The sequence below is a fragment of the Zootoca vivipara genome, chromosome 15 (genome assembly GCF_963506605.1).
Source record: "Zootoca vivipara chromosome 15, rZooViv1.1, whole genome shotgun sequence".
NCBI classification, from domain to species: Eukaryota; Metazoa; Chordata; class Lepidosauria; order Squamata; family Lacertidae; genus Zootoca; species Zootoca vivipara.
Genome location: NC_083290.1, coordinates 16959003 through 17082378, shown reverse-complemented (window position 1 = coordinate 17082378; position 123376 = coordinate 16959003). Strand labels below are relative to the sequence as shown.

Here is a 123376-nt window from a genome sequence, read left to right as displayed (position 1 = left end):
GACTGTCTTTGCTTGTCCTGCCAGCCAGGAGGCTAAAAATAGGAGCTGTTCGAGCCAGGGACGTGCCTCCTTCTCCTTCTGGCTGCTGTCTAGGTTAAGCACAAGGTATATCTTTGCTTGGCCCTGGCTCACCATCCAGGCCATGGGCCAGGCAGCCTCCAGCTGCTCCAGACAGGGGATTGCTGGCTCTGTTTCCTCTGCCAGTTGAAGAGCTTCCCCCTCTGCCTCCACCAGGGAAGCTGGGCTTCCCTTTAGCAACAATGAAACAATGCAGGCCTGCTGGTGGCAGCCCCCCAGTTTCCATGTTTCCCAGCCCAACCATTGGACAAATAAGCCCACCTGCCATAATGCCCAGGAAAACAGGCAGCCCACCCTGCATGGAGCTTCCTCCTCCTGGGTTTGTTTTTTTAAAACTCTTGGCCAAGGAGCTAGTCCCTCTGCAATTGCCTTCCAAACAGCTGATAATCCGGGGACATGGGCTCAACTTGGATTAGGGAAGAACTTTCTTTTAATATTTATATTTTATTAAGGTGATTTCAGTTAAAATAAAGTGATACAGTACAGGAAAAAAAGAAGGAAAAGTGAGAGGGAGAAAAACAACAAAGATACATATAAAAGCAAAAATATGAAAGAAAAAAAACCCCACACCCTACAATATACGATATTCCCATGCATTCTTGTATAAATTGGTATAGTGTTATTGTCCTAGTGCTTATGTAAATGCTAATAGCCTAGTGTGTTTTGTATAAACTCATTCCAAATGTTATCGTATTTATCCACACAGTCTGTGCCTGTAAGCAGTCCGTTCATAAATTGCCAATGATGTCATATCATCAGTCCATTGATTGAAGGGTATCATATATTTATTTTACCAATTCCTCAATATCCATCTCTTGGCCACCATTATGGCACGGAAAATCCATTTCCGCTGTCCCGTTGATAATTTCCATACTGCAGGTATATGGTTCAATAAAATATTCTCTGCTGAAAGATTTAACTTTTCCTGCACAGTCAGTGTTACAGCGCACTTTCCTCCAAAACTTAAGTAAAGAACACTGTACAAACATGTGTTTCAGAGAGGTGTTGTCCTCGCCTCATCTCCAATACTGAGCTATCTTAGCTAACCCTTTTTTATACAACCGTAAAGGTAAAGGGACCCCTGACCATTAGGTCCAGTTGTGACCGACTCTGGGGTAGCGTCGCTCATCTTGCGTTATTGGCCAAGGGAGCCGGTGTACAGCTTCCAGGTCATGTGGCCAGCATGACTAAGCCACTTCTGGCGAACCAGAGCAACGCATGGAAACGCCATTTATCTTCCCGCCGGAGCGGTACATATTTATCTACTTGCACTTTGAAGTGCTTTTGAACTGCTAGGTTGGCAGGAGCAGGGACCGAGCAACGCGAGCTCACCCCGTCGCAGGGATTCGAACCACCGACCTTCCGATCACCACACCCAAGAGGATGATAGTTTTGTCTTAAAATAGCAAAAGTATAAAATTCATCTTCCCCATCTATTAGTTGGTCCACCTGCTTCCATCCAATTTTTCCATATCACCATCTTTTTTTGCAATTTTTAGTGTGGGGTTTCCCCACAGAGCAAGTTTAACATGTGAAAATGGATAAAATTTAATGATTTTTTTTTAAAAAAAGGTTATTAATATCCTTTGGGTTTTTATAGACTACGCCTTTATCACCTTTAATACATGGGATAAAAAGCCTTTTCCTTTTTTTTGTTTTAAGCAATTTGCCAAAAGAATTCCTGGTCTTTTACCATTCTCCCAATATCTCTGTCTTACACAAGTGAGCATAATTTCTGTTTGCTGAGACAGTAGGCTATATTATTTAATTCAAACTTCCTTTTTTGCACTTCCTTATATATCATAGTGGTTGGATCCCTGACCATTTCAGCCCAGAGGCCCTTAGGTTCTTATTTCAACCGTCTCCCCCTTTTATTCTTTTGTTTATTTTTATGTGACGAGTATGCAGTTATTCAACCACGAATATATGCTTTGTATGCTTCTCATTCAAATTTCTAATGGGAAGAGCTGTTTGACAGTGGAACAGACTCCTTCAGAAGGTGGCGGACTCTCCTTCATTGGAGGTTTGCATGGAGAGGTTGGATGGTCACCTGTCAGGGATTCTTGCACTGTGATTTCTGCATTACAAGGGGTTGGGCTACATGACCCTTGGGGAACCAACTCTAACATTCTGTGATTCATTGGAGGTGTTTCAACAGAGGTCGGGTGGCCATTGATTACAGCTGCTTTGTCAGAGATTCTTGCAATTCAGGGAGGTGGGCTTCACAGCCCCAAGGGGTCCCTTCCAACTTTACAATTCTATGATTCTTGGGATGCCTCCCTGAGTTGGAGGGAAGGGTAAAGAGAGGAGGGAGGAAAGCAGGTGAATACAAATGAGGAAAGGGACATGGGTGGCACTGTGGTCTAAACCACTGAGCCTAGGGCTTGCCAATCAGAATGTCGGCAGTTCGAATCCCCGCAACAGGGTGAGCTCCTGTTGCTTGGTCCCTGCTCCTGCCCACCTAGCAGTTCGAAAGCACGTCAAAGTGCAAGTAGATAAATAGGTACTACTCCGGCGGGAAAGTAAACGGCGTTTCCGTGCACTGCTCTGGTTCGCCAGACGCAGCTTAGTCATGCTGGCCACATGACCCGGAAGCTGTAGGCTGGCTCCCTCGGCCAGTAAGGCGAGATGAGCACCGCAACCCCAGAGTTGTCCGCGACTGGACCTAATGGACAGGGGTCCCTTTACCTTTACCAAGGAGGAAAGGAGAATCTGCAGCTTTCTCCCTTGGGACAAATCTCCCCCTCACCATCCCACAAAACACATCCTTGTCGTTCCTCTCTGTTGTTGAGGAATGTCCAGCGCACCTAGAGTGGTTATCTTGGCGCCCGGAGTGCCTCGTCCTCCTCTCCATTCTTGGCTGCTCTCTGCAAGGCTCTGGCAGGAACAAGATAAGGAAGACGGCAGGCAGAGCAGAGTGTTGCTCAAGAGGAAGGAGCGAGCCAAAGCCAGTGGCAGTGACCTCATTTTTCCCCTCCTCAGCCACTACCAGTTAAACATTGCAGGAGAACGCCAGGCAAATGGACCTCACTGGGTGATGGTGAGCAGAGCCCCCTCCCGAGAAAAGCCAGGGGGTGGGGGTGACTTTAAATGAAAACAGGCCCCAGTCCTAGACTTGAGGAACACTACCTGAGAGGCTCTTGGGATTTGGTAGAATCGCAGCTACGCTGTCTCAGTGGGAAACATACACTACTAGCAGGACACCCCAGACCCTGTAGATACTCTCAAATAGCTCAGTTGATAAGAGCATCTTAGGGTTGTGGGTTTGAGCCCCACCTTGGGCAAAAAGATAATAATTTTTGCATTGCAGGGGGTTGGAGCAGATGACCCTTGTGGTCTCTTCCAACTCTACAGTTCTATGATTTAGGTTTAAACAGAATCATAGGACAGGAGTCATCTAGTGCAACCCCTAGTACAGTGGTACCTCGACTTATGAATGACTCGACTTACAAATGTGCATTCGGAATGCATTAAATTCGTAAGTCGAGGTACCACTGTACAGGGTTACAGGTAGGTAGCCGTGTTGGTCTGGCGTAGTCGAAACAAAATAAAAAAGTTTTTTTTCTTCCAGTAGCACCTTAGAGACCAACTAAGTTTGTATGAGCTTTTGTGTGCATGCACACTTCTTCAGATACTGTACACTGAAAAAGAAGTCTCCAGACCCTTATATCTTGGTGAGGTTGATGGACTTCCATTTCATGCGGCTGGGTTCATCTAGTACAGGAATCACAGCTAAGGCAAATGCCGGTTTTCTCATATAACCACCCAGCCTCTAAGCCAATCATAACGGAGGCTGGGGGTCTGAAGGAGGGAACTGGATCACTTCTACCTTTATAGGTAAAGCAAGAATTGCAATAACGCCCCTCTTCCAAAGGGAGACAGTCTCCTGGAGGCTGCAGTTTGAGGGGGGTGCCCCTCCTGAGTGTGTGCCTGCATCATCATCATCATCATCATCATCATCATCATCTAGGAACAAGCCTTGAGGGGCTGGTACCATCCTCTGCTGGCATCTGCCCCAGGCTGCTAAGTAGAAGTTGAATGAGTGAGATCTGGGTGCAGAGCTCTCCTGTATAGGTTAGGCCAGTGATGGCGAACCTATGACACGCATGTCAGACGTGACACGCAGAGCCCTCACTGCTGGCACGCGCCCCATTGGCCCATTTGCGCTGTTGTTGTTGTTGTTGTTGTTTCCCCCCATTTGTTCTCCCGCTCCTCCTACAGCTTGTCTCCGCTGTTAAAAACACACACACACACACACACACACACACACACACACACACACACACACCGGATCCTTTTTGTTGTTGTTGCTGCTGGTAGCCAGAGATTGGTTTTTTAACCCTTTCTGTGCTGTTTTTTTCTGGCGCTTTGGCAGACTATGATTGGGTGTAACAGCGTTAGTTTTTTAACCCGTTTTGTGCTGGTTTTTTTGGCGCTTTGGCAGACTATGTCGGTGCTGCGTGTTAGTTCCAGTGAAGGTACAGTATTATTAGTCATTTATTTCTGTTCTCTTTCCGCCCAAAAAAGCGCAGCAGCTTTGGGGCATCCCCCCCAAAAGCAAAGCAACTTTTGCACGCCCCCAAAAAACCTCCAAAACTTTGGTCAGCAGCTCCCCCTCAAAAGCTCAACAATTCTGGGCACTTCATGATAAATAAGGGGGGGTTGGTTTGGTTAAATAATTAGTTTTTGGTTTATTAAATACAGTTGTATACCGGTATTACAATTATACATTTTTGTTTTTTAACCAATAAATATTGCGAAGTTATGGTTTTTTTCTCGAAGTGACACACCACCCGAGTTATGCTTGGTTTTTTGGCGAATTTTGACACACCAAGCTCAAAAGGTTGCCCATCACTGGGTTAGGCTGTCTCAGAGGCTGGCCTGCCAGCCAGAATGCCCTTCCCTCCTCCTCCACTTGCAGGACGGGCTAACTTTAACCTTTTAGTGTTGCACATGGCAACCCCCAGTAAATATTGACTTCTGGAAGGATGAGGCTGCTGGAGTGCTGGGCCCCTGTCATCGAGTGGAGCTGGCATGGGAGTGAAGGAAGCCAGAGAGGGAGGGAGGGTGGGAGGGAGGGTCTCTTTGTGGGCTCCATCTATGAAGCCCCAGTGCCCAAAGGCACCTCTTGACCCCACCCCCCACCCCCAATCTCAATCCAGGTTTGGAAATTTCTGCTATAATTTACAAGCAAAGTAGGGGAGAGTCTTCTTGCCCAGTGGCTGAGAAAGGGCTCGGGAGTATCGGGTGACAGGGACACTCTCCTCTTTGGTTTTGTGGCTGGGGGGGGGGGCAAGAAATACACATCCGATTTAGAAGCAGAGGGTTTGTGTCCAGGCCAGCCAAGGCTCCGTGCCCCAGGCAACTAAAGTGTCTGTGCCATGTGGCAAACCTGGACTCCAATTCCCTCGACACCCACCCCCCCACACACCACTTCTGACCCCCCAAGGAAATCCCTGCTTCCTCTTGAGGGGCGAGGCTGGGGGCATACGGAGTGGAGAGGGGCTGGCCTGCTACCCTAAGGGTCACAAGAACACTGACTCATTGAATTGTAGTCGGAAGGAACCCTGAGGATCATCTAGTCCAACCCACTGCAAGGCAGGAATATGCAGCTGTCCCATACAGGGATCGAACTTGTGACCTTGGCATTATCAGCACCACACTCTAACCAACTTGGGCTATAAAAAGAGCCCTGCCAAGGCAGGGCAATGGCCCATTTAGTCCAGCATCCTTTTAGCCAAAAGCAGGATTTGAATGCAACAGTAACTCTCTTCTCCTGTGGCTTCCAGCAACTGGTATTAGGATGCATTGCTGCCTGTGGTAGTGGCCATCAATAGCTTTTTCCCTCCTCCACGAATTTGTCTCATCCTCTTTTAAAGCCACCCAAGTTGGTGGCCATCACTGCCTCTTGTGGGAGGGAGTTCCATAGTTTAACTATGCACCAGAAAAGCTTATGCAGTCCAGATGGGGGAGGGTGTCCATAGGTTCAACATGCATCCCTCCCCCTCTAAAAGGGCAATATTTTGGAACCGATGTCCAGAAAATGGACTTAGGATGTGCTTTAGCCTGGTGCTAAAATCCTCAGGAGGCCTCATAACATTCTCGGGATGATGGTGGATCAGTTTTGCGGCCCTGGTGTGAGAATCTGTTTGATGCTATTCTGGCTCTCCTCAGTCTCCTTCCGCCTTCCTTCCTTCCTCTGCAAGGGCTTGGAAGGCAGGATCTATATTTGGGTTTTCTGAAGGGTCTCTCTGCTTTTTGCCTGGAGGGAGCCATTGCTGGGTTCTTGAGAGGCAGCTTTCCCCGTTTACATCTGGAGGGTGCAAAAAACCCCAAAACCTCTCACCAAGGAGTAATGGTCATTTTGCCCTTCAAAGGCTGTAGGTAAAGCGACATCAATTAACTTAACAAAGCGCTTTCACCACCACTGTTCAAAGGGCAATTCGGATCATATTGGAAGAGTAATTCCCATGAACTTTGGCGACATTAAATTCCAGTTGTTTATGTTGCAAGGAGGCAATGCTTAAATGTCAATAAGATTGTTTTCCATTTGGAAATGCAAATTTCTCCCCCCCCCAGCAGTGGCGCATAAAAAATTGAAATGTGGGTGCAGCATCTGCACGAAATGTCTGGAGCTCAGGGTCCTTCTACATTCACTACATTCACCTTCTACACCCCCCCTTCTGGATGGAGGAAAACTGCTTGCTGCAGAAGGATCCTCCAGCACAGCGGGGCCCGGTTCCTGCCCAGGACCTGATCCCGCCAAGCCCTTGGACTTGATCCAACTTCCTCCAGCCTGTAATCCTCACCACAGCCACCGCCAGCAAGCCTTGGGTATGTTTGTGGGGATGTCAGTCCCTCCCAGACCTGCTTCCCAATGTGGGGCTTCAGGTTGTCCACTGTGAGAACAGGATGCTGGACAAGATGCCGCCTGTCTCTATGATCTGTTCGAGCTGAATGGTTGTTCTTACGATGCCTGATTAATGCAGAAATCACCATCTCTTGGCAGCAGTAGGATAACTGGTCTAGCTGGCTGCTCAAGCGATGCTTTGAAGAGCAAAAGGTTATTGGCATCTGAAGACGGTTCAACAGAGTGACATTTCTTTTTCTTGGAGATTTGAGTGCAACTGTACCCAAAGGGGCTCGTGATTTTGTTTCAGGGGCTTCCTTAGATAAAAACACAAGAAGAGCTTGCTGGATCAGAAAAATGGCCCATTTAGTCCAGCATCCTGTTCTCACAGCGGCCAATCAGATGCCTTAACACAAGCATAGGCAAACTCGGCCCTCCAGATGTTTGAGGACTACAACTCCCTGTAGGGCAGTCTTAAGCGCCCCTGGCGCCATGGAGTGACGGATCCCTCCGGCGCGCCCCCCCCGTTTCCCAGCATGGTGGGCGGGCACAGCGCGGTTGCCTGTGCCGCAGCTGCGCGTCAAACCGGCGGACCGGCCGGCCAGCGGGCGGGCCGGTGCCGTGATGCCCTGCGCCACCGGGGGTCTACCTAGAGCCGGCCCTGACTCCCTGTTAGCTAGGGATGATGGGACTGGAGTTGTAGTCCCAAAACATCTGGAGGGCCGAGTTTGCCTATGCCTGCCTTAACAGCTCTCCCCTCTCCTGTGGTTTCCAGAAACTGGTATTCAGAAGTATTGCTGCCTCTTGACTGTGGAGGCAGAGCATAGTCATCTCGGCTAGTAGCCTGGGAGAGGAGGGTGAGAAAACACAGGGGGATGAGTCATTTCCAGAGTGTCCTTTCAGGTCCTGCTCCTGCCTTCTGCGCAGCATGTTTACAATGGGGGCCCTTGAAAGAAGCATCAGCTGGATGTAACCCAACCCCTCCGACGGGTCACAAGGCTTCATCTTCCAACTCCACAGGTCAGCATAGGATGAAAATGGGGCTGGCATGGGCAGGATCTGATATAAGCTCCTATCCTTCCCCACCTCAAACAATCTGAGCAGCCCTTGCACGGACCTCTCCCTTGCCAACACTGCCTTCAGGCTGCCCTTTTGCTCCATGTTGCTCCACCGACTAAGATTAGTGGCTTTTAATAAAAAAAGTTCTGCCAGCAAACAGCCCAAGAGCGGACGTCAGTTCACTGCAACTGAATATACATATTAGTGGGGGTGGGACGGAGACTAATTGCCTTGATTACACTTAATTGAAATGATCTCACAGCCTCTCGGGATGTGCTGGATTTTTCCTTCTGGACCTCTGGCAGAAAACGTTTCGAGCCACAGCTTCATATAATCAAAGGCGGCTATTTTTTGCCTAATGACTCCTTCGTCCAGAGCAGTGTTGTGATCTGGAGTCCAGCCATGTCACAAACATGGCAGGCAGTAAGCCCAGCCCAGCCAAAAGAGCGTCGGAGATTATTGCTTTACAAAAACATTGTGTGCACAGTTAAATAAGAACTGGCGTTCCAGCTGAATGCAGAATAACTCTGGGAGGCAAATGAATGTGGAGAAGGTGCCTCACCAACTCCCTGCTCAAAGGCTCAGGAGGCTGCAAACAAATGAATCTGGCCCTGAGTGAGAATCTCGATTACCCATGCACCTCCTTCTGCTAGTCAAACAAGCAACTTCCTCACCTGGGTGAAGCTCCTCAGTAAGAACCAGTTAAGGATATCAGAAGAGGTTGCTAGGTCTGCTCAATGACCCATCTAGTCCAGCATCCTATTCTCACAGTGGCCACCCAGATGCCCATAGAAAACCTGCAAGTTGGACATGGGTAAACCTCAGCTCTCTCACAACTGTGATTCCCACCAACTGGTATGTGGCAGAGCATAGCCATCGAGGCCAGCAGCCATTGAGTTTGTCAGTCCTATTTTAAAGCCACCAAGGTTGGTGGCCATCGCTGCCTCACGTCCACAAGTTCTAGTGTTACAAAAGAAGGAAACCTTTTGTCTCTATCCACTTTCTCAACACCATGCATAATTTTATAAACTTCTATGGTATCATGTCACCTCTTACTCAGCCTTGCTCTGAACTAAAAGATCCCAAATGCTGCAATCTTTCCTCCTCAGCAAGTTGCTCCCGTTCTGCTGACCTGTGGCAAAAGTGGGAAGTGCACAGCGCTTGACTGGCTAGTGCCAGTGATGTCACGGCCCACCGTAACTGTGTAGCAGTTTTGCATCAGGTTGTGGGTTTTCTTAAAAACAAAAACAAAAAACTAATGCACATTTAAGTGTCCAATAAACATACCTATTGCATTTGGGGAAATAAAAGTAGACCGAAGATGAGAAACTTGGCGAGAACAGATGCCTCAATCACTAGAATAGCTGGTATGTTCACCCACTGACCTTCTATGAAGGTGGAAATAAACAGAAGGACCCCCAGCCAATACACAGCCACTGATGTCTTAAAGCTACACTTGTGTGCAGCATCCAGGTGCCTCTAGGAGATGACAGTCTCACCCACCAACCACTTTCCCATTACATTGCCCATCTGAGAGTGATGAGGCTTCCCCAGTGCTGGATTTCAAAGAAGGAATTTGGATCATTAGAACCTTCTCCAGGTACCCACCAGGTTTTCCCCAAACATACCGTATTGGGGATGGGAAAATACAGTTGCAGCTGCCCCCGCCTCTCTGGGAGAGGGGGAAACAACCCTGGGAACATGCTCCCCTTGAGGTGGCTGGCTTGCCTGCACACAGGCTAAGGAAGGATGTGTACCAGTAGGAAAAGGCCCGAGATGTACTGGGCAGGAAGGTCCCTGTGTGGGTCGCCCTCCTTCCCCCTGCCAGCAGGAAAGCTTGAAGGCTTTTCCTTCTGTAGCTTGCAGAAAATGCTTCTTGGGTGCCTCTCTCCTTCCCTCTGAGAAATGGGCTTAAGAGAGGCCAATTCAAAGACAGCAGGAAGATTCCTCCCAAGGGATTTGCTGCTTGGCAAAACTACCCAAGAACTGTCGGACGAACCGTCCACCGGCCGCCCCCTCCTTTTGCGCACAGGTGTCCTCTCCCTCTCGGAGCACCCCCTCTCTTGGAGGACTCTCTTCTCCCACCCCCAACGATAAGGAATTGTTGCTTTGGCAGCTGCGCCCCAACAACTGAGGAGAGGCGAGCCGGGCCAGCAGCTCCTCCCCCCCAGGGGGCTGTCTGTAGCGGCCGGAAAGCTCCCACTCCCCGCGCGCCTTTGCTCCCTCCCTCCCTCTCGCGCGCCCACCCATCCTTCTCCAGGCCCGGAGCGGCGGCGGCGGCGGCCTGCCCCCTCCCACCTGCCGTCTATAAAAGGCCGGGTCCGGCTTGGCCGGCCAGAGAGGCGGGTGAACCTAGAGCCATGGAGGTCAGCGCGTCGCGGGGAGCGCAGTCCTCTTCGGGGTCGTCGCCGGGGGACCTGGCGGACCTGAACGCGCAGGATGCGGCGACGGTGTGCGAGGCGCTGGGTCGCTACGAGGAGACGCTGCGCGGCGCTGTGCGCGAGATCCACGTGGACATCCAGGCCTTCAAGAACGGAGTGGACCGACAGGTGGCCGAAGTGCTGCGCCTGGCCAACCCGCTGGCACACAACGTGGCCGAGCTCCAGCAAGAGAACCGGCAGCTGCGCGCGCACGTGGAGCGCCTGGCCCGGCAGGTGGAGGCCCTCAACCGGGCGGCGGGGCTGCCGGACGCCTCCAGTCCGGAGCCCGAAGCCCCTACGACGACGCCGCCCTGGCTGAGCAGCAGCAGCCGCTTCGCCAGCCACGCCCGGCTCTCCCTCGCCACCAAAAGCCAGGTGAGGTCAATGGGAGTGGGAGGGCAGGTGGGATCGCGCCTTAAAAGGAGCATCAGCAGCCCCGACGGCTTGGAGGCCCCCCTGTCCCCTTCTCCCTCGCGCGCTCTCGGACCCGACGGTCAGGGAGGCTCCGGCCACCCAGCAACCCTTGGGGGCTCTTCCTTTCTCTTGAAGAAGTACCGCTCTGGCACGGGGGGTGGGGTGGAGAAGGAGAGAGGTGGAAAGAAAGAACCCAACCCCCCTAGCGGCGGCCGTCGAGCGACCCTCGAGGGCGGGGGATTTGCTGCGGGCAGGATGTTTGCACGAGCGCCTTTGCACGTAGAGCGCGCTGGCTCGAGAAGGGGCTGGTGGCCTTCCGTCCGACGCCCCCTGTGGCCTTTTCCGCGTGGGAGGGGCGCAGGAGGGCGGCCGCCCACCACCACGTGGGAGGTGTTTTGGGGACGATGGCGCCTCCTTCCTGGGGGATTGTGCGGCCGAGCAAAGCTTGCTGTCAGTGGGGGCGCTCCTGACCCCAGAAACTCTTTTCACGAGGAAATGGTCTCTATAGCCACGAAAGCTAAACGTGTCAGTCTTTAAAGTATCACAGGATGCATTTCTTGTTTTTACAAGTACTGGATTTGGGGTGCAGACAGAAAGCACCCTGGAGCATGTGTGACGAGTAGTGCTGTCCTCTGGTCTGGCATTGAGGCACAGGACTGACCAGGCTGTTTTTCAAGAGTGGAGTCGAGGGAAGCAGCTGGTGACTTGGGGGCATGGGAATCGGCCAGAGGTTGAGGCTGGGGATGTCTTAAGGACCAGCTGCTTGCCAAGCCCCTAAATAGAAGGATGACTTGGGACTTGGTGTCCCTACCTCCTGTGGAGGAGATGGGATTTCTCAATCTGGATATGGGGTGGATTTAGTCCTGTGGGGATAACCTTTTGCCCTTTTTTGCGGGGTGGGGGAGGCTTACTAATTGCCCCATGCTGGGAAATCTGGGGATATGGATGTTAAAATGCTTCCCCCAAAGCACAGGCAAACTAGACTCCCAAGAAGCTAATAACAACAAGCAACTGTTCCTGGAGAGACAGCTTTGCCTAGCCGCATGCAACAAAAGTTAGATCAGATCAGCCACTAATCAGGCTCTGTTGGGTTGGACCAAAGGCTAGGAGCTTTCCAGGAGCCAGGAAGACCCATCTGACAAGGCCCCAGGCAGGGTCCTACCCCCATTTGTCCTTCTGCCCAGTTTGCACCTGGCTACCGGCCACTTGCGACCAAGTGAAGATGCCTGGGTGCCAGGATGCCACCTGACGTCTCCACCACCTGGAGCTGCATACCTGGGGCTCCTTGAATCGTCCCTCTTTTCACACACTAGCAACACATCCTTTAGAATACTATCCGTGATATTTTTATCTGCACAATCGGAATGAATTTCAGGAACCAAAATTTATTGTTGAGACTTTTGAGCCCTCTGCCCCCAAAAGTAGCAACTAGGATATTCCATTTTGGTGACTGCAACCCTGGTTTGAGGAGCCCTTTGGCTCCTGGCTTATATATCTGGGTTTCTAACACTGCTTCCAGCCCCACCCTCCATGGCATGACTCCTCAGAGCTGCACAGTCTCTGGACTACAGTGGGGAACCTCTGGCCTGCCAGTTCTCCTCATTTGACCCAAACCACCATAAAGACATAAGAGCAGCCTGCTAGATCAAACCAAAGGGGGCACATCTAGTCTAGCAGGGTTAGGCGGCTGGTTTGGCCCCAGCTTTTGCCACAAATCTGTCGGTGTGGGGACTTCAAGGCCATCTCCATGGGGAGGTTCGTGCCTTGCCCACCCACCCCCCGACTCCTGATCTGCCTTTCTTTGCAAAGCCTCGTCTCCGCTGCTGGGCCAAAACCTCGCAGAGACTTTCTGCTTCTGTTGTTTATCTCCCTGGCCTGAGGGAGATTTTCTTCCAGCCCCTCCTGCAGCCTTTGCTGTGTTTTTCTGAAGCCCAAGTGGAGGAGGCAGATGCAGTGATCCAGCTGTGTGCTCCTGCTTCCAGGTGGCTCCTGCTTTGAGCCGCCTGCTGCTGTCAGGACCACTTAGCCATGACGTCACCTTGGCAGCTGAGCCTTGGGGGGAGGGGGGAGAGGAGTGGAGGCAGCTGGAACCCCCCTCCAGCCCAGCAACCAGCCTCTGGCCTTTCCATCGGCATGATTAATGGCTTTTGCAGGGAGTGGGCCTGGTTTATGTTACGCTCAGCAACAGCAGAGGTTGACAGCCGGGGCTTCAGAAGGGTCTGCATTTTGTTCTCTCCAAGCTCACCTCTGGGCGCTCCCCACGTTGGCTGGGGCTGAGCTCCCAGTACCGCACCCTCGCTATGTTATGCGAGCTCATCCTGGGCTCATAGCAGTCGCTGGTGGTGCTTCAGGGCAACTGGGGCCAGCTGCTGCTTAGCAGTGGCAAATGTTTCCTGCTGCCTTGTTGAGAGGGGGCTCAGGTTACAAGAAAGGAGATTCCGACTAAACACATGGAAAAAAAACTTTCTGACAGTAAGAGCTGTTCAGCAGTGGAACAAACTCCCACAAGAGGTGCTGGACTCTCCTTCCTTGGAGGTTTTTAAGCGGAGCTTGGATGGCCATCTGCCATGGGTGCTTTAGCTGAGATTCCTGCATTGTTGGGGTTGGACTAGATGACCATTGGGTCCCTTCCAACTTTTAAGGTTCTATGGCAGCCTCACTTTGGAGTGTTAATCCAGCTGTGGGTGGAGGGCATTGCAGGGTGGCCAGTGAGGTCCAGGTCTCCACATTCCCCCTTCACCCCTCAGCCACAGACAAGCCCAGAGATCATAGCACCTAGTGGGTGCACTGGTCTGGTCAGCTGCTCTACAGGCACCCGCCCTGTGGCTGTCTCCAAGGTCCTCCTTTCACCACCTGTGGGTGACAACCAGGCATATTGCACAGGTTACCACTTTCCTCCCGGATCACTCATTCCTGGAGGTTTTTCTCTGTGTCCTGGATGTGGTGGAGGCTGTGGTTACTCAACTGATGAAAAGAAAATCTTTTCTCCGAGAGACATTCTCCGAGAGACACTCCTTCCCTTGTTTCGGGCCCCAGGCCAATATTTGAAAGGAGCTCTTTGCAAATCCCCGATTCCAGGTGGGCACATCTTCTCCAGGTGATGTACCTCATGCCAGTGGGTTGCAGTTCCTGGCTTAAGTTTGTACCAAGGGCTGCAGGTAATTTCTTGACAGGTGGTGGTGGGCAACAGTGCAGTCTGTTTTACTGAGGACCTGGATCTTGCAGATTGGCTAAGGTGAAGTTCATTTTGATATTTGGAGACATTTTTGGAACGAGTGACAAGTAAAATAATCCTGTGTTTTGTGTGTGTGTGTGTTATTCTGTACTGTTATTTCGTAGATCGCTTGATAAACATGATGATTTCTCAGAAATGTGTCAGCTTTTGTGTGCACAGCTTTTTCTCGTGGGCAACTAGAAACAAGCCCCCCACCCCAATGAAGCTGAAGGTTCAAAGATTCAGGGAAGACAAAGTCCTTCTTCACACAGCACAAACAGTGGGACTCACTGCCTCAGGAGGAAGGGATGGCCACCAATTTGGATGACTTTCAGAGTGGATGAGACAAACTCAGGGAGGAGGCAAAGGCTGTCAATGGCCCTGACCCCTGATTCTTATGTTCTGACTCCTCTGCCAGAAGGCATGTGCCCCTGAAGAGTAGGGACTGGGGGGGGTCATCAGTGGGGAGGGGGCTGCTGCTGTTGCATTCATGTCCTGCTTATGAGGACATCTGGGGCATCAGTTCATTTCCAGTGTCGGATGTGTTGTGTTGGGGTATCAATTAAAAACCATACAGCATTTAGCACAGTGTATGGTTAGAACACGCAGGAAAATTAAAGTGGTCCATTGGGGGGGGGGTTGGGAGCCCCTGTCAGCAGCACACTTGAGGTTCAGAAGCACCACCTGCTCCCCCCAAAAAACTGTGTTCTGAAAAGCTTTGAAGCTCTGCTCTTTGGGGTTCTGGCCCCGCATGTGCTCCTCTCAAAGGTCTCTTCTTCTTCTTTTTGCAGAGTTTGGACTTAGATGATCTGAGTGACTTGAAGAGCAGGAGAGCCCCTGACTCAGCTGCATTGGAGAATGGGCACCACCAGCCCTCCGGAGGTAAGGAAGCCAAGGAACTCCCTGCTGGAGAATCCTAGAATTGTAGAGGTGGAAGGGACCCAAAGGGTCATTAGTTGAACTCCTGCAATGCAGGAATCACAGCTAAATGAAAGACAGGCTGTGCTCCAGAACAGCCCCAAATTTGGCCCGCCCCACACCTGGCAAACTTGCAAGGCAGCCTTTGTGGGGTGAAGTGGGGTATGACTTATGGGGTCTCTAAACATGTTCCCTCTTTTACCCTGTATCCATCCCAGAGACGAGCTAAATCTACATTATTTTGACAGAGGTGTTTGTTTGCTTATTTATGCTTGTGTTTGAATGAAAATCAAAGCAGTTTACAAACACCCAATTACAACTTTCAACATGAACTCTTAACATTTTTTCAATTCTTTCTCTTTCAAAGTTGTGATTGCGATCCCCCTAGGGGATGAAGGAGGGATAGAAATGGCTGAAAAGTTTTCCGAGTACAAAAGCATAAGCCAGGCATAGGCAAACTCGGCCCTCCAGATGTTTTGGGACTACAACTCCCATCATCCCTAGCTAACAGGACCAGTGGTCAGGGATTATGGGAGTTGTAGTCCCAAAACATCTGGAGGGCCGAGTTTGCCTATGCCTGGCATAAGCAAATATCACTAGTCATGGATTGCATAAAGGTGCCAACGGGGTCGAGCGAGCCTTGCTCTGGGAGCCATCAGGCCAAAGTGGGACCTCCTTTCTCCCTTCTCTGACCACCTCCCTCCACCCAAACCTGAGAACAGGGGAACTTCGGCAATCAGGAAATGGGCAGCCAACTCCTTGGTGTTCACCTGCTGCAGTGAGCTGCTGCTTCTGGATTGCAGGTGCCCCCAAAGTCCTGCCTGCTTTCTCCAACAAAGAGGAGGATCTCTGCAGTGGCAAAAGCCAAACAGCATCCAGGAGGGCAGCCCGCCACCCCCAGCTAAATACACCGAGGTTCAGAAAAAGGCAACCAAAATGATCAAGGGGATCGAGCGAATCCCCTACGGGGAAAGGTTGCAGCATTCAGGACTTTTTAGTTTAGAGAAAAGGCGAGTGAGAGGCGACATGATAGGGATTTATAAAATGAGGCATGTCGTAATTGGAGGAAGTGGATGGAGAAAGGTTCAGTGAAGCTGAATGTTGGAAGGTTCAGGACAGAGAAAAGAAAATAATTCTTCATGCAGCACGTAGTTAAACTGTGCAACTCCCCATAGCAGGTCCCCATTGGGCCGATTCATGGAGGAGAAGAGGGCTATCCGTGGCTGCTAGCCACCATGGCCCGGCTCTGCCTCCGCAGTTGGAGGCAGCAATACTTCTGAATACCAGTTGCTGGAAACCTCAGGAGGGGTGAGAGTGCTCTTGAGCTCAACCTCTGCTTGTATGTTTCACAAAAGAGGCATCTGATGGCCACCGTCAGAACAGGATGCCAGGAGGCGGATCTCTAGTTTGGCAAAAGCAGCATTGTGTCCTGGAGGGGGGCCACATACACACATGTTCAGCACTGGGAAGCTCAGTTGGTTAGAGCTATTAAGTGTTGATAATGGCAAGGCTGCAAGTTCGATCCCCATCCGTATGGGACAGCTGCGTACTGCTGCATTGCAGGGGGTTGGACTAGATGATCCTCAGGTCCCTTCCAACTCTACAATTCTGTTCTTCTTCTCGCCACCGTCCTCGCTCCCGGTAGTTTGAAGCAATAGCATTTTTGTGTCAGCTGCAGGAAATGATAATAATCTCAGAAGAAGGAGAAAACAAGACGTTGTAAACTGCTTGGAGGGACCCCTCCTCCTTCAGAGGATGGTCTAGAATTTTTCCATTAACGTGAGCTGGGCTTCTTCACTGTTCACTATGAGCATGCAGAGCTCCAGTAGTGTCTTTTGCACTCAGTCTACTTTTGCATCTCTCCCCGTACCACCCCCCCCCCAGGCCTGGCCAGGCTCGCCCAGGAATCAGCTCCTCCTCCTCCTCTTCACCGGCCGAATTCCTCTCCCGAGGCCCACGAGCCGGCAGTGAGTCTGCGGAAGCCGCACCTTCCTGTGACCTCCGTCACCAGAGTGTCGGAAACCTACTCGGGAGAAACCACGCTGTTGCCCATCTCGCCAAATGTTCCTGGAGGGCAGCCGAGTGAGGCTGTGTCGAAAACATCAAGCCAAGGAGGTAAAAGAAGAGTAGGAACCCGGCCGGTGGCTGGTGGCAGCGGGAGGCATGTGACTCCCTTCAGCCTTTGAGGGCCTCACCCCCAAGGCAACCCGTGAGTGTCATGCATCCTTCCTGGTGGCCCCAGACCACAGCAGGATTCCCAGGAGGGCTTGTGCTGGGGGTTGGCCCTTTAAATATATGTTTACTCTGGAGTTATTGGTAGTTGTAGGGCAGGCATAGGCAAACTCAGCCCTCCAGATGTTTTGGGACTACAATTCCCCACCATCCCTCACCACTGGTCCTGTTAGCTAGGGATCATGGGAGTTGTACCGTATTTTTCGCTCCATAAGACGCACCTAATTTTTAGAGGAGGAAAGGGGGAAAGCCCTGTTTTTTGGGGGGGATCAGCTCAAAGTTGTGCAGCTTCTTTTGCAAATGGGAAAAACCCTGTTTTTTTAGCATCAGCTCACAGTTGTGCAATTTTTTTACAAAGGGGGAAAGCTCCACTTTTTTGAGGATCAGCTCACAGTTATGTAGCTTTTTTTCAAAGGGGGGAAGCGCCATTTTTGAGGATCAGCTCAAAGTTGTTGAGCTTATCTTGCAAAGGGGGGGGGGAATCCTGTTTTTATGGGTTCAACTCACAGTTCTGCAGCTTCTTTAGGAAAGGAAAGGGAGTCATTTCTACAGTTTCCAGTCAGATAATCTAACCAGCCAGTCACATGTCAGCTGGGGAAAGACAACAATGGAGGCTGGGCAAGGGGTCTGGGCTGGGAAGGGAGCTAGCGTCTCTTATCTCCTTCCCTGATTTCTTGCAATCAGCTGCTGAGACGCACAGACATTTCCTCTTACTTTTTAGGAGGAGAAAAATGTGTCTTATGGAGCAAAAAATAAGGTAGTCCCAAAACATCTGGAGGGCCGAGTTTGCCTATGCCTGTTGTAGGGGGTCCCCCTGCAGCTGTTCAAACACATTTGCCAGCGCGGGGGGGAGGCCTACCCTCCTGTTCCATCAGCCTGGGTCTGATCCTGGGTCTTCACATACCCTGGTGGCTTTGCGATAAAGACACACCTGCATTCTTTAGCATGAAAACCAAACCTGCAGGCTTCTAACTTCTGCTTCTTTGCAGTGAGCGCAGTAAGCGCAGTAAAGAATTGGAGCATAAGTTCCACGAGGACCGGAAGCGCCGCCGTCACCTCAGGTCAGCCAGCTTCCCTCGCCCCGCCCTGCTGTTTACAACAAGGGGTTTCCATAATTACAGTATGGAGGTGAATTCAGGGGCCACCCCAAGGCTGGAGGTGCTGGCAGGCCCAATTGCCTGCCTGGCAACGCCATAATCCTAACCCTGCTCAGGGCTCACTGAGATAAAGTGACTTGAGCAAATGCAGGACAAGGTTAAGCCATGGAACTGGCTCCCACTCACAGCAGGCAGTGTTGGCCACCAACTTGGATGGCGTTAAAGGGCTAGGCAAATTCATAGTGGAGAGGGCTATGGATGGCAACTAGCCACAATGGCAGCTCGGGTCCTGTTTGTGGGTTTCCCACAATAGGCACCTGGTCAGCCACTGTGAGAACGGGATGCTGGACTAGATGGGCCATTGGCCTGATCCAATGGACTCTTCTTATGCTCTTATGGGCCACTGCTACATGGATCTGCATGACACTCAAAACACCAGGCCTTGCTTTAGCTAGGCTAATTGATGGACCTTTGCATCCGCAAAGGCTGGAGGAGATGGACTTGGGTAGCAAAGAGGAGTCTCTGTTTATGAGCCTGGTTAACCAGCAGCAATAAATACTTTAAAGGGATCTGGGCACATGTGTCTATAAGGAATTTTGGGGAGTGGAAAAGCCAATTGTTCCCTGGGCAGGAGTTCTGTAAATGGGGGGTGGGGTTAGGAACAACACAACACCAAAATGCCTTCACCCTCATTCATTTCATTTTATCCGCAGAGAAATTCTCTTCTGTGACAAAGTCAGTGTCAGCTGTAACCTACGGAGCCCACCAGGCTAGTGAAAGGTGAGGCTTTGGGGCTGGGGGGCTTAGAGGCATCGTTCAGGGACCCCCCCCACCTTCAAAAGGATTGATCATCTGTAGCTCTCTTTTAACGGGACATTTGCCTTTTTCTCTTGTTCTGACAGCATTGTTGCGGACAACCAGCGGGATGGAGCCCCGAAATCCCACTCCCCACCCCCCACGGTCCACAGGCAGGTGGAGAAACGGAGAGAGCTGGTGAGGTCTCAGACGCTGCCCCGGACCTCTGGGACGCAGGCCAGGAAGGCCCTCTTTGAGAAGTTTGAGCAGGACAGCGGGAAGTATGTGGCGCCTCCCGTGGTCCCGATTTGTAGCTGTGAGGGGTGCATATCTATATGCACATGTATAAAATGGGGGTACAGCTGACTTGACAGCAGTACATGCATAAAAGATCCAGGGGCTTTAGTAGACCAGAAACCGAATGTGAGTACACAGTGTGATGCAGCAGCAAGAAAGGCTAATGCAATTCTAGGCTGCATCAACCAAAGTCTAGTGTCCAGATCAAGGGAAGTAATAGTATTATTACTGCCTTAGTCATAACACACCTGGAATACTGTGTCCAGTTCTGGGCATGACAGTTTAAGGAGGACATTGACAAGCCGGAAGGTGTGCAGAGGAGGGTGACCGAGATGGTCAAATTTCCTGCGAGCAAAGGCGGGACCAAAACTCTCGTGGCAGCCACAGTCCAGCTCATGGAGGAGACTGCTGTTGACAGCTACTAGCCCCAATGGCTGTGCCGTGCCTCCACACTGGGAATAGCTAAGTTGGTAGAGCATGAGACTCTTAAATCTCAGGGTGGTGGGTTTGAGCCCCATGTTGGGCAAAAGACGCCTGCATTGCAGGGGGTTGGACTAGATGACCCTTGTGGTCCCTTCAAACTCTACAATTCTCTGCTCTTCCCTGCAGGGGCAAAGGGGAGGGGCGGGCCAAGCTGAAGCGGTCGCAGAGCTTTGGGGTCGCCAGTGCGAGCAGCATCAAGCAGATCCTTCTCGACTGGTGCCGATCCAAAACCATCGGCTACAAGGTATTTGTTTATTCCGTTGCCTGCATCTCCCACCTCCTCCTTTGCGGAGCTCTGGGTGGTGTATGGGAGTCTCCCTCTTCCTCATTTAATCCTCACAACCCTGCGGGGTAGGCTAGGCTGAGAGGCAAGGCTTGATCCCCAAGGTTTTACCCAGCCAACTTGATGGCCAAGTAGGGATCCCCCATCTCACTGTTTCCCTCCTTCACTCTTGTAGAGCCCCATGGCCTGTTCTGAAAGGGATGGGGGCTTCGTAACCCTGATAGCACAGAGCGTTCCTTCCTTCTAACCTCTGCCCCCCTCCCCGCCCCGGCTGCAGCACATCGACCTGCAGAACTTCTCCTCCAGTTGGAGCGATGGGATGGCATTCTGTGCCCTGGTCCACTCCTTCTTCCCGGAGGAATTTGACTACCAGGCACGAGACCCCTCCAAGCGCAAGGAGAACTTTGAAGTGGCCTTCAGCACGGCGGAGTAAGTTGGCTGCAGCCTCCCCTGCTGCCTGGGCTAGAGGCTCACCCTTAGGGGGCACAGAGATTGGTTGTACAGGCTCTCCTGTTAAGACTGTGGCATTTATAGCCCGCGCCTGACATTTGGGGAGGGCTTGCAGGGCAGGGGGCGGGGAGAGAAAATGTTCTGTGAGATGGGAGGGCCTGGGGCAAGCCCAGCTGAGCCTCCTTTGCAGGGAGGTCTGAGGAAAGACCACATTTGAAAAACGGTACAGTTCAGGAATTGGGAAAGGTCCAGAATAAGGCATCCCAAGTGATCAAGGGGGTGCAACGACTCAGGTGGTGCAATGGGTCAGTGTGTCGGGCTGCTAACCAGGGATAGTTGTGGGCACCGTTCCTGCATTGTAGGGGGTTGGACTAGATGGCCCTTCGGGTCTCTTCCAACTTACAATTCTGGGACTCCCTTATAAGGAACAGTTGCAGCGTTTGGGACTTTTTGCTTGGAGAAAAGGCACGCAAGAAGTTTAGGAAATGCTGCAGAACTTGTGAACATGCAATGAAGTTGCACATAGGAAGATTCAGTACAGAGAAAAAGCATTTCATGGAGCGTGGAGTTCAACTGTGGAACTCCCTGCCACAGGAGGAAGTGATCATCTTGGATGGCTTTAAAAGAGGGGATTGAGGTGTATATAAAACCAATAAAAATACCTTTAAAAAAATAAATAAAAGAGGGGATTGGGCAAGGTCACGGAGGAGGAGAGGGCTATTAGTGAGAACAAGATGCTGGACTTGTGAGAACAAGATGCTGGACTAGATGGGGCCCCTTTGGCCTGATCATCAGGCTCTTCCAATGTCCTTCTCTCTCTCTCTCCTTCCTCTGACTCGGCTGCCTCTTGCAGGAAAATGGCTGGCTGCGACCGCCTGATCGAAGTGGACGACATGATGCTGATGGGCCGCAAGCCAGACCCCATGTGCGTCTTCACCTACGTCCAGTCCCTCTACAACCACCTCCGGCGCTTTGAATGAAGCCAGTCCAGGCCATGAAGGGAGCAGCCCCAGCCGCCTGCCAAGAGGGTTGTGGCGCTGCGCTCGCCAGAAGAGCAAACACTTGCTCCTTCCCCTGTGCCCACCTCTTCTTCCTGCGTTGCCATGGAGGGAGGCCCCAGGTGGGCAGAGGCTGCCACCGCCCCAAGCCCAGTGCCAATGGGTTGTGGCGGCAGGGCTGGCTGGTCGAGGCAGAGGTTTCTTGATCTCTCCAGCCAGCTGAGGCTGGAGGAGGTGCTTAGGCTGCCCTTTCCTCCATTTGGCACAGGCCTCCAGGGGTGTCTGCCTGTGCCTGGAAACTGCCTTCATCATGTGTGCCAACAGAGCTCAGTGCCATCCTCTCACCCACCCCTGAGCCCTGTTTTCTTGAGTTGAGGTTAGTAGCAGAGGCTGGATACCAGGTGCTAGATGCGGCCAGGGGTAAGTTCTTGAAGGAACCCCCCCCAGCCTGTGAGTGTGTGTGTGTGTGTGTGTTCGGCATTGGGCAGCCCAGTCCCTTTTTTACTTCTACTGTGAAGGCAACTTTGCTTCTGCTGCCCAACTCCAAGGTGCAACAGTCCATGTGGCCAAGCTGAGAGCTGAACCAGTTGCCCCACTTGCCACAGGAGCCACAAGCCAGATTGCCAAGACCAGCCTGGCTCCTCTTTGTCCCACTTTCATTTCCCACCTTCAAGGCAGGCCACACTGTTTGTATGTGTGTGTGTGTCTCTCTGTGTGTGTTCACTCTTGTCTCCCTGCTTTGGACATAGTTGAAGCCAGCCTGAAGATCCCAGGGGGTTAGAGGGCAGAAGGCTCTGCATAGTTCCCCAAATATGGAAACTGAGCAGGACCTCTTGTCCCAAACAGCCCCCCTCCCAGCTTGAAAATGAGCCCTAAAATTCTGCACCCTGTGGAGGAGGGCTCCTTAGTTCTGCTAGGCCGATGAAGGTGCACCCACTACCCCCACCTTGACCCACCCCAAAAAAGGTGCTCCCCGGCTTGCTCAGGCCAGCAAGAGCTGCTCCGAGCCTTTTGGGCTAAGGCTTCCTTGCTGATATTTATACATACATATATATATATAATGCCTGGCTCTGTACAGATGGCCATTTCTAATCCTCTCTCTCTATATAAAAAGGCAGCTCTTGTTTGGTCTTCGTCCTTTTATTCCGAAAAGCAACATTTATGAACTTGTAAACATCAAGTCAGCCTTAAATAACAGCGGCAACTAAGTTAGAAAAAGAGACAGACTTAAAAAGGCACAAACATCAGAAACACGCAACGGCTTTCCTCGAAATGGGTGCAATGGCTCCTTCCTAGAGTGGCGAGGAATCGCCCTCAGCAGGAACAAATCCAACTTCTCTGCACGTGCGAATGGCTGCAGGCAGGCTCTGTCCTCTCTAAAGGAGGGGGGTGGGGCTGCTGTGCCTGGCTTGAGCTTGCAATGCAAAGCCTCTCTCCTGTAATGCACCTGTTCCCGAAACACACTGACAACAGCTGACTTGGAGTGGACGGCACCTCTCCCCACCCCTGGAATTGGTAGCAGGAAGAGTATGCGCTCCTGACCATAAATAGGCATATGAAAGCCATGTGGCGCTTGAGCTGGAAGCATTTTGGAGTACCGTTCAGTGTTCCCAGAGAATGTGGGGTGGGCAAGGTTAATAAGAGCAAGGTGACCCTTTTGCTGGGGGGCTATCCTGGAAGAGGGGAACCTCTGATCTTACAAGGCTTCCCCCTCTCCTGCGTGGGAGGGAAGGGAGAGGAAAGGGGAGCTGTGGGTGGGACGGGGATTCGCCCGCCAGCCCCTCCTGCACCCGAAGAGCCTCACATGGTTTTCCAGACCTTGTTGAGAAGTTTCACCACCTCCTCGTAAATGACAAAAACGATGGCCACATCCAGACAGACCCGGCCGAGGCGGGGGACTGTCCCTTTGTAGAACCTGTGAAAGGGAAAGATCCCAAAGTCAGAAAAGTGTTTTCAACAGGTTGCCACCCACCACCCCCCGGTTAACCCAACATCAGACAGCAGCTAGTGGGTGGAGACTCGGAGGTGCTGGACCAAGGAGACCTGGGTTCAAAACCCAGCCCAGCTATTTAGGCTCTCTGGGTGAGCAGGGAGAGTCAGTCACCATCTCTTGGCTTGGCCTACCTCGCAGGGTTGCTTTGTGGATAAAATGGGCAGTGGTAAAAGGAAAGAGAACCACACACACACTTACTTTGGACGCACTGGATGAAAGCCACAAATAAGGTTTTTAAACAAATCCGTCACGGATTCTTGAGCTGCGATTCCCGCATTGCAGGGGGTTCAACTAGAGGACCCTCGGCGGTCCCTTCCAACTCTACAGTTCTATACTAATTAAATGAGTGGGCTGCCTGCAGACTCAGCAGCTCCAGGTAGGGACATCATGCAAGGGAAGGCAGAGAACTCTTGGAGGCAGGGGGAATGCCTCTTGTGCTACATCACATATGTCAACAACTCAGAACTGGCAGTGTGTCTTATGGCAAATGTGAGAAGAGGGAAGCGGAGAAAATGCCAGACAGTATCCTGCCTCCCAGGCTGTATTTTTTATTTATAAAAATACTTCTATACCACTGAATCAAAAAAATCAAAGTGGTATATAGAAACAAAACCATAAAAACAGTTTTAAACAGTCACCAACTAGCCATTGTGGAAGGGTGTGTGTTCTAATTGCTTGCACAGGCCTGGCAGAATAGAAAAGCTTTCAGCAGGCATTTAAATGTTGGCACGAAAGGTGCTTACTGAATCTCCAGTTTCAGAGAGTTCCACAGGACTGGGCTGATGCAATACCAAGGGCTCAGTTTCTTTGACCAGTGATGCTACTGCAGGTGATCTCAGTGATGGAGCTGGGATAGAAGGGCTCAGGCAGTCAAGGCTGCAGCCACAAGAACTGCAGAAGATAAACTGGAGAACTAAAGTCCAGTGTGGGAGATGGGAGAAGAGGCCTGGATTCAAATCACTGCTCAGCCTCAAGGCTAATTAAGCAGCCTTGGTAAAGTCAGTATATCTAGGCCTGACCTACCTCGTAAGATTGTTGTTAAGGCTAAAACACCACTGAGTCGCCAAAGAGGAGAGAGAGTGAGATAAAGGCCTAACGCAGACAAAAGAGCCCCAGTGCAAGTCAGCTAAGATGAAGGCGGCCAGTTTAGCCTCACTCACGCCAAAGGGCCCTCGTTTTTCAGGATCTGGTAGGCACAATCCATGGTGTTTCGGTACTTGTATGCTTCCAGCCCCTTGAGAAAGAGAAGAGGGAGGTTTGGAGTTAAGAGCAGCTGAAATCCAGCCCCTTCCCAGAGGTGGCTGGGGGTGCCCTCACCTGCATCCTGGTCTTTATGACATCCAGGGGGGTGTTGCCAAAGACGCTCGCTGCTCCCGCAGTGGCCCCAAACGCAGCCGTGACAAACGGGTTCATCTCCCTGTGGGGGTCGTCCCCTGCCAGGCCCAGCAGAAGGGCAGAGAAAGAGGCATTCAGGCTGATGCAGGAAAGGACTACCACCAGCAGCAGCACAGGGATAAAGAAAGCTCATCCTCGGCTTAGCTGAGCGCCTTCTTACCTAGATACCAGTTGCGGAAGGAGGTCATGACGAAGAAGCGGATGGCCTGGTTGGAGCCTTGCTTGAGGATGGTGGCCGTGAGGCCCTGGTAGGTCCCACGCAGGCCTGCAGGGTAGAGAATGGGGAGCTCTGGTTAGGGGGCGGCTGCTGCCTGGTTTCCTTCAAGTCCACCTGGCCTCGGGCCAAGAGAGAGTTTAGAGGTTTCTGTGTGGCAGACACCCCTGTGTCAAAGCTTCCTCCATTTTCAGGAAAATGCCATAGCCCGGTGCTTTCGCATTGAATTGCAGGGGGTTGGACTGGATGACCCTTGGGGGTCCCTTCCAACTCTATGATTCTATGGTAGAGCATCTGCTTCGCATGCAGAAAAAACCCAGCATGGTGTAGTGGTTAGTTGCCCTTTTCTGAACACTTTCCAGCTTGCCAGTAGCCTCCTTAAACTGGGGTGCCCAGAACCAGACAGGAGTCCAGGTGGGGTCTTTGTGGCAGAATTCACCACTAAGGAGCTGTAACTAGGGCTTTATTTGTTATTCTGCTGCAGAGACAAACGCAGCTGCCTACATTTCCGCTCCAGCTTACCTTGTTCCCGCACAATTTCCCGAACTCCATGGAAAAAGCCTCTGTACCTGGGTGTCAGGGACCCCTGATCGTGAATGAACTTCACCTGCAAATGGCAACGAAGAATAACAGATTCAGCACCAAACTTATCCCTTGCCTAATCCAAAGGCGAAAATGGAATAGGAGAAAAGGAGGGCCTGCCACACCGAGAATGTGCTCTAAATGGCGCATCAAGCTCGGCCTGGGTGGTGGAGTGCTTAGCACAGGGTACCTCGCTGCAATCAGGGAGACCTGGGTTCAGAAAATTATATCCACTGAGCCACAAAACTTCCTGCGTGACCTCAGGTCAACAGCCAGACCTACCTCACAGGTAGGTAATGTTACGAGAAGAGGGTGTGGCGTCATGCACACATGACAGGACCCCCCCCCCCAACGAAGGGCACAACTCCATGTCTATGGGTGGGGGCACATTCATTCCCGCTGGCCTCTGCCATGAGATACATCCAATACTTGGAGCTCCACCTACCTTGATGGTCTCCATGGGACAGACTACCACCACGGCCTCCGCCACGCCAGCCCCGAGGCCACACAACAAACTCTTCTTGCTGTCCAGCTTCCCTTGAGGGTCCTTGGCAGAATTGCTGAGGACCTCAAAGATCCCGAACCTGCAGAAAACCAGGGGGCTCAAACTGTGTCTTGGGATCGTAGAATTGTAGAGTTGGAAGGGATCCCCCGGGAGGCAAGTAGCCCAACCCAATGCAGGGATCACAACTACAGAATCCCTGACAGATGGACACCCAACCTTTGCTTTAAAACTTTCCATGAAGGAGAGTCTGCTACCATCTGCAGGGGTCCGTCTGTCTTAAGAAGACAGGAGTTCATCTTAGATCTGTCCATCCTAAGATGGACAGCTGGTGGGGGGAAGGGGGGTGATGAAGTGCAGAGGTTTTCAACCTTTTTCAGTCCACGACTCCCTCGACCAACTACATTCTTTCTGTGGGGCTCAGGAGCCCCGTTATGTCACCCCTTGCCTGCAGAGCTGGCAGCCTCTCAACCTTTTTTGGACACCCTCCCTTGTGGAGTGTTCCCTCAGTCTCCTCTCTTCTCCCCTCTTCTTGGGAGTTCTCTGGGCAGCTGCTGCTGCTGCCGCCACCCCTGGTCCCTGAACTGCTCCCCCCTCCGCCGCAAAGAGAGGTGCCTCCCAGAGGCATCCTTTGCCTGAAGAGTTTATAGATAGATACATACTTTATTGTACATTGTACATAGTATAACAAAATTGAATGCCATCCCATAAAAACAAAACAAAAACACAATTACAGCCACACACATACACACCCGTCACAACTCCCCAAGATCATATTATTTAGTTACAGCATTTAAGATGGTTATAGCTCTTGGATAGAAACTGTTTTTTAATCTATTGAGTTCTTGATTTGATTGTTCTGTATCTCTTGCCCAAAGGCAGCGGTGCAAAAAGACTATATCCAGGATGTGATGAATCCTTATAGGCAGGACTGCTGCAATAAACAGCTGTGCAAGCCTTCCGGAGGCAGAGATGGGAGAGGGCAACAGAGGAGGGAGGGGAAAGGAAGAGGGGCAGAGCCCAGTGTTGCCCGTGGCACCCCTGACCATCATCCAAGGCACTCCAGGGTGCCACAGCATACTGGTTGAAAACCACTGCTCTAGTGAGTGCATTTGGACTGCTCTCTGTTTGGGTGCTGTTTGGCCCCTGTGTGCAAGTCTGAGAAAAGCCAACAGGGTGATGTCGTCAAGAAAGAGCAGCAGGTGCCTACCTGACAGCAGATTTCGGGATGGAGCCGTACAGCAGGGAGCTGAGGCCCCTGTACAGCCCCCTGAAGCCATGGTCCTGGACAGTCAGTCTCACACAGTGCCCTGCAAGGGAGGCACCAAAGACTGTGAGCACAGGAGATGCAGAATGCGGACTGGCTCACTTGCGAGTGCTGCCTGGAGCTCCTGGCTTGAGTACAGTTCTGGAAAGGGGATCCGAAGTCATTGCAAGGCAGAGGGTCTGTGATCACTCAGCTGCAAGGGGGATATGTGCTCCTTTCAGAGGAACGCTTCCCAGGCCTCTGCTTCATTTGCTAGTCTGCAAAGAGGGGGTGTGGCCCAACTAGATCACAAGGAGGGGGTCAGGTGGAGATATATTTGTTGGGGGAAGAAAAAGGGCTGAATCTAACAACAAGTGCCTGAGAAGATATTAGGTCCACCCACCAACCTGCCTTGGGTAGGGAGACTGGGTCTAAACAAAACCAGAACAAGGAAGGGAGTCCCAGTAGGGGGTCAGGGCAGCCAGTCATAGAATTGTAGACTTTGAAGGGATCCCCAAGGGTCATCTAGTCTACCCCCCCAGGCAAAGGCATTGGGACTCTGGCCAGCCTGCTCCAAGGGGTGGAAAGGGTGGCTGACCAATGCTCCTGTAGCGCGGTGGGTTGGCCCTCTCATCCAGCTGCAGCTGCGTCTTGACATACTCCGTGGGGAAGGTGATGCAGATCTCGATGCCCCCCGCAATGCCGCCTGAGCAAGAGAGAGAAAAGGGGGCGAGGCATCAGTGAGCTGGGCCCTGATCTGCGTGGAGAAAATATGGATGCTCCGTGCCCGAAGAGTCAGCCTGCTGTGTCCTGCTCTGCAGGGCAGGTGGTGCTTCAAAAGAGTCAGTTCTGGGCAGCAGAGGAAGCCGCGTTGCAGCAAAGGAGGGCGATGATGACGGTTCGCCTAGCTCAGCATTGCCGGCACTGACTGGCAGCGCCTCTCTAGGGTGCCCGTCGGGAGGTTCTCTCCCATTCCCACCCCTGGAGATGCTGCGTCGGGGGCTTTCTGCAGATAGAAGCAGGTGCTGTGCCCACTGAGCAACACGGTCCTTTGAAGGGCTCTCTCTCCACCCACCCTTCAGCCTCCAGGCCAGAGAGGGGCTCCCGGGGGCCAAAGGCGAGGAGGAGACACGGAGAAGGGATACCAACCCGCCCGCGCCGGTGGGACAGGGAGGTCGCGCCGTCAACCAAAGGGACGTTCTTCTCCTCTCCCCTCATTCCGCACCGCAGTGTGTTCTGCGCCCGCCCATCCGGGGGATGGAAAATGGGTGGGGGGGAGGGGCCGCCGCGGCCGTTTCTGTCTCACCTGCCAGGATCGCCTTGCCCGGGTGGGTCAATTTGGGCCGGCCGGGGGCGGCGGCGGCGACCGGAGGGGCTCGAGCCCCGCCAGGCTCCGAGGTCTCGGCCATTCCGACACGCCCAGGCGACTGTGAGGCTGAGGCGGCTCCTCGGCTCGATTACAATATTCATAAGCCCATCATGAATATTAATAGATGGCGCGGGCCGCTCGAGCCAGCCTCAGGGGGCACGCGGATTGGCAGCTGCGAGGCCCAGAGAGCATGCGATTGGCTGAGCACACTGGCGAAGTCGGGTGGCCGAGTGGGATGCTTCCCTCCCCCCACCACATTCGGCTGCCATTGGCGCATGCGCAAGGCGATGCTTTAAGAAGGGACTTTTGCTGCCCCCCGCCCTACAGTCATATACTTTAGTGGTCCTGAATAGGAAGGTTCTCTTTAGCCACCCTGGTTGCTCAATAGCGGGAAGGAAGCACGACACGGATGACAGTAGAGACCGACAACTAGAGTGAACGCTGCCTCCTCTGATGGCGAAGGCAGCAGAGCACAGCCTCCATCATGGCTAGTTAGCCCTTTAGTAGTCTTATTGTCCTCCAGGAATTATAATCCTCTTTTTACAGGTTAACTGCGCTACTGTGAAGGGCCTTCCTTTTGTCTGTCTAACCCTGCTACGCAAGAGTACAATAATAACAAATATATATACACACACACATACACGCGCGCATAGATGTTAAACGAGTTGGATTAGCACCTGGGAGAGATCAGGGTTCAAATCCCCACTCGGCCATGGAGCTCATTGAGGGCCAGTCACTGCCTCAGCCTAGCCTACCTTAGAGGGTTGTTGTGGGGACTAAAAGAAGAGGGTGAGGAGAACCATGTACACCATCTTGAGCTCCTTGGAGAAAAAGGTGGGCTATAAATTCAATCAATCAACCCTTCAGTGTCTTTGGAGGGTCGCAGATTTCTTGTCTTACGAGAGGGGAAGAAAAGCCGTCCTCTGTCCACACCACGCGTCATTTTATAAATGCCTCTATCATGGCCTTCATTCCCCACACTACAATAATAATAACTCCAGTTGCTTTCCACTTCTCCTGGAGAACCAGCGGGGCCTTGAGCATGTGCCGAGCGCCCGTCCTCCCCGTCCTGGCCAGTGGTAGAAACGCCGCCCTCTCGGTTTTCCAGGCTTCGCGCCTTTTCATTCATTCCAGGGTTCGTTCATTCATTCCTTCCCTCCTCCGCGGGCTCGGAGGCGGCAGCAGCCAATCGCGACAGCATTCTGGAACTCCGCCCCCGTTGCCGCGATCCCGCGTTACCCGTCCCCATGGCGACGGGTTTGTTGCTCGGCGCTTCAGCTTTGATGCTTCGAGCGCGCGCGCCGAGGACGAGAGCTGCTACTGCTGCGGAAAGGTGATCTGGCTTCTTAAACCTTAATCCTCTTCTTCGCTGTCTTCTTTCGGCCTAGATTTAGAGCCCTCAGGGATTTTGCAAGCAGGCGATCCAGTGCTAAAGAGGGACTGCGCCTTCTGTGCCCCTCTTTGTAACACAAGTGGTCTGCCAACAGGCCTGGTGCTTGAAGCCAGACTGTATTAAGAATGTATGTGCAGGAAAAACTCAGCCTTGAGCCAATTTGATACAGAGGAGGCTCCCTGGCTGAACCAGGAATCCCACTCTGATCATGCAGACCTGCTTTTTCTCTGACAATGTGACTTACTTTTTATGCCTGTATAAAACTAAGGTGGAGGAAGGCCTCTCTATAACCTCGGGCTGACAAGGGGCGGGCCTCAGGTGTGTGAAGTGAGCAGGTACAAATTACAGTATTGGTGGTTTGGAAAGGGGGCCTGGACCCCGAATATTTTGCATATGCTTTATGTAACACACACACACCCCTGAATAATGACTGGGGAGGGTGGGGTATAAATAAAAAAATATTATTATTATTATTATTATTATTATGGCTTGTGTACTTGTACCATGGACTGAGCGTTTCCAACTCTGTACAAACATTTGCTTCTGCAGTTTGACAGTATGACACTGCAGCCTCCTGCTGCGAAATGCAATCACATTTATAGGCTTTTGTAAGTGAACCCCCTGCTGATAACAGCAAAATTGTGGTGAGATGCGCGTTGTGTTACACCCATGTTTAACATTTGAAGCATATGGTTAATAGTTTTGAGATTAGTTATTATTATTATTATTATTATTAATACCCCGCCCATCTGACTGAGTTTCCCCAGCCACTCTGGGCGGCTCCCAATCAAGTTTTTAAAACAATACAATACAGCCTTAAATTTTTAAAACTTCCCTAAACAGGGCCGCCTTCAGACATCTTTTAAAAATAGAATAGCTGCTTATTTCCTTGACATCTGATGGGAGGGCGTTCCACAGGGAGGGTGCCACTACTGAGAAGGCCCTCTGTCTGGTTCCCTGTAAGCTCATAGTGAGGAAACCACCAGAAGGCCCTCAGCGCTGGATCTCAGTTTCCGGGCTGAACGATGGGGGTGAAGACACTCCTTCAGGTATACAGGGCCGAGGCCCTTTAGGGCTTTAAAGGTCAGCACCAACACTTTGAATTGTGCCTGGAAATGTACTGGGAGCCAATGCAGCTTTCTCAGGACCGGTGTTATATGGTCCCGGCGGCCACGCCCAGTCACCAGTCTGGCTGCCGCATTATGGATTAATTGCAGTTTACGGGTCACCTTCAAAGTAGCCCCACGTAGTGCGCATTGCAGTAATCGAAGTGGGAGATAACCAGAGCATGCACCACTCTGGTGAGACAGACCGCGGGCAGGTAGGGTTTCAGCCTGCGTACCAGATGGAGCTGGTAGACAGCTGCCCTGGACACAGAATTAACCTGTGCCTCCATGGACAGCTGTGAGTCCAAAATGACTCCCAGGCTGCACACCTGGTCCTTCAGGGGCACAGTTGCCCCATTCAGGATCAGGGAGTCCCCCACACCTGCCTGCCCTGTCCCCCCAAAACAGTACTTCTGTCTCGTCAGGATTCAACCTCAATCTGTTAGCTGCCATCCATCCTCCAAGCACCTCCAGGCACTCACACAGGACATTCACCGCCTTCACTGGTTCTGATTTAAAAGAGAGGTAGAGCTGGGTGTCATCTGCATACTGATGAACACCCAGCCCAAACCCCCTGATGATCTCTCCCAGCGGCTTCAAGTTCATATAGATATTAAACAGCATGGGGGAGAGGACGGAACCCTGAGGCACCCCACAAGTGGGAGCCCAGGGGTCTGTACACTCACCCCCCAACACCACTTTCTGGACACGGCCCAGGAGGAAGGAGCGGAAGTATATAACAGTGCCCCCAGCTCTCAGCCCCTCTAGGATCTTAACATTCTCAACAGGTAACAAATATTAACATGCTTATCATTAACCGAGATCATACATTTCTTTTATATCCTGTGTAATGCTTTTTTTGGTGGTTCATTCATTCTGGGGTTCATTCATTTATTCCCTCTTCCTCGGGTTCCAAGGTGGCAGCAGCCAATTGCAACCACATTCTGGAGCCCCTCCTCCGTGCCCGCTTTACCTGTTCCCATGGCAATGAAGGTTTTCTTAGCTGGTTGGGGCCCTGAACCATTTTTTTCACTGGGGCCAAACCTGCTCTCAGTGGCCCTGTATCAGCCTGTGTAACCTATATTCTGGTGGACTCCGCTTTGGGGGGTTCCCCAGCGGCTGCTGTTGTTCTGACCAAGTAAAGCTGTCTTAAACACCACACGTGGTGCAGTTAATTGAAGAAAATCCAGTTCACCTCCTCCTCTTCCTCCGTCTGAATCTCCTCCAGGTGTTGAACTGCCTTCTCTCCTTGAAGGACCTTCCTGAGAAGGGAACATGGCCAAGCTCCTGCAAGTGCCCCCCAAGTTCCTGCCCCCCGAGTGGCACATCGCCAACAAGGCCCAGTACAGCAGCGCGGAGGCCGAGAGGTGCCGCTCTGAGCGCTTGTTGGACGAGAGCCAACGGCTGGTGGATGAAATCGAGAGGACCACCCAGAAGACCCAAAGCGATGTCAATAAGAGGATAGGTAGGTTGGGGGGGGGGGGTTGCCTGCTGGAGGAGGCTTGGTTTATGCTGGGGAGAAGGATCAGTTCACTGGCTTGGCCCTCCCTACAAAAGGTGGAATCTTCTTCGGGGTCCCTATCTCACCCTGAACTGACTGCTGAATCAGGCAAAAGGCCCATAATTCCCAGCATTCTGTCTTCAGCAGTGGACAGCCGCTCATTCTACCCTTTGGAAGCCAAGGAGTATTATTGAATCACTGACCTGTAGACCCAGAGGGTGATCTAGTGTCCAATCTGATTCCACACCCCTTCGCCTGTAGCCATGAGATTTAGCTGCTTATGTGTGTGTTTTTAAAAAGCAATCACAAAGCATGGGTTTTCCCTAAGTTGAGCCCAGAGCTTGCCCCCCCCCGCCACCCCCAGGCCTTGGTGCTGTGGGCTTCTCCCTTGGCATCACCTGGCTCCCTCTCTTCCCGCAGAGCAGAGGCTCGAGGAGATCAAGTTTTGGAAGCAGCAACTGGATGACAAACTCGACCAGCTTGCGAAGGAGACGGAGATGCTGCTGTCGTTCAAGACGCGGGTGGAAAAGGCAATGGAAAATTTCAAGCGGCCGCTTTACATCTCTCAGGAGTGTCTCCTGAACCGGTGAGGATGCGGGAATATATTGGGGGCATTGTTCTGGCCTCTTCCAAGTGGAAACATAGAACTGCAGATTTGAAAGGGACTTCATGGGTCATCTGGTCCAACCCTCTGCACTGCAGGCCATGGAGGCATCTGGGAGGGGGGCCACTATGAGAACGGGATGCTGGACTAGATGGGCCATTGGCCTGATCCAGTAGGACTCTTCTTATGCTCTTATTGCTCCCCTTTCCTCTTTTTTTCTGCTCCAGGGAGAGGCGCGTTGGGATTGACCTGGTCCATGATGAGGTGGAACAGGAGCTGATCAAGGAAGTCGAGGTCCTTCAGGGAGTCGTCGCTCTGCTAGAGAGGACGCTGGAGCAAGCCACTGAGCAAATCAGGTATGGGGGGCACATTTGGGGGGGCAGGCAGAGGGTGGGAAGAAGAGAGCGGGGATTCTGGAGAGTGTGTGGATGGGTTGCAGGTGGAACAATCTCCTTAAGTGTCGTCTACTCTGCAGGTGAAAGACAGATTGTAAATTTAATAACAACAAGTAGTGATTATACTTCTGTGCCACACCTGGTCCCCGCTACAGCCTGGCATTGCCTTCCGCCCCCTTTCTGCCCCGTTCTCTTCCCCACCCAACAGCTGATTTTCCTCTTCCAGGCTCAACCGCTCTGCCAAGTACAACCTGGAGCAGGACCTGAAGGACAAATACACCGCCTTTAACATCGACAACTATTGCGCCAACCTCAACAACAACACCTCGGACATCGGATACGCCCAGAACGTCCTGAAGGTCGAGGAGAAGTGAGTCTCACGGCGGGTTGAGGAGGAGGGTGGCAGATGCACAACGGGGCAACTGAACTCTTGTGGAGCTCTCTTCATTTCAACAAGGTGTGGGGCAGGGAGAGAATTGCCCCATGTGGGAACAGATGGGGTCAGCAGTTCTTTGGCGCAGCAATGGAGTTGGCTTCCCCAAAAAAGGTTGTACTGCTTTCTGCCCTCTGTTGGCCAAGTGGTATTGACCAGGTAACATAACCTCAGTCTCTTTCTACCCGCCATCCAATTGTTGCTGGCATCCATCTGTCTTGAGAGAGAATGGAGTGTGCCTCCGGGGGTGAAGTCAAACTGCTGTGTTAGCAGCAGCAGCAGAGAAGTGACCTCTCAGGGGTGCAAGGCTGGGCAGTGTGTATGGAGGTCCTGGGCTGCCCAGATGACAAGACCCCCCTCGGCCTTGCTGACGAGGTTCAAAGGAAAGCAGAGCAATGTTTGGCACCAGCTTGGCTGCAGGAGTTGCTGGAAGGAGGCATACAAGGCACCATCCAGCTGTCTTAGGGACTCCGTATTTGTGTAGGGTTTTCTCCTTAGCCTTTCCTTCTCCCGAAGATTTCCCACAATCTGGTGGAATCATAATGTAACTGCAGCCCCTTTGCCCACTGCTGCCCTCTGGTAAGGGCTAGACAGGTGTGGGCAAAGACCCTGACCAGCTGTGGGAATGTGCGTGTCTCCCTCCAGGAGGAAACATCTGAAATTGCAGCTCTGAAATTGCAAGGCCAGTCCCCCCTGCAAAATAAACAAAGTGTCTGTTGATTGCTGAGTAGATTAACACCATGCACCATCAGATTAATTCTTTTGAGAAGGACAAACTAGTACCGTAACCCACGGACACAGGAAACTGCCTTGTGCTGCAGCAGAACCGTTGGTCCATTCGGTTAGTGTTGTCTACCCTGACTGGCAGCAGTGCTGGCTTTCCAGGGTTTCAGACTGAGGGTATTCTAAGCCCTATGTGGAGATGCTGTCAATGGGGATTGTCCCTTGAACCTTCCATGTGCAAGGCGGATGTTGTTCCACACTTCTTCCCCAAGGACAGAGGCTGATGTGGGCACCCAACCCATAAACACACACACACACACACTCTCTCTCTCTGCCTGTTTTGAAGGAGGCACCAACTTTTATACTTTGGAAAACCCTGAGCAAAAGACAGTGGGGACGATATTCCATGTTCAGAGGCAGAGCCATGTCAGAGTTCTACATGGATTCATTGCCCCAATTCCTTAGAGTGAAAATCTTGTTGACGTTTCAGAAATAATACTGTTTATTTAGCATTATAAGAAAAAAACTGCTCCTTTTCCCTTATGGGGTACTCAAGAGCCCATATACTGAGTCCTTATGTAGGTTCTTTATCAGTAGGAGAAAATAACAGATGCCAACCAGAGAATATTGAGAAGCAAAGCAGCTAGTAAGCATGATCTTTATTAAACTGTTGCAACAGGGTGCTCACCCCCCCCCCAATGCAGGAGGGAGGAGGAACCCAGAACATTGGTGTGCAAGCTCTTGTATAGACTTTTGAAATTGCCTCTCCTGTAGCTCAGTGCCACCCCCCCTAAAACATCATATATACATCTACAGCAGAAAACCTGTCTGCCAGGATACCTGATAATGGTCACTGATTGCTTTTACCCGGGCATCCTGGCCCTTCTTTTGTGATGGTAAATACTCAGTTCCTGAACTCAGGTCACAGGCTCACCCTATTCATACACAAATGTGCCCTTAAGGCAGGATTTGTGAGCATAGGGACAATGGGGAGGCTTTTCCCATTTCCTTCCTCCTTGCAGAGAAACATTTGAGGTCAATTTGGGAGAGTCAAAATGGTTTCAGGACTGTTTTCCTGTACTGTTTCAGACATGTGGTTTATATATTTATGCATGTGTTTGCCTGGTACATTTAAGGACATTTATTTTATATCTTGGACGTTACAATTCTCATAACATTTAGCATCCCTGGGACCCTCCAGAACCTCTCTCCCCTTCCTGAGCCTGAAGATTTAGGGCAGGCCAGCTGGGAGTGACCCCCCCACTTCCCTCCCCCTCTCTCATTCCCTCGGCAGTTCGGTGAGCCCCGAAGAATGGGAGGATTTCTCAAACGTGAATGTGGAAAAGGCCGACCAACAGCGCAACAACTCCCTGGCGCTTAGGGCCCTGATCGATAGCATCCTCTCCCAGGCGGGCAGCGACTTGCGCAAGCAGATCAACACCGTCAATGTCGCCTTCCGGAACCGGGTGAAGGAGACCAAGAGCGCGAAGGCCAAACTGGAGGACCACCTGGACAAGGTAAGCACTGGGCCAGCAGCAGCAAAAAGCTCCATCTGGTCACCACTTAGCCTGGTGGTTCCCTAAGTGGAATTCCCTAGGGGGGCAATGGAGATGTCCGTGAGTATCAGAATCTGAAAAGGTGGCATCACATTACTGGATCAAGTGCATAGCTGTTTTCATTAAATGATACCATTTTAATATGTGCAATTGCAATAAACGAATAAACTTATATAAACTACCGGTACCCCTGTCAATCCTGGGGAAAGCAGCATGTCTGATGCCTATCAGGGCTTTGAACTCCCCAAAGCCAGCTTTCCACTCTTTTAAACTGCAATGCTCAGGTTTCAGCAATGGGCATGGTTGAGAGACACAGCACCTCCTTTCAAGGATCAATCCACAAAGATAATCCCTGTCAGGGGATTGTTGCGGCTACTCTTGAGTAAAGACGCTCCAGTCCGCTCTGTCTTTCAAGAGTTTTATTGTGCATATTATTTACAGTGCAGAGATATCAGAAAACATCGGACTGCCTAGTCCGATTCAGAACCTGACAATGGCTGCTTCCGGCTCTTCGGCCAGCATAAAAGCCTGGGCACCCCAAAGTGCCTCCCCCTAGCCCTGTGTGTGGGTGTGCGCCTCAATTCGGGCGTGGGGCTGCGTTCCCTGTCCTTCCCCCTCTGGCCAGCTGGGTCGGTGCCGAGGCTCTGACACATCTGAGAGCCCTCTCTCCACCCCGCTCCATTCCTCATTCCCTCCTCCTGGCCCGCTGCTAGTGCTGTCACTGGGCGACGTGCTGGTCAGGATGACTGGGGGAGGGTCCCTGTAAGGAGTCCCCCTGACAATCCCCATGTAGGGATGGCAGAGAATTCCTGTAGCACCTCTGAGGCCGGCTGCAGTGTGGACCAGTGTTGGAGTTTCATGTCCAGAGGCCGTAGATTTGCTCTCCAGATACCTCACCCCAGTTGCTTCCTAATGGGCTGCCTTTTGTGTGAATGGGGGTGGGTGGGTGGGAGAAGAGGAGAGGAGACCGAGAGGCGGTTCAATAGCCATCTTCAAATATATGAAGGGTCGTCACATAGAGGATGGAGGAAGCTTGCTTTCTGCTGCTCCAGTGGGGAGGACTCAGGCCAATGGATTCACACTAAACATTTGGAAGAAGTTTCCAACATTAAGAGATGGTAGAGCATCTTGGAAGGTGGTGGGCTCTCCTTCCTTGGGAGGTTTTCCAGCAGAGGTTGGATGGCTGTCTGTCAGGAATCAGGACTAGATGACCCTTGGGGATCCCTTCCAACTCTACAATTCTAGGATTCTATGCTCTGATGACTCCCTTAGCTGGGGCAGCAGAGGGGAAGTGGCGAGTTGGTCCTCCGAGATCTTCCTGCCCTGCTCCTGACTCTGCCCTGCTTCTGCCTGAAGGTGATGGAGCAGGTCAGTGCTCAGGAGAAGAACATTGAGGCCCTGAAGAAAGCCATCTTGGACAAGGAGGGGCCGGCCAAGGTGGCCCAGACCCGCCTGGAGACGAGGACCCACCGGCCCAATGTGGAGCTCTGCCGGGACAAGGCGCAATACCGGCTGATGAGGGAGGTGCACGAGATCAACCACAACATCCAGAGGCAAGTAAAGCAGCTGCAGGGCCAGGCCCACCCCAGAGCTCTACCTGGGGGGTAGCAGCACCCTCCTTGCTCCCAAGCAGCAGCCAGGAGTAAGTGGGTGGGTGGGTGCTCCCCTGCAGAGGTTGCACTTTGTGGTTCCTCAGCAGGGGGCCTTGAAGTACCCAGGCTTGTACTTTTGACTGATGTTTTAATGTATTTTTAATCTCCTGTTGTATGCCGCCCAGAGTGGCGGGGGAAACCCAGACAGATGCGTGGGATATAAGTAAATAATAATAATAATAATAATAATAATAATAATAATAATAATAATAATAGGAGGTTTAAAAAGGAAGATTCTGTACCTCTGTGGGTGGAAACCAAGGGTTTGGGGTAGGGCTGGACAATATTGATATATTGTCCAAAACCAGTTTGAAGTACCGTACATATCGTGATACTGGTTTCATAGTTTTTGACCTGGCGATATATCACAAATCATGATGTTAGGGCTGGGCGAGGTATCGCCCAAGACCAGGGTTGCTGGCTTTTGGAGGGGGGGCTGCAAGGGAGCTGGATGGAGCAATCGTGGCTGTTTTGTGGACCACCTTGTGAAGCCACAAAAACCCTTTGCTTGTTTTATGGGGAACCAACAGGAGGTCTGGCAAGGTCCATCTCTTGGCACCTTACCGGTATTTGCCCATTCAGTGTGTCCTGGGAATGAACCGACCTGCCTTTCTCTCCTATAGTGGAAAGGAAGGTTGGATATTCCTGGGGAATGTTTCAGGGAATCCCAGGAACTCAAAGGGACTGACCTGGGCCTGATTCTAGTGAGGTGTGGGGGAGGGAGGGGCCAGGTAGCAGTGCACCACCTCCTTACCTGCCTTCCTGGTAAACGGAGTAAGTTCTGCCAAATTCACATGCATGTTCTCGTGGATTTCCAATGTAGCTGGAAGTTGGAAGATCCAACACGGATAAAATAAAGGACCTTCTCACACAGCTCATAGTTGAAACTACAGTGGTGCCTCGCTTAATGAATGCCCTGCTTAACGAAATTTCTGCTTAACGAAAGGATTTTTCGAGCAGAGGTTGCCTCGCTAGACGAATCCGTTTTACGAAAAATTAGTCTAGCGAATCACGGTTTCCCATAGGAATGCATTGAAATTCAATTAATGCGTTCCTATGGGCAAAAAAAAATATTAAAAAATTCAATGCATTCCTATGGGATTCGCTAGACGAATTTTTCGTTATAAGAAAAGACCCGTGGAACGAATTAAATTCGTCTAGCGAGGCACCACTGTATGGATCTCCCTTCCAAAGGAGCCAGAGTGATGGCCACCAGCCGAGATGGCTTTAAAAGAGGATTGCACAAATTAACAGAGGAACAAGAGGGCTACTGATAGCTATTACCGGTAGCCATGATGGTTGTGCTCTGCCTGCAGTCACAGGCAACAATGCTTCTGGGTACCAGTTGCTGGAAGCCACAGGAGGGGGGGGGGAGAGGGCTCTTGCGCTCAGGTCCTGCTTGTGGGCTTCCCTTTGGGGCATCTGGTTGACAAAGCGAGAACAGGATGCTGGATGAGACGCCTGATCCAACAGGTCCTTTATGTTCTTATGGAACCTCCAGGTGTAGGGGCAGTCTATCTCGATTCCTAGGCTGTTAGAGATATATAGCCGCTGTGAGAACAGGATGCTGGACTAGATGGGCCTTTGACCGGAACCAGCAGGTTCTTCTCATGTGAATTTGGTTGTTTCCCATAATTCTCAAGTGGAATTTTGGGTGTTAGGCTCCCATCGGTCTGTGGGCAAATGTGCTCACCCGCAGGTGTCTAGATGGGGAGTTCTGGTGGGGCCAGGAGCAAGGAGGGTCTCCGCTTGCCCTAATTATTCCCCCTCAGAGGCCCGTGACCCTCTGCTCTTCCCTTACAGGCTGAAGGAGACCCTGGCCCAAGCTGAAGCCGAGCTGAAAGGCCTGAACCGCCGCCAGCTGTCTCTGGAGGAGGAGATCCAGGTCAAAGCAAACACCATCTACATTGACGAGGTCCTCTGCATGCAGATGAGGGAGTCCATTGCCATCAACAACAACTGACCTCGCAGCAGCGCTGGTGCTGTCTCTGCACTCCACAGACCCCCCTCCTCTGCACAACCCCGAATGGACACAAAGGGGCTCAAATCCGCTTTAAACTTTCTATGGGACAATAAAGTAGGGCCGCCCCAGAAGCCGAGGGTTCCTTGTAAGCCACCTCTCCTGACAGTAACACATAGAAACAGACCCTTTTTCTGGGGCAGGGTATGGTCAGTAGGACTGGCCGATAATTGGTTTTCAAAATCGTGATGTACCGACAGCTAAATATTGGGATATTCTAACATATCACCATGCCCAAAATGTATCTCGGCTGCTTATTCCTCCCCACCTTAGCGGAGGAAGAAGCGGCGGAGAGACATTGCCTAGCCCTACAGACCGATCCCACAAACAAGACTGTTATAGGGGCTTGATCAGCTGAGGGGTGGCCAGCCTGCTGGCACATTCCTTGCTTTTGGGCTGGCTATGGATGTTGCAGGGTGCGGGTCCCAATCACTGTGGGGGCTTCAAGGTGGCTCCCCTCAACAACACCCTTGCCTGCCCCCCACCCCCTCGAGTCTCCGCGATTCCTTTTCCGCCAGAGTCAACCCCAAAGTGGCTCTTTGCACTCAGTCACGGGTGCGAATCGTAGCTCTTTTATTCTCAATAAGGCAGAGCGGGGTTTGTGCGTTGCAAAGCGCTTTACTTTGAACCTGATCCTGCAGGGAGGCAAAAAATCTGGGCTGGCCCAATGCCCAGTGGTGGGAGATGTCCTTGCCGCTGCCCAGGGATCTTCCTGCAAGAGGGATGTGTCTCTACTTCGACTCCTCTGCAAGACAAGATGAGCAAAGGAAGCTCAGTTCCACGGCAAGATTTGTTTTTTCCGGGGGGTCAGGGGGCCTTCAGCAATGGCTGTGGGGCAGTGTGTGTCTGAGTGTGTCCTCACAGATAGGCCGTACATAGCCAGGCTAGAAGGCAAGAAATAAACAGTAAATTGCAAGAACTCAGGCCAGGAGGAAGATGAATTTCAAGTGAATCTTCAAAAGGTTTTATTTATGTAATGAAGAATTCAAATAGGAATCAATAATCAATTCCAGTATAACAGGCGAATAAAATTAAATTCCAGTGAAAAAATCCCAGGACAAGGCCCTGTTTTGACAATTCTTTGTCAGCAATGTTTTAATGGTCAGAGTGTACCAAGTATGTTTGCCTCCAGGATTTTTTCACTGGAATTCATTTTTATTCGCCTATTATACTGGAATTGATTCCTATTTGAATTCTTCATTACATAAATAAAACCTTTTGAAGACTCACTTGAAATTCATCTTCCTCCTGGCCTGAGTTCTTGCAATTTACTGTTTATTTCTGGACTTCACCAAGAAACCCAATTTCTACAGGCTAGAAGGCAAAGCACGACACACACAGTTGTACAACCCCCACAAAAAGTGTGTTGGCTGATTCCTGTCTGCTGCAACAGCGAAGGGCGTTTGCTGAGGTTGCCTCTTCCCAAGGGGACTCCCTAGATTGGACCACCCCTTGTTCCTGGAAGCTGCCTTGTGGGCCCGCTGGGTGGGGAGGGGGGGTTGAAAAGGGCAGCAGATATACAAAATGGGGGCTGCAATCCCCTGTGGTCCCTGGGAGGGCACCCTGAGGATGGGGGTGGGCATAGCATGTACTGGATCTCCCGCTTGGAGGGAGAAATGGATCGATCAATCACCCTCCAAGAGACATTGCAAGCTCCCAAGTGGCTGCAGGGAGAGGTCCACCAACATCTTCTCCCAGGGGTTGGAGATGACAATCTAGGTGTAAAAAACAAACAAACTCCCAAACCCAGCAAAGGACAGAGGAGCCACTCAGCGGTGGAACGGGTGAGCCTTGGCCGGCTCTTCTATGATTCTATTCCTATTCTGTTCCTTCAGTTCCCTCCTCCCCTCAGGGTTGCAGCGACAGCAGGAGGAGACCAGAGGCTCTGCCCCCCCCCCACTTATGCATCCTCCCCGGACCAGGGGAGAGCGGTCAGGGTAGGGGCTTGGCAGGATTCTGCCTGAAATAAGACTGGAACACGACAGAGTGGCAAGAGCATCAGGAGAGGACCAGGAAGAGAACAGGGTTCAAATCCTCGCCCCACTTAACCATGAAGCTCAGTGGTTGACCTTGGGCCAGTCCTTGCCTCTCAGCCTAGCCTACCTCGCAGGGCTGTTGTGGGCGTTAAATGAGGGGGAGAGCCACGTACGCCACCTTGAGCAGCATACATCAACAGAATGCAATCAATGAATAAAATAAAGACATACCTCCTTTCCTCAGGACCCGGGGGCTCCGTCGCAGGGCCTGCAAAGAAGCTCCCCGCCGACACTTTTTCTGGAAGGAGAGGAGGTGGTGGTGAGGGTCTCTCCCCCTGCAGGCTTAGCCCCCCCCCAATTCCCCTTAACGGGAGGTTTATATAGGCAGATACATGACCCAGACTGGCCAAACGTCTGTAAGGAAATCTCCCCCTCCCACCACTGCCAAGGAGGAGCCAGCAGGTGGCGCCACGGTTCACCCTGGGGGCAAGGAAGAACAGCCCCTCCCCACAAATGTCGAAACTTTCAAGCCAGGGGTGGGGATCCTCTGTGGTCCCCTCTGGACACTGCTGGGCTCCAACTCTCATTCAGGGTCGAGAGTTCGAGCTCCACGTAGGGCACTGCAGAGGGTTGGACTAGATGACCCTCCAGGTCCCTTCCAATTCTATGATTCTATCAGGTGGGGAGGGCTGGTGGCCTCTTGCTAGCCTGAGAAGGAGCAACAAAAGGGGAGACCTCCTGGAGGAAGCTCTCTTTCTCTGGGGATGCCCTTCTTGGGATCCTCGGGGTGGGATTCAGGTGGGGAGCTATGCCCCCCACTTGCAATCTGCAAATGCCTCCCATTTCCACCCAGCCAAAACCTTCCTCTTCCTTCCCCCCTCCTCACCTCGTGCTTCTGCAGGGTGGGCCTGGGCAGGAGGATGTTGCACTGGGAACAGGTGGCCAGTTGGTCATAGGCTGCTGCAGCGGCCTCTTCTTCGTCCCCCAGGGCCTGCGGCAGGGTGGAGGTGAAGGCTGGCCGGCTGGAGGACTTCTTGGGCCGAGAGGGCTTCATCGAGGGTCTCCCCAGGGAAGACAGCTCCTTCTCCTTCATCTTGGGCCGGACGTCCTTCTCGGCCACAGGGCTCGGGGTGGGGGGCGGAGTGGCTGGGGTCAGGGGGCTCGAGGCGGATGGAGGGGAGGTGGGCTCTGTGGGTGATCGGGTGCTAAGGGCCCCCAGGAGCTGCGAGAGGGGGCTGCACTCGTTCTGCAGAGGAGGGAAAAAAAGGCAGGTTGGAGCTGGGCAGAGTCAGGACCAGGGAGGGGCTGACTCAGCTGCACACACACCCCTCCCCAAATGAAGAAGCCCAACACATGGGGGCAAAAGGTTTAGGGTGGCTGCAAGCCACACCCCAAGCTGGGTGACTTTCAGGTGGGAAGGAGCCAAGTCACCCCCCCCCCAACTTTACCCTAGCAGGGAGGGGGAGGGGGTCACAACCCAGTAGGCAAAATGGGCTGGGGAATATCAGGCTGAAGATAGCCCTCCTGAGCTCCATAATAATAATAATAATAATAATAATAATAATAATAATAATAATAATAATATTTATACCCCACCCATCTGGCTGGATTTCCCCAGTCACTCTGGGCAGCTTCCAACAGAAAAATGAAATAAAATAATTATTAAACAGAAAAATGAAATAATCTATTAAACAGAAAAATGAAATAAAATAATCTATTAAACAGAAAAATGAAATCTATTAAACATTAAAAGCCTCCCTAAACAGGGCTGCCTTCAGATGTCTTCTAAAAATCTGGTAGTTGTTTTTCTCTTTGACATCTGGTGGGAGGGCGTTTCACAGGGCGGGTGCCACTACTGAGAAGGCCTTCTGCCTGGTTCCCTGCAACTTGGCTTCTCGCAACGAGGGAACCACCAGAAGGCCCTTGGCGCTGGAGCTCAGTGTCCGGGCAGAACGATGGGGGTGGAGACGCTCCTTCAGGTAACCGATCCCTGGGAGTCTCTGCAGACCACACCCCTTCAGTGTCCTCAAAGCCCTGGGGTGGCTGCAATGGCTGCTTGCACTGTGATGTTGGTGCATGTGTTGTGGCACATTTGTGGGGTGTACAAGCCACTGACTCCCCCCCCCCCCCCCCGATTACATACTACTAGACAAAGCTTCCTATCCATTGCTCCACCCACTTTTGCATTTGGCCTTGCCCACTTTTGCCTCTGGCCCCACCCACCACTGGCACACAGCGCCTCCCCCCCCCCCGGGAAAGCTGCCCGAGAGGGAATGTGTCCTACTGACCTCCCTATCCCTGGGGTTCAAGGGGTTTGGCTGGTGAGATTCCAGTGACTTGACAGGTGTCACAAATTTCCACCCTGCTGCAGTTCCTTCACTTGGCCACCTGTCCTGGAGAGCCGGTTGGCAAGTGCCATTTGCCGGTGGGAGGGTGGCATCTGTGCCTCCTCTCATGGGCCCCGGTCAAAGCCCCCATGGTGGTGAGATGGAGCCAGGAAACTTACCAGGTGCTGGAGGTACTTTTCGTCGGGGAACCAGCTGTTGCACTGCTGGCACAGATTGGCCTTGGGCCCTGTAGCAGGGAGAGAAAGGGTTAATGGCGGCAGGCGGAGCAAGTCAGTGCCCTAGATTGGTTGGACTAGAGGGGTAATGAGTGGCCAGAGAGAGAAGATTGCGAAGAGGAGGTGTCAGAAGCTGAAGAGGTAGCAGGGCTTAGTGAGCAGGGAGAGTCTGTTGCAGAGAGAAGTCCAGAATCAGAGGCAGAAGCTGAAGCAGGAGAGGAGGGAGGCCAAGAGGCAGAGAGGAGTCACAGGTGTCTCCCCCTCCTGCTGCAACAAAGCTCCCCCCCCCCGTCTCACAGAACCAAAAGAGGCATGAAAAGGACAGAGAAGAGGTTGGCTGCATGCAGGCACAGTCTCAGTTCTCCCCAGGGTCAGCAGCTACACCACCCTTTACTGGGACGAAGGAGATTAGGGAGGAGGCAGTGATGGCCACCAACCTGGTTCGCTTTGAAACAGAATTAAACAAATGCATGGAGGCTGCTAGCCTATGGATGACTACTAGCCATGGTGGCTATGCTCTGCCTCCCGGGTCAGAGGCAGTGATGCGTCTGAACAGGGTGGATTTGATTTCAATCAAATCGATTTCAATCACAATTTAAATCACTAGTCAGTAAGACTTGATTTAAATCATTTTTTTTTTACAGAAAGACTCATTCTTGCTGGTATAATCTTAATATTTACAACCAGATTAAGGTTTCATTTTTGGAATAATAAATTTTCAGAGTAGTTTTTACAGCTACATCAAAAATTACTGATTTGGTTATACTATTAGAAATACACAGACAGATAATGATGAAATTATTGTGAGGTTTAATAAGTTAACTGTTTATATTTGGGCGACTTTTCTGCTGTACTTTATTGGAAGGAGAAAAATAATCATTTCCTTAATAACAGTTTAAACAATTTATTTAACTAAAACAATAACATGATAGGATAACATGTTTGTTAACTGGTGTGGTTAAACAATTTTTTAATAAAAAAAACCAAGACTTGTTAGCACACATGAAAAACTTAAAACAAATCCTTATTTCCTGATGGACTATAATGTAACTTAAATAGAAAACTATATTTAGAAAGCTTTTTCCTCCAAAAGCATTATACTTTGAAATTCTGATTTTAAAAATAATAATCCGTTTTTTAAATTTTTTAAAAAAAAACCCATTGATTTTTATCCACGCTGCATCTGAATAATACCAGTTGCTGGAAGCCAGAGGAGGAGAAAGGACTCTTGTGCTTGGATCCTGTTTGCGGGTGCCCCCAGCGGGCATCTGCTTGGCCCCTGTGAGAAGAGGATGCTGAACTAGATGGGCTATGGGCCTGATCCAGCCTACGCTTTTCTTGCATCCTTATCTGCAGGGCAGTGTGTTGGCCTTTGCTAGGGGTTAATGTGGAGCATGTGCAGAGCCCCCAGAATGGGAGATTGGAGGGGTCAAGGAAAAGTACAGGCAGGGCCAGGGCCTGCAGCTGCCTTAGGAACCCAAGAAGTGTTGGTGTATGTATTGCACTTGTGCATTTTACAAAGAATAAACTACATTACAGTGAATGTAATTAAGGTCCAGCTCCCGAGTCGCTGCCTTGTGTCTTGTGACTCTCATTAACCGCCTCCTTAGAAAGGGAAACAGGCATGCATGACTACAGAGGCGTAGAGTCGGGTCTGAGAGGAGAAAGTGAAGTTTGTGGGAGGCAGAGCAGATAAGTGTGAACGGAAGCCTTTTATCAAGGACACTTAGCAGGAGGATTAACTGCTGGGGGAATGGCGGCAGCATGGAAGAGGCTGGAGAACTTTCTGCCAGGAGAGATCCAGGAGAATAAAGGGACAGGCAAGCAACTTTGGACTCCAGTGACAACGGAACCTTTTTTCCCCTTGCACTTAAAGGACTGCACCCTCTTGTGAGAGACTTTGTATTAAGGCCTCGTATTAGACTGGTTGCCCGTTTGCTCATCTAAACGCTACCTTTGAAGTAAACAACCTCATCGCCCTTTGCCTCTGTGTGAAGGGATTACTTCAACATTGGGGTCCATGGGGGGGGGGGAACCATTGTGCTGCGGTATCAGGCCCACAGCCCACTGGGAGCAGCATCCTGTTCTCTCCCTGGCCAACCAGATGCCTGTTACGGGAAATCTATTGCTGCCTCCAACTGTGGAAGCAGAGTGCTGCCCTTGTGGCTAGTTGCCCTCGAGAGCCCTCTCCTCCTCTGAGAACTTGTCTAGTCCTTTTTTAAAGCCATCCAGGTTGGTGGCCATCATTGCCTCCTGAGACAGGGAGTTCCACAGTTGAACAACACACTGCTTCCTTTTCTCTGTGCTGAGTCCACAGATTTCACCGCTCACCACGTTAAAAAAAAAAGGACTTGGGCAAACTCACCAGGGCCAGGGAGCACCTTGTTTTCCCGACAGGTACGGCTGTGGTCCTCCAGGTCTTTGTACATGATGTACTTGCCGCAATCCCAGCAAGGGGTGGTCCGGCTGCCGCAGGCCTTGAGGTGGCTGTGCAGCTGGCGGAAGGGCACTTCCAGCTCGCAGAAGTGGCACTGGGCCAGGCGTTCGGGGCAGTCTTCAGCCTGCATGGGGAGGAGAGACAGGGGTCCGTCTTGGAGAAAGGGGGCTGGGGGGAATCTCAAGGTGGTACACATGGTTCTCTCCCCCCCCGCTCATTTAATCCCCACAACCACCCTGTGAGGTAGGCTAGGCTGAGAGGGAGTGACCAGCCCACGGAGCTTCGCATGGCGGAGTGGGGATTGGTACCCTCCAAGGTGCTAGTCCTCATTTAATCCCCACGGCAACCCTGTCAGGGCGTGACTGGCTCCCCAAGGCCACACACCCAGTGAGCCTTCATGGCCAAGTTGGGGGCGGGCGGTTTTGAACCCTGGTCTCTCCCAGGTCCTAGCCCAACACTCTAACCACTACACCGCACTGTCTGAATGAGGAGACGCAATCTTGGGAGCACATCTTCCACCACATCAGGGAGCCAATGTTGGTTGCTCCCTATCAGGCACCACCAGAGACCACCCCCGCCCCAAACTCTCGTCTCTGCCCGGGTGAAGAGCAGCCATGTCCAGGGATCTGGGGGGGGGGCGAGGAGGGGAGGGGGTGTTGCTGGCTCCCTTTCAGGCCCCTCTAACCAAACCGAACCCGAGGGCTGCTGTTACCCCAGGGTCAGAATGGAAGCAGGTTCCTGGCTCTCTCAGCAAACGCCCCAGCATCCTCCTGGGAAGGCCAAGTCGGCCCCCTCCTTACCTCGTGGTGCTCCAGTAAGTACTGCTGCATTGCCTGGTGGCACCGCTTGCATCTGACCTGGAAGTGGGAAGAGGAGGAGGCAGAGGAGGTGAGGAAGGGCATTGGCAGTGCCACAAGAAGGCCCCAAGGTGGCAGGAGGGAAACCACCCCCCACCCCACCCCAAGGAACAGAGGAAGGTGCCTGATCAGCCCCTCTTCTGGGGCACTGACTATCCCACTTGGTGATGATACAGCAGTAGCGGGGGGCTTTCTGCTCTACCACAGACTGACACGGGCCTCCCCCTGACCCCAGGAACCTGCTTTGAGAGCCCCTTGTTCTGACCCAAAGCTGGAGGAGCTGCTCTGAAGGGCATCTACAGGGCTCTAAAGATGTCAACGCGGTGAGGGCAAGAGGGCGATGGCAGAGAAAGGCAAATGTGGAAGCAGAATGTTTGGGTCGGGAATCTGCAAGGACCTCTGCCTGAGCCTGTCTTAAGGCCATGTCTCCCTCACAGTGGAAAAAGGAGAGAGCATAGGGTTGCCATATTTTATAATGTAATGTAAAGCTTTTTGAGCTGTTTCCACTGTCTTTCCCATCGTGTTGCCATACATCCGGGTTTTCCTTGACAAAATCCCCCCCCCATTTTTACACCCCAAACCCAGGACATGTCCAGTGGGTGGGTTTTGACCAGAAATGCTGTTTCCCTGTGTTTTTCTTGCTATGTCTCCTTAACCAGGTTGTGACAACTTTGCGAACCCCATATCGTAGGCAGAGCACCCCATATTGGATCAGATGAGAAGTAAGTCTGGCTGGTGGGGGCTTCTCCAACGCAATTGCTTGTCCTTAATAAACAGTCTTGAGTAGACACAAAGGCTTGATTTTTCTTCCCCACAAGTCAGTTCCCTTCCAGGTTCTGGGGCAAAAGGCTGGGGGGCAGAACCTGGCCAGGCCCCTTGGCTTTCACTCTCTGTCTTTGCCAGGCCACAGCGCCTTACAAATGCACCCACGGCTGGAGAAGGTGGCGTTTGTCCACCAGGATTCCTCTGATGTGAACCCTGATCCCCAGCTGACCTCGCCGGCTCCTCTGTCCTGCAATTTGAGCACCCGCTGCCTGGGCAGTTGTGATTCCTGCATCACAGGGGGTTGGACTAGATGACCCCTGGGTATCCCTTCCAACTCTTCAATTCTATTATTCTTTGAGCCTTCATCCCCCACGCCCTACCTGTTCGTGGGCTGTAGCGAGGTGTTCCGCCATGTCCTTCAGCACCACTGGCTCCTCACACTTGGGGCAGATGGTCAGGAAGCGCAAGCAGTGGACCTCATGGAGGGAGAAGTTGGCAGCCACCACGTCCCGCTTGCTGGGTGAGAGAAGAGGAGCCCATGGGCCACAAGGGGCAAGTCAGCACTGCTGGAAGCCCAGCTCCACCAGGCACCTCCCACCACCCCTGAACTGTGCCACCTGGTCTTCATAAGAACAACCATATAAGAATTGGTGCCCGAGTTGGATTTTGTTTTTCCTCCTCCCTCCTCGCCCCTTTTCCCTTGTCTGCCATGTCTTCTTAGATTGTAAGCCTACAGGGGCAGGGACCGCCTTGTACGTAAGCCACTCTGGTGCAAATGCTCTGTTAAAAACCAGTGGTGCGATTTTTCCTTAACAGCTCTAGGCAAATAAATAAATAAGCTTGGGCCTTTCACCAAGGCAAAGGACTCGCTTCTCCCTGGGTCCAGGAAGTCCTGTGAGAACTGTGAGAGCCTGGGACTTTGCCAAAGGGTCACTGTCCACAGCAGAGGCTGACCCCAAACCGAGAAACTCTTAAACGTTGCATCTGGCTGTTGCTGTAATTCTATACAAATTAATTTCCATATATTTGTAGCATAACGAAGGATAGTAACAGATGCCAAATAAAACAAACAGAAAGGGATTCCTACAAGCAAACAGCTGAGAACACGTTTCCGAACCAAAATTAATATTGGAAGGTTCCAGGTAACAGAACTGGAGTTCACACTTACTGTATATGTGAAGTTATACGAATCCTCCCCCACCCAACAATTATATTGATCCAATTCCTTTTATGTTAGACAACAGATATTATTTTATCCATGAGTTACAAAATCCGAGAGGCCCCCTTCATGCAAAACAACCTGGCCCTCTACGTTTCTTCTTAACGCGGGGTGGAGGTGGTGGGGTTCCCACACATCCCCGGGGGAAACCCTACTGGATTGCGCCCCAGTCCCGCTTATAGGGAGGGGGGTTCCCACTGTAACCCAGCCAGCCTGTTTGCAGGGAAGGAGATTCGATAGACAGACAGATATTGATTGATAAATAGAAAGCGCTACGGTACATGCCTTACCAGTTCGCGCAGACGCGTGTCTCCACCTCCATCTCCCGTCTCTGCCCAGCGCCCTCTTTCACTTTCATTTCTGCAAAATGTGTCCTGGGTGGAAACGAAAGTCAGTCGCTGGGTGCAACGTCAACAGCCGGGCCAAGGAGAAAGTTGGGGCCGAGCGGCCAGCCAGCTGTCCAGCCAGCAGCAGCACCCATGGGTGGTGTTCCTTAGGGCATCCATCCCTGCTGCCCCCCCGTCGGGGCTCCCCCTTTTCGTCCAGAGCGGAGCCCCGACGGCGCTTCTGGAGGCAAGCGCGCGTTCCAGGTGAGGTCGGACCGTTGTACCCGAGGCGGCCACCAGATGGCAGCAGAAGAGCACATGAAGCTTGCTACCCCATACTGCGTGAGACCAGTGGCTCAATCTACGTCGGTATTGCCTACACACTACACTGACCGGCAGCGGCTCTCCAAGGTTTCAGCCACGGTTCTCTCTCAGCTCTACCTGGAGGTGCCGCTGGAGGGGATTGAACCTGGGACCTTCTGCATGCAAAGCAGCTATTCTGCCATTGAGCTATGGCCCTTCCCATAGCTCCTTTTAACTAACTCATCATGGTCCATGAAAACCTGTCGGTGAGGTGGGGGTCTCAGGCTCACACCCAGAGCCGCTGAGAAGCACCTGGTCTGGGATTGCAGGTCTTGGAAGAAGGGAGCTTCCGCGCACCCCATACCTGCTACCTGAGCTGTTTTTAACTAGAGATGCCATTGAGACTTCAGCCAGGGGTTTTCTGCCTGCCAAGCCATCAGGCTCCATCGTGCCACAAAATTTGTTGTTTTAGATTGTAAGCTCCTTGCGGGCAAAGGACCTGTCCAGTGTTGCACTGGAAAGTACCATTCTCACAGAGGGCATCCTCCTCCCCCTCCCCCTCCCCCTCCCCCTCCCCCTCCCCACCACCACAATGGAACCATAGAATTGTAGAGTCAGAAGGGACCCCAAGGGTCAACTAGGGACAATTAGGGGAGATTTTAATGTTTGATGCTTTATCATGTTTTTAATGTTCTGTTGGGAGCCGCCCAGAGTGACTGGGGAAACCCAGCCAGATGGGTGGGGTATTTATTATTATTATTATTATTATTATTATTATTATTAACTAGTCCAACCCCTGCAACACAGTCTCCTGCGGATGAGCAATTCATACATATTACGGCAGGGAAGGAGATTGCAGTGGGCTTGTGCGGGGACAGGGGAAGCAAAGGTGGAAGGATGTCATGTTGAGACCTCTGTAGGGGATCATGTACCTTTAAGAGCAGTAGAGAAATAGGGAGGGCTCTGCCTATGGGCCCTGCTTCTGCCCCCTCAGAGCTCTGGGGGTCTGGCGGGGCCAAGGGGATTGCCTTCACCACGTCCTGATCAGGAGGTGCTTGTCAGTCTCTGGAGGCCGAGAGAAAAACATTGGCTCTGGCCAGTTGGGGTGCCTGGAGCATCCCCAAGGGAGCAGAGGGAGCTGTGCAACCCCATCACCCCACCCTCTCTGGGCATGTAACAATGGCTCTTGTTCAGCCAGCCAATTGTGGCGAGGGCTGGCCAGGCTTCCTGCATCCCCTGTGGCTGCATCCTCAAGTGGGGCTTCCTAGTGAGCCTGAAAGGGGGCTCAAGTCTGCTTTGGGGTTGGGGAAACTCCACACCCGCTAATCTCCATCAGGTGGGGGACTAAGAACACAAGGGGAGCCTGCTGGATCAGGCCAATAGAGCCCGTCTAGTCCAGCATCCTGTTCTTACAGTAGCCAACCAGATGGTTCAGTGGAAAGTTGGCAAGCAGCATCTGAGCACAAAAGCCCTCTCCCCTCCTGTGGCTTCCACAGCAACTGGTACCCAGAAGCATTGCTGCCTACAACTGTGGAGGCAGAGAACAGCCCCTGTGGCTAGTAGCCATTGATAGCCCTCTCCTCCTTGGATTTTCCTAATCCTCTTTTTTAAGGCCTCCAAATTGGTGGCCATCACTGCTTCCTGCAGCAGGGAGTTCTGCAGTTTAACTAGGACACTCAAGGCCCTTTCTAAACAGTTACGCAAAAGGCCCCCTTCCCTTCCTGACATCTTGTGTGATTCAAAACCCATGGGGAGACAACCTGTTCAAGTGCGGGACCAATTCTTACAGAATCGCAAGGATGGGCAGAGAGTGAACCACTGCCGCCACCAAGGCTCTCTCACACCCAAGCACAGGGGGATGAGCGGGGCATTTCCAGCTGATTTGGAGAGGGGGTGTAGCCAGGCTTGCTCTTCTCTTCCTCCCACCCACCTCCATAGCAGCTGCTTGGGCCACAAGCCAAATATGCTTTTCAACCCACAGGTGATGTAGTGATGTAGGGTTTTAGTGATTTTTTGGAGGGTTTTTTTTTAAAGGGTCAGTCTGGATGATGCCCTGAGTCCCTTCCCATTCTGGGTTCCTGTATCTGTGAGGGTTGAAGGTATGAAAACAAGTTTGCCCAACCAGTCCCTTTGATTACCAGTAAATCCTTCCATCCTAAAGACACTAACCTCTCCATTGGTCTTCATTCCAAGGAAACCGAACCCTAGGTAAGTTCCTGGAATATCTTGCTGCTCAGAGATATTTTTTTTTTGGGGGGGGGGGTAAAAAGTAGTGAGTGGGTGGGGACACACAAAGAGTGCCAAAGACCAGAAAGGCTTCTTTGGGATAGTCCTGGCTGCCGCTGCTGCATGAAAAGCCGCGGAAGGAAATCTTGAAGGAACACAGCGGCCTCACAATGCCACTCTGCCACTTCGCCCTCCCTCCCTCTGTGAGTTTCCTTGTGTGAGTTTCGTGGTACAGAACAGAACAAGACAGGCTGTGTTTGGGCATTGTGAGCCTAGGGAAGACCGGTGGCCTTGGGGGGCGGCTCCTGCTGGGCTGGCCTGGCAACAAGGGGCTCCGCTTACCTGCCACAGGGATGGAGCTGTTGCTGCCAGGATTGCAGATCTTCAGTACCCAGCCTTCAGAGAGGGGTCCTGGGGGTCTCCTGCTGGGTGCAAAGAGCCCTTTCCCTGGATATGCTCAGGCCAACCATAGCAGTACGCAATATTTCAAGGGTAGTCACAACACCAGTTTGCATAATGCCATTATGATATTGGCGGTTTCGTTTTGCAGTCCCTCTTCTTAACCATCCTTAGCATGGGATTTGCCGCTCCCAAGGTCTCATTCCTGGCAGTCACTGCAAGTTCTGTCCCCATGAGCAGGTGTGCAAAATTACATCCCTCTTCTGCCTTGGTGCTGCCCTGCTTCCTTACACTGAATTGGATTTCCCATTTTACTGCCCTTTCACCAAGTTTGGACTGCCCCTCTTGAAGCCTCTGCTCCCCCCACACCTTAAACAATTTGCTGTCACTGGCCTGCCAGCCAAGCCAGTCTGCTCACACCCTGAACTCCAGACCATTTCTTGTACAAGTTTAAAAGCCCAGATTCATGTGCGACTCCACTCCTCACACCTCTTCCTTGGGAGAACTGTCCGCTCGCAGGATATGGCTGTGGCTTTGCTAAAGCACTTTGCACATGCCTAAAAGCCCTTGCTTTTTTTATTCCACACCTTCAAAGGGTGGTGCACACACAACATGAGCAAAGGCTGGGCCCTTGAGAGCAGATAATAATAATAATAATAATAATAATAATAATAATAATAATAATATTTATACAACCCACCAAATCTGGTTAGGTTGCCCCAGCCACCTGGGCAGCTTCCAGCACATATAAAAACATAATAGAACATCAAAGGTTAAAAACTTCCTGATACAGGGCTGCCTTCAGATGCCTTCTAAAAGTTGCATAGTTCTTTTTCTCCTTGAGATCTGATGGGAGGGTGTTCCACAGGGAGGGAGCTACAGCACAATGGCTCAGCTGAAATGGCTGTGTGGAGCAGTTGCAGTTTCCATCTCGCTGCTAGCTGGAGAAAATGAGGGACATGTCTGCCTGTCTGAACTGGCCTCAGCCTAGCAGAATCTCTCTGCTGGATCTGGGCTCTGGCAGCACTTCAAGAACCGGTGGCGGATGTTCTCCATCGGCTGGTCTATTGTTGCCCTTCTCAGTCCAGCACACTCACACAATGCCTCCCTCCTCACCCAAGGACAACCTGCCTGGATACCTCCATACCTGCCACTCACCCCTCTTGGGCTCCCTTGCTTGCCTGCCCTTAGAACAGGGGTGTCAAACTCAAATTCATCGGGGGCCGCATCAGCAGTTTGGTCACCCTCAAAGGGCCGGTTGTATCTGTAGGACTATGTGTCCACTCTTTATTATCATAAATTATTGTCACTGCATTCAATTATTACTGTTTTTTTGTAATAACGTAAGTAATAACTAGCTCTGAAAGCAGAAACATAGTCAGAATAATGGCAAGTAGATATTCAAATGTACAATTATTGTACAATTTATTGAAAAATGATTTTTGGTAACTGCACTGGGTGGTGGAGGCTCGCTAGGGTTTCATGCAGGACCTTTGCAGAGCTACTAGTACCTGGAGATGCTGGGGTCCTTCTGCATGCAGGACAGATGTTCTGCCAGTGAGCCACCACCCTTCACCAAAGGGACTGGCTGAGGTTGACTCACTGGAGCTGCTCTCCTGGTTCCAGGGTTTAAGGGCCAGAAGTATAAAGCAGCATCCTATGTTTCTGAGGAGAGTGAGAGGGAGGGGAGGGAGGGAGGAAGGAAGAAAAGAGGGAGAGAGGAAGGAAGGAAGGAAAGAGGGGAGAGAAAGAAGAGTATGAAATAAGGAAGGGAATAAAGAAGGAAAGAAAAAGAAAGAGGGAGAGAAGATGGAAAGGGAGAAAGAAGGAAGGAAGTAGAGGGAAAGAAAGAATAAGAACGAGAGAAAGGAAGGAAGGAAGGGAAGGGGGGGTCGCTGCCTTGATTCAGCGCCAGAAAAGAGCGCGAAGGGACCCAGGGGCAAAAAGCATTTCCCGTGCAGCGTGAGGCAGCGGGTGTCCGTTTTAGGAGAAGTGCGTAAAGCCTCAGAGTTGCACGTTCGTGAGGCTGAGCCGCTGCTGAGCTCACGTTCATGAGGCTGAGCCGCGGCAGGAGGAGGAGGAGGTGAGGCAAGAGGAGGAGGAGGAGGCGGCTTCCCGGGTCGGTGCCCGGCAGCACCGTGCGGAGAGTCCCGAGCCTCTGGGACGCAGCAGTGCTCTGTAGCACTTTGAATCCTCCTCCTCCTCCACACGGCGCTGCTGGGTGCTTTGTCTGTGCTTCAGCAGCAGCAGCAGCAGCCGTTTCCAGGCGCCGAGCCGTGGCAGGAGGAGGAGGAGGATTCAAAGTGCTACAGAGCACTGCTGCGTCGCAGAGGCTAGGGACTCTCCATGCGGCACTGCCGGGCGCTGACCCGGCAAGCTGCCCCCTCCTTCTCCTGCTGTGGCTCGGGGCGCTCCACGCAGCGCTGCTCCGGCCGCCTTTCTAAACCCCCCCCCCGCCCCAGCTGTTTGTCAGCGCTTTGTCGGCGCGGCGCTTCAGCAGCAAGGTCCCGCTGGCTGGGGCGCTCGGCGGGCCACATGACGAGGTCTGGCGGGCCGGATTTGGCCCCTGGGCCTTGTGTTTGACACCCGTGCCTTAGAACATAGGAAGCTGCCTTATACTGAGTCAGACCATTGGCCCATCTAGCTCAGTACTGTCTACACTGACTGGCAGAAGCTTTCCGGTATCTCAGGCAGGAATTGTTCCTATCCCTGCCGGGAGATGATGATGATGATGATGATGATGATGATATATTATTTATACCCCGCCCATCTGGCTGGGTTTCCCCAGCCACACTGGGTGGCTTCCAGCAAAATATTAAAATACAACAATTCCAAATATTTAAAGCTTCCCTCAACAGGGCTGCCTTCAGATGTCTTCAAAAAGTCAGACAGTTGTTTATTTCTTTGACATCTGGTGGGAGGGCATTCCACAGGGCGGGCGCCACCACCGAGAAGGCCCTCTGCCTGGTTCCCTGCAACTTCGCTTCTCGCAGTGAGGGAACCGCCAGAAGACCCTCGGAGCTGGACCTCAGTGTCTGGGCAGAGCGATGGGGGTGGAGACATCAGAGGTATATGGGGTCGAGGCCATTTAATGTTTTAAAGGTCAGCACCAACACTTGTGCCCAGAAACATACTGGGAGCCAATGTAGGTCTTTCAGGACCGATGTTATATGGTCTTGGCTGCCGCTCTCAGTCACCAGTCTAGCTGCCGCATTCTGGATTAGTTGTAGTTTCCGGGTCAGATACTGGCAGGAATTGAACTGGGGACCTTCCACTTGCAAGGCAGACTCTCTACCACTGGGCTATGGCTCTGCTTTCTGGTCTCCTTTGGCTTCCTGGGAGATTCTTCCAATCTGCAGGGTGTGTGGGTCTTATCGCCCTCCCCGATCTCTTGCGTCCCTTATCTCCCTCCCCGATCTCTTGCAATCAGCTGCTGAGCGGCTTCTTTTCAACACCCCTCTTTCCGTATAGTTAGCCTTTACCTCTTTCTTTAAAAAAAAAGGAAAAGCATGATCTGCTTTTTCCCCTGGGCAATTAGGTTCCAGGGACCACACATTCGCTCCATAAGACGCACAGACATTTCTCCTTTCTTTTTAGGAGGAAATAAATGCGTCTTATAGAGTGAAAAATAGGGTAGTAATAGTAATAATAGTTATCCAATGCCCTTTTAAAACGTGTTGGGGAGCGGGGCAATATCGGGTTGTTTTTGTTTTTATTATGCATTTTATGTTTTTTTATTATTGTGATTTCATGTTGCAACCGTCCTGAGACCTGTGGGTATAGGGCAGTATACCAATTTTAATAAATAATAATAAAAAAATAATGGGTAAACTATGGAACTCACTCCCGCAGGAGGCAGTGATGGCTGCTGACTTGGACAGCTTTAAAAGAGGATTAGACAAATTTGCAGAGGAGGCTATTGGAGGCTACTAGCCATGTAGGCTCTGCTGCGCCTCCACTGCCAGCAGGTTCTGAATGCCAGTTGCTGGAAACACAGGAGGGGAGAGGGCTCCGGTGCTCAAATCCTGCTTGCAGGTCTCCCATAATGAGCACCTGGTTGGCCATTGTGAGAACAGGATGCTGGGCTAGATGGGCCATTGGCCCGATTCAGTAGGCACTTCTTGTGTTCTTAAGCCCATCCTGGAAGCAATCTCATATGTGCCAGGCACATCCCTGTTGCCCTGTGCAAGGAGGGCTAAGGCTGCCTGCCTGTTGCACACCTAGCGCCAGGCTCATGCCAGCTCCCAGCTCCTTCCTGTTTCTCACCTGGGCCCCCCTGGGTTGTGGAGGGGTGAGGAGGTCAGCAAGAGGTGAGATGGAAGAAGTCTCCCTCTGCCAGCCTCCTGGAGGAGGAGATTAGGAGAGGATTAAGTGTGCTGCTGGTTGGTACAGTTACTCACCCGCAGCAATGCAGGGAGGCCGGTTTTTCTGCGACCTGTTTGATACCCATCTCCTAGGTGATAACTTCCACCTAAGGAGGCTGGCCCCAAATCTCCAAATGAGTCCCTACCTCCAGCCTGCAAGAGAACTTAAGAACCCCAGTAAGAGAGCTGCTCCATCGGACCAATGGCCCACCTAGCTCAGCATCCATTTCTTACTTTAGCCAAACACCCCATAGGAGCTAGGGATTGAGAAAGACTGCCTCTGGATATGGAGGCTCCACAAGAACATAAGAACAGCCTGGCTGCTGGATCAGGCCAATCACCCATCTAGTCCAGCATCTTGGCCTCACAGTGGCCAACCAGGTGCCCTGATGGGAAACCAAAAAGCAGGATTAAAGCACAAGAACGCTCTTCATGTGATTTCCAGGGAGAGGTATGGCTGTCTTCAACCATGGAGGCACAGCATAGCCATTATGGCTCGTAGCCATTGATTTGCCTAAACCTCTTTTAAAGCCATCTAGGATGATGATGATGATAGGTTTATTATTTATACTCCACCCATCTGGCTGGGTTGCCCCAGCCACTCTGGGTGGCTTTCAACACATATCAAAACACAACATCAGGCATTAAAGATCTCCTGACACAGGGCTGCCTTCAGATGTCTTCTAAAAGTTCTACAGTTATTTATTTCCTTGACATCTGGTGGGAGGGTGTCCCAGGGGCCACTGTTGCCTCCTTTGGAAGGGAGTTTCATAGTTTAACTATGCTCCTCTGAGTTTGACACACCCTGGATAGACTGGCATGGCTGGACTTGAGGAAACGAGCACCCTGAGACACACCCCAGAAGGTCTGCTCGGGGGGGGGGGGGCTGTCCCCCGCTTCCGCTCTGAGCTGGGGGCATCTCCATCAAACAATGTTGCAGCACGGGTGTTCACAGGCCATGCGTTACGGACTTTTCAGAGCACAAAAAGCTGACTTAGGATATTTTTCCTGCCTGGGGGGAAAAAGCTACACTGGTTGCATGTCCACTTGTGGACTGGCAGGTGGAGCTGACTTCCATACTGGCTACGGGGCAGCAAATCTCCAAGCTAGTTTGCAGCATCCCTATCAGGCCTGTGAGATGAAGCACCTTGGCCTCCAACAGAGGCAAATGGCGGTGGCAGAAGCTCAAGAGGTAAGGCTGGGGGTGCAATGGCCTTTGCTCTGCACAAGGTTAGGGCCGGCCTTGAGACTTTGACAGGCAGGAGCTCTCCAGCGGCTCCTCCTCTGACTGGCAGGGCCTCAGGCAAAGAGAGGCACTTGGTCCTCAGGATGTTCTATCTGATGATGATGTTACTGATTTACTACAGGTTCATAGAATCATAGAGTTGGAAGGTTGGAAGGGACTGTGAGGATCATCTAGTCCAACCCCCTGCAATACAGGAATATGCAACTGTCCCATAAGGGGATCGAACCTGCAACCTTGGCGTTATCAGCACTATACTCTAACCCAGTGTTTCCCAACCTTGTGCCTCCAGCTGTTTTCGGACTACAATTCCCATCATTCCTGACCACTGGTCTTGCTAGCTAGGAATGATGGGAGTTGTAGTCCGAAAACATCTGGAGGCACAAGGTTGGGAAACACTGCTCTAACCAACTGAGCTACGTATCCAGGCTATAGGTTGTAACAATTTAAGATACAGCATGTTTTGAAGCTTACCCAAGAAAAGGAAAGAAAAAAGCATCCCATAGTAACACAAGAAGATGCTTTCTACCGAGTTGGACCATTGCTTCATCTAACTCAGTGCTGTCAACACTGACTGGCAGCAGCAGCAGCCTGGAAATGCCATTGGATATTGAACATGGGGACTTCTGCAAGCCAAGCAGCTGCTCTGCCACTGAGCTATGGCCCTTCCTCTGAAAATAAAGTAAGATTCTAGTCCTCATGGTTTTAAAGGGAACATTTATTTACATGAAAAAGTGGTTGAGCAATTCAGACTGAAAATGTTGAATCAGCCTGCCTTGCACACAGCACTCCCCTCCTGCCCCATCGATAGGAGCTCTGTCTTTGCAGACCCCCAAAGTCACAGAGAATGTGCCTCTGCCTGCATAGATTTCATGATTTAAAAGTATTTCCTAACTGCTCAAGATATTTTTAAAATAAAAAACCCTAAGTGGTATACAAAAACAGTCTTGTAAAAACTCTTTAAAAAAACAGGAGTCCAGGGGCAGCAGGGGCCCATTTACTGGGTCAGGGCAAGCCTGGCAAAAAAGACAGATTGATAAAGCCCATTTCAAGAGCTCAGAGCTCTTCATATCCATCCTCTCAGGGGTCTTCACAACGATCCTGTAAGGTAGGTAAGGATAATCACGCTCCTATTGCAAAGGCTGATAGCGACTTGTACCTACAGCCACCTTTCAGGTGAAACGAGATTTGCAGGCAGGACTTTGTGGGGAAACCGCTCCATGGCACAGGGGCATTATGGCCTGGAGGGGCCCTTGAGAGTGACACCAAGGAAGGGACTGGGCGGGCAAGGGGACCCTGCTTCCCAGAAGTGTAGAGCTGGAAGGGACCTGAAGTCTAGTCCAACGCCCTGGCTCTACATTACAACATTGGAGCCAACTCCTAGGGGCTGTGGTCCCTTCGACCCCCTATAAAATATTTAAGGGGGCCACCCCACCCCCCAGAAAAAGTTGGTGGGCATTGCCATTCAAATAGTGTGCGTGAAGCGCATCATGTGATCGATTATGCGGGGCAAGGCTTAAACCCCGCCCCCCAATATTTTATTCAAGTTGGAACCCCTGCTCTACCAAGGCGGTGACCTCCAGACGACGAGCCGGTATCTTTCCAGGGAACTTCGATGAGGTCGCACCAAAGGCAAAGTGACCCCCCCCCCCCTTGTAGCTTCCCGTCACTTTCAGCGCAAAAATCCCGGCCTTTGAGGAAGCTATTTCTTTGCGCAAGAGCGCACCACGCGTTGTGCAACCTGAAGGGGAGGTGACCCCCAACCCATCTGCCTCTCTGTCCTGCGGCTGCCCCCAAACACAAGGGGTGCCCCGCCCCCTCTCGCTTGACTTTCCTCGCCCGAGGAAATTTTTACTCTGGGTGTAACTTTCCAGTTCCAGCTGTTTCCCTGGATCTGGCGAGGAAGGGGAGCAAGAGATCCCGCCCGTGCGGCGGCGGCGGCGACTCCTGCGCTGCCAGGCCAGGGCACTCTGCACGCGCTCAGAGGCGTCCTGCGGCCGTGAGAGGCGACTAAGGCGGCAGCGGAAGAGGAGACAGGTTCCCGGAGTGGGAAGGGGGGGGGAAGAGGAGTAAGGCGGGGGCTGGCTCGGTCCCAGGTGTAGGAACGTTACTTTTATATACAGTATAATATAGCAGGGTTAATCATTTCCATATTGAATTTACACAGCAGCAAGCGGATTGCTGACTCGTTTGAGTCCTTCCTGCCCTCTTGGTTATTAATCCTTTTTGTCCCTCTTCAAAGAATACACATGAATCTGAATGATAACAATATAAACTAGTTTACTGTCAGATTCATTGAGTGCATACTCAATTGATATAAACTATATATAAGATATTAGTGAGTCCTAAATAGACTCCATCAGAGCATTTACTTCTTAACACTTCTATAAGCAGCAGCCTAACCGACCAAGGGACCAAACTAAATGACACATAGTGGCTGTTGGTCCTCTCTTAGAATATGGGATTTGACTTTCCAGTTGCAGCTGTTTCCCTGGATCTGGCAAGGAAGGGGAACTCTGCACGCGCTCAGAGGCTTCCTGCGGCCAGGAGAGGCGACGAAGGCGGCAGCGGAGGAGGAGACTGGTCCCCGGAGTGGGAAGGAGGGGGGGGGAGAGCAGTGGGGCGGGGGCTGGCTCGGTCCCAGGCCGGCGCTGTTGTTTAAAAGGCCGGCCGGCGAGGCGAGCGCGGCGCTGTCTCTGTCTCTGCGTCTCGGGATGCCGTCGCCGTCGCTGCTCCGCTCTCTGCTCCGCTGCAAGACCCTGATCACGCTGGCTGGCGCCCCGCTCGCCCTTCTGCCGCTGCCGCTTCTCGTGGCCACCCAGGTCAGTCAGCCAATCCGGCCGGCCGGCCAGCCCGCCTAGTGGGCAGAGCAAGGTCCCTCTCCTAGCCAAGCGAAGGGGCGCCCCCTCTTCCTCCAGTTCCTCTTGAGGTGGCTCGCCGAGCCTCCCCGGACAGGAGCAGTCTACCGCCCAGGACCAACTTTTGGCCCGGCGCTGCCTCCGGCCCGGGCTGCCGCTTCTCTGCTGCTGCCAGGGCCAGACATGAGCGTCGCTTCGGGGGGAGAAGCCAAGCCACGCCAGGTCCAAGCGGAGCCTCTCCAGAGGCCGCGGGGGTGTTCTTTTTGCAATCGCCCCTCCCGTCTCTTTCCTAGGGGGCGTCCTGAGGGTCCCTCAGCGGGCCTCTTCTGCCGACCATCAGCAGCGCCCCCTCCCCACTCGGGCTCCCTCAGCATCCTGCCTCCGACAGCGGAGGGAAGACCTGAGCGTCTCCCTCCCAGAGTGCCAAACCCCTCCGCCTCTTTGGGGGTATTGAAGACTCGGGAGGGAGGGGGAAACCTCCTCAAAAGTAGCCCCCGCCTCAAGAACAGGCGGGAGAGAGAGGGGAGGGGGGACTGGGTGCCTGAAGAGGGAGCTGGCAGTCACCATCGCCGCCACCTATAGGAGCAAAAAGGATTCAGACAAATACAATGGAACCTCCATGTCTAGGGAGCGTATACCTGTAAATGCCAGGCACACCAGAGTTTGGGGGGGGGGCTCGGTCTAGAGGCACTTGGCAAACAGGAGGTAGCCCTAAGCAGTTCCTGTGCTGAGGGACAAGCATTCTGCATAAGCAGAGAGACTCTCGTTTCATTCCAGTCCGAGCACTGACCCGATTCAAATCTGTTTCTGGCTCTGATGCTCAGTAGCAAGCGGGGTGGGGGTGTGGAGGGAGGGAGAAAGAAAGAAAGAAAAAGATTTTCGGTGTTGTTTTGAAAGGGGAAAGCTCAGCACCAGCCCCTTGTCAACTGGAAGGAGGAGCGCTAGTCCCAGCTCAAGATAGGCACCTTGAGAGGGGGCCGCCCACGCTGAGCCCCCTGCTCCGCCCCCACTGGTGGTTTTTCAACAGAACTCATAGGGCCATCACTCGAGGATTCTTTAGTTGAGATTCCTGCATTGCAAGGGGTGGGCCAGAGGACCCTTGGGGATCCCTTCCAACTCTACAATTCTATGATTCTAAGGAAAGAGTTTCATAGATGCATCCTGCGGCACACACTTCAAGAGCTGCCTAGGAGAGTGGCAAGCTGTGTGCCCAGCGAGGAGCAGATTCTGCCTGCGTTCGCCACAATGCTACTTGGATCCTGTGGGGTGTTCAACCAACAATGTCTGCACAGGCAACTCTAATAAATCTCTAAATCTTCTTGCCCATCCCATTGAAAGATGCAGCTTTAGTACTGTGTCGCCAGCAGTTCCCCCCAATGCTTTCATGATTTCGATATTCTATTTATTTGCGCAAGCCGAGAAGGTGTCCCTCCTTTGGGCTTTTTCTAGACTTCAGCTGCAGTTAATTTCTAAGCCTGGTTGTATTATTGACCTTTAAAGAAATGATTTACTCCAAGCGGGTCAGGAGGGCATTGGCTGGTGTTGGGTGGAAGGGTGCAAGGTGTCCCAGGATCCCGAGGGCATCAGGCGCTTCTTCAGGCAGAGAGAGGGTGTTTGGACAAAGGGAAGCCCATTTGCCCATGTTAGGTCCTGATGGCGGGCCTGGGAGGCGGGAGAGGGCAGGACCCAGGCACCAAAGGGTTAAAGGGGCCAGGAACATTAGGAAGGACCTCCTGACTCCCCAAGCTGCTCAACACCTACTCCAAGACTGCTTGGGAAGGTAACGGGCTCTCCTTGCTTAGAGGCTTCAGGGATGCTCTGGCAGTGTGGGTTACCAAAATCAGCAGAGGAGAGGACCAGATGACCTTTGGGTACTGAAAACTAGGAGGGCATATATATATATATGGGGGACTCAGCTATACAGCTGCAAATATTTCATTTTACATGCATTATACAAGTGTAACACTAGATGGCGATGGTGAGCTAATGGCAAATTCAATATATTTTAAAACGGTTTTTTAAAAAGCATTTTCACAATGGTTTTTAAATATATATAGCCTAGGGCTTGCTGATTAGAAGGTCGGTGGTTCGAATCCCTGTGACGGGGTGAGCTCCCGTTGCTTGGTCCCAGCTCCTGCCAACCTAGCAGTTCGAAAGCACGTCAAAATGCAAGTAGATAAATAGGAACCGCTACAGCGGGAAAGTAAACGGCGTTTCCATGTGCTGCTCTGGTTTGCCAGAAGCGGCTTTGTCATGCTGGCCACATGACCTGGAAGCTATATGTCGGCTCCCTCGGCCAATAATGCGAGATGAGCACGCAACCCCAGAGTCGGTCACGACTGGACCTAATGGTCAGGGGTCCCTTTACCTTTATACATGTCTTCATTCAGCCAGAGAGAGGCTTAGAACTTACAAGCTTCCTTGATTTTCCTATCTGTACTGTACATGTCTGCCTTTTTTTTTTCTTTAAACGTGTGCTAAAATACTTCTGTTGTAATCAAGAACCCAAGACCTCTGTCTTGCCATGCTCACTTCAATCCCCTGCGGGACATTTGCAGTCGATCTGGACCCCTTGACACTCTCCCACCCAAGTTTCAGGACGGATAAAAGGAAGTCCTTCTTCATGCAGTGCAGAGTTAAATTATGGAACTCCCTCCCACAGGAGGCAATGTTGACTACCAACCTGGATGGCCCTAAAGACGGCTATTGATAGCTGCTAGCCATGATGGCTATGCTCTGCCTCCACAGTTGGAGGCAGCAATGCTTCTGAAGACCAGTTTCTGGAAACTACAAGAGGGGAGATGGGGTCTTGTGTTCGAATCCTGCTTGAGGACTTCCCATTGGGACACCTGGTTGGGCACTGTGAGAACAGGAGGCTGGACTAGATGGGCCTCTTTGGCCTCATTCTGCAGCCAGGCGCTTTTGATGTGCTTCTGTTTTCCCCAAATGTAATTACATTATAGGCCCCAGGGATGCAGGAGGAGGCTTCTGGGCTTGGCGTTTGGGTGGTCCTGGTGGGGTTCCCCAGGTACTGGATGCGGTCCCACCCAAAAGAGCCCCAGCTGCCCCTTCTCTGCACCCTGAGGGCGACTTCCCTGCTGCTCCTTCTGGTGCTTTTTTTTTAGGTGCTGAAGTCAGCATGGGATGAATGATCTGCTGGGTCAGAAGACTGAGAATGTTCAAAAAACAAGAAGAAGCGAACCCCATACCATTTATTTCTTCTCTGTTTCCTTTTCCTTCCTCCACTGATGCAGTGATCAGATCACAACAGGCTGCAGCTACAAAAGCAACAACCAACCCTGGAGAAAAGAGCTTTTAAACACGCTTAACAACCAACCCTGCTTTTCCAGAGAACTCTGGGAACTGTAGTTCTTCTGTGAGGTAGATGGGCATCTCCAAAGAATTCCCATCACTCTTAGCAAACTACAGTTTCCAGGATTCTTTGAGGGAAGCCATGTCTGTTAACAACGTTATAAAATCGATCTAAATGTGGAGGGTGGCTGATTTATCAGGCTTTTGTTATCGTACAATAAATAGGCCACCTGCCCCATGCAGACAGGTCTGGACCAATGTGGAATTTGACCCCCTGCTTCTTTTTTTTCTTTTTTAAGAGGGGTCTTGTGGGTGAGCAGGTCTATTTGTTGCCCTGTGTTCTGGCAAACAGTCATTTTGGGCACAATCAAATGGAGAGGCAATGAGGTGTTTGCCCCAATGATCCCCTGTTGATAGGACGGTAAATGGCCCTGTCTTCCCACAGGAAAATTGACTTGACAAATTCTAGGCCATTTCAGCCTCTCATTAGCAGTTTGATCTGGCCTGTTTACGCAACATTAATCCAGAGAGTCTGGCTTGTGGTTGGCATAATTGTGGTTTGGTGGAGATTCATTCCAATTACGGACTGTCAGAGGAGTAATTAACTCTCCTGCATGTTGTAGTTGTAAATTTTTATGCGGGGGGACTTTTGGGTTCTTTTTTTATGAATAATATTTATTAATTTTTCTTCACCAAACATATATAATTTTTACATTTTCCATACAATAATTCACCCGGTTACAAAAAAGTACCTAAACATCAGCAAGAAAAAAATAAAAAATAAATAAAAAAAATAAAAAATAAAAATTTAGAAATTTAACAACAACAACAAAAAAATGAAACAAGAAAAGAAAATTGCTATTTGGTTCTAGTGACACCAATATCCTTGCTCTTGGAGTCCCCGAATGAATGTGGGTCTCCTTCCCCCTCCCACCAGCCAGTCCACTCAGCTCCTTTTCTGCCTGTGCAAATTGAATTCCGTGTGCACCTTAAAGGCAGCCTCACCTCATTGTTTTCTGAAACAATTTGGAAACTGAAACACAGAACCCTCTTTCAAAATGTGCACCTCTGAATTTTGCAGTGTAGTTCTCCAGCCAAGGAACATGTGCAAAGATGTATGTTTCTAGTGTAAAATGTGCATCTTAAATTGTGACAATAGCTTACAAACATGCATTATATTAGGGGAAATTGTTCTGCAAAATATTAGGCACTACTGCATAGCAAAATGTGTATATTTTGATATAATAACACTTAATGCTGATGAATTTTATGGAGGACTTTTTAAAAATGAAAATTGCAAACTGATGTGGCAATGTGGAGAACTGAAGAGTGGAAAATGAGCTGAAATAGCGGGTTATCCCATGCCTCCTGAATCTGCAAGGAGCTTGCTCTCTTTTGCACTGGTTTCTGAATCAGGCCAGAGCTGGTGTCGCCATTAGGCAGAGTGAGGCAGTGGCCTCAGGAGGCAGATTCTAGGAAGCAGGGAGCAGGGAAGAGCAGGGATGGGGAGAAACTCCCTGCTGGAACCCCTGGAAAGCAGCTGCTGCCAATCAGTGTGGGCAATGCTGAGCTAGCTGGATCAATGTTCCTACAAACCTCAGGTCTTAGTGTCTTGGGGCTTTTGAAAAAAGAATCCCGCAATGTGTTCAGTACCACAATAGCTCTGGGCAGGCAGTTATTTGGAGAGCGGGGCTGGCAGCGAACCCAGTGAACACACAGGCGAAGGTTTACGAAGACCAGTGATTTCATCAATCAAGCCTCTTCCTGGCAAATCTGGGAAACTGGAATGGATGTCCAGTTCCCCAAAAGTGGGGTGCACCAGTTCAACCCATCCCAGTGTCTCCTGAGGAGGCTGGGCCTCTGGTCCAGCCACCGTGCTTGGCCAGCAATTCCTGGGCCCTGAGGCATCCCTGCCTGTGTCCTGCATTAGAGGGGGCTGGACTAGAGGATGCTTTGAGTCTCTCCTAACCATACAATTCTACAGTTCTGTGAGTCTGTGATCACTGGGCCTGATGGGACTCTCCCTCCCTCCCTCTCTCTTTTCTCTCCTTGCAGGAGGCCAGGTGTGCCTATGTGATCATCCTCATGGCTGTGTATTGGTGCACAGAGGTGATCCCTTTGGCAGTCACAGCCCTCCTGCCTGTCATCCTGTTCCCGATGTTTGGCATCCTGGAGTCCAAAAAGGTAAGGCTCTAGGGCAGCAGAGGAGAGGCGCCCTGCGAGAAAAGTTTTAATTCTTCCTCCTCTACTGGCTGGAACCCGGAACCTTTTTTTGAGACTGAGCAAAATCCATAACTGAGCTCAGGAAGTCAGAGGACAACAGGGAGGCAGGGCAGGAGCAGAATTAGATCTACAGGTGAAACTCGGAAAAATAGAATATTGTTGAAAAGTGCATTTATTTCAGTAACGCAACTTATAAGGTGAAACCGATAAATGAGATAGATGCATGACATGCAAAGAAAGATATGTCAAGCCTTTATTTGTAATTGTAATTGTCGTTTGGTGGGTCAATTATAAATGGAATGTACTTAATGAAATGTAATAGCAATGTTTATTTTTGTATTATTGTAACTATTTGTTTTATTACTGTGGAATTTCCAAAAGAAAGCATTTGTAAAAATTAAAAGAAAAATAAAAAATAATAAGTTGCATTACTGAAATAAATGCACCTTTTGACGGTATTCTAACTTTCCGAGTTTCACCTGTATACACACAGACAGGTTAGCACTTGAATGGGGTAGAACCAAGAGGGAGGCTGGGTTGGGCCCTGAAAAAGACGAGCTGAGCCACAGTGCAAGCTGGGCCACCCTGGGAGGGGAAATGCACTCTGTGCATGGCCAGAGGTGACTGCAAGGACTATAGGCATTCCAGACCTCAAAGAAGCCCTGATGCCAGAATATAGAGGGTGGGTGTTGGGGAGAGGGGAGGGAGCCCTCCCTAGAGAGGCAAGGAGTGGAGGAAGGCAACCTAGCCAGCCACCATGAAGCTGCACCATCTGTAACAACAGTGGCCCAAAGTGACCAAAAGTTATGCCTCCTTCATTTCCCTGCTCACTTCCCAGGTGTGCATGCAGTACCTGAAGGACACCAACATGCTCTTTGTGGGGGGGCTGATCGTGGCCGTCGCTGTGGAACACTGGAACCTGCACAAACGGATTGCCTTGAGGGTGCTGCTGATTGTTGGGGTCAAACCTGCCCTGTAAGTGACTCCTGTCTAACCACCCCAACATCCCAAGTGAGACTAGGTGGGGTGATGGCTGAGCTTCTAATGCAGTGTGTGTGTGTGGGGGGGGGGTGTTATACTGGGTCAGGACCGGAGGCTTACAAGTAACACTCATCATATGCTCAGAGGGCCTCCTTTCACAACAGATGTCAAAAAGGAAAACAACTACCAGACTTTTAGAAGACATCTGAAGGCAGCCCTGTTCAGGGAGGCTTTAAATGTTTAATAGATTGTTGTGTTTTATTCTTCTGTTGGAAGCCGCCCAGAGTGGCTGGGGAGACCTGGCCAGATGGGAGGGGTATAAATAATATATTATTATTATTATTATTATTATTATTAGTAGTAGTAGTAGTAGTAGTAGTAGTAGTAGTAGTATTAGTATTACAGCTGCTGCTTGGGCATGCGAACCAGTACATTGCCCCAGGAGGCACACCCTCCCATTTATTTTTCCGTTTTGCAAAAATTTTACAACTCTTGATAGTTTTTTTCTTCTTTTTTTTAAAGAAACATCAAAGCGATTTGCATGGAAGTCAAAACAATGAAATTAAAAATAAGAAAAAAATAACAGCCATAGTTAAAGGCTTTTGAGAAGTTAAAATAACAATAGGCTAAAAACGGATGTAAAAATTGCATTGGCTTTCTAAACATTGCATAGGCTTGTCATGTGTGCAGCCAGATTTGTAGACCCACCTTTGAGGGTGGGGGGGGGCAGCTTCAGCTGTGCTCTACAGGGGTCCTATCCAGCACAAAGCCCCTGCTGCTTCCAGGTTGCCATTTCCTGGCTGAAATCCTGCATGATTTGCCCCCAACCTATCCATCCATCCTCAGATGTATGTGTTGTTTTTCATGAGTGGGTGGGAGTCAAGGAATTTAAACGCCCTCTGCTTAGTCACTTGGGGCTGATCCTCAGTCACCCCAAGCGACCACCTGGCAAACTTCCCTCTCTCCTGTCTGCCTGCCTGCTCACTGCCTGCCTCTGTCCTCTTTGCAGGCTGATGTTGGGCTTCATGGGGGTCACAGCCTTCCTTTCCATGTGGATCAGCAACACAGCCACCACCGCCATGATGGTTCCCATAGTCCAGGCGGTCCTGGACCAGATGAACCGGTCCGAGCATGATCTGGCCGTCATGGAGTCTGCAGCTGCTGCTGGGCAGCACAGCAACGGCAAGGGTGAACTGGAAGGGAAGGTGGCTGCCTTGGGGCTCTCCACAGTGCCGGGTAAGTGGGCGACGGCTGCAAGGAATCATGGGACGGTGGGGGCGGGGAGCGATGGTTAAAAAATAAATAAAATTTCTCAACCTCATTGTCAAGGCTTCACGGGATCCTATCCCTCTCACGGTGGGATGCCAAGAAGTAGAAAAACAAGAAGAGTTCTTACCATGTAGTTGATTCAATATTCACAGAGAGAGATGAAGGAATGCGGTCTCTCTTAGTTAATCATGTAAATTCCCACCCCCTCAATCCCTCCTATTCTATGTCACCCCTGCGCCAGCTCATCTGTGCTTTCTGCCTCTGAGTTTTCTGTTCTATTACTCTCAAGGCACGCCTTGTTCTGGGGGACGGGGTGTGTGTCAGGAATGCTTTCAAGAGACACTGAATCTGTTAGCTGTCTCTCCCCTGGTGCTTCTTCTTCCTGCTGCTCTCGCGATATTTCCCAGCTCCTCCCCTCTGCAGCCTCTGAACTATGACCTTCTGCAAACCATTGTTCTAAATCTACACTGCCCTCCTCTTTTCGGGAAGGTGTAGGAAAAGGGGGGGGGACAGGTCCCACCTTTCCTCCTCAGTCCAGCCCCTGACGCTCATGTGGAACTCCCAGTGTCAGATTTTTAAGAATCATTTATTTCACGTGTTTATAAACCTCCGCAATGCATGGTCTAAGGCCATCAGAGGAGTGCACAAGACTAAACTGAATTGAAATCCAAAGTTGACTCCAACTCAAAAGAGCAGACCTCTTGAAAGTAAGAAGATCAGAAGAGCCTGCTGGATCAGACCAGTGGCCCATCCTGTCCAGCATCCTGTTCTTACAGGGGGGAACCAGATGCCCATTATTAAAAACCTGCAAGCAGGACCTGAGCACAAGAGCACTTTCCCCCTCCTGCCATTTCCAGCCGCTGGTATTCAGAAGCATTGCTGCCTCAACTGTGGACGCAGAGCACAGTCACTATGGCTCATAGCAGCCTCCAGGCAGCCATTGATAGCCCTCCCCCACATGCATCTGAAATTAGCATTATTTAGCCATGCCTATCAATTTCAGTGGGTCTGCTGAGCAGGGCAAACACTGCATACAACCCACCAATTCTAAAAAGAGCGAAAGCCATGTCGGCGAGTTCTAAGCATGGCTAAAAGCATTCTAAAAATGACAGGCACTTCTGAACTGCCCCTATTTCCCGCTGGAATTCAACCCCATAATAACTGGCAAATTTCAGGTTGCGCAATTCCAATTGATTGGGAGCTCTTGTGCCACAAACCTGCGTCCCCTAAAGAAGGAGGTTTTTCCCTGCAATGAGGGAAGTGGTGGGGAAACGGCCCGGGGAAAGTTTGCTTTGATGCAACCGTCTCCTCCGCAAACTAATCGGAGTGAATGCTCAATTCGGCAGCCAACACTGTCTAATCTCTCTGCAAACAAATCAGGTTAGCTGCTGTCTGGAGGCTGTTAAGAGCCATAGTAGCTGTTCTCTGCCTCTGCAGTTGGAGGCAGCAATGCTTCTGAATGTCAGTTGCTGAAAGCCACAGGAAAGGAGAGGGGCTCTTGTGCTTGAATCCCAATAGGTTGGTCGTTGTGAGAACAGGATGCTGGACTAGATGGGCCTCCTTGGGTCTGATGCAGCAGGACTCTTCATATCATAGCTGCCAAGTTTTCCCTTTTCTCGTGAGGAAGCCTATTCAGCATAAGGGAAAATCCCTTAAAAAAAGGGATAACTTGGCAGCTATGCTTCATATGTTCTTCTGCTAAACCAGGTGGGTCTCTCCTGAGCCAGTACAATGCACCTCTTGCACCTTGAGGGCTCACTCTGGTCTCTTTCTCGCACCCACCTGGTGTCACATTGCAATCAAAGGCCAAATCAGCTTTGTCTCCTTCCAGTTGCGAGCAATGGGCACTTGCCGGACACCTCCAAGATGTGTGAGAGGGAGGCCAAGAAGAGGCTCAACAAAGGGATGACCCTCAGCATCTGCTATGCTGCCAGCATCGGGGGCACAGCAACCCTGACCGGGACGGGGCCAAACCTGGTCCTCAAAGGTCAGATGGACCAGTAAGTCTCTACCCCACCCACAACATGACGCACAGCAAAGGCTGGACTCTGCTGCAGCTCTTTTATTGAAACCGAAACAGTGTGGCGTGGTTTTTTTCTTGGGAGTCATAGCGGGCTGAAAGGGGGCCTGTGTTTTGTTCAGCCCTCTTGGTCACTTGCTGTGTTACTCCTAAACAATCCAAGCTGGGGTTTTCCCAGAACAGCCCTCCCCCCCCTGTTCCTGATGACTTCCATATTGCTCTCCTATCAGTCTAGTCTGCCTTGGTCAGACACCACCTGCATTTTTGTGTCCAGTTTAAGGCTGGATCTAGACACGTCAAGAAATCGTTTTAGGGAAATGCGTTGTAAACTGCATCATGGGAAATCACGTTGGCGAAAGGCGGGGCTCCACAGCACCATCTGGTGACATGGTGTTATAACGTATATAAAACACTTTTTCTTTGCTCGTGTAGCTGAGTCCTAAGAAGGAGATTGGCAAGCTGGAAGGGGTGTAGGGAGGGCAGTCAGAATGATCCAGGGTCTGGAAACTAAGCCTTACGAGGAAAGGTTGAGGGAGCCGGAAATGTTTGTCCTGGAGAAGAGGAGACTGAGAGAGCCGTCTTCAGATATCTGAAGAGCTGCAACCTGGATTCATGGAGTTCTTTGACTCATAGTTGGAAGGGGCCACGAGATGCAGGAATATTTCACTGACGTGGGGCTTGAACCAACGATCCTAGGATCCAGAGTTTCATGTTCTACCATTCAGAGCCACATAGATGGAGCAGGCTTGTTTTCTGCTGCTCCAAAGGGGAGGACCCAAAACAACAAATTCAATTGACCGAAAAGGTGATTCCAACTCAAAATTAGGAAGAACATTCTGAGGATAACTGGAGCAGGCTCCTTGGAAGCTAGTGGCCTTTCCTTCAATGGACGTTTTGAAAGAGAGGTTGGATCTGTCAGGCATCCTTTAGTTGTGATTCCTGCCTTACTGGGGGTCAGACTAGATGGCCCTTAGGGGAACCCCTCCAGCTCTACACTTCTACGATTCTGCGATTCTAGGCTTTTCAACCATTTCCTCCCCCCCCCTCCTTCCAGGTTGTTCCCTGAGAACGGCGACATCTTGAACTTTGCCTCCTGGTTCGCCTTCGCCTTCCCGAACATGCTCCTGATGCTGACCCTCGCCTGGTTCTGGCTCCAGATCTCCTTCATGGGGGTCAAGTAAGGACTCTGCACCTTTGGGTGGGCTGGTGGATAACGTGGCCCTGCTTCGTCTGGGGCTGGGGCCTCATCCACCCTAATCTTCCTGGACTCCCACCTCCCTTTCCTTGTCCCTGACCTCTGGCCTAGCTGGCTGCCCCTGGGCTTTGCTGGGAGTCCAGCAAACAGAAGACCTTCAGAAGAGCCTTGCTGGATCAGGCCCATGACCCATCTTGTCCAGCATCCTGTTCTCACCATGGCCAACCAGATGCCCCAATGGGAATCTGGCAGAGAGAACCTGGGCACATGAATCCTCTCCCCACCGGTGGTTTCCTGCAACTGGTAAATTCATGGAGGAGAGGGCTATTGAAGGCTACTAGCCATAGTGGCTGAAAGCCTTCAGCTGCCCTTCATCCTAAAGGGGCCTCATTGCGTACACATAAAAACACACTCACATCAATGCGCTTTCTCCACTAGGGCTTTGGTTGCGCCACTCTGAAGGGCCAGTAGTGGTGTAGAGGTTAGAGTGTCGGACTCAGGTGGGAGAGACCAGGGTTCAAATTCCACCCCCACTCGGCCATGAAGCTCACCGTGTGGGCCAGTCACTGTCTCTCAGCAGCAGAAAACAACCTTTCTCCCTCTTCTAAAGGATGCCATATAGAAGAGGGAGAGAGGTTGTTTTCTGCTGCTCCAGAGAAGCGGACATGGCTTCAAACTACAAGAAAGAAAATTCCACCTAAACATTAGAAAGAACTTCCTGACAGTAAGAGCTGTTTGACAGTGGAATTTGCTGCCAAGGAGTGTGGTGGAGTCCCCTTCTTTGGAGGTCTTTAAGCAGAAGCTTGACAGCCATCTGTCAGGAATGCTTTGATGGTGTTTCCTGCTTGGCAGGGGGTTGGGACTGGATGGCCCTTGTGGTCTCTTCCAACTCTATGATTCTATGATTCTCCATTTAACCTACAGTACCTTGCAGGGGTGTTGTGGGAGTGGCAGGGAAGAGCCATGTAAGCTGTCTAGAACTCCTTGGAGAAACAAGTACATTTCCCTGATCATGGCTGCTCTGCCACGCCACCTGTGGCTTTGCTCTGGCCATGACCCGTGCCACCCCAGCTTGGCTCTCTCCTGGAGCCTCCAGCACCTCTCGTGAATGCCCTTTCCTGGCATTTCTCTATTCTGCGTTCAGATCTTTCTCCCCCTCTGGGTGTCCTGTTGACCTCACAGGCAGCCCGTCACACACAATACACACAAACGTGCCAAGTTCCCAAGTTGAGCCAGGTGCCTGGTTGTGGGACCCTCTCCTCCCCTCCCTCCTTCCTTGTTGAATCCCCCAGGTTGTGTCCCAAAAGGTCAGCCTGATAGAGCGGTTACCTGGCAGTCTACTTGGCCCCCTGCCTTGACCACCCTGCTCTTTCTCCCCAGCTTCCAGAAGACCTGGGGCTGTGGGACCCAGAGGACCGAAAAAGAGCTGGCCGCCTTGCGGGTGCTGAAAGAGGAGCACCGGAAACTGGGGCCCATCTCCTTTGCAGAGTTCAACGTGCTGCTGGCCTTCACCCTGCTTGTCCTCCTCTGGTTCACCAGGGACCCTGGATTTGTCCCCGGCTGGGCCACCACCTTCTTCAACAAGGACAAGGAGTGAGTGGGTTTTGTTCTTGCCAGCCATTTTGCAGACTGGCAATACTACCTGTGTGGTGGTGTTTTGTACTTTTTTTGGGGGGGGGCACCAGGCTTAGGGGACTCAGGTGCCTTCAGGCAAATGGCTCAGGGCAGGATTGCTTGCAACAAAGAGTCTCCTCCTGCTAGTACTGGAATGTTCCGGGTTCGAATCCCTGCTCGGCTGGGAGACTCTGGGAGCAGCCCGGAGGAAATCTTGCTTGTTGCAGGAAATTTGGGAGGTTAAATGGGAGAATCTGAGCAACTTGGAGGAACTCAAGAAGAGCTCTGTTGGATCAAGCCAATGGTCCATTTAGTCCGGCTTCCTGTCCTCACAGTGGCCAGGTACCCCTAAAAGCCTAGGGATCGAGATAGACTGCACCTGCACCTGGAGGTTCCATATGAACCTTTTTCTGTGCCATGCATAATTTCACAAACTGCTATCCTGTTGCCTCTTACTCACTTTATCTCTAAACCAGGCATCCCCAAACTTCGGCCCTCCAGATGTTTTGGACTACAATCCCCATCATCCCTGACCACTGGTCCTGTTAGCTAGGGATCATGGGAGTTGTAGGCCAAAACATCTGGAGGGCCACAGTTTGGGGATGCCTGCTCTAAACTAAAAAGTCCCAACCATTCTTCATAAGAGTTGCTCCATCCCTTTGATCATTTGGGTTGCCCTTTTCCAACTCTGCAATCTCATTTTTGAAAGGACTCCTGGAAGAGGCCCAGAGAGAGCTGCAGCAAGGAGCTCATGTCTTCTGGGAGCTCATGTTCTCTTTGGGGTGTGTGGGGGTGTGTGTGTGTGTGCTTCTGGCTGGAGGTTTGAGGCATTCCACTGGCTGACCTGTTGCTTTTGGGACTGAGCAAGGGGAATGGGACACTGCTGCCACCTCCTCCTCCTCCTCATTCTTCATCTTCCCAAACGTGTCCCAGGTATGTGACGGATGCCACCGTGGCCATCTTCGTGGCCTTTCTCCTGTTCATCCTTCCTGCCACCAGGCCCAAGTGTGGCTTCTGCAGTCCAAGCAGCTGCGACGTAGAAGAGGCGGAGGAAGGTAAAGGAAGGCGGAGACCCCCCCCTCCCGAGGGCCCTTGAGGAGGCTGGTCAAAAGAGACAGACCAAGAGGGGCGTGCCAGGTTCTGCCAGTATTTCATAGCATTGTGGGCTTGGAAGGGACCCCCAAGGGTCATCCAGTCCAACCCCCTGCAATGCAGGAATCCCAGCTGAAGAATCCCTGGCAGGTGGCTATTCAACTTCTGCTTAAAAACCTCCCTTGGAGGAGAGCCGGCCACCTTCTTCCCCTATTCAACAGTTCCTACCCTATAAAGTTATACCGATCTCTGTGTGACCCATGTCATGGCACCCAGCCTGCTGGCAGCCTCCTGCTGGTGCCAGCTGCATGGTGGGTGGGTGGGTGTCCTCGCTGGCCCCTGCTTTGCCTCACACCCAACTTCTCTTGGACTCTCTCCGTAGCTATGAAGGAGCCCTTCTTCCCTGCCCCGTTGCTGGAGTGGAAGGTGGTCCAGCATAAGATGCCATGGAGCATCGTGCTGCTTCTCGGAGGAGGCTTCGCGCTGGCCCATGGGAGTGATGTAAGTCCTTGGTGGTAGCAGGAGGTGGGGGAAGACTGGCTGGTTGCGGGCATCAGAGAGCTCTGCCAAATCTGGACCTTTGCCACCCAACTTTGGAGGCATGCGTTTCATGTGTGACTGCCTCAACAGTGGCAGCACCACTGAATATGTCTCTCTGTCTGTAAATAAAGGCCAAAGGGTGCCTCTAGCCACATGCAGAGTGCACTACCCTTTCTGAGTATGTGAGCTCCTGTAATGTTGGGAATTGTGGGAGGGAGCAGGGGCCTATGAACCTCCAGGCAAGTCTTGGGTGTGGCCGCTCTCATTTTTGGAAAACGTATTCCCTTCAAAAGCTTGAGAAGGAAGGGGAAGGGAAATCCTTCTGGGAAATCCTCGCAAACGATTTATTGTTTTATTTCCCTGTCCTCATTTAATCCCCACAAGAACCCTGTGGGGTAGGCTAGGCTAAGGGGCAGCTCACCCAGTGAATTCCATGGCCGAGAGGAGGGGATTTGAACCCAGGGCTCATCCAGGTCCCAGTCCAACGCTCTAACCACTACAGCTCTAAGGTGGCTGTAGTGAGGCCTCCTCCTGTGTGCTTAAGCCATGGGGAGTGGGGAATTTGAGGGGCCTCTGCCTGAGCTGAGCCTGACCCCCACCGCAGTAGCCGGTCCCCAGTCTCCCTGGCAACACTAGAAGCATGCCAGGGCTGGCTGTTCTCCAGCTCAGAGGCCGCCGTCAATTGCGCCAAGCGAACCGCAGCGCTGGTGGGGCTGGCTGTGCCCCATGGCAGAGAATGGTGCAGAAGGTTGCAGGCCTGTCCTTCCCCCTGTTCCATCCGGGGCTCTTGGAAGTGATTCCCATGATGGTGTTGTTTCTCTGGCTTTGAGGTGGTGGTGGGGAATGTGCTCTCCACGATGCCACTTGGCACCAGAGCCCCCTCCTGCCACTGCCAGCTGCATTCTGATGTCCCCGGGAGAAGGGAGGACTTGACCTAGTTTCAACTCGCTCGGAAATGGCTGCAAACTCTCTCCCTGGTCATATTGAGCACCACTGCAAATGATAGGTTTAAATGCAAACAAAAAACAAAAAAAAACCCACCCCGCCAGCCATTCAGCAGCCCCTCCGGAACAAGCCTCCCTTGTCTTCCCCAGAAGAACTTGGCCTGAGCCAAGCCCTGCCGGGCTCAGACAAAAAAGGTGCTGTGCGCTGCCCAACCTGCCGGCCTCATCCATGCATTGGAAAAGAGGCCTCTTCAGCAGCAGTGTGCAGGACTTGGCTCCGCTAAGCTGGTTCCTGCTCTAATCCTTAGAGCCAAATAACCCCAAGGCATATTCGGGGGAATCGGGAACTGGACCCCCATTTCTAATGTGCGGAGGGGCCCCAATTCAGTAAGGCACTCTCTAGCTCAAGAGGAGACCTGCATGGATACCTCCCCTGGGATGAGGCTCCTCTGTGCATTGCCTGAGCTGTCTGAAGACAGAAAATGCTTCCGAATCCCAGTTGCTGGAAGCCGCAGGAGAGAAGAGTGTTGCTCTTGTGCTCAAGTCTTTATTGTGGGCTTCCCTTTAAGGCACCTGATTGCCCCCTGTGAGAACAGGATGCTGGACTACATCGGCCACTAGCCTAACTCAGCAGGGCTTTTCTTATGGAGGTTTGTCTTAAGGAGCAGAACCTCCATGCCTAGGGATAGTCTACCTCTGAATGCCAGATCATAGGGAACAACAACTGGAGAGTGCTTAACTGCTTAGGTACTGCTTGCTGGTTTCCCATAACTGGTATCTGGTTGGGCTCTGTGAGAACGGGATACTGGGCTAGATGGGTCACTGGCCGGATCCAGCAGCAGTCTTATGCATTTTGTGGGTTTTGCAAAGCCCTACATGGGCCCCAAAGGGTTAAAGACACACACCCCTCAATGGTTGGACAAATACAATAGATTGTCAGAGACCACAGTGACAATAGATTGTCAGAGACCACAATAGATTGTCAGAGACCACAGAGACCATTTTGGGTGCCCCCCACAATATTGTCATGGAATGGCTGGATACAGGGGTGGGAGGCACCAGCTGGGAAACCCCTAAGGGAACCTCCAGGGGAAGAAGGCTCAGGTGGTGTTGGGATGCCGATGAGTGTCAGAGGGAGAAGAGGGAGGAGGAGGTGTTGGAAGCAGAAGAGGCAACAGAGTTTTGTGAGCAGGAAGAGGCTGTGGCAGAGAGCAGTCCAGACTAAGAGGCAGAATCATAGGCTGGGGAGGAGTGGGGTCAAGAGGCAGAGATGAGGCAGGCTGCTGAACAAGCCAAGGGAGTCTCCCCCTCCTGCTGTGACCAGCTCCCCTCCCCGCTGGTCTCCTAGAACACACGGAGACATGGAAAGAGCAGAGCAGAGGTTGGTTGTGTGCAGACGCAGTCTAAGACTACTTGGGAAGTCAGGGAGAGGAGGAGACTTAGAAGGTGGTGGGAGGCAGGGATCTCCAGCTCTCACAACTGCCTTGCTGGAGCAGGACCTACTGGGATCTGTTTTGGCTTCTTGAATACAGAGTTCACTTCACTGACACCATGTTTTGCTTTGATCGCGGACCATTGCTTGACTTCAGCACCAGGCCATATTCTCTTTCTCTGCTCCTACCCCACAACGCCAGGCTTCAGGGCTTTCCAAATGGCTGGGGGACCAGATGACCCCACTGCACAGCATCCCCCCCTGGGCCATTGCCATCATCATCTCCCTGGTCATCGCCGTCTTCACCGAATGCACCAGCAACGTGGCCACCGCGACCCTCTTTCTGCCAGTCTTCGCCTCCTTGGTAAGGGAGTTTTCCTCCTTACTGATTTTAATTTATCGTTGCGGCTCTACGCATCACAACCCTCAACCCAGCTCGTAAGGATTAAAACAAGGGGAACCAAGGCGGGATGGAGGATTCCAGCCCCCTGCACACTGATGGCCGGCCAGGGTTCCAGTGAGGTTCACATTTAGGCCCACCTGAATATGTTTCGAGGACTAGGACCTAGATTAGGACTATCTCAACTATCCATGCCAAGTATCAGGCAACAGGTCTCTGCCCCACAAGCATACAGTTGTTTGTCTGGCATATTTGTTTAGAAAGCCTGGAAAAGAGGAGAATAGAATAGAATAGAATAGAATAGAATAGAATAGAATAGAATAGAATAGTAATGTATTGGCCAAGTACCAACATACTTGGAATTTTGCTTCGGCTACATTGCAATGTAATCACAATTTAGATGGAACAATAGTATTAAAAGCCGAGCTAAAGTCCACAAACAAAACTCGCACATAGGCCCACAGGGAATCCAGATGTTGCAGGATGTAGTGCAATGCCATGTTGACCATACATCTTTTCCCCAGATCACCAGCGGATTGACTTCAGAACAGGTTGAGGTGGTTGTTGATGCCTCTGGTGCCGACTGAATGGCGCTAGTTGATAATGCTTGACTTTCGAACCTGCTATAAAACTGATTCAGGTCGTTTGCCAGTTTTGGACTCTCTGGAGCAGAAGAAGATGTTCTCTTATATCCAGTAATGTTCTGTAAATTCTTCTAAAGAGTAGCCGAGTCCCTCTGAGATATGAGAGCCATCTTCAAATATCACCTGGGGGAAGGAGTAGGCTTGTTTTCTGCTGCTCCAGAGGGGAGGGCACCAAAACAATGGATTCAAATGACCAGAAAAGAGATTCCGACTAAACTCTAGGAATGACTTTCTGATGCGAAGAGCTGTTTGACAGTGGAAAGGAGTCTCTCAGGAGTTGGTGGGCGGGAGGTTTTCAAGCAGAGGTTGGAGGACCACCCCTGTCAGGGGGGATTTAGTTGCGACTCCTGCATTGCAGGCAGTTTGACGTGATGACACTGGGACCCCTTCCAGCCCCATGATTCTCTGCTCTCTTTCTCTCCAGTCGCAGTCCATCAAGGTCAACCCCCTCTACATCATGATTCCCTGCACCCTCAGCACCTCGTTAGCCTTCATGCTACCCGTGGCCACCCCTCCCAATGCCATCGTATTCTCCTACGGGCACCTCCGCATCTCAGACATGGTAAGGGGGCAGCTTTGCTATTGCTCAGGCCTCCCCAAGCCTCCCCAAAGGCTGCTCTCTGTGGGTGCTGCTAAGAAGCCAAACCTCTAGATCAGGCATCCCCAAACTTCGGCCCTCCAGATGTTTTGGACTACAATTCCCATCTTCCCCGACCAATGGTCCTGTTAGCTAGGGATCATGGTAGTTGTAGGCCAAAACATCTGGAGGGCCACAGTTTGGGGATGCCTGTTCTAGATCAGTGGTTCCCAAAGTGGGAGGTACCACTCCCCTGGGTGAGGGGGGATTCCCTGGAGGGGAAGTTTTCATTTGATTTTGAAGAAATCATGGAGTAGTAGAGTTAGAAGAGACCTCCAAGAGCCATCTAGTCCAACCCCCTGCAGTGCCTCTGCCTCCTTGCTTGGCTTAGGTCTCCCAGATTTCTTTTTGTGTGTGTGCAAGGAAAGGAAATATCTAGGGCATTTGTACAATTGATTGCTACTGTTTTGAATTTATTATCTTCCTTAGTGGGTCACACAAACCGTTATTCTGAATAATGCTTTCTGTAGGGTAGAGGGGCACTGGGGAGGTGTTTATGGGACCAAGTGGGCGATTTCCATCCCCCCAAAGTTAGGAAGCCACTTCTCTAATGTTTTGGACTACAACTCCCATCAGCCCTTGCAGCCAGCACACCATATTAGAATAAATAATACTTGCCCACTGGGGGGTTGATGGGAACTGTAGCCTAAAACATCTGGGTTGGGGACGGCTGCTTTAAGGGGCCGCTAATGTCACCTGTCGATTGTGACGAATCTTAAAACAGCTGCTGTGGGGCTCAGCTGAAGGCTGAGCAGGCAAGAAGGCCTTGGCTGTCTTGTGGCCGGCATGGAGAAATCTCAGTGGGCTTGACCAAGATGACACAACTGAGTGCATTGACTGATGGTAATCGGCAGATGTTTCCCAAACTTGGGTCTCCAGCTGTTTTTGGACTACAATACCCATCACCCTGACCACTCGTCCTGCTAGCTCAGGCATCCCCAAACTTCAGCCCTCCAGATGTTTTGGACTACATTTCCCATCTTCCCCAACCACTGGTTCTGTTAGCTAGGGATCATGGGAGTTGTAGGCCAAAACATCTGGAGGGTCGCAGTTTGGGGATGCCTGTGCTAGCTACAGACGATGGGGGTTGTAGTACAACAACAGCTGGAGACCCAAGTTTGGGACACTCTGCTCTAAAGGGTACCAGCCATGATGGTTTTTCTCAAAGCTTCTGAATACCACTGCAGGAGGAGAGACAGCTTTTGTGGTCAGGTCCTGCTTGTGGACTTCCTATAGGCAGCTATAGAGGATTAGGTACATTCATAGAGGAGGAGAGGGCTCTTGATGGCTACCAACCACAATGGCTACGTTCTGCCTCCACGGTCAGAGATAGCAATGCTTCTGGAACCAGAAGGACCATTGGACTCATCCAGCGGGCTGATCTTATGCTCTTAGGATGTTTTGTTCTTCAAAACATCTGGGCCACGTGAAGGGAGAGAGCACACAATTTGCACACTGTGTTCCTGGACAAGGAGATCTCTCTGGGTAAGGGGTGGTTCCCGCCTGACCAGGACAGGTCATGCTCTGATGGCAACGTCTCCTCCTTGCCACCCTCCCACAAAAGTCTTCTACTGCCTGAACTTGACCCATGAGACACCTGCCTCCTCCTCCTCTTCTCTCCCCCCCAGGCCAAGACAGGCATCGTAATGAATGTCATCGGTGTCTTCTGCATCACCCTGGCCATAAACAGCTGGGGCCGCGCATTGTTCCACTTGGACACCTTCCCTTCGTGGGCCAACGCCACCGGGGCATGAGGGCCGGGCCAGCCAAAGAGGACCTTGGCACGTGGGCTTCCTCACCTCCTCAGCCGCCTGGGCCCTGGAACTTCCCCTCCAGCGCTGGCCCTTTGGAGTCCATGGGTGTGTTTTGGGTTGAGGCCAGAGACTGTTTGGAACCTGCCTCAACGGCTGCCTCTGCTGCTTGCTGAAAGGACCCTGAGGAGGACGAGGGACCCCCGCAGGACGGGCATCTTCTCCTGGGACCAGCCGTCCAAATGGAATAAAGGACCGTAAAACAGGACAAGGAAGAAGTTGCTGCTGCTGCTACTTTTCACAGAAACATAGAATTGTGGAATCGGAAGGGATCCCCAAGGGTCATGTAGCCCAACCCCCTGCAACGCAGGAGTTGCAAGTGAAACATTCTCCTTTGACTGAGGGCAGGCATAGGAAACCTTGGCTCTCCAGATGTTTTGGAACTACAACTCCCATGATCCCTGACCACTGGCCCTGTTAGCTAGGGATCATGGGAGTAGTAGTTCCAAAACATCTGGAGAGCCAAGGTTGCCTATGCCTGACTTGAGGGAGTGGGGAGACCACAGGCCTGGCAAGACTCTCAGCCTCTGAGGGAGAGCCTAGGGACTCCCACAGGCCATGGGAACCAGGATCTGCTTCCTTCCTCCCTCCCGCCTGCCTGGGGCCTGCAGGTTAACCATTGCACAAAGAAAGAGACACACGGAACAAATACTTGACCCAGAGTCCAGCTGGGCAGCAGGCCCCACTCAGGTGGACACAAAGCACATAGGAAGCTGCCTTATACAGAGTCAAACCATTGGCCCATCTAGCTCAGTATTGTCAACACTGGTTGGCAACAGCAACTCACCAGGGTTCTAGGCAAGGCTCCCTCCCATCCTTACCTGGAGAGGCTCCTGGAGATTGAACCTAGGACCTTCTGCATCCAAGGCCAGGTGGCATGCCACTGAGCAAAGGCCCAGAGCTTCCCCAGGTGGCCCCTTGAAACTTAGGAGCCAGCTCCTAGGGGCTGAGGTCCCTTCGCCCTCCCCCAATAAAATATTTGAGGGAGCCAGGACCAGCAGCTGCATGTGGGCATTGCCATTAAAATGGTGTGTGTTCACTATGCCATGTGGCACTCTTGCCTTAGAATGCCTTGAGGAAATGACTCCTTTGCAGGCTCTAAGCCAGGAAGGTGGAGTGGCCACTGGGCTGGACGTGGGCAGGGAAGAGGGCTGGGGTGGGAAGAAAGACAGAACAGCCAGGTAGCCCTAATATATTTAATGTTGTTATTTAATTGCCTTAAAATATTAATAAAGCACCACTTGTGTTTTGTAAATTTTAAATAAACTGCTTGTTAATTCACCCTAATGCCTTGGAATGCAAGTTTCACAAGTTAACAAGTTCCACAAATTAGCAGAGTTAACATTCCCTTTTTAAACTCACGGCAGCGGATGCATTTGCTCAGGTTTGCTAGAACCTCTATAATAATATTATCCTGGTTCCCCCCCCTTTGATTCCCTCTGATTCCCTCAGTCTTCTGTAAAAGTATGAAAGAGTTTACTCACACATCATCCTCTTCACAATATGATCCCAGAAGGCAGACTAGCTTAGAAAAGATACATACACTTGGAAACTATCCCATAGGGAATGGGTTCCATTGTCCTCTCTTGGCCAAGAGGGCATTTCTGGCTAAGAGATGCTGTTTCTTTGAGAGCAAAGTCAAAAGAGAGAGAATATGGCTGCAGCCCAGTGCTTTTGTGTTACCTGCCCAGTTGAAGCCACACCCACCTTGTCACATGCAGAGGAAGTCTTTCCCAGCTCAGGAGGAGAAGTTCCGACTCACTGGTGCAAACATCCCCTTTCTATGTCCACTCTAGGGATGTTGTACTTGACTGCTCTTGTGTTTCACATCCCACAATTTGATCCGGCACTTGATCTGTGTCTTTGCTGGGATTCTTAGCTCTGCTCTTTCCAGGCACATGTCCATTTTTAAAAGCTGTTTTATTTTTTGCCCCAGCGCTTTCCCCATGAAAACCCACTCTTTAGTGCTCAATCAGAGCAAATGTCAATCCAGCTTTCCCATTTCACAGAATCATAGAATTGTAGAGTTGGAAGAGGCCCTGAAAATCATCTACAGTACTCCAATTTCCTGCAAGGCTGGAATATGCAGCTGTCCCATATGGGGATCAAACCTGCAACCTTGGCATTATCAGCACCGCACTCTAACCAACTGAGCTATTCCCAATTGCTCCAATTGAGCTTTAAAAAGTGGGTTTTCACAGGGAAAGCTCTGGAGAGGAAAAAGTGTGCTCAGACACAGAGCTTTAAAGCGTGGGGTCCATGCCCAGAAAGAGTGGAGGAAAGCTAAGTGTGGATAAGCCCTCAATTAACCAAACTAACTCAAAGAAACTTAGCGCTCACTGTTTCGGTCGCTGCCAAAGAGGGATTGAGAGCAGGACAATGAAGGTCCAGTCCTCCGTCCTTAGTGCTGGAGTGGTGGGAAGCTGCCAAAATTATGAACTAGGAGGCTACAGAGAGAGAAGGCAATGAGGGAGAGGGAAGTAATTCAGTTTGTGTTGCTATGAAACCTCAAAATGAAGCCTCCTGCCCTGAGTTCTCTGCTTCTGTTTGGATTGCAAACCTTGGGTGCGTTGATCTTCCCCACTGTATATTGTTGTAGGTTTGGGGAGGGGTCTGTCTGGATGATGCCCTGAGTGTCTTCCAATACTTGGGGGTCCTGTGCCCAGTGATGGTTGGAATCTAGCAAATGATACTGTTGTTGAACTTGTCAGACAAGTTTATTGGTAAGACAGCGAGTGACCTTATTTGGCCACTTGTGTCCTCATCTGTATCCCCAAAGAATGAGCTGGGTTGCAAGAGCTACCACTGTGTTGGTGCCCTCCAGGCTAATGAGTGGACCTTTCCTCCACCCGCCTCACCTGGCTGCTAGGTAGGCAAACAAGAACTGGAGTAGTGTGGGTGAGATGAACTGGAGCCAGGCTGAAAGCCTGCTTGTTCTGTACTGGACCCAAAGTTACGACTAGTAGAGAAGAAAGATCTGCTGCGGTGTTTGATGCCCTTCCATCTTATGCTCAGGTTTATGTATGTGTAAATAAAGCCATATATCCCAAACACACCACGGTCTCTTCTGACCTTCCTTCCAAGGAAACCAAATGTTGGGTATGAGCCTGGAACCCCTGGAATCTCTCACTGTTTGGAGAATGGGGTGGTGTGGAACAATATATTTTATGACTTAAAATTTAAGCAGGGGGGCTTGCAAGGCCTCTTTCTCCTGGGATGGGCAAAGGTGGCCAGGGGGCTCCAGGCCCTTCCATGCCAGGGAAGGACTTGAAGTATTTGTTGCTGAACATAAGAAGTAGGGCAGTCTCTGGCAGCTGAGTCTGCTTTCTTGAGCCAAAAATGTGGGTCTTCACTGCTGCTCCCCCACTTCCAGGTTTCTCCACCTTTGTCATCAGCACCAGATATCCAATATCCCTGTACGGAAGGGCGAAAGGATGCTGAAAGCAGGCAAAGGGCATCCCAAGCAGCGTTGGAGATGAACTCAAGGATTGAACAAATTTATCTCTTTTTCTCCCCCTGTTTTAATCTCACATGCCTGGATTTAGGTGCATTCAGGGACAAAACCTGAGTTTTGTTTTTTGTTTTAAAATGCCGCTGACTTATGCTGGATTTTTCGAGTGACCAGCAAGGGCTGCCTCACCCATTGCAAAATTCCTACCTGAAAGGTAAGATTTGGCAACCCCAAGATTGCTGCCTTTAAAAGGCGAATTTCTCACCTTTAAGGCTGTGAAGAAGAAAGCCATGAGAGACTGTGGAAGGGGGTGGTGGTTTGCTTGGTTCTGTCAATCAAATCAGAGGAACAAAGCAGTCATTTCTAGTATATGTGTTGCAATCCTGACAGCAGAAAGAGAAATAATTTTCCAAAAATCACCATGTTATGTGGTACTAAAAGTTCTGCTAAACTACATGAATTTTTTGTAGCTTCCCTCTCAGATCATCTTTCAGGTCCAATGCCCAGTTCAAATTCCCACCCATATAAAGGGTCCCTGTTAAAAGCCTCATAAAAGATCGAATACAGGTTTTAAAAACACCTATTAGTCCTTATTTGGGTTATACTGTAGATCAATCCCAATGAATTTCCCCCATGTATCCTCTTTAAATGATACATGAGGGGACACACAAATATTCCCCTGCTTTAGAGGTGCCTCGAGAAATATTTATAAGTGTTAATAGCTCAAGCCTCTTTTTAAAACTGAGTTTCCTGCAGCACTATAAAGTCTGGGGATTCTTGTTTTGGAGTATTCCAGACTCTCCATCTCTTCCTTGGCTTACCCAATCCATTGACATTCCAGGAGCATGATGCTCAAGAGGAATTGTTAGGTATTCTCTATTTCATATCTTATGTCCTTTAAAAAAAAGATTCCTGATTCAAGTCACTTGGTATATTTTGCCTGTTCCGTTTCCCCTCTCCTCCTCTGTTCCCAAGCACAACATAACACCCAACTGCTGACTGATTCCCTGCACAGAGCATCCTGCAATAGGAGCCTCCAAGGTAGGGAATGTATAAGGGGAATGAGATAAACACCATCTCAATCTGCTCACCAGTACTTTCTACTGGAAAACTAAATTTCAGCAGAATAGCAGAAAGCCCCTGTTTTCTACCTCACTTCATAAGGAAAGGATAATCAGGGCATATAGGACTCATTGTAACTCCCAAAACATAACAAAGAAGTAAGGTGTCTATTTAGCACCCATGTGATAGAAACATGCAGCCCTCATTTCCCAAGGGAGTTCTGTAACTGAGTAATCTAAGCCATCGTTTTATTTCATTTCTTTATTTCATAGCCTTTATGCAGTGCCTGATTGCACAAAACCCCAAAGCAGTTTACACAAACCAGACAGTATGGACTGTCCCTAGTCAATTGAGTTATTATGGGATATCAGGTCAGCCTCAATTGCCCTCCCATGACCCAAGGGGGTCAGGGGCTGGACATGGGAAGTGTTCCTTCCAGAAGACACCTGGGTGGGGAAAGTGTTGCTTACTTTGGGGGAGGAAGGAGCTTCCACAGAAAGGCCTCCTTCGGGCTCCCCTTCACCCCCTAGGAAGCAGCCTCTTTCTCTTGGGTCATTTTTCAGCTGCAAAGGGGGGATCTCCCTTGCCAGAATAAATCTGCCATGTTGCAGAATCAGAGCTCTGCAAAGCACTCCTGTTTCTTTCATCTTCATCCTGGTTGAAAACCCTCTCCTTATATGAAAAAGGGGGAAAGTTGGGTCCTTGAGGAGAGATCCTGCATCAGTAGAGCCTGTGATGCTCACCGGACAGGTGCTTGTGGAGGACCGGGTTGTGTACTGTGTGTATATATATAGAGACAGGCTTCCCCCCCTCCTCCTCTAGGAGTTTCAGAAATGGCATCGTGAACAGTGTGCAACCAATGAAGCCTATTAAAAAGAGGAAGTGTGGTGTATTGGTTAGTGTTGGACTAGGACCTGGTTGAGACCAGGGTTCAAATCCTTCCAGTCAGCCATGAAGCTCAGTGAGTGACCTTAGGCCAGCCACTCACTTTCAGCCTCACCTACCACACAGGGTTGTTGTGAGGATAAAATGGGGGGGATGGGGGGGAGTAGAGCCATGTAGGCCAGCTTGAGTTGCTCAGTGGAAAGGTAGGATAGAATTGTGAAAACGGAATGAAGCTGAAATGTCGCAAGCAGCTTGGCTGAAGCTGCCTCTCTGGAGCCAAAAGTGGGCTTGCCCCCGCTTCGTTTCCCAAAATATTCCGTTGCAAACACTGCAAGGCTTGAACTGTCTGGCAAGTCTCTTTTGCAATGCCTGAGAGTCCTTGAAATGCTACTTTCAGGATGGGGTGGGTGCTTGTGTGTTCTGAAAGTCACCTGCTTCTTCTTCTTCTTCTTTGGAATAATTTGCCAGGAAGCCCCCCCCCCCCACCGTGCAGCTCAAGCTGTTCCTCAGATCTCTGTCCTGAATTCAGGCTCCAGGAGCTTGGCCCAGGTGGGGCTGTAGGGGTGCACCATAAAAGTGGGCCTCTCCTGCCTGTCCACCATCTGCCTCCGTTCAACGGCCCAAGCCACCAGGCCACCACAGACGTTGTAGATCTTGGGCGAGGCCATGCAGGTCTTCCCAGCCTTCCTGGAGAAAAAGCTGCCCAGGAGCTGAGCTGCCCAGGACGACCGATAACCCACTGTGCAGTAGCAAATGATGGGCTTGCTGGGACCTTCCTCCTCCCGCCCTGGAAGAGACAGAGATACGAGAGAGAGAGAGAGAAAAGTGATTAGAGTAAAAGTCTGCGTAATTGGACTGGAGAAAACTCACATAATCCTGACTCCCTTCTGAGCTGATTGATGGGTGTGCTGCTCACAAGCAGAACTTAACAGCTCTTATCAGGATGACTGAGTTATTACAACCTGGTTAATGAGAGGTCACAAGAAACTAGCTTTGTAGGAAAAACACAGGGAAACAGCACTGCTGGTTAAAAGCCTTCAAACGTTCCATATGTACTTCCTTCACGCTTTAAACTTTTCACCTTTTTGCCCACCTTCAGGCTGACTCTCCTTTTTTTTAACATTTTAAGGGAGAATTGGCTTTCTGCCTTGTAGACCCCAGACCCATTCATTCTGTGTCCATAGAGAGAAAGGGCTGGCTTCGTCTTGTTATGAAAAGAGAATAGCAAAACATCAGGACAGTTATAAATAACAAAATATCTGCATAAACAAGAAGGCTGGAAGGAAGCATACAATTGTCATTGATCTTGAAAACTCCTGTTCCAAAACGTTATACATTTTTAATTTCATTTTTTAAAAATTTTTATTGAGAGTATTTCAATTGAACAAAATAAAGTATAAAAAAGCGAAGAGAGAACAGAAGAAAAGAAGTATATTATATCTTACATCATTTATTTAGACACATTAGTGCCTTCATGATTTGTGGGGGAAAGTTAACCAGGTTCTCCCACCTGATGGATGAGATGGTCCCACCACACACACCCTGCCAGAGTCCTCCTTTGCATATCATAAGGATCTCACCACATGAGGAGTTGGCTATACCTGGCGCAAACCGTGTCTTGAAAAACTCCAGCAAGGCATCTGCTTCAGGAGGAACCAAAATGGCGCCCGGCAAGTGGCTGACGTCAAACTCAGCTGAAGTCCGAGTGTCCTGAGGCAACAAGAAGAAAAGAGCAAAGTGACTAGTAGGTGACAACCATGTTTGGTGTTTAATGTTTGGCTGAAATTGGCTTCCTAGTCCTGCCGGCTGGAGCTGCCCAAGCCTTCTGAGGAACAGTTGAGGGAGTTGGGTGTGTTTAGCCTGGAGGAGACCGAATGCTGATTTGATAGCCATCTTCAAATTCCCAAAGAGCTGTCACATGGAAGATGGAGCAGGCTTGTTTTCTGCTGCTCTGGAGGCAGGGGACCCAAACCAATGGATTCAAATGACAAGAAAGGAGATTCCGACTCAATATTAGAAAGAACTTTGCGATAGTAAAAGCCAGGGCTTTCCCCCCCTATATATATAAAAAATGTTTAGGGGTACTCTCATTTTCCTACTCATATTGAAATACTGCCCCTCGATGAGGCCAAACTTAACTTCACAAAATGTTTAGGGGTATGCGTACCCCTACGTCCCCCCAGAAAAAAGCACTGGTAAGAGCCATTCAACAGTGGAACGGATGACCTTGAAAGGTGGTGGACTCTCTTTCTTTGGAGGGTTTTAAGCAGAGGTTGGATGGCCATCTGTCAGGAATTTTTGAGCTGTGATTCCAGCATTGCAAGGGGTTGGACTAGATGCCCCTTGGGAGTCCCTTCCAACTCTACAAGTCTATGATTCTATGATTCAGAGGCATTCATACAATGGAGCTTTTGTGAGCTTCACAGCATCACCTGCCGCTCCCTTCCCTACCCCCAACCCTCAGTACAACTGGTGGCCAGATCAGCCAAACCTCTAATCAAGGCTCTGCTGTTCCACACAGGAATCCCTATGATCTTAATGCTGCTCCTGCTGCCTAATGACAGAGAAAGAGTCAAGAAATTGCAGCTTGTGTCCTCGGCTGGTTATAAATAAGCATCTTCTATGCACACCCTCTTTCCATGGCCTGCTTGCAAGTGAAACTCTGCAAATTTTGCCTGACATTTACAGGAGAGAGTTTCTGAAGGTTTCTGGGTGAATTCTGTGTTAAGTAATTCTTGGACCCGGAAGTGGGCCAAAGCAAAAGGCTGCTTTCTAGCAGGGCAGAACCAGGAGCAAAAGTATTCTGGGTTAGTTATAATCTGGAATAAAGACTGACCTGCTTCCATTTGCACCAGGGTTACCTGAGTCAGAATTCCCATTCCTTGGTAAACCTTCTCAGAGGTAAGCCCCACTTTGCTTGATAGGGTTACTCTTTTCAAAAGGGTTCTCCCACTTCCATACGACAGACACATTCTACTGTTCTGGCAAGCAAGTGAAAGCAATTCCGTTTTCACTTTAATGTGCTTCTCTCATACCAGAAGCCTACCGATTTATTCTCAGACAGATGGGGGGGGTGGATGATGCTTACACTCCCCACGCAATAAAACCAATAGAGATCCAGTGCGGTATCGGACTAGGCCTGGGAGACCAGAGTTCGAATCCCCACTCAGCCATGAAGCTTGCTGGCTGACCAGTCACTCTCTCAGCCTAACCTACCTCACATGGTTGATATGCAGATTAAATGAGGAGGGAGAGAACCCAGTGCTGCTTGAGGAGAAAAGGTGGGGAAGAAATGCAGTAAAGTGAATGAATGAATGAATCCCAAGCAATATACAGTACTTGTGTTTACAAAAGATTGACACAGTGACTCCTCAACAGCTCCTGAAAAATACTTCATGGAACAAGAGCAGAGGTCCCCTTAAAGTTTGGAAGCAGGTTCTGGTATTGGAAAGTGGGTAAAAGGAAATAGATTATACAGCATTCACAGAGTGAATGAAGCAGTAAACCGGACTGTTGTGACTGAATGTATATGACCAGAGTTGAAAGTGAGAGCTGTTCTACAGTGTGCAACAGACTCCCTTGGAAGGTAAAAGGTAAAGGTAAAGGTACCCCTGACCATTAGGTCCAGTCGTGGACGACTATGGGGTTGCGGCACTCATCTCGCTTTACTGGCCAAGGGAGCTGGCGTTTGTCCACAGACAGCTTCCAGGTCATGTGTCCAGCATGACTAAAGTGAACCAGAGCAGTGCACGGAAACGCCTTTTACCTTCCCGCCAGAGTGGTACCTATTTATCTACTTGCACCTGATGTGCTTTCAAACTGCTAGGTGGGCAGGAGCTGGGACCAAACAACGGGAGCTCACCCCGTCACGGGGATTCGAACCGCCGACCTTCTGATCGGCAAGCCCTAGGCTCAGTGATTTAGACCACAGCGCCACCCGCGTCCAGCCCTTGGAAGGTATTGGACTCTTATTCATTGGAGGTTTTAAAAGAGAGGTTGGATGGCCATGTGGCAGGGATTCTGTAGCTGTGACTCCTGCATGCAGGGCTGGACTAGATGACTCCTAGGGGTCCCTCCCAACTCTACAATTCTCTGAGTCTCTGTGAGCTGAAGGGATATGGCCAATGTTTGTGGATCACCCCCATACGGTTCACGATGATGAAATCCAAAGAAGGGGTCCTCTGGAGAGCTCCCAAGGGAGCAGCTGTCCAAGTTGGGCAAATGAGTGACGAGTCAGGAAAGCTGCTGCAAAGAGATGTAAACTGAGTAAAAAAGGAAGAACGATTAATCTAGATTTGACTAATCCAGAAAGAGATATTGGGGTGTGATGGATATAATTTATTGACAGCATGAATGCAGGGAGGGTGGAACAGCTGTGGAACAGGTTCAGTAGAGGGAAACCCAAATATTTAAGGGGATAGAGCGATGCTCCTATGAGGAAAGGTAGCAGCGTTTGGGACGTTTTTGCCTAGAGAAAAGCAAGTAAGTGGCGACATGATAGAAGTATATAAAATGACGTATGGCATGGTGAAAGTGGATAGAGAAAAGTCTTCTTTCATCTCTAATAACAGTATAACTTGAGGACATCCTATGAAGTGGAATGTTGAGGGATTCAGCAGGGCAGTTCATTTTAACCTGTGGAACTCCCTCCCTCAGGAGGCAGTGATGGCCACCAACCTGGATGGCTCTAAAGGAGGATTAGACAAATTCATGGAGAAGAGGGCTATTGATGGCTACTAGGCACAAATTTGCAAAATGAGCCACAAAGTCAGTCCTGTCTCGTGCCTGAAAGTACCCTCAGGGTATTTATTTTGGAGACTGGCACCAACAACGTCCATAGGAACCAGACTGACACAACCGCACACACTTCTATTGCCAGGGGTTGGAAAAGAGCCAGTTGTACAAAACCGACTTGCAAATCGAGCAGCATTTATTTCAAGCAGTGGAGGCTTAAAATATCTGTGGTGCGGTTGTGTCAGTATGACCTGAAGGAGAGCAAAGAGACACTTCTGTTGGCTGGGCCCAGCTGGGAGACTGGCTGGCTGCAAGGGCTGATTCTAAAGAGAGATGCTGGCCTCTCTGGCAACCTAAGCCCTGGAATTGTACCTGGCCTGAGTCAAACAGAGAAGGGGACCTCCTTGGACTCATTTCTGGGCTCCCCAATGCTGCTCTCCGTTCTGGCACACAATGGGTGTCTCTCTCTCTCTGGAGCCAAGCCCAGTCCTAAGGTAGAAGGCAAGGCAGCAGTAGGTCAACCCCAGGGATCACATAGGTCAAAAGGACATTTTTGGGCCCCATCAAGCTCTTTGGAACGCTGGGAAACTGTGGTAGGTTGATTGTGAGAATGTGTTCGGTTCCAAAGATTGGCTTTTTCCTCTCTCTTTTTAAAAAATGCATAACCCCAGTGTTGGACCCCCAACAGGCAGGCTAACCACATGCTTAGGGCTCCAGCAAAGCATGAGCACCAAAAACAAATGAATTTGACATTTGATATTAAAAACAAACGAACTATACAAGTAGTCTATCACGGGAAAAATCAGAACATTCCCTGTTCTCTATTTATTACTTACCCACCCACCCCTAAACTAGAGGGGAGAGACTGTTGGACTCATCCAGGAGCAGTTCCCTTGCCTCTCACATCCCCTCAACCTGGGACCCCTTATAAGGCAAAAATTCTGCTTCATTATTCTTGTCTTCTTTTCACATTTTGGTAGGGAATGTTCTTGGCCTTCATTCCGATTTGCTTGTGGGGAGGTTACATGTGACAATGCGCATCTGTCCTGCATTCATCCTGGTTCCATTGTGGGCTCTTTATATGCCTTTCTTGTTAATCATCAATTCATTCCATGCTTTTTATGGCATTTCCCTGTCACTTTGGGCACCCCCAAGACTGCCAGTATTTTGCGGGAGGGATCTGAGCATCTACCGGAAATTCAGGCAATCTGTTGCCATGGTGCAACAAATCCACTTTAAAAGGCAAACTCCCTGGCTGTTTGCAGTTTGGGAAGTGATGAGAAATGCGCTGGGAAAGTGTGGGGGTGGGTGGGTGAGCAAAATGTTTACTAGGGAGACATGTCAGTCTACAACCAAACTTCATTTAATTCCTCCAGATAAGCTTTGTGCAAGCAGATACAGCTCAGTCAACAGGATGACAGAACCAGGTTTCGGAGACATCGACGGAATCTTTTGAGGAGTTTGAGATGGCGTTTATAAGTGGTCCATGTTTCACAAGCACATAGTAAGGTTGGTTTTACACATCACTTGGGAAGACAGGCGAACTAATATCAGTGTACTGGAGGAAGCAAAGATCACCAGTGTTGAAGCAATGATTCTTCAACATCAACTTCGTTGGACTGGTCATGTTGTGCGGATGCCTGATGATCGTCTTCCAAAGCAACTACTCTATTCCGAACTTAAAAATGGAAAGCGTAATGCTGGTGGTCAACAAAAGAGGTTTAAAGACTGTCTCAAGGCAAATCTTTAAAAATGTAGTATAAACACTGATAACTTGGAAACACTGGCCTGCGAGTGCTCCAGTTGGAGAGCAGCCTTTACCAAAGGTGTCATGGGCTTTGAAGACACTCGATCTCAAGACGCAAGGGAGAAACGTGCTAAGAGGAAGGCGTGCTTGGCAAATTCACACCGTGATCAACTCCCGTCCGGAATTCAACGTCCCCACTGTGGAAGGACGTGTGGATCCAGAATTGGCCTCCACAGTCACTTACGGACCCATTGTTAAAACCGTGTTTATGGAAGACAATCTTACTCGGATACGAGTGATCACAGAAGAAGAAGAAGAAGAAGAGGAGGAGGAGGAGCAGCAGCAGCAGCAGCAGCCAGGTTAATTTCCTGGAATGCTCCTGAATTCCTCCCCTTCAAAGTAAATGAACACAGTACACAGCAGCAGCAAAATGGAGCCAGGTGGAACAACGGGGTCAACAGTAAAATGTTACAGATTTCCAGGGCTTCCCCCATTTCTAGTGCAACAGCCAGACCTCCTGACCTAAAGTTCAGGCCCAGCTCCAAATGGTTTTTGTGCCTGAAGTGGAAAAGCACACAGTTGCTGGGAATCACAAGAGGGGGTCAGGGGGAGGACTGCTGCTGTTGAACTCAGGTTCTGCATGCTTGTGGGCTTTCCCATCTGGTTGGCCACTGTGAGAACAGGATGCTGGACTAGGTGGCCCCACTTTTGGCCTGAACCAGATACAAATCTCTTCTAATGTTCTTAGCAGCCAATGTCACACTCACACCTGTCAAGGAGCATTGTACCGAAAGTTGGCTACATCATTTTGACCAGAAAGTTCCACAATCACCTTGACCTGGGAGTAAAAACACAATAATTATAAATTAAAAAGTAACAGTGTAGCTGCCCTTTCAAGACAACACCCTAAATTAGCTGCCTCATTCAATTTAATAACGGTCAGATACTGAACAGCTCAGTTCGTTAGAGTATGGTGCTGATAATGTACTGTATAGGACAACTGCTTATTCCTGCATTGCAAAGGGTTGGGCTGGATAATCCTTCCAACTCTACAATTATATGGTTCTATTATTTTCTTGCATATTCAGCTAAGCTAGTTTTAGAGAACAGATGCAACTTTTTGGTCCATCTTTGTCCTGCATATTTTATCCTTTAAGAAAACAAAAATTGGCCTGGCTTGGGTGGCCTGGAATAGAAAAGGCTGCCATTTATTTTGGCCCAGTTGAGGGCCAAAGCATCACTGTCCCCTGAAGTCCCACGTGGGAAAGTGAGTTTGTGGGTTTGTCTGGTGAGCTGCCCCCACCTCCGTTTAGCCCGGAGGAAGAGGCTGTGTTTATTGGGGAGGGATGACATTCTTTGCTTTGTGAAGATGATAGCTTCTCAACTGCTAAAACCACTTTGTGTAAAGAGATACCCTTTCCCACCACGTTAACAAAAGCTAAGAATAAGTCAGCAGGAGTACCCTTTCTAAAACTAATTTCTTAAACACTTTCTTGGAATGGGGAAGATTACAGGATGCCGCTTAAAACAGTTACACGATATCTCCTCGTGCAAAAATAGCAAAACCCTTTCTAAAAAGAGCACATTGCAGCTGTTGTATAAATGGCGGTTTTTTAAAAATAACATGCCCAAGGAATGTCCAGTGAAATTCTGCTTGTTTGACTCTGTGGGTTACACCACAGAGGTTGTTTTAGCCTCCTGATGCAGGGGGGAGAATCTGGGTCAGTAGGCAACTCAGATTTTGGCTATCAATAGAGGCCCTTTCTGTGGCACTTTCTCACCTTGAAATGCAGTGAGAAGCAGCCAGGGGTGTATTGACCCTTTTGTGGAGCAGAGGGCTTTGCAACCAAGCCTCATTCAAACAGACCCACAGAGGAGGAGGCGAGCCTGGCAATATCTCCTGGGCTCATGAATGAAGACCCACAATAGGAAACGTGACTGGGATGAAAATGAAACCCTTTAATAGGGTCCGGAGGCTCTGCGATCTGAAGCATTTGTATATCTGAAGTGAGCCAAAGAAGGAAAGGGTTGCTGGGAATGCTCTCAGACCCTCCAAGGGTCCCTATTTTCCAGGGATGTCCCTGATTTAGAGACGCCGTCCCGGTTCCTGATTTGATCCTGGAATGTCCCACTTTTCCTTAGATGTCCCTATTTTCACTGGAGAAATGTTGGAGGGCATAGTGCTATCTGACCCCGGAGCCGTCTGAAGGCAATCCTGTATAATGTTTAATGCTTTATTATGCTGGTGTATAGGTATATTGGAAGCTGCCCAGAGTGGAATGGGACGTTCCTATTTTCATGAGAGAACATGTTGGCGGGTATGTGCTCTTGGGGGGGGGGGCTGCCACAGGGATCCCCAAGGCTGTCCCCATCCCACTTCAAACACCCAGGAAATGGACCTATGAGGCCCTGTGCCTTGAAAAGCATTCCTTTGGGAAGAAGCTGGGTGCTGCTGCTCCTGCAATCCCAGGCCTGCTTTGGGACTCAGTCAGCCGTCCTCCTGGTTAAACAGGCACAGGACTGGGCTGCATCCATATCTAAATCTGTGGTCCAGATTTTGTAGAAACCTCCCTCTCATTAGATGAGGAACCACTGATGAGAAATACACTTTTTTGGGTTGAGGGGTGTTTCCCAGTCAGCTGTGAATCCACCTGGTGGTGCTATCACCAACCCACATTTAGCCAAAATATCAAGTGCTTTACTGAATACAAGATAAATTGCACCCACAGCAACCCTTCCTCCAACAACAGTCCACTAGGACAGGAAATCAAAAGGTGGTATTTGTTAAGATTTATCCTTGTCAGAACCACACCTCCTACTCATCACTGCAATGTTATCTAGATGCTGCCAAGCTGACCCCTTTCATATCTTTCCTAGTCTTTAAGCTAGACTGACAGGTCATATTTCCCAAATTCTCCCATTGCGAAAAATTACAAAATTTTGATCTCTCTAACCTTCTCTTAATCATCAGAGATTCTGAGAGTACATCAGTCCCTTTATGGATACAGTTGGCCCTGAAGTCTTCAATTCATTTTAGCTGACCACCTGTTCCTGGCAACTCCTGACCACTCCGCCTCCGACTGTGGACGCAGAACATAGGCACCTTGGCTAGTCGCCATCAATAGCCCTCTTTTCCATGAATTTGCCTAATTATCTTTTTAAAGCCATTTAGGTTGGTGGCCTCCTGCAGAAGGGAGTTCCGCAGTTTAACTGTTCCTGTTAGCAAGAAGTTGCTACTTACAAGAATGATCAGCTCCTCTGGTTTATCCTCCATCCACTGCTGAAGGGTCTCTGTGGTGACCAACTCCACATCTGGGAACAGCCCCTTTACCCATTTTATCACCAGGGACCTCTTTTCTGATAGGTCCCTGATGCCTGCAGCCTCAATCTCTTTTAATAGTTGGTCTGCCATCATCGGGACCTGGAGCTCTGAAGGAAACGTGGAAACTGGGAGCCAGCAGGAGACTTTTGACTGGGTGGCTCCAGAATAGTTAAGAGATCACGTGGAATTTAAGGGACCAGCCTTGGCAAATAAAGCAACACAAGCTTTTCACAACATTGGGGGCATTTTGTGGGGGAATTCAAAAGGTGACCCAAACAAGTCTGAATTTTTTTTTATAGCAAATATGCCAGTAAAATATGATAGTTTGAGGTGTCTGAACCTTGTTCCCTACTTCTGTGCCCTCAAATTCAGACTTCCCCCCTCCCCCTTGGCAGACACAGCCTGAAACTTAGGTGAGGCAAAACATTAAATGCAATGGGGGGAGGCACCAATGATAAAACTTTAACTTTGCTTTCCGGTATCAAAATCCCTGTGCCCTTTGAACACTTCAAAACCAGAGACGGGAGCCAGGAGGCGGGGAAAGCAGGATCCAAATCACGAGGTAGAATGAATAAAACTTCTGCACAGGAAAGTGAGATCTGAGCACAAGAACTTCTCCAAGTGTGGAGGCAGAGCATAGCTACTGACAGCCTTTATCCATGAATTTTTTTAATCCTATTTTGAAGTCATCTAGGTTGATAGCCAACACTGCCTCCTGTGGGAGCGAGTTCCACAGTTTAACTTTGAGCTGCATGACATACAGTACTCTCCAACATTCCTCAGCAGAATTACTTTCTTTTACCTCTCCTGAATCTTCCAAAGCCCAGCTTCATTGGATGTCCACTTTGCTATCATCCGTCCATTAACTCACCCTTCCTCCAAGCAGCTCAGGATAATCCACATGGTCCTCTTCACCATTTTATCCTCACAACCACCTTGTGAGGATGGCAAGGTGGAGAGAGGGTGTGTGACCGAATGTCACCCAGGGAGCTTCATGACTGAGTGGTGATTTGAAGCTGGGCTTCCCAAACTCCTGACATAAAACTCTTCCTACAGGGATACAGTTGCAGTGTGGACAGCATTGCAATGGGGACCACCTGTTTATGGAGCACACATCCTGATTTGTTTGCATTGTGGCATCTGCTTGGCCCCTGTGAGAAATGAATGATGGACTAGATGGGCTATTGGTCTAATCCAGCAGGCTAGTTCTTATGACCCGGAATTAGGATTCCTGCTTGAGAGCTCTACAGAGCCTTGCAAATAGATGCATTTCAGTTACTGGCAGCTGTGTGGAGCAGGCTTGTGGCGCTGGACCCAACCCTGACTTTAGCAGAGAGTTACATAAGCCTTCCTGACTACTGAATCACAGATTTATGATCTCCATTCTTTATATTTGAACTGGGTTGGGCTTTCAAAGAGAGGGCTGTCCTCATTACAGGAAGGCATCTGGCCACCCTGTCATCCTCACCATAGTAGGTTCCTGGAACTCCCTGCCACAAGGTACCACAGTGATTACTGGCATGGAAAGGCTGTTGTTGTTTAACAATCTGGACTCCTACTGGACTACTGTTATTTTTCTTTCAGAGGCCTTAGCATGTGGGACACAGATAAGCCAACTAGAAATATATTTTACCCCTTCTGTGCCCCCTGCCCATAACTCCCCCCCCCCTGGTGCCACCACAGTTCATGGAGCAGGGGACCCAGGTGGCGCTGTGGGCTAAACCACTGAGCCTAGGGCTTGCTGATCAGAAGGTCGGCGGTTCGAATCCCTGTGACGGGGTGAGTTCCCGTTGCTTGGTCCCAGCTCCTGCCAACCTAGCAGTTCGAAAGCACGTCAAAATGCAAGTAGATAAATAGGAACCACTATAGCGGGAAGGTAAACGGCGTTTCCATGTGCTGCTCTGGTTTGCCAGAAGCGGCTTTGTCATGCTGGCCACATGACCTGGAAGCTGTACGCCGGCTCCCTCGGCCAATAATGCGAGATGAGCGCGCAACCCCAGAATCGGTCACGACTGGACCTAATGGTCAGGGGTCCCTTTACCTGTCCTTTACCTTTATTACAGGTGCCGCATAACACCCTGCTCTGCATTTGTAAGAAATCATTCTTCTAGTGTTGCAGCACCTCTACACTTTGGAACTCCCTGCCTATTGAAATCAGGCAGGTGCCTTCACTGTACTCTTTCCGCCTACTAAAAACATTTTTCCTGTAGGCAAGCCTGTCCAGATACCGAGAATTTTGCTGTTTTAAAATATTTTTAATGTTGCAATTGTTTTTACTAAGAATCTTACTTTTTTTGTAAACCGCTTTGAGTTTTTCTTTTTAAATAAAAGTAGCACATAAATTTCATGAAATAAACAAATACTGTACATAAATATCCCATGGAACAAGAAACAGCCCTATAGCCACAGCCTGCACCGCCCCGCGCCGGGTCTCCCTAATTGGAGCCACAGCCTGCCCCCGACCCTCCCTTTTGGGACCTTCGCCAGGCCCAGAGTATACCCGTTGCCCCGGCAACAGCAACATGGCCGCCTCCACAGCCCCCGTTTCCCAAAACGCACTGCGGCCGGGCTATGCTGCGCAGGCGCAGGCGGCGCCGGCGCCGCCATCTTGCTCTTCTGTCGGAGAAGTCGTAGAAGCCGCTGTCGTCGTTATGGAGAGCGGTGAGTGTTTGGGTGAGGGCCGAGGAGGGAACCTGGGCCGGGCGGGGTCTCCCCTCGGCTGGAAAGGCCTCCGTTGGCTATTCAGCGCATTTAAACCCAAGCAATGCAAAAAAAAGAAAAAAGGTCGCGCTGTTCACTTGCGGAACTCGCTGCTGCGATGTGCGTGGGGTGGCCCGCGACAGGGAGACGGCCACGGCCATTAAAAGACTGTTGGGCTTGAGGGGAAGTCTGGAAGCTCCTCTGAATGCTAGTAATTGCTGCATGAGGGGAGGGCCTACCCCCCTCCCTCCCTGGCCCTTTGGACTTCCCAGCTGGCCACAAAAGCCTCAATATAAGCCACACACTTTGGCCTGGTTCCCAGAGACCATCCTCCTCTGCCCGCTTTGAAAGCTGGGAGTGAAGCCTCCATGTGCAGTTGGAGCCTATCTCTGAGTGGCAGGGACTAGGGAGAGCTCTGCTTGGGAGCTTCTGGGAGACACCTCCCTTGCCTCCAGATGCTAGAATGCTCTTGTGCTCAGGTCCTGCTTGTGGATTTTTTGCAGGCTTCTGGTTGGACATTGTGAGAACGGGATGTTGGAGTAGATGGGCCATTGACCTGATCCAGCAGGCTCTTTTGATGTTCTTATGTTCTAAGCATTTGGCTCTTTTTCATTTGGCACTTGGGGGTGGGGGTCCTAAACCTTTTTCCAGCTCTGTCCCACACTGAATGACATCAGGTGGAGCATTTTCATTTCTTGTCTAATTGCACTCTCCTTTCTTCTCCTCTTTGCTGCATCAGATGATACTGGCAATCGCCTTCGCTTCCAGTTGGAGTTGGAGTTTGTGCAGTGCCTGGCAAACCCCAATTACCTAAACTGTAAGTACTCAAAACAAATCTTTGGTTAGTACTAAAGGACATGTGGGGGGCCCTTCAGAAGTTGTTAGATGATTCTGCCTCCCACCAGCCCTTGCCAACATGCCAATGGACAGGGATTATGGGAGTTGTAGTCCAGGAACATGTGGTGCACCTCCCCCCGCAACCACAGGTTCCTTGTCCCTGTCCCGTTAAACAAATGTTCACTAACGCAGAATATTTTAATATTAATGAGAAGGGAAGTGGCTAACTTGACTCCTTAACAACTTGGGACTGGTTTACCTACAAGATTGCCTTACCTCACATGCGCTCAGTCGACCCCTTCAATTGGCAGACTTGACACCATTGCAGATGCCACATAATACAACACTCTCCATTTGTGGGTTCAGCACGATGTGCATGTGAGCAGTCACATACACATTAAACGCGCGTAAATGTAAGTTTAATTGGTTTCAGTATTTTGACTTTTGTATGTTTTCTAGTGAAGTTTTCTTGATTTAACCTTTATTTTCTTGATTCGTTTATCTTTTTGTAAACTGCTTTGAGGTTTTTTTTTTTTTACAATAAAGTGGTATATAAAGGTTATAAAAATAAATAATAAATACATACATACATAAAGTTCCAGCAACTCCTGCAGCCAAGCTGGTGCCAAACATATTGTTCTGCTTTCCTTTGGACCACATCAGAGAGGCTGAGAGTGGGGTCTTGTCCTCTGGGCAGCATGGAACTGTCATACCCCCTGCCTAGGCTTGCACACCATGGAAGGTCACTTCGGTACTGCTAGCACAGTGATTTTACTTACCTTCAGAGACTCATTACATTTGTCTCTCAAGACTGACACATGCTAACAAGAGTTTTGTTTTATTTATTCACATGATTTGGGCAAGACCCACTAAACAGATTAGGGAATATAAAACATATAGGCAAACCCAAGTTTAAACAGTTATGGCTAATACGGTTGAAATTAGAAAGCACTGCATGCATCCTTGACCAGATCCAGCAAAGGCGTTCTCAGTTTTCTGTAACAGCTTCAGTCTTTGTGTGACTTTATGGCTAAAATATAGGCTATGCATTTGGAGGAGTGTTTTGTGTATAGTTAACCTTTATACTGGTTGTACATCCTCTTTCCCCACATCTGTATAATGGGAATAATGGTGACTAACTGCAGATTGCTGTGAGGATAAACAGGGAAAATCCACTTTTAAGTAAACTGATTTGTTTGTTTCTTCTAGTTCTTGCCCAGAGAGGATTCTTCAAAGACAAAGCATTTGTTAACTACCTTAAATACCTGCTCTACTGGAAAGAACCAGAGTATGCCAAATACCTAAAGTAAGAGTTACGATTGTGTATCTTGCTGTGTTAAACAAGCTTAGAGCTTATTTGGCTATCTGAAAAAAAAACCATGGATAGCCCTCTGAACTCGCAGTGGTTTTGAAGGCTAGGGATTGTGTGTCAGAGGCCTGACAAGTCATTGTCCCAAACTGCCACAGCCTTTCTGGGGCCTGTACTATGTCATTTTTTCCCTGAGTTCATAGATCTGGTTTTTGATTGTTACAAGTGGTGCACAAGACTCAAGGGTTTTCTGTCTACCCATCACTTGCTCAAAGTACAGATGTGTGCACTACCCCCTTTAATGCATGACAGAGTTGAAAAAAATTGCTCAGTGTGCTGAGCTGGAATTTACACCAGTGCCCTGAGAGTGTTTCCAAGGCAGTGAGCTAAAGGCAGATCCGTTTGCATGACATGTGAGGGAAAGGACTCTTGTATTTACATTAATTTTATCATGGGGCAGATAAAAAAGATCCTTAAAAATTAAATAGGCTTAAAAACCCAGTTACATTACGTGTCCCTCAATATAACTTGGTCTAAAATGGTATCTGAATATATCATAAACATATGAAAAGTCTGGGACCCAGGTGGCACTGTGGGTTAAACCACTGACCCTAGGGCTTGCTGATCGGAAGGTCAGCGGTTCGAATCCCTGTGACGGGGTGAGCTCCCGTTGCTCGGCCCCAGCTCCTGCCAACCTAGCAGTTCGAAAGCATGTCAAAATGCAAGTAGATAAATAGGTACAGTGGGAAGGTAAACGGCGTTTCCGTGTGCTGCTCTGGTTCGCCAGAGGTTGCTTTGTCATGCTGGCCACATGACCTGGAAGCTGTACGCAGGCTCACTTGGCCAATAATGCAAGATGAGCGCGCAACCCCAGAGTCGGTCACGACTGGACCTAATGGTCAGGGGTCCCTTTACGAAAAGTCTACACTCATAGTCTCTTAAATGGGTTCAGTTTTTAGACAGTCTTCCAAATAGCGGTTTCTAGTTTGGAGACCAGGCTTTGCATATTTGGACATTCTGACAAACTTTGGGTAGCTGAAAAATGTAAATGGAAAGTATAGCTGTTTGGGGGTGGTGGTGGTGGCACTTTTGGTGTGTTTTTAAGCTCTCTGTCCTTGCTTCCCAAGCAAGAACCTATCCATGTGCCGGCTATGCATTTATCTTGTAAGATTTCAACCAACTGGACTTCCAACTGTGTATGGTTGCAGTTGTGCATATTAAATGCACATAAGACATGATCATACTGTATTTGCCTGGCAGTCCGGACGTGTTTTAAAAGCCTCTGCTAATGTGTGTATGGCCCTTCTTTTGTCACGAAGGTACCCTCAGTGCCTGCACATGCTGGAGCTGCTGCAGTATGAGCACTTCCGCAAAGAGCTGGTCAATGCCCAGTGTGCCAAGTTCATCGATGAGCAGCAGATCCTGCACTGGCAGCACTACTCTCGCAAGCGCATGCGAATCCAGCAGGCCCTGGCAGAGCAGCAACAGCAGCAACAGCAGCAGAACAGCACCTCTGTAAAGTGAGCCCATTTGGCATCCCCAGTAAGTGCAGAAGGGACAGTTGCAGTGGCGGTACCACTCTGGAATCATCCAAGCATGGGGCTGCCTTGGCTGAGCAGCCACAGCACAAAATAGTCACCCTGGGGGACCTCAACACCTCTTATGGATCCTCTGGCTTTGCTTTACCAGAGGCGGCATAAACAGCTTCTTTGTGTGTTGGATGAAGTAGCAAGAAGTTCTCACCCCCTCCAGATTTAAAGTTGTCACTGCATTTCCCAAAAGACTGTCAGTGGAAAGGTGGGTGAGTTGGGTTGGTATGTCTGTCTCTTTCTGTGTGTGTGTGTGTGTATGTGTGTGTGTGTGTGTGTGTGTGTGTGTGTGTATTAGCCCTGTGGTGGTTAGTTTTGAGCATGTTGATTGAGAGCAGCAAATAAAGAGACTCAAAAGCTCGTCAATGTGTGCTGGGTTTGTAAGAGTCCATGGATAAATAAAAGCCTGTGAGCTGCATCTTCCTTTTGACAAGAGAAGCTCTCAGATCTATGTGATCTTTTTTAAAAAAGCATAAGCAACCCCATCTGCATTAGAAGGCTAAATTCATCGCTGGAGTGCAAGATGTAACTGGTCAGTGAGAACCACTTCCAGCTGTGTAATACAAAATCCTCTCTTGCGTTTAATACTTAAGTTCAGTGGGGATGTGATGGGCCATAACTTTCTGCAGGTTTTCAGCCAAAAGTGGCATGTGATGCTTCTAAAGGCAGTGACATTCCATAGCAATAGCTAAGCAACACACTTTGCTGTTGGTCCACGTTCCTTTCAAAAACCTCCTTTGTCTGAGACCTTTTGACTTAAATTTTTGTTCCCCACTTTTAAGTTTCATTCTAGCTGCTGTCTCCATTTTTCCTAGCCTCGCTTCTCCCCTGTTGTCTGACTTTGATTGTAAGATCCTTGAGGGCAGGGACCTGTCTTCTTGTTTATAAAAACTCTGTGTACTTCACATTGTTAACACATCACATATCTGCTTCAGTTTGATGATACACTATTATAGGATGGTACAAAATCAAAAGAAAATTTTATTTAACTCAATTGGCTTGCAGGCTGCAAACTTCATTTGTCTGTATTTTAAGACATGATTGGTCTCCTCTGAAGGAATTCTGGTCAGCTCCTTAGCTGGTAGCAGCAAACTCTTTTCATTAGAGCGGAAACAATTTAGTCTTCTGTGAACAGCATCCTCACGAGGTCTGGTTTAAAGCATTCCTGTTCCACCAACTTCTGAGGCTGAAACAAACATAGTAAATGGTTAAGAGAAGCTGCAGGAGATGAAAGTCATCCTGTAAGTAAGTATCCCTTCCTACTTTGGCACACTGCCAGGTTTCTGAATAGCTGCACAGCTTGAATTCCACACTGACAACAAGGTTGTTTTGTATCTTTCTAAATGAGCAGCTCAGCACCTAAAGGGAAATGTTGTGAAACATTTAATCATTGGTTAACAAGTGTGTAGCAGAGTCCAAAGCTAAGTCATGCAGGGATCAAATTGGTTCCAGCTACAAGTGCGGAGAGGTAATTCAGCTGTAACAAGAGAGTAACTTAATGGTCTACTCATGTTTACTTGGGAGTCAGTCTGAATCCAGTGCTCTGAACACAGTGGGTCTTCAAACTGAGTACGTAAACATGAGCTGAATCTTTTTTAAAAAACAAAAACAAAAACAAAAACTGAATGGCTTTGTAGACATTTGCACAGTTTTTTCAGGAAGCGTAAGAGCACAGCTCTAAAGAGACAGTATTAAGAAACAGGAAAATTTGTTTGCAATACTGGAATAATCAGCACAGAGCCCTCCGACCATGTCAATGTGGACTCCAAGCCATCCATCACATTTGAAAATACTTACAGTCCCATATTTAAGTAGTGTAGGCACTCCAGTTAAATGAAGATTCTTTCTGAATTCATTGTCGGGATCTTTCCAACTGGGGGGGGGGGGGATAAAAATGGGCAATAGTTTTAAAAGGCATTAGGTTAAAAGGCATGAAGGTTTTCAGGGGGGAAATTTCATTAAGATTAACATGTGAGGACTAATTACTTGTGACCTGGGAGGGGGGAGGAGTCTCACCTTAAAGGCTAAATGCCCTGAGAAAAGGGAGGTGAAGCAGGGTACAGTATATTTCCAGACCCCAAACCTTATGGTTTGGCCAGGCAGTCCAAGCGACCCCTTTTGGCAAAGAGAGATTGGGCATTCTCAGTTGTAACCATCTCCTCCTTAAATGCACTCCTCAATGAAAACCAGAATAAAATATTTTCAATGCCAATCAGACTTCTTTCTCAGGCATTTGAAAGTTAATTTTTATCTGCTGTTTTGGAAGACATTTCTATCTGGTTGATTTTAATAGTGATCTTGTAGGGAGGGTGTAGCTTTTTGATTATTGCCTCTTGATGGTCAAATCAAATTCCTTATGTAATTTTTCATTTTGACTAGATTTATTGTGAGTCACCTTGATACTGTTTGGAGTATGATTATGACAATGATAATAATTATACCTTGTTAGAGAAAGAAGTGACTTCCAAGCAAACCTGCACAAGCAAGGCTGTACTTGAACCAGGATAAATTAAGTGTCCATTCTGGTGTGAATAGGTGCAACATTGGGGGGGGGGGCGCGCAAAATGTCCTGCTTTCTACAACAGCCATTCCTAAAAGCTGGCAGAGCTCACTTAAAGGACCTTTGCATGAACAAAACCCAGCACTGGATTGGCTCCCTGCTCAAAATCCGTGCTCTGCATTCTCCCCAACTCGCTCCACATTATACTTACTAATTTCTTTCTCCTACTTGGCAGTAAATGAACACTGATCCTTCTGGCAGGTACTTGAGCTCTGCCTGTACAATGGGCTCCGCTGAAAGAAAGCAAAAGCAGCCTGCTTACCAACCCATCTGATCACGCCGGACACTTCTAACACACCCTGAACCAGCAACCCCCTCCTCTCCCTTGCATGGAGCCCAATTGGGGCTGGATCATTCCTGTTGGGTTCACAGCATGGGGGCTAATTGGGTAGCCATAACACTTTAGAGTGCATTAATGTGCATCAAGGGTGTTATCTCATCACTGCTTTACTGCAGTGGTTCCCAAACATTTTGGGGCCATTGCCCCCCTTGGTTCGATAAATTAATTGCCAGAGCCCCCTACCCTAAACATTATTCAGAACAGTGGTTTGCATGACCCACTAAATAATTCAAAATGAGGGGGGGGAATGCACTTTGGTTAAATATCCAATTAAAACTAGTTGAATTAGTTCAGCAAAACTGATGAACTTGATCCAGTGATACCAGCTTTTCAAAGCCTGATACCCATTTTCACCTCCAGCGCCCCCTGCCTCATCACTTCCCTAGGGAAAACCCACACCTCAGGTGGTAATTCTGCATGCAGTTTTAGACGCCCCCCCCCCAGCCAGGAAGCAGTTTAGAAGTGACTTTTACGTGAATAAAACGAATCGGCACAACAGCCTAGCAAGGTCGGCCGGCGTTATTGCACCCATTTTACAGAATGGGGCGGAGGAGGAAGACTGAGGCGCAGAGAGAGAGGGCAATATTCGGAGCTGCCCCTCCCTCATGCAAACATATGCAAATATGTGCATATCAGGAGGTGGAGGATTCCCCACCGGTGACGCAGTCCGGGCACCAGCTGGTGCCGCTCTCCGGGTCCTTCGTGCCGCTGAAGTAAGCGAAGATCTGCCGGTCGCGGCGCTTCTGGACTGCGGTCGAGAACTCCTCGTAGCCGCTCACCGCCACCTCTTCGTAGCCTCCCATGGCGGATCGACACGCGCGGTGTCAGGCAGGGAAAAGCAGACCCGGAAGGCGAAAGTAGACCCAGGAAGGCTCCGCCCACCGGGGCGCGCGGTCACGACGGCGGCCGCGCTGGGACATGCAAGCAGGCCCTTTCCCTTGCACGCCGAGATGTCTCTCGTCGGCCCCCGTACTTCCCCAGCCGTTTCCCGGCGGCCTTCGCGGCGCGCGGTTACCAGGGAAACCATGGAGAGAAGAGGGAAGTGGTGTCGGCCATAGCGCGGTTTCTCTTTGGCCGCCCGGCTGTGGCGGCGGCATTACTGCTGGTGGGGTCCTCCTCGGCCTCTTCCGAGGAGGGAGAAACCGAGGAAGGCAGGCCGGGCCCGCCACCTCACCCATTCGCCGCCGGGCTCCCTGGTACGGGCGAAGGTGGTCGGGGAGGGAGGGAGATAGACTGCCCCTGAGCATGGAGGCTTCCTCCGCTTTCCTCTACGGACCAGTTTGTGCTGTTTCGCCTGGTTGACCCAGTGGGGTGTGTTGCATCTGCTGCGCTTTCCATCTATTCTAGCACAAGGGTGATAGCGGCTGGGCCTTTTATGTCCTGCGCACCCGCCACCTCAGCAGCTGCCTGTCAAGAGACACGAAGAGCTTGCAGCGACCCTGTGGGCGGGTGGCTGTGCGGCGACAGAGGGGCTGAGCTGGCCTCTTCCAGCTCCCCAGTTCCGTGGGACCTCGGAGGCTCTCAAGGGAAGCAGCCCATGTGCAGCCTGAAGTCCAGGTCAAGCAGGGAGCTCCCAGATCCCCGGGCAACTACAAGAGGCTGTATCTTTGTAGGCGGCAGGAGCCAACCGAACACTCCTATGTAGTCCAAACAGCATGGGATGTGGTAGGGGCCACTTTGCCTACATATAGAGGGGCTGTCTCCCTTTGCCTTTATTTTGTAGCCTGCAGCTTCTGATAAGCTGGGGAGACAGGGAGACTGCAGGGGAGACAGTGGTCAGGCTCTGCCTTCTGCCCAGGAGGGCCCAGTATAAAATACTGGCTGTCGGGAGGAACTGACTGGCAGAGAGGAAGCAGCCTGTTGCTTGTGTCCATTTGAACCCTCTGCCGTGTACTGTGAGGTTGTGGAACATGGATACCAGCTTCTCCTTAAAGGAGCCCTTCCACAGATCTGGTAACTAAGGCACAAATGCCAGGGGGCAGGGCAGGAGGAGCTGCAGGCCACCTGCACCTTCTTCCTCATGGAATTGTATAGAAGGAATCTATGGATTCCCTCTGCAATGTTGCTTTCTCTTCCTACTTCTCCTCTTCTTCTTAATAGCTATACAAAGTGCAGGAGGCAGTCTTCCTCTTGATACCAGACCCTGGAGCCAAGGCGAGCAACAGGAGAGGTTGTGCCTTCATGCTTTCCTTGTTGCGGGCTTTTCCAGGGACCCCTAGTTGCTATTAGAGCTCAGCTTGGTGAGATCCAACCAGCCTCTTTGTGCTCTTCTCCTTTGTACCTTGTCAGCCCTTATTTCCATTCCTCCTTTGAGCATTTTATGTGCCGAGGCAGCATTTTGGGAGAGTGGGTTGTGCATCTGGGCAGACTTAGGAATTTGTATCTTCTTTTGCCTGAGAGCTGAACAGTAAGAGAATAGTCTTGAGAAAATAGAGCATATGCTGGTGGCAGTTTTCCCCCCTCCACTTTCCTTTTTAAATTTAATTGAGTTAGCAAAATAAGTGCAGGCATAATAGAAAGAGAACTAAGAATCTAACTGATTTAAACCATAAAGTGTCACAGTCTGGGAGGACAAAAGTATAAAGATATAGTCTTGAGAAAATAGAGCATATGCTGGTGGCAGTTTCCCCCCCTCCACTTTCCTTTTTAAATTTAATTGAGTTAGCAAAATAAGTGCAGGCATAATAGAAAGAGAACTAAGAATCTAACTGATTTAAACCATAAAGTGTCACAGTCTGGGAGGACAAAAGTATAAAGATATAGCACAGCTCCAAAGAGGAAATAAAGTATAAACTCATTTTACTTCATTTTTATAAATCTTTACTATTTGTATTCTCCACCTGTGAGTTCCATTATTATTGAGAATAAAGGTTCTATTTAGTCTTAAATGAGACAGATAGTTGTATATGTTGATGGCACTGAGTGGTCATGTGCTTTCATATTTGTATAATAAAACCATGTCATATATAAAAAAGATCATTTGAGCTCCACCCTTTAGATATTTATAGTTTACAAGATATAATGCATTCTGGTGTCAGTTCTTATATTTTCATTTCCTCTCAGTATTTCAGCAGTACCATCATAGATGACTGGACATCACGGCTCTGTCGGGTGTGATGGGGCTGAGAAAGCCAGCAGCGGTTGGCGTTCCTTCAGCATCTCATTTACAGCCAGACAAAAGTGATGGAAGAGCCCCTCAGAGTATGATGCAGGTACTGGACGATGCCTTTGCTTTGTGGTTCGGGTGCCAACCTGCCAGGTCTCTTTGGCCTAACTGGTTGGGCATGTTGCTTTTGTGATATGTTTATACTGTAAAACATACAACAGCCTCAAAATAGTTTGCAATGAAGATAAAACACTAGAATTATCACAAAGAAAAATTAGCAACAATAAGACATTCAAAAAGTTAAAATAATGATATACAGTACTAAAAAAAAGTGGCTGATGGGCCCAAAGCTTGTACCTTTCCCCCCATGCTGACACTTGCTGTTTAATGCTTGGCACAGCTCCAGTTCAGTCGGGATGCTCCTGCCCTGCCAGAAAACTTAGCTGTCCGCTACAGCAACCCTCGCCCAATCATCATAGAGAAGCTGGCGCACCCAGAGGCTAGACGGGATCCGGGAGCTGGCGATGGGCTCAGCTCACAGGGCTCCATGGCATTTTCCATTGTCTCTGAAGAAAAGCTCAACTTAGCTGTGCAGCTGGCCAGGAGGGACATGAAGCGACGGCACCTGGAAGAGCAGGTGAGGCAGCACTTCTCCAAGGGGGAGAAGGGCCCTCTGGCCACCTCCCTTCAGGGAAAGAAGTCTGGCAGTGTAGCGGCAAAGTCTCACTTGATTTTTGGACGTCAGCCGGGCTACTGCCCCAAGGTGGAGACTACCAGCTCTGGAGCCAAGGTCTACCTCTACACGCCCTCCCGGGTCAAGTCGGAGCCTTTCTCCGACTCGCCCCCCACCCGTGATCCGGGTCCCGGGCCTCCCCCAGCCTTCAAGAGGGAGGAAGACAGAAGCACCCTGGAGATCAGGCGGCTGCAGAAGGAGCTTCAGAACTACATCCAGAAGATTGACGAACTGGTGAGGAGAGGTGAGAAAACTTCATGGAGGAAAGGGCTCTCAACACCTGCTAGCCATGATGACTGTGCTAAGCCTCCATGATCGGAGGCAGCAATGCTCCCCATTTATGCAGGTATTATGTTCTGGCTCCCTGTGCACAAAAGTTAAATTTGCGTATATTAGGAGTCACTTGTAGTGATTAAAGTGTTGGACTGTGACCTGGGAACCAGGGTTCAAATCCCCTATATGGCTTGGGCCAGTCACTATCTCTCCACCTAATCTGCCTTGCCAGGGTTGTTGTGAGGAGGAGAACTATGCACTACCACCTTAAACTCATTTAAGGTGGCATATAAATGTAATACCAGCACATTCATGGGGTCACGAAGAGTCGGACACGACTAAACAACAACAACAACAATAAATGTAATAAATAACAACATAATAACAAATTTGGACAGCTGCTTTCACATTTCCTCCTGGGGAAGCAGCTCAGAGTTGCCGCCTTGAACTGAGTTTTAGCTTTTTGCCTTGGGCGAGGGGAAAGTGCCATTGGGACATTTTCTGGAAGTGGAGCTGTTTCCAGGCAGCCTTGTGTCCAACTGGGAGGGAGGTGTCTCTCATCACCCTTCCCTCTCGACTGGGGGTTTTGTGCCAGCCTTTTCTGCTTTCTTCTCCAAAATTTCCAAACCTATCCCCTTCATTTGTGTTTGCTAAACATTCCCTTCCCCCCTCAGAGAGAAGTGAGGAAATTTTGGATCCTGATGAAGAGCGCCGCATCCAGATCCGGAGGCAGGAGCAGGCCGTGCGCTCTGCCAGGATGCTGTATGTGCTCCAGCAACAGGTCAGAACCGAGCCCCAGGGAACAGTGTGCTGGTAGCTGCGGGGCCTGTGGAGCTGGGTGGGGCGGCCTGGATTTCAGCTCTGCCTACCTTGGGCAGAAGCTTCTCTGGACGTCAAAACTTCTCACCTGAACCAGCAAACCAAGCACTTCAAATTCAAGTTTCCTCATGATTTATCTACCTAATTTGTTTGCAACATTCTTGAAACAGGTAAAAGAAATAGAGGACGACCTGGAGAAGCTGAGCCCTCGTAAAATAAAGCACACAAAGAAGGTAAGAGATGGAAATTGCCCTGGACAGTCTGTGGGAAGATCAATGATGCAGGCCAGGCTGGAGCCTCCTCAAAAGTGTTGTGGCAGATTTCACTTTTAAAAGAATTTTATTATCAATAAAAGAGAGAAAAAGAATAAAAATGTAAACCATAAAGCATCACAGCCTGGAAGGTCAAAAGTACAAAGAGACAACACAGCTCCAAAGGGATGGTGAATTATTATTTCATTTAAATATTCCCTTATTATTAATTATTAAATTATATTTAATAATTTAATAAATATTAAGTATATATAAGAATAGCAGTTTTTTCCACCTGTGAGTTCCATTGTCATTGGGAATAAAAGTTCTATACAGTGAGGGGGGGAAAGTATTTGATCCCCTGCTAAATTTGCCCGTTTGCCCTCTGACGAAGAAATGACCAGTCCATAATTTTAATGGTAGGTTTATTGTAGCTGTGAGAGACAGAATAACAACACACTTTTTTTTTTACATCTCTTCACCTGCAGGCTACCTATCTGCCCTTGTCTCCAGGATGGTCTTGTAATGGATAAACATATTGATATTGATAGGTAGCCTACATGTGAAGAGTTGTAAAACGTATGTGAAAGGATATTGTTCGAAGAATCATCTGGCTCAGGCTATATGAAAAATGTGTGAAGAATGTTTCTGCAGGAGAAATCTCAGCCTTGGGCCTGTTTCATAGAAAATGGGCAACCTTTTCCTGCTAAATCAGGCATCCAGTTCTGATAGTGCAGACATGATTTTGCTCTGAGAATGTGATTTAATTTCTACTCGTGTAAAACTAAGGTGCGGGAAGCCCTTTGTATAATTCTGTGTAACTTATAGGCCAAGGACTTCACATTTGGGGTTCTCAGCAGCTGCTGTTCTGACCACAAGTAAAAGTTACTTTAAACATCACAACAGATGTGCTTAATAGAAGAAAATCTATGATCCTATTCAGCTAGGGATAGACTTCCCCTCTGGTTCTACCTTCTGCTTCTGGTGTTGCCATGAAGCTCTTGCATCCTTGGCTTCTCTCCTTGACCAGAAGGGATCCCAAGAGTCATCTATTCCAACTCTATGCAGGATTCACAGCTAAAGAATCACTGACAGATGGCTTCCTAATCTCTCTTTAAAAAACTTCAATGAAGGAGAATGTATTACCTTCCAAGGGAGATCTTTCCACTGTCAAACAGCTCTTGCCGTCAGGAAGTTCTTCCTAATGTTTAGTTTGACTCTCCTTTCTTGTCATTCAAATGCATTGGTTGCTGGTCCTCCCCTCTGGAGCAGCAGAAAATAAGCCAACCTTTCAAGTTTTGGAGAAGAGCCCTGGCTCAGAGCAGCCCTCTCCTCATGGCTGCCCAGCTAACTTCAGTTCTTTCTCACCCTCCCTCCCTTTGTGATGCAGTCACGTGCCATGGCCAGGCTGGCAGCAGCCCACCGGGGAGCTGTCCGGGCCCTGCAGGTCTTTGCCTCCCGTTTTGCTGACCAGCCGGAGGAGCAGCCAGTCCCAGCCCACTGCAAAGAGCTGGGCCACCTCATCCGGCAGCTCTCCCTCTGCTCCGCCCGCCTCGAGACAGACTCCTCCTCCCTTCCCGACAGAGTCGTTGACCTGCTGCTGCAGATCGAGGTCAGGTGTCATTGCTTCTTTGGTTGGGGGGTGTAGCATTTGCGGCTGAGGAGGGGGGAGATGAAGAGCTCTGCCTCCCATGGGAAAATCCAGCCCCCCACAAATCAGTCTGGGGCCAGTGGAAGGAGGGCATCACTTCATGGCCTCCAGGTTTGGGATACAAGGACAGAGCGGCCACCGTGCCTATTTTAACCTGCTCTTTGGTGGCTATGCAAAGAACTGAGATCACCTCCCGGCAGCCTGCTTTGAAGGGATGTTGGCTACAGCCTTTGTTTTTTAAACGGCTGTTGTAAAAATGTCATTTAACAAGTAGGGACTGGGTGACCCTGCCCAGTAACTCCACTCCTCAGATGGGGCACTGCTGAGAGGTGCGTCACTTTGCATGCTCCAGAGTTGCACTTAGAATGGACTAGGAACTGGGCTTTTAGTATTGTAGTCCCAGCTCTTTGAAATCAGTTACCAGCTGAAATTAGACAGAAGGGTTGCCGCTCAGTGGTAGAGTAGCTGTTTCACCTGCAGAAGGTCCCAGGTTCAATCCCCAATGGCATATCTAGGTGGGGCTGGGAGTGCATTTATATCTGAAACCCTGGAGGGCCTTTGCTGCCAGTCAGTGTTGACAGTACTGAGCTAGATGGGCTGTTAATCTGACTCCATGTAAGGCAACTTCCTCTGTTCCTAGATGAGTATCTGATATTTAGGCAGCTGTTTGAGGCATTTTCATCAAGTGAATAACTTGCAAGGACTTAACTAAAGTTCTCTTAAGGCTGAATATCAGAGCAAGCTTGAGTGTAAGATTGCTTGGCAAGCCCTTTGGCTTGTTTAGGGGCTTTCTGTTTGGAGGAGAATCACGAGAGGGTGTGCCTGAGCTTTGCAATGAGCCCATTTTGCATATTTAATCTGAGGTGCAAATTGTCATGGCAGGATTTGGATTCTCTGCTGTCCAAGAAGGAGTCTCCCAAGAAAGGGGGAGCGAAAGGGAGTATCTCTACATCTCAAGCCACCTCTGTAATGGACACGAACCGATGGCTGAAGAGAGAGAAGAAAGCTGCTGCCTCAGAGCCGAGAAAGCCACCAGTGGCCAGGAGGCTCCTCCCTGGTGGGTCTTCTGGTTGTTGAGTTTGAAGAGACTTGGTTGCTTTGCCTGTTTGCACATGTTTGAGCAGTGATCTCCCCTGTGGAGGCCTTGTTTTGCCCATCTGAGCATTGGCCCCCATAATTATTGTGGGCAGAGGTGCAGTGAGGGATTCCCAAGCAAGCCCAACATTGTGGTGTTGTGACTGATGGTTTGTGGACCATGCTCCAGCTGTGGGGTCTAGAAAGGGGAAGCTGACTGCGGAGGGAGGTTTGCAAAAAGAAATGCATTTTTCTATGAAGAGAGCAGTGGTTTCCAAAGTTGACAGTAGCACCCCTTGGAGGTGGGATTCCCTAGGAGGGCACTAAGAGGCAAGGGGTTAGCAGGGGGGTGCTAGAAGTGACAGTGACTACCAGACTTTGAAAAGCTGATATAGAACCGTAGAATTGTAGAGTTGGAAGGGATCCTGGGGGTCATCTAGTTCAACCGCCTGCTATGCAGGAATCTCAAGCATCCATGACAGATGGCCATCCAACCTTTGCTTAAAAACCTCCAGGGAAGGAGAATCCAAGGGAGCCCATTCCACTGTTGAACAACTCCTACCAACAGAAGGTTATTCCTAATGTTGAGTCAGAATTGCCTTTCTTGCCATTTGAATGCCATCGGTTTGGGTCCTCCTCTCTGGAGCAGCAGAAAGCAAGCCCTTCAGATATGTGAAGATGGCTGTCATATCATTTCTCAGTCTCCTCACTGGATCAAGTTCAGCAATTTTGCTGCATTTAAAATGATTTTGTTTAATTAATTCATTTTGAATACACGTGCAATTAATTATTGTTTTGAATTTTAATGTGTTATTACCTTTCTTAGTGAGTCATGCAGATCATTAATCTGAATCATGCTTTTTATAGGTTAGGGTGCACTGGGGATGGAATTAAGGAACTAAGAGGAGGTGGGGTGGCCCAGGAGAGAGCAAAATGCACCCCATAGATTTTGCTGCCTGTCCATGGCATTCAGCCTTTAGGGGCTGCCCCTGAGAGCTTCCAGTTCCTATGCTCAAGCAGCCTTGTCATCATTGCCTTTAGATGAACATGAAGGACCTGATGGGCTCCTGGTGCCTCACAGTCGAAGCAGTCCCTGCAACATGGCAGCCCTTGAGGGCCTGCCCATTCCAGAGCGAGAGGCAGTGGGGCAGGCCAAGTGGGAGGCACTGGGGCATGTGAAGACTAGGCCTGGCCCTGAGGTGGGGAGACCCCCCCGGAAGAGAGGCGTGCTTCTCCCCACCAGACCGCAGGTAGGTAGACGTATAATCATCCGCCCTGTCTCTTGGCTTAATTTTGGGTGCTGCCAGACACTACCTCTGCCATGCTGTCACGTCTTGGCCTTCACTTCTCCAGAATTACAGTGGTTGAGGTGAAAGGCGTGCCTTGTTTTGAAGAAGAGCTGCTTGAGCTGTCTGGAAATGCATGTTTTTTTCTTACTGTTATTTATCTCTCTCAAGGGAAACAGGCCCCCTTCCAGGGCAAAAAGCGTGCAGCTTCATCAGGCTAAGCAGGCCCGCTTCCAGGAGCCCACCATCGCCTTCCGGCTCAAGGAGACGAAGCCGCCCACCCGCGATATCCGGGTCCCTTGGGTGCCTCCCAGCCTCTCCTCCCCCCTGGCCTCACCTCAGCGGTAGGTTAGCATCTCTGATGAGGCGGCGGTGTGGGATGGAGTCAGCCAGGTTACTTGAGCAGGGAGCAGCACACAGCAGCCCCTTCTGTACCTGCTGGAATGTGTGAAGAGACCTTGTCCCACATTCAGATCATCTGCGTCCATTAGCTCAGCCTCATCTGCATTACCTGGCAGCAGGGGCCGTCCACATTTCCTGGCAGGGGTCTCTCTACAAAAGTCGCATCTTGGAGATGCTGGTGGGGATTGAACCTAATACCTTCTGCATGCAACGTGTAGGTTCTGCTAGGAGGCTACAGTGGCCTCTTCCCTAGGAAGATGCTTAGTCAGGCCCTTCATCCATCATCCAACTTGGTGTTATGTAAACAGCTGGTAGAAGCTCTCCAGGGTTTCAGGGCCTTTCTTAGTCCTACCTTGAGATTCTACTGGGGATTGAACCCGGGACCTTCAGTCATGCTATCCAGGGTAGGTGGGAGTTGTAGTTCAGAACATCAGGAAGGTACCAGGTTTAGGGAAGGTAGCACTTTTAGATTCCACTCATTGTCCAGTGTGTGATGCAAAACTTTAGCTACAGCTAATGCCCAACTTTTCAAGGTTGGAACCACCACTGCAATAATGGCAATTGCTTCTCTCACTCCCTCCCCCCCTGCCCCAACCCAAATTTCCTTGCAGGCACTTGGAGAAAAGTCCCAGAGGCAGAGAGCCAAGGCCAGGGAGAGAGGCGGCAGAGGTGGGAGAAAAGAGTCGAGCATCCCCAGAAAAGGAAATGCTCAGGTTGACCTGGAATCTTCTTTCACTTAGGGCTCTTTTGGTGGATTTCCCTTTCTCTAAACTTCTCATGCTAAATTTGCAGTCAACTGCGAGGGAACGTTTCTTGGGAATGTTCTTGCTTTGGGATCAATTTTGAAGGCTCCCTTCAGTGAGAAAACAATAGGGAGGTGGAGAAATAGACCCCAGCCTTGACCAAAACCCCCAGCTGGGAGTGAAGTGTTAAACATGAAATGCCAAATTCTAATAGAGTTCTATTTTTTGGACTTCCCGCAATGCTACCAGGGATGATGGTGCCTCTGCAGCCCAGATAGCAGAGACGGTGGAGCGAGCTGTCCGGGAGCGGCTGGAGCCCCTCTTGGCAAATGCGCAGGTAAGGCAGCAGCCAGGAACCTTCACCCCCATCCCCACTCCCCAGTCTTCGACATCACTTCCTGTTGAGGACGTCTACCGCATCTCTCATTTAACAGATGTCCAGCCCACCTTCTGGGGTCTGTCTCCTCCCAAGGCGAATTACAGCAAGCCAAGCAAATGCAGCATTATTAAGATTCCGAGTGTTGAAATAAAAGTAAAAAACTTAGGATGCTGCAATATTTGGCATGGTTTTCAAAAATAAAAAACCCCAAAATCACCTGAGTGCAGCCTGGAAAAATACTTGCTTTTGGGTTTTCATAAAGGATAGCGGGGGCACAAATTTCCTGAGGGGGCCCCTACCACAGAGATGGACTTTTCCCTGGCTCCCAAGAGACTCTTTCAATGGTGGACCAGAGCCCTCGGCCTCAGGGGCTGCTCTTCAAGCTCAGGGAGGGTTTGGTGGGTGTGGGGTGGCCCTTCAGGTAGCCTCAAATTATTTAGGGTTTTGAAGGCCTGGATCATTGCCTTGAATAGGCAGCCTGGCTCTGGAATAGGTGTCATGCCTGATGCTTATAAGGGGGTAGGGGGATTGGCCAAATCACTTGCTTGCCCACTCAGAGGAGCATTTTAGCCTCACAACACATCTGCCAGGAAGGGTCTGGGACTGTGCAGGAAGTCCTGTGGTGTCCTCTTGTTTCCTTAGAAGGTGAACCGCTCCTTGGAAAGGAACATCTGCCAGAAGGAGCTGGCCTGCCAGGATATTGGGAAGGTAGGACAAGATCCAGAAAATGAAGGGATCTCTCTTGCCTGGCTGATGTGGCATGGCAGAGAAAGTTTTGCTACTTGGCCCACTTTAGAGGAGGTGGAATCATGGAGTTGCAGCATTGGAAGGGACCCCAAGGGCCATCTAGTTCAACCTCCTGCAATGCAGGGATCAGGGATGAAGAATCCCTGACAATGAGAGCTCCTCGTGTCCTCCTTCATTGTCAAGGCCCGGGTGCAACCCGGGTGGAAGAGACCCCTTTTGCTGCCTGTCCACAGTGGCCTTGAGCCCCGTATCCCTGCTCCTCTGAGCCTCTTCTGGACATCTATGGAGGCAGAAGAGAGATGAGAGAATCTAGCTGGCTTGACAGGCAGGTGCCTGTGCGTGAATGGACTTTGCCTGAGGTGGGGCAGGGTGGGGGCTGATCTGGGTCTTCCTTTAAACCAGGGGTAGGGAGGAGTCTGCTCCAAACGCCTGCTTTGTGTGTTGCCAGGCTCCTTTTGGTCTCCCGCGTCCAGGTCTGGAGGACTTTGCCGAGCTGCAGCGTGAGGAGATTGAGACCCTCTCCAGCCCCTCTGACCTGGAGGTGATGCTGCAAAGGATGGAGGAGATTGAGGTATGTTGGACCTCGAGCCTTTTCCTTTGGGAAGGAAGAGGCTGTGGGGTGCGGAGCTTCCCATGGCTTTTATTGAATAAAAACCCTTGAGAACTGGCTGGCATGGAAGGCAGTAGCATCCTGGAGTGGGGCAGCCTTGCTCTGTGTGTGGCAGGGGGAGGTGGGGAGGGAGGTGATGGCTGGGGCCATGCTTGATGTCTTAATACCAAGGCCCCTGCCCCATAGCAGACAATCCCTTCCCTGTTTTTGGTTAAATACTTTTTTATTAATTTTCATGGAAAGGTTCTACAAAACTCTTCAAAACACAGTCTTATCAAACAGGATCTGATGGTATGCATAGTTCCCACATACAATGATAGATCTCCATCGAACAAAAGCAGTGAGGCAGTGTGCTTTCAAACTCCCTACCTCCTGAGACCAGGGCCCAGTCACAATCTCCTGGTCTAATATATCTCACTGAGTTGTTGTGATGATTAAATGAGGAGAACCATGGACACCACCTTGGGCTCCTAGGAAAATACGGTGAGATATAAATGAAGCTAATTAATAAATTAACTTTTCTGTCCTGCAGCGCTCCCAAGAGGCCGTCCGCAGGCGGTACCACCAGATTGTTTACTCTGATGCTGAGTTCTGGGCTCGGCAAGAGAGATGGGGTGAGTGTCAGGATTTGTGTTTTTGTGTTTGTAGGAAATAAAGGAGCAGAGGGTGAATGAAGACCCCACCTCCCTGGGGAAAAAAAGGCAAGGGGATGGCAAGAGATCAAGGAATAGCCCTGCCTTTTGTGTGTGCTTCTCAATTTCCTTCCACGTGTATTGGAGGTTCTGTTGCGGCTGTTGTGCCACCTCTGACTTGCAAGAGGAAAACTGGCTTCTTGGGGTGGTTCTTGGGTTGGGGCAGGTGGCCCAAGAGGTGATGATTCCTGGAAAGAACATAAGATGAGCCTGCCGGATCAGGCCAATGACTCATCTAGTCCAGTATCCTGTTCTCACAGTGGCCAACCAAATACCCAGACATTATGGGAAACCCTCATTCAGGATTTGAGCACAAGAGCAATTTCCCCTTTGTGCAATTTCCAGCAACTGCTTTTCAGAAGCATTACTGCCTCCAATTGTGGAAGCAGAACATAGCCATCATGGGTAGTTGCCATCAGTAGCCTTATCCTCCATGAATTTGTCTGATCTTCTTTCAAAGCCATCCAAGTTGGAAGCCATCACTGCCTCCTGTGGGAAGGAATTTGACAGTAACTGTGCTGCATGAATAAGTCCTTTTTCTCTTTCCTGAATCTTCCAATGTTCAGCTTCATTGGATGTTCAGGAGTTCTAGTGTTATGAGAGAGGAAGAAAAACTTGCCTCTCTGTGAATGCGGGAACAGGAAAGGCAGATGAGGAAAGGCGTGCAAAGCTCCCCAGGTTGTAGCATACAGTTTTTCTCCACTTCCCAGAGAGAGAAAATGCAGAGGCAGGCCAAGAGCCTAGGACTCCCCATCCCATCCAGATCACTAGGCGGGAGAGTCACCCAGAGTCCCAAGTGGACATTGTACTGGAAACACCACTGGACACCAAGTGAGTAGAGGATCCAGTAAATGCATCAGGGCTGCTGGTTGGGCTGAAAACTACCTGGTTGGGTGTGTTGCCGGGGAGTCACGGAATGTTTATGAATATTCTAATAGCCTAGAGGTCATGTGATAGCTGGGAAGGAAGATCAGAAGGCAGCTCAAGGTACCCCTCTGTTGCTGGGTTCTGGGGCAGAAGGAGGGACAGAAAGGGGGTCACTAGGGAAGGCACCTGCCAGAGCAAGACCACGCTGGCATTCCTGGTTTCCACAGCAGCCGCTAAGGACACTCACAAGAGGAAGATGAGCTTTCCCCATGGTGTGAGAAGGGGTGGCAGCAGGAGGAGCCCTCCTTCTGTAGATTCTTCTGCCTTCTCTCCCCTGGAGGGTCCTGGATGCAGCAGTGCTGAAGGGACCACAGGCAGGCTGGGGCACCTAAGGGGCTAAGACACAATTGGTGTCAGGAGGGGCTGCTGCAGTTGGCCCAAAGGGGAGGCTGGCCAGAGAGGCAGAGGAAAGAACCATATGGGAAGAGTCTGATGCTTCCCCATAAGAAGAGCCTGGCTGCTGGATCAGGCCAATGACCCATCTAATAGTCCAGCATCCTGTTCTCACAGTGGCCAACCGCCGCACTTCTCCAGCGGTGACATTGGTTAGGTATTTGGCTCTTGACCTTTCCAGGTCTGGTTTTGGGGCTCCTGCTGTGCCAAGGAATGGCCACTCACTTTGTGTGGTTGTGCTTCCAGTGCTGCGGAGGAGGAGGAGGAAGAGAGCGCTGGGATGGAGGAGCTCCTGGAGCCCAGGAATGGGACTGTGCCGCCTTTGTCGTTGCAGCCCCGCCGGAAGGAGGCTGGCGTCTTCCTCTCTGTCCCTAAGAACATGCTGCAGAGCATTCACGATTACAGTGTGCGATACAACCAGCACCTGAGGTGCATCTCCCATGAGGCGGTGGGCAGCTTCAACCCCTGGCGAATCGCAGAGAGGTACTGGAGGGGGAGTTGAGTCTGCTTGGCAAGGCTGCTCTTCTCTTGTGTTGCATCCGTTGGGATTCCTCATGATGACACCAGGGGGCGCACCATGCACTGCCAAAGAAGGATCCAATATCTGTATCACAGCAATGCCTTTATTAAGCCTTTATTAGGTCACAAAATAGCAGGGATGCTTTCTAGTTTCCCAGAAGCTCTGTATCAGGGCAGATGGCAAAAGAAAAAGCAAAGAATTCTGGGAGGGAACCTTCCCTACAGCCGCTACCCAATAGAATTAGAATTGTAGAGTTGGAAGGGACACCAAGGGTCATCTAGCCTAACCCCCTTTGTTTTTACATTTGCATAAACCTGGAATGAATCTGTCCCTCTGTGATGATAAATGGGGCTTCTGCTTCCCAGTTGGACGACTGCCTGTTGACTGTCTCTTCCTCCTGCTTCTCCCCCTCCAGCCTGGCCGAGGAGCTGACGGAGGAAGCCTTGGCGGACGTAGCCACGGAGCTGCAGGTCCTTTGTGAGGATTACGCGGAAGCTGTCTTCACCTCGGAGTTCCTGGAGGCAACTGAGTAGGCGGCACTCTTGCCTCCTGCTCCTTCTCCTGGTCCAGCAGAGCCGGGCTGGGTGGCCTCCTCCTTGCAGCAGCTGCCGTGGTCGTGGACTTGTCAGGAAGGGCTCTCTCTTTGTGTGGAGCGGGAGCTTAACATGGGCAACATCCCAGGGGTGGTGTCTTGTCAATTCCAGCTGTGTTCGCCTTGTTCAGGAAGGGTGCCTGGGCATGGGAGCAGGGAGTGTAAGGACGGCTAAGCAAAGTGAATGATATCTGGCACCTTCTGCTTAGCTGAGGCGTCAGTCAAATGTCAGTTGTTGCAGGAAGAGTTTCCACCCAGCCAGGCTTTGTGAACAAAACGCTCTCTTTTTGCCCACTGTCACACTTGGGTCCTTCTGGGATGTTCCATCAGAAGAGTGGGCATCTAGGGGGTGCAGAAGCTGATCCACTGGGATCCTATTCAGGGGGGAGGGGAGAGAGGTTGCACAGGCTCTGCTTCTATGGCCTTTATGCCCCCACACCTGGTGTCATTGACTCAAGCCTTGAGGCAACCTGTGTGCTCTGGTTGCAAAATGCATGTGGTGTCCTGTGAGATCTTGGAACCGTTCCTTCCTTCAGGGTTGGCACCTTCTCCTTGGTGGGCCATGTGCTGCAGCCGATGGAGGAAGGCTTGCCTCTGTGGGAGCAGGCTTGCCTCTCTGACTTCTCCCCGCCCCAGGGAGTGCCAGGCTCCCTTCCCTAGGCACTGGGACTCCGCGAGGTTTACTTTAAGAACTTATTCAAGATGAAACAAATCAGATATTTAGTACGCTGTTGCAGGAGTTTGTCAAGCTACCAAACACCACCTCTTTGTATAAAGGTAATGAAAGGTTTTGTACATTCCACAGGTAAATTTTCATACTCTGCTTTTTTTCTGAATGTGGGGGGAAAACTTTCCAAATTTATCAAATAAACTTCTTACAATACTCACATGCCTGTATTTTTGTGCAATGCTGTTTCTGCATCAATTATTGCTTTGGGAACCAGGATCAACCCTGAGGGTGCTGCAAAAAAGTTCCAAGTGATTGCATTTTTGGATCAAGAGGAGGAGGAAGAGTCCCTCTCTCCTTGCAGGGGGTGGCCTCCTAGGTCATGCAGAGGTCCTGTTGAGAAAGAGTCCTGTCCTTTTTCCTATTTGGAATAGTTGGGACCGTAATTCATAAGCAATACAAAAGGCCTTATCCTTCACATGTTCGTTGGTTCCTTCTCACTGCAACGATTTCGCAGTGACGCTTGTCTTCCTTGTGGGGTCTGCTCCTGCTATCCTTTTGGAAAGCACAAGGCCTGCCTGAAGATTCTTAGCTCAAGGAAGTCAAATTCTTGAGCACCTGAGAGGCAATGATGGTGACTTTGGCCATGACGAATTGGGACATTTCGCTGTTGAACTGAGCTGGCCTGGCAGGAATGCTCATGGACTCCCTGAATGTGGATTCTGTGTCCATTTTGCTTTCCCACCTAAGGCATGGTTTGATTCTGCTTCTATCTGAGCCAAGGGAGAGAGCCAGGCTCTGCCTCTTGGGGTCATCGTCCCAGCTGTTTTATTGCCAGCTTGTTTTGGGTCAAGTCCTGAGGCCAACTAACTTGGTCAAAAAAGGTGTTGGGGGCTTTTTTCTTGAGTCCTCCCCACTTTCTCTGGATCTTAAAGAAAGGGGCTTTTCCGCAGTTTCATGCTGAGCATCTCCCATAAGGTTCTGGTCTTTCATGTTCAAAAGCATCTCCATCTTTCTGCCCCTTCTCGGCATCTGTGTTCTTCTAAAAGGGGT

General features: G+C 50.3%; 8 protein-coding genes across 11 annotated transcripts; 5 read left to right on the top strand and 3 right to left on the bottom strand.

Annotated features, from left to right (window-relative positions):
• The first annotated feature begins 10344 nt into the window (after positions 1–10344).
• SMTNL2 (smoothelin like 2) lies at positions 10345–22712 on the top strand. Of its 2 annotated transcripts, none has more exons than XM_035139913.2 (9): positions 10345–10782; positions 14827–14917; positions 16838–17068; positions 18184–18246; positions 18996–19062; positions 19185–19358; positions 19984–20101; positions 20418–20569; positions 21444–22712. In XM_035139913.2, the coding sequence occupies exons 1-9, from the start codon at positions 10348–10350 to the stop codon at positions 21568–21570; spliced, it is 1458 nt and encodes a 485-aa protein (XP_034995804.1). In that variant the 5' UTR covers positions 10345–10347; the 3' UTR covers positions 21571–22712. The 2 variants fall into 2 exon arrangements, with proteins under 2 accessions (XP_034995804.1, XP_034995803.1); XM_035139912.2 differs by having other exon boundaries at positions 18175–18246.
• A 9-nt stretch (positions 22713–22721) lies between these two features.
• On the bottom strand, positions 22722–28972 carry LOC118097271 (tricarboxylate transport protein, mitochondrial). The gene is made up of 9 exons (XM_035140003.2): positions 28827–28972; positions 28119–28226; positions 27485–27584; positions 26218–26356; positions 25713–25797; positions 25137–25241; positions 24899–25014; positions 24742–24815; positions 22722–23503 (listed from the first exon to the last, which is right to left on the bottom strand). Exons 1-9 carry the CDS (start codon positions 28927–28929, stop codon positions 23389–23391), a joined length of 945 nt encoding a protein of 314 aa, XP_034995894.1. The 5' UTR covers positions 28930–28972; the 3' UTR covers positions 22722–23388.
• A 1195-nt stretch (positions 28973–30167) lies between these two features.
• TEKT1 (tektin 1) lies at positions 30168–40215 on the top strand. Its single transcript, XM_060283099.1, has 8 exons — positions 30168–30222; positions 32617–32853; positions 33310–33475; positions 33721–33849; positions 34115–34258; positions 36339–36561; positions 37957–38153; positions 40056–40215. The coding sequence occupies exons 2-8, from the start codon at positions 32664–32666 to the stop codon at positions 40213–40215; spliced, it is 1209 nt and encodes a 402-aa protein (XP_060139082.1). The 5' UTR covers positions 30168–30222; positions 32617–32663.
• Positions 40216–40900: 685 nt separating this feature from the next.
• On the bottom strand, positions 40901–50679 carry XAF1 (XIAP associated factor 1). 2 transcript variants are annotated; one of them, XM_035139914.2, is made up of 8 exons: positions 50380–50679; positions 49251–49386; positions 48049–48105; positions 47177–47372; positions 44755–44822; positions 43135–43494; positions 42480–42546; positions 40901–41017 (listed from the first exon to the last, which is right to left on the bottom strand). In XM_035139914.2, exons 1-8 carry the CDS (start codon positions 50445–50447, stop codon positions 41004–41006), a joined length of 966 nt encoding a protein of 321 aa, XP_034995805.1. In that variant the 5' UTR covers positions 50448–50679; the 3' UTR covers positions 40901–41003. The 2 variants fall into 2 exon arrangements, with proteins under 2 accessions (XP_034995805.1, XP_060139083.1); XM_060283100.1 differs by lacking the exon at positions 50380–50679 and adding an exon at positions 50171–50371.
• A 10971-nt stretch (positions 50680–61650) lies between these two features.
• SLC13A5 (solute carrier family 13 member 5) lies at positions 61651–84977 on the top strand. Its single transcript, XM_035138859.2, has 12 exons — positions 61651–61772; positions 67176–67304; positions 68182–68318; positions 69334–69560; positions 71425–71593; positions 72668–72790; positions 74189–74401; positions 75356–75477; positions 75897–76015; positions 78633–78794; positions 79899–80036; positions 81740–84977. Exons 1-12 carry the CDS (start codon positions 61665–61667, stop codon positions 81863–81865), a joined length of 1773 nt encoding a protein of 590 aa, XP_034994750.1. The 5' UTR covers positions 61651–61664; the 3' UTR covers positions 81866–84977.
• A 14736-nt stretch (positions 84978–99713) lies between these two features.
• MED31 (mediator complex subunit 31) lies at positions 99714–103918 on the top strand. The gene is made up of 4 exons (XM_035138856.2): positions 99714–99784; positions 100563–100640; positions 101870–101966; positions 103289–103918. Exons 1-4 carry the CDS (start codon positions 99775–99777, stop codon positions 103491–103493), a joined length of 390 nt encoding a protein of 129 aa, XP_034994747.1. The 5' UTR covers positions 99714–99774; the 3' UTR covers positions 103494–103918.
• Positions 103919–104508: 590 nt separating this feature from the next.
• Positions 104509–107332, bottom strand: TXNDC17 (thioredoxin domain containing 17). Its single transcript, XM_035138857.2, has 4 exons — positions 107114–107332; positions 106270–106351; positions 105356–105431; positions 104509–104744 (listed from the first exon to the last, which is right to left on the bottom strand). Exons 1-4 carry the CDS (start codon positions 107259–107261, stop codon positions 104676–104678), a joined length of 375 nt encoding a protein of 124 aa, XP_034994748.1. The 5' UTR covers positions 107262–107332; the 3' UTR covers positions 104509–104675.
• Positions 107333–107429: 97 nt separating this feature from the next.
• On the top strand, positions 107430–122545 carry KIAA0753 (KIAA0753 ortholog). 2 transcript variants are annotated; one of them, XM_035138854.2, is made up of 17 exons: positions 107431–107654; positions 109522–109670; positions 109965–110541; positions 111245–111351; positions 111560–111622; positions 113031–113252; positions 114174–114348; positions 115407–115615; positions 115823–115995; positions 116665–116766; positions 117046–117133; positions 117818–117883; positions 118371–118493; positions 119065–119146; positions 119935–120055; positions 120791–121027; positions 121480–122545. In XM_035138854.2, the coding sequence occupies exons 2-17, from the start codon at positions 109575–109577 to the stop codon at positions 121595–121597; spliced, it is 2559 nt and encodes an 852-aa protein (XP_034994745.2). In that variant the 5' UTR covers positions 107431–107654; positions 109522–109574; the 3' UTR covers positions 121598–122545. The 2 variants fall into 2 exon arrangements, with proteins under 2 accessions (XP_034994746.2, XP_034994745.2); XM_035138855.2 differs by lacking the exon at positions 116665–116766 and having other exon boundaries at positions 107430–107654.
• The last annotated feature ends 831 nt before the right edge of the window (positions 122546–123376 follow it).

What these genes read in the sequence shown, in the direction of transcription:
- TEKT1 (XM_060283099.1), top strand. Translation starts at nt 32,664, where the DNA reads ATGGCCAAGCTCCTGCAAGTGCCCCCCAAGTTCCTGCCCCCCGAGTGG. An exon ending in GTCCTGAAGGTCGAGGAGAA is followed by an intron (nt 34,259 to 36,338) that starts GTGAGTCTCACG and finishes TTCCCTCGGCAG; the next exon opens with TTCGGTGAGCCCCGAAGAAT. An exon ending in ATCAACCACAACATCCAGAG is followed by an intron (nt 38,154 to 40,055) that starts GCAAGTAAAGCA and finishes CTTCCCTTACAG; the next exon opens with GCTGAAGGAGACCCTGGCCC.
- XAF1 (XM_035139914.2), bottom strand. Translation starts at nt 50,447, where the DNA reads ATGAAAGTGAAAGAGGGCGCTGGGCAGAGACGGGAGATGGAGGTGGAG. An exon ending in ACTTACTGGAGCACCACGAG is followed by an intron (nt 47,373 to 48,048) that starts GTAAGGAGGGGG and finishes CTCCCCATGCAG; the next exon opens with GCTGAAGACTGCCCCGAACG. An exon ending in CCACCCTGCAGAAGCACGAG is followed by an intron (nt 42,547 to 43,134) that starts GTGAGGAGGGGG and finishes CTCTCCTTCCAG; the next exon opens with AAAAAGTGTCGGCGGGGAGC.
- MED31 (XM_035138856.2), top strand. An exon ending in AAACCCCAATTACCTAAACT is followed by an intron (nt 100,641 to 101,869) that starts GTAAGTACTCAA and finishes TGTTTCTTCTAG; the next exon opens with TTCTTGCCCAGAGAGGATTC. An exon ending in GAGTATGCCAAATACCTAAA is followed by an intron (nt 101,967 to 103,288) that starts GTAAGAGTTACG and finishes TTTGTCACGAAG; the next exon opens with GTACCCTCAGTGCCTGCACA.
- SMTNL2 (XM_035139912.2), top strand. Translation starts at nt 10,348, where the DNA reads ATGGAGGTCAGCGCGTCGCGGGGAGCGCAGTCCTCTTCGGGGTCGTCG. An exon ending in GCACCACCAGCCCTCCGGAG is followed by an intron (nt 14,918 to 16,837) that starts GTAAGGAAGCCA and finishes CCCCCCCCCCAG; the next exon opens with GCCTGGCCAGGCTCGCCCAG. An exon ending in GCCCACCAGGCTAGTGAAAG is followed by an intron (nt 19,063 to 19,184) that starts GTGAGGCTTTGG and finishes TTGTTCTGACAG; the next exon opens with CATTGTTGCGGACAACCAGC.
- KIAA0753 (XM_035138854.2), top strand. Translation starts at nt 109,575, where the DNA reads ATGGGGCTGAGAAAGCCAGCAGCGGTTGGCGTTCCTTCAGCATCTCAT. An exon ending in TTCTCCCCACCAGACCGCAG is followed by an intron (nt 115,616 to 115,822) that starts GTAGGTAGACGT and finishes ATCTCTCTCAAG; the next exon opens with GGAAACAGGCCCCCTTCCAG. An exon ending in CCCTGGCGAATCGCAGAGAG is followed by an intron (nt 121,028 to 121,479) that starts GTACTGGAGGGG and finishes CTCCCCCTCCAG; the next exon opens with CCTGGCCGAGGAGCTGACGG.
- SLC13A5 (XM_035138859.2), top strand. Translation starts at nt 61,665, where the DNA reads ATGCCGTCGCCGTCGCTGCTCCGCTCTCTGCTCCGCTGCAAGACCCTG. An exon ending in GTTGGGGTCAAACCTGCCCT is followed by an intron (nt 68,319 to 69,333) that starts GTAAGTGACTCC and finishes TCCTCTTTGCAG; the next exon opens with GCTGATGTTGGGCTTCATGG. An exon ending in TGCCAGTCTTCGCCTCCTTG is followed by an intron (nt 78,795 to 79,898) that starts GTAAGGGAGTTT and finishes CTTTCTCTCCAG; the next exon opens with TCGCAGTCCATCAAGGTCAA.
- TXNDC17 (XM_035138857.2), bottom strand. Translation starts at nt 107,261, where the DNA reads ATGGGAGGCTACGAAGAGGTGGCGGTGAGCGGCTACGAGGAGTTCTCG. An exon ending in GTGCCCGGACTGCGTCACCG is followed by an intron (nt 106,352 to 107,113) that starts GTGGGGAATCCT and finishes GCTTTCTTTCAG; the next exon opens with CGGAGCCCATTGTACAGGCA. An exon ending in CAAGTAGGAGAAAGAAATTA is followed by an intron (nt 105,432 to 106,269) that starts GTAAGTATAATG and finishes CCCCCCCCCCAG; the next exon opens with TTGGAAAGATCCCGACAATG.
- LOC118097271 (XM_035140003.2), bottom strand. Translation starts at nt 28,929, where the DNA reads ATGGCCGAGACCTCGGAGCCTGGCGGGGCTCGAGCCCCTCCGGTCGCC. An exon ending in ACCGCGCTACAGGAGCATTG is followed by an intron (nt 27,585 to 28,118) that starts GTCAGCCACCCT and finishes CCTCCCTTGCAG; the next exon opens with GGCACTGTGTGAGACTGACT. An exon ending in GTCCCATGGAGACCATCAAG is followed by an intron (nt 25,798 to 26,217) that starts GTAGGTGGAGCT and finishes TGCCATTTGCAG; the next exon opens with GTGAAGTTCATTCACGATCA.